We start from the raw sequence: 121,195 nt of genomic DNA on the forward strand, positions 1-121,195 counted from the left end.
AATTATTGTGCTCAGGTAAGGAGCAGGAGGTAGAGGATGCCTCTGAAGTAGATGGGTTGGATTTTGTCTCTCTGCTCCTAGGGTGGCATTGAGCTGGGGTTTGGAAGTAGATGGGTTGGATGTTGTCTCTCTGCTCCTAGGGTGGCACTGAGCTGGAGTTTGGGGGGGAAATTGGAGGCAGTTTTCTTCTCCAAGTGACTGGGGGGGAATTGGAGGCAGTTCTCTTCTCCAAGTGACAGGGACCTGAAGAGGAAGGTTCACTTGGCGGGACAAGGCCGGAACGCTCCCCTCCCTCCCAGGGCCTTGGTGTTTGAAGGGTGATTGGGGTAGGCCGGAGGCAAAGTTTTGGGGGTGCTCTCCTCTCTCTCTTGCTCTACAGGTGGTCCCACCCCCCCTCCCCCTCCACTCTGGGATGAACCGAGTCCAGAGCCTGCCCTCGGCCTCGGCCCCTGTGGTCACCGCCTGGGTGAAGCCAGGAGGCTGGGCAGGGCGGGGAGGGGGGAACGGGCACGGCCCTGCCCAGCTGCCCCTGCAGTGCCACGAACTCAGTGCCTTCTTCAGCCTTCTAGGTAAGAATATAATAATAATGTTGGTATTTGTTAAGCGCTTACTATGTGCCAAGCACTGCTGTAAGCGCTGGGGAAGTTACAAGGTGATCAGATTGTCCCAGTAAGAATCACAGGGGGGTGGGAGTGTCAGGGGTTGGGTGTGTGTATGTGTGCAATAATAATCATTTATAATGGCATTTATTAAGCGCTTACTATGTGCTAAGCACTGGGGAGGTTACAAGGTGAGCAGGTTGTCCCACTTGGGACTCGCAGTCTTGGTCCCCATTTTACAGATGGGGTAACTGAGGCCCACTGAAGTGACTTGCCCAAAGTCACACAGCTGACAATTGACGGAGCCGGGATTTGAACCCATGACCTCTGACTCCAAAGCCCGGGCTCTTTCCACTGAGCCACGCTGCTTCTCTAGCTTAAGCGCTTAGTACAGTGCAAGCGCTCAGGTTGTCCCACGTGGGGCTCACAGTCTTCATCCCTTAGTTGTTAAGCGCTTACTGTGTGAGCAGCATGGCTCAGTGGAAAGAGCCCGGGCTTTGGAGTCAGAGGTCATGGGTTCAAATCCCAGCTCCGCCAACTGTCAGCTGTGTGACTTTGGGCAAGTCACTTCACTTCTCTGGGCCTCAGTTCCCTCATCTGGAAAATGGGGATTAAGACTGTGAGCCCCCCGTGGGACAACCTGATCACCTTGTAATCTCCCCAGCGCTTAGAACAGTGCTTTGCACATAGTAAGCACTTAACAAATAGTATCATTATTATTACTATGTGAGCAGCGTGGCTCAGTGGAAAGAGCCCGGGCTTTGGAGTCAGAGGTCATGGGTTCAAATCCCGGCTCCCCCACTTGTCATCTGTGTGACTTTGGGCAAGTCACTTCATTTCTCTGGGCCCCAGTGACCTTATCTGTAAAATGGGGATGAAGACTGGGAGCCCCATGTGGGACAACCTGATCACCTTGTAACCTCCCCCAGTGCTTAGAACAGTGCTTTGCACATAGCACTTAAATGCCATTATTGTTATTATTATTATTATTATTATGTGCCAAGCCCTGTTCTAAGCACTGGGGGAGACACAAGGTGATCAGGTTGTCCCACATGGGGCTCACGGTCTTCATCCCCATTTTACAGATGAGGGAACTGAGGCACAGAGAAGTTAAATGACTTTCCCAAAGTCACACAACTGATAAGTGGCAGAGCTGGGATTAGAACCCATGACCCCTGACTCCCGAGCCCACGCTTTATTTGAGTGTTGGGTTGTGTGTGTGTGTGTGTGGGGGGGGGGGGTGTTTAGACTGTAAGCTCTTTGTGGGTAGGGAATGTGTCTATTGTGCTTGGTACAGTGCTCTGCACACACTAAAAATCAATCATATTTATTGAGTGCTTACTGTGTGCAGAGCACTGTACTAAGCGCTTGGGAAGTCCAAGTTGGCAACATCTAGAGACAGTCCCTACCCAACAGTGGGCTCACAGTCTAAAAGGGGGAGACAGAGAACAAAACCAAACATGCTAACAAAATAAAATAAATAGAATAGATATGTACAGGTTAAATAAATAAATAAATAAAATGCTCAAATACACACCATAGTGGAGAGAGCATTAGCCTGGAAGGCCGAAGGTCAAGGGTTCTAATCCCAGCTTCCCCACTGGTCTGCTGTGTGACCTTGGTCAAGTTTCTTTGCTTCTCTGAGGCTTTGTGGCACTTTGAGGCTTTTTTTCCTCTGAGGTGAGGCTTTGTTGGGCAGGGACCGTCTCTATATGTTGCCGATTTGTACTTCCTAAGTGCTTAGTACAGTGCTCTGCACACAGTAAGTGCTCAATAAATACAACTGACCGACTGAATTAATCTGTAAAATGGGGATTAAGGCAATGAGTCCCATGAAGGACAGGGACTGCATCCAATGCGATTGGCTTGTATTCACCCCAGCGCTTAGAACAGTGCCTGGCACAAAGTAAGCACTTAACAAATGCCATCATCATTGAGAAGCAGCGTGGCTCAGTGGAAAGAGCCCGGGCTTTAGAGTCAGAGGTCATGGGTTCAAATCCCGGCTCCAGTAGCTGTCAGCTGTGTGACTTTGGGCACTTCACTTCTCTGTGCCTCAGTTCCCTCATCTGTAAAATGGGGATTAAAACTGTGAGCCCCCCGTGGGACAACCCGATCACCTTGTAACCTCCCCAGCGCTTAGAACAGTGCTTTGTACATAGTAAGCGCTTAACAAATACCATTATTATTAGTAGTAGTAAACGCTTAACAAATGTCATCGTCATTACTGAGAAGCAGCATGGCTCAGTGGAAAGAGCCCGGGCTTTGGAGTCAGAGATCATGGGTTCAAATCCCGACTCTGCTGACTGTCAGCTGTGTGATTTTGGGCACTCAACTTCTCTGGGCCTCAGTTTCCTCATCTGTAGAATGGGGATTAAAACTGTGAGCCCCCCCCCCCGTGGGACAACCTGATCACCTCCCCAGCGCTTAGAACAGTGCTTTGTACATAGTAAGCGCTTAACAAATGCCATCATTATTATTATCGTTAGTAGTATTAAATGGGATGCAATGAATGCCTTGCAAGACCAGAGAATTGTACTTGTACATATTTATTACTCTATTTATCTTGTACATATCTATTCTATTTATTTTATTTTGTTAGTATGTTTGGTTTTGTTCTCTGTCTCCCCCTTTTAGACTGTGAGTCCACTGTTGGGTAGGGACTGTCTCTTTATGTTGCCGACTTTTACTTCCCAGGCGCTTAGTACAGTGCTCTGCACACAGTAAGCGCTCAATAAATACAATTGATTGACACCAGTCCACAATCCCTGCCGAGTGGGCTGAGGGTCTGGGGGCTCTTCCCCCTCCCTGAGGCTCGCTGGGGAGAGTGAAGCAAGAAAAGTCCAGTGCTCTGCACACAGTAAGCGCTCAATAAATATGATTGAATGAAGAAAAGGTCCAGGAAAACCAGGGGTGGGGGTGGTCCCAGGGGTCTGCCTGGGCCTGGCTGTTCTACTTGGAGGGACGGAAGGGCTGGGGAGGGGGTACTCATTCAATTGTATTTATTGAGCGCTTACTGTGTGCAGAGCACTGTACTAAGTGCTTGATATCTCCGGGACGTAGACAGTAGCAGTGTCCACATGGGTGAACCCCCATCCTCCTTCAGTAATAATAATGGCGTTTGTTAAGCGCTTACTATGTCCAAAGCGCTGTTCTATGCACCGAGGAGGTTACAGAGTGATCAGGTTGTCCCATGGGGGGCTCACAATCTTAATCCCCATTTGACAGTTGCCCACTGTTGGGTAGGGACCGTCTCTATATGTTACCAACTTGTACTTCCCAAGCGCTTAGTACAGTGCTTTGCACACAGTAAGCGCTCAATAAATACGATTGACAGTTGAGGTCACTGAGGCACAGAAGTTGGGTAGGGACTGTCTCTAGATGTTGCCAACTTGTACTTCCCAAGCACTTAGTACAATGTTCTGCACACAGTAAGCGCTCAATTCATTCAATCGTATTTATTGAGTGCTTCCTGTGTGCAGAGCACTGCACAGTACTAAGCGCTTGGGAAGTACAAGCTGGCAACATGTTGGCTTAATAAATACGATTGAATGAATGAATGACTCCACCACTTGTCAGCTGGGTGACCTTGGACAAGTCACTTCACTTCTCTGGGCCTCAGTTCCCTCATCTGTCAAATGGGGGTGAAGACTGAGCGCCCCACCTGGGACAACCTGATCTCCTTGTAATAATAATGATGGTATTTGTTGAGCGCTTAACTATGCGCCAGGAACTGTACTAAGCGCTGGGGTGGATACAAGCAAATAATAATAATAATGTTGGTATTTGTTAAGCGCTTACCGTTCTAAGCACTAGGGTAGATACAAGGTGATCAGGTTGTCCCACATGGGGCTCATAGTCTTCATCCCCATTTTCCAGATGAGGGAACTGAGGCCCAGAGAAGTGAAGCGACTTGCCCAAGGTCACACAACTGACGGTTGGCCGAGCCGTGATTCGACAGACAACAAAACAAAACATATTAACAAACTAAATAGAATAAATATGTACAAATAAAATAGAGTAATAAATACATACAAACATATATACAGGTGCTGTTGGGAGGGGAAGGAGGTAAGGCGGGGGGTGATGGAGGGGGGAGAGGAAGGAGGGGGCTCAGTCACAAACAAACATAGACCCACACAATAATAATGATAATAATGGTATTTGTTAAGCTCTTACTATGTGCCATGCACTGTTCTAAGCACTGGGGTGGATACAAGGAAAGCAGGGGGGAGAGGGAGAAGGGGGCTCAGTCTGGGAGCCCCCAGATAAATATGATGGAATGAACGAAAGTGCTCAAGGAATATAATTGAGTGAATGACTGGGCAGGGGGGTCTGGGTTGAGATGAAAGAATGCATATTTATTACTCCTGCATATTATTACAGTAAGTGCTCAATAAATACAATTGAATGAATGAAAGTGGCGGAGCTGGGATTTGAACCCATGACCTCTGACTCCTAAGCCCGGGCTCTTTTATTAATGGTGTTTATATAGCTTAGGGACTGTATATGTTGCCAGCTTGTACTTCCCAAGCGCTTAGTACAGTGCTCTGCACACGGTAAGCGCTCAATAAATACGATTGATTGATAATTCTATTTATTCTGATGCCACTGACACCTGTCTACTTGTCTGTCTCTCCCTTCTGGACTGTGAGCTTGTAGTTGGGTAGGGACCATCTCTACCTGTTGCCGAACTGTACTTTCCAAGCGCTTAGTCCAGTGCTCTGCACACAGTAAGCGCTCAATAAATACGACTGAATGAATGAATGGGGGTGAGGGTCGCTCAGGGGGGAGGGTGGGCCCAGCTGCTTAGTCTTTGTCGTTTCCTCTCCCCCTGACCCTTCAACCCCACTGTTGGGTAGGGACTGTCTCTATATGTTGCCAACTTGTACTTCCCAAGCGCTTAGTACAGTGCTCTGCACACTGTAAGCGCTCAATAAATATGATTGACTGATTGATTTAACCCTTCAGAGGACAGCCTCCTCCAGGAGTTTCTTGCCACAGACCTGTGCTACCGCATCTCCGATAAGGTGAGTCTCCACGGTTGGGGACCCCGGAGTCCTGGGCCGGACTCTACTTCCAGACCCTTCCCTCATCCCTTTTGTTGCGTAGGGACCGTCTCTATATGTTGCCAACTTGTACTTCCCAAGCGCTTAGTCCAGTGCTCTGCACACAGTAAGCGCTCAATCAATCGTATTTATTGAGCCCTTACTGTGTGCAGAGCACTGGACTAATAAATATGATTGACCTTCCCCCAGAAGCCTGCCTGCCTGCCCGGGGGTCTCTATGTCTTGGGTGTGGGTGGAGGTGGCGAATAGTAATAATTATAAATAATAATGGCACTTATTAAGCACTTACTATGTGCAAAGCACTGTTCTAAGTGCTGGGGAGGTTACGAGGTGATCAGGTTGTCCCACGGGGGGCTCCCAGTCTTCATCCCTGTTTTCCAGATGAGGTCACTGAGGCCCAGAGAAGTGAAGTGACTTGCCCAAAGTCACACAGCTGACAAGTTGTACAGATTTATTACTCTATTTTACTTGTACATATTTACTATTCTACTTTTGTTAATGATGTGCATTTAGCTTTCATTCTATTTATTCTGACGACTTGACACCTGTCCACGTGTTTTGTTTTGTTCTCTGTCTCCCCCTTCTAGACTGTGAGCCCGCTGTTGGGTAGGGACCGTCTCTAGATGCTGCCGACTTGTACTTCCCAAGCGCTTAGTACAGTGCTGTGCACACAGTAAGCGCTCAATAAGTGCGATTGAATGAATGAAAGTGGCGGAACTGGGATTTGAGCCCGTGACCTCTGACTCCAAAGCCCGGGCTCTTTTCCTCTGAGCCGTGCTGCTTCTCTGTACAGCGCTAAGCGCTTAGTACAGTGCTCTGCACACAGTAAGTGCTCAATAAATAAGATTGAATGGATGAATACAAAGTTCCTGAGGCCGCGGTGACCAACTGCCCCAGGATCCTGTCCGCCAACCTGGGTGGGGTGGAGCAGGTGTGTCTGTGTATTTGAGGGTTCAGGGGTGGATTCAAGGCTGTCTCGGGGGGTCCAAGGCTGTAGAGAAGCAGCGTGGCTCAGCGGAAAGAGCCCGGGCTTTGGAGTCAGAGGTCATGGGTTCAAATCCCGGCTCCGCCACTTGTCAGCTGTGTGACTTTGGGCAAGTCACTTCACTTCTCTGGGCCTCAGTGACCTCATCTGGAAAATGGGGATGAAGACTGTGAGCCCCCCGTAGGACAACCTGATCACCTTGTAACCTCGCCAGTGCTTAGAACAGTGCTTGGCACATAGTAAGTGCTTAATAAATGCCATTATTATTATTATTCTCTGGGTCTCAATTACCTCATCTGGAAAATGGGGATGAAGACTGAGCCCCACGTGGGACAACCTGGTCACCTTGTAACCTCCCCAGCGCTTAGAACAGTGCTTTGCACATAGTAAGCGCTTAATAATTGCTGTCGTTATTATTATTATTATTATTCTCTGGGCCTCAGTGACCTCATCTGGAAAATGGGGATTCATTCATTCAATCGTATTGAGCACTTACTGTGTGCAGAGCACTGTATTAAGCGCTTGGGAAGTACAAGTTGGCAACATATAGAGACGGTCCCTACCCAACAGTGGGCTCACAGTGTAGAAGGGAGAGACAGAGAACAAAACAAAACATATTAACGAAATAAAATAAATAGAATAAATATGTACAAATAAAACAGAGTAATAAATTCGTACAAACATATATATAGGTGCTGTGGGGAGGGGAAGGAGGTAAGGCGGAGGGGATGGGAGGAGGAGGAGGAGGAGGGCGAGAGGAAGGGATGAAGACTGAGCCCCACAGGGGAGAACCCGATCACCTTGTAATCTCCCCAGTGCTTAGAACAGCGCTGTGCACGTAGTAAGCGCTTAATAAATGCCATTCTTATTATTATTATTATTCTCTGGGCCTCAGTGACCTCATCTGGAAAATGGGGATTAAGACTGTGAGCCCCACAGCGGACAACCTGATCGCCTTGTAACCTCCCCAGCGCTTAGAACGGTGCTTTGCACATAGTAAGCGCTTAATAAATGCCATTATTATTATTATTCTCTGGGCCTCAGTGACCTCATCTGGAAAATGGGGGTGAAGACTGTGAGCCCCACGGGGGACAACCCGATCACCTTGTAACCTCCCCAGCGCTTAGAACGGTGCTTTGCACATAGTAAGCGCTTAATAAATGCCATTATTATTATTATTCTCTGGGCCTCAGTGACCTCATCTGGAAAACGGGGATTAAGACTGTGAGCCCCACGGGGGACAACCCGATCGCCTTGTAACCTCCCCAGCGCTTAGAACAGTGCTTCGCACATATTAAGCGCTTAATAAATGCCATTATTATTATTATTATTATTATTATTATTGTTATTATTATTATTATTGGTATTATTCTCTGGGCTTCATTGACCTCATCTGGACAATGGGGATGAAGACTGTGAGCCCCACGGGGGGCAACCCGATCGCCTTGTAACCTCCCCAGCCCTTAGAACAGTGCTGTGCACATAGTAAGCGCTTAATAAATGCCATTATTATTATTTTTATTATTCTTACTGAATGCCCGCCGTTTGACCCGCAGTATCTTCTGGCAATGACCCTGGTGTACTTCCAGCGGGCCGGCCTGCAGCTCTCCGAATACACCCAAGGCAACTTCTTCCTGGCCCTGTAAGTGCCATCGGGGCGTGGGGATTTGGGGGTGGCGGGCGGTTTCTAGACCGTAAGCCCACTGTTGGGTAGGGACCGTCTCTATATGTTGGCAACTTGGACTTCCCAAGCGCTTAGTCCAGTGCTCTGCACACGGTAAGCGCTCAGTAAATACGATTGATTGATTTGGGCCTCCGCCCTCAACCCAGCATCCCACCCTCTAGGTACCTCGCCAACGACATGGAGGAGGACGGCGAAGACCCCAAGTACGAGATCTTCCCTTGGGCCTTGGGCGAGAGCTGGCGGCAGCTGGTGCCCAGCTTCCTGCGCCAGAGAGACGGGCTGTGGGCCCGCATGGGGTACCGGGCCGCCGTGAGCCAGCGTTGCTGTGAGGAGGTGGGAGCCCTGGCCTTGGGCCCGTGCCAGGCCGTCAATGGACTCTATTGAGCGTTTAGTATGTGTGGAGCACTGTAATAATAATAATAATGGCATTTATTAAGCGCTTACTATGTGCACTTACCAGTAAGTACACTATGTGCACTTACTATGTGCACTTACTGAGCCCCTTCCTTCCTCTCCCCCTCGTCCCCCTCTCCACCCCCCCATCTTACCTCCTTCCCTTCCCCACAGCACCTGTATATATGTTTGTACATATTTTTTACTCCATTTATTTATTTTATTTGTACATATCTATTCTATTTATTTTATTTTGTTAGTATGTTTGGTTTTGTTCTCTGTCTCCCCCTTTTAGACTGTGAGCCCACTGTTGGGTAGGGACTGTCTCTATATGTTGCCAATTTGTACTTCCCAAGCGCTTAGTACAGTGCTCTGCACATAGTAAGCGCTCAGTAAATACGATTGATGATGATGATGTGTACTATGACCATTGGGGAGGTTACCATGGTGATCAGGTTGTCCCGGGGGGGCTCACAGTCCTCATCTCCATTTTACAGACGAGGTAATAATAATGATAGCATTTATTAAGCGCTTACTATGTGTACTATGTGTTCAGTCTGGGAAGGCCTCCTACAGTGGTACAGTGCTCTGCACACAGTAAGCGCTCAATAAATACGATTGACTGACTGTCTCTGTGTTGCCGACTTGTGCTTCCCAAGCGCTTAGTACAGTAAGTGCTCAATAAATACGATTGATTGATTGACTGTCTCTATGTGTTGCCGACTTGTACTTCCCAAGCACTTAGTATGGTGCTCTGCACACAGTAAGCGCTCAATAAATACGATTGATTGATTGACTGTCTCTGTGTTGCCGACTTACACTTCCCAAGCGCTTAGTACAGTAAGCGCTCAATAAATACGATTGATTGACTGTCTCTATATGTTGCCGACTTGTACTTCCCAAGCACTTAGTACGGTGCTCTGCACACAGTAAGTGCTCAATAAATACGATTGTACCAAGCGCTTGGGAAGTCCAAGTGGGCAACACATAGAGATGGTCCCTACCCAACTCTCTGGGCCTCGTCTGTAAAATGGGGCTGAAGACTGGGAGCCCCACATGGGCCAACCTGATGATCATCATCATCATCAATTGTATTTATTGAGCGCTTACTATGTGCAGAGCACTGTACGAAGCGCTTGGGAAGTACAAATTGGCAACATCTAGAGACAGTCCCTACCCAACAGTGGGCTCCCAGTCTAAAAGGGGGCAGACAGAGAACAAAACCAAACATACTAACAAAATCAAATGAATAGAATAGATCATCATCATCAATCGTATTTATTGAGCGCTTACTATGTGCAGAGCACTGTACGAAGCGCTTGGGAAGTACAAATTGGCAACATCTAGAGACAGCCCCTACCCAACAGTGGGCTCACAGTCTAAAAGGGGGAGACAGAGAACAAAACCAAACATACTAACAAAATAAATAGAATAGATATGTACAAATAAAATAAATAAATAGAGTAATAAATACGTACAAACATATATACGTATATACAGGTGCTGTGGGGAAGGGAAGGAGGTAAGATGTGGGGGATGGAGAGGAAGGAAGGGGCTAAGTCTGGGAAGGCCTCCTAGATCATCATCATCATCAATCGTATTTATTGAGCACTTACTATGTGCAGAGCACTGCACTAAGCGCTTGGGAAGTACAAATTGGCAATATATAGAGACAGTCCCTACCCAACAGTGGGCTCCCAGTCTAAAAGGGGGAGACAGAGAACAAAACCAAACATACTAACAAAATAAAATAAATAGAATAGATATGTACAAACAAAATAAATAAATAGAGTAATAAGTATGTACAAACATATACACATATATACAGGTGCTGTGGGGAAGGGAAGGAGGTAAGATGGGGGGGATGGAGAGGAAGGGGCTAAGTCTGGGAAGGCCTCCTAGATCATCATCATCATCATCATCATCAATCGTATTTATTGAGCGCTTACTATGTGCAGAGCACTGTACTAAGTGCTTGGGAAGTACAAATTGGCAACATATTTGACTTTGTATCCTCCCCAGGGCTTAGCACGGTGCTTCGCACGTAGTAAGAGCTTAAGAGACGCCATCGCCGCCGTCGTTATCGTTATTGCGGATACCGTGACGGTAATTGAATCTGCCTCGCGGCCCTCTGACTGCGTCCTTCTTCCTCCAGGTCATGGTGAAGGAGCCCAACCATTGGGCCTGGACGCGGGAGCGGCCTCCTCACCACGGCGGGGCCCAACGGGGGGCACCTTGGGGGGAGTTGCCCCCCGTTGGGAGGTTGCCCCGTGGCCCCGGCCTGTCGCCACCGGGCTGCTGTCTGTGTGGCAGTGGTCCCCAGGCGGGGAAGGGGGGCTCCCCCAAGCCCCCCGAGTCCAGCCCTCCTCTCCTCCCTGCCGCGGCCCCCTGGCCCTCCAACCTCTTCTTCGTGCTTCCCCCAACGTTGCAGCTGGAGCCGGGGGTCTACTACACCTTTCAGAGTGAGTGGGGACGCGGGTGGGAGGGCGGCTGGGCCCCGGGGCTGCAGAGGCATCCATTCATTCGTCGTGAACCCACTGTTGGGTAGGGACCGTCTCTAGATGTTGCCAACTTGGACTTCCCAAGCGCTTAGCGCTTTGCACACAGGAAGCGCTCAATAAATACAATTGAATGAATGGAATCAATCGTATTGAGCGCTTACTGTGTGCAGAGCACTGGACTAAGCGCTTGGGAAGTCCATGTTGGCAACATATAGAGACGGTCCCTACCCAACAGTGGGCTCACAGTCTAGAAATAGAAGGGGGAGACAGATCATCATCATCAATCGTATTTATTGCGCACTTACTATGTGCAGAGCACTGTACTAAGCGCTTGGGAAGTACAAATTGGCAACATATAGAGACGGTCCCTACCCAACAGTGGGCTCACAGTCTACAAAAGAAAACTGGCACAGAGCGGAAGGGATGGGCCCATCTTGGCAAGGATCAGGCCCAGCTGCTTTGGTGGGGGGCGGGCCACGGGGCCTCCCTCCCTTCCCCAGCTCTCAGGGGTCCAGCCTGGCTCATCAATCAATCAATCAATCGTATTTATTGAGCACTTACTGTGTGCAGAGCACTGTACTAAGCGCTTGGGAAGTACAAGTTGGCAACACAGACAGTCCCTACCCAACAGTGGGCTCACAGTCTTGTGAGTGGCCTTACTATAGTCCCACTCTCCCAGGACAGCTTGCCCGGCCCTTTTCCTACCTTTTCACTTGTCCTCGGAGGCCCCAAAACTCTGCCCATTTTCCCCCATCCCCTCCCTATCCGTGCCAGAGGGCACAGTATGTTCCCACGGGCCCCTAATCCCAAGCGGCTGCTGAAGGTGGGCAAGGAAGCAATCAATCGTATTTATTGAGTGCTTACTGTGTGCGGAGCACTGGACTAAGCGCTTGGGAAGTACAAGTTGGCAACACATAGCGTGGCTCAGTGGAAAGAGCCCGGGCTTTGGAGTCAGAGGTCAATCAATCAATCGCATTTATTGAGTGCTTACTGTGTGCAGAGCACTGTACTAAGCACTTGGGAAGTACAAGTTAGCAACATATAGAGACAGTCCCTACCCAACAGTGGGCTCACAGTCTAAAAGGGGGAGACAGAGAACAAAACCAAACATACTAATAAAATAAATAGAATAGATATGTACAAGTAAAATAAATAAGAGTAATAAATATGTACAAACATATATACAGGTGCTGTACATATTCTATTTTATTTTCTTAATATGTTTTGTTTTGTTCTCTGTCTCCCCCCTTCTAGACTGTGAGCCCACTGTTGGGTAGGGACTGTCTCTATGTGTTGCCAATTTGTACTTCCCAAACGCTTAGTACAGTGCTCTGCACATAGTAAGCACTCAATAAATATGATTGATTGATCTCTAGATGTTGCCAACTTGGACTTCCCAAGCGCTTAGTCCAGTGCTCTGCACACAGTAAACGCTCAATAAATACGACTGAGTGAGTGGGGAAGGGAAGGAGCTAAGATAAATCCCGGCCCCGCCAGTTGTCAGCTGTGTGACTCTGGGCAAGTCACTTAACTTTTAGACTGTGAGCCCACTGTTGGGTAGGGACCGTCTCTATATGTTGCCAACTTGTACTTCCCAAGCGCTTAGTCCAGTGCTCTGCACACAGTAAGCGCTCAATAAATACGATTGATTGATTAACTTCTCTGTGCCTCAGTTACCTCATATGTAAAATGGGGATGAAGACTGTGAGCCCCCCGTGGGACAACCCGATCACCTTGTAACCTCCCCAGCGCTTAGAACAGTGCTTTGCACATAGTAAGTGCTTAATAAATGCCATTGTTATTATTATTAGTACATAGAGACGGTCCCTGCCCAACAGTGGGCTCACAGTGGAGAAGCAGGCCCCGTGTGCTCCCGCCAGCCTGGACCAGGGCCAGAATCCTGCAGGGTTTGGGTTTCCGGGGGCGGAATCTGGGTCCTGAAGGGGGAAGGAGCCTAAGGGGCCTGGACTCGAACTGCTGCTTAGTTCACTGTGACATTTATTAAATGCTTTCTGGAGTCCAGCCCTAAGCGCCGGGTAGATTATCTCCTATGTCACCCTCCCTCACTTCCTTCTTTTAGGCTGTTTTTTTAGCTTTAAGACTGTTGGGTAGGGACCGTCTCTCTATGTTGCCAACTTGGACTTCCCAAGCGCTCAGTCCAGTGCTCTGCACACGGTAAGCGCTCAATAAATACGATTGATATTGATTTTACTTGTACATATCTATTTTATTTTGTTAGCATGTTTGGTTTTGTTCACCGTCTCCCCCTTTTAGACTGTGAGCCCACTGTTGGGTAGGGACTGTCTCTAGATGTTGCCAACTTGGACTTCCCAAGTGCTTAGTCCAGTGCTCTGCACACAGTAAGCACTCAATAAATACGATTGATTGATATTGATTTTACTTGTACATATCTATTCTATTTTATTTTGTTAGTATGTTTGGTTTTGTTCACTGTCTCCCCCTTTTAGACTGTGAGCCCACTGTTTGGCAGGGACTGTCTCTAGATGTTGCCAACTTGGACTTCCCAAGCGCTCAGTCCAGTGCTCTGCACACAGTAAGCGCTCAATAAATACAATTGATATTGATTTTACTTGTACATATCTATTCTATTTTGTTAGTATGTTTGGTTTTGTTCACCGTCTCCCCCTTTTAGACTGTGAGCCCACTGTTGGGTAGGGACTGTCTCTAGATGTTGCCAACTTGGACTTCCCAAGTGCTTAGTCCAGTGCTCAGCACACAGTAAGTGCTCAATAAATATGATGATTGATATTGATTTTACTTGTACATATCTATTCTATTTATTTTGTTAGTATGTTTGGTTTTGTTCACCGTCTCCCCCTTTTAGACTGTGAGCCCACTGTTGGGTAGGGACCGTCTCTATATGTTGCCAACTTGGACTTCCCAAGCGCTTAGTCCAGTGCTCTGTACACAGTAAGCGCTCAATAAATACGATTGATTGATATTGATTTTACTTGTACATATCTATTCTATTTTATTTTGATAGTATGTTTGGTTTTGTTCACTGTCTCCCCCTTTTAGACTGTGAGCCCACTGTTGGGTAGGGACTGTCTCTCTATGTTGCCAACTTGGACTTCCCAAGCGCTTAGTCCAGTGCTCTGCAAACAGTAAACGCTCAATAAATACGATTGATTGATATTGATTTTACTTGTACATATCTATTCTATTTTGTTAGTATGTTTGGTTTTGTTCACTGTCTCCCCCTTTTAGACTGTGAGCCCACTGTTGGGTAGGGACTGTCTCTATATGTTGCCAACTTGGACTTCCCAAGCGCTTAGTCCAGTGCCCTGCACACAGTAAGCGCTCAATAAATACAATTGATTGATATTGATTTTACTTGTACATATCTATTCTATTTATTTTATTTTGTTAGTATGTTTGGTTTTGTTCACTGTCTCCCCCTTTTAGACTGTGAGCCCACTGTTGGTTAGGGACTCTCTTTAGATGTTGCCATCTTGTACTTCCCAAGCGGTCTGCACACAGTAAGCGCTCAATAAATACGATTGATTGATTGATTCCTTCTCCGTCTCTCTTTCTCTAGTCTCGCTGGAACCCTCCGCCTCTCCCGGACATTGGCAGTCGGCAGGGTGAGGAGCGGCAGCCTCCTGTCCCAGATGCCCGTTGTGACGCTGGACCCCTTCCCATCCTTCCTCCTGGGCCTCAGAGCGGCACTGGTGCCCTCCTAGCCCCCCGTTTCTCCGCAGATTGGCATCACCCTGCATGTGGGGCCCAGCCTCTGCGGTGCCCTGGCTAATTCTTATTAAACAGATGCCCAGTGCACATGGTCTTGGCTTGTTTGATTGGGACTGGGCTGGGGGGCTGGGGACCGGCTTCTGTGGCCAGCGTGTTTGCATTCATTCATTCAATCGTATTTATCAAGCACTTACTATGTGCAGAGCACTGGACTGAGTGCTTGGGAAGTACAGATTTATTACTCTATTTTACTTGGACATCTTTATTATTCTATTTATTTTGTTAATATGTTTTTGTTGTCTGTCTCCCCCTTCTAGACTGTGAGCCCACTGTTGGGTTGGGACCGTCTCTCTATGTTGCCAACTTAGACTTCCCAAGCTCTTAGTCCAGTGCTCTGCACACAGTGGGCGCTCGATAAATGCGATTGAATGAATGTATATATATTTGGACATATTTACTATTCTATTTATTTTAATATGTTCTGTTGTCCGTCTCCCCCTTCTAGACTGTGAGCCCGCTGTCGGGTAGGGACTGTCTCTCTATGTTGCCAACTTGGACTTCCCAAGCTCTTAGTCCAGTGCTCTGCACACAGTGGGCGCTCGATAAATACGACTGAATGAATGTATATATATTTGGACATATTTACTATTCTATTTATTTTATTAATATGTTCCGTTGTCCGTCTCCCCCTTCTAGACTGTGACCCCGCTGGTGGGTAGGGACCGTCTCTGTGTGTTGCCAGCTTGGACTCCCCAAGCGCTTAGTCCAGTGCTCTGCACACAGTGGGTGCTCGATAAATACGATTGAATGAATGTATATGTTTGTACAGATTTATTACTCTATTTTACTTGGCATATTTACTATTCTATTTATTTTATTTTGTTAATATGTTTTGTCCGTCTCCCCCCGCTAGACTGTGAGCCCACTGGTGGGTAGGGACTGTCTCTAGATGTTGCCAACTTGGACTTCCCAAGTCCAGTGCTCTGCACACAGTGGGCGTTCAATAAATACGACTGAATGAGTGAATGAATAGCCCTGGGAGCTTGGCCCTACCCAGGCCTGACTCAGCTCAGGCCTGAGTGCCACCCGCCTTCTCCCCTGTACTGGAAAGGGAGGAAACAGGGGCGGGCAAAGGCCTCATCTTGCCTCATCTGGGATCCCTTCTCTTCCGGGCAGGCTGGCTATTACTCCCTGGCCAGAGATGAGAGCAGCGTGGCTCAGTGGAAAGAGCCCGGGCTTTGGAGTCAGAGGTCATGGGTTCAAATCCTGGCTCCGCCACTTGTCAGCTGTGTGACTTTGGGCGAGTCACTTCACTTCTCTGGGCCTGTTACCTCATCTGGAAAATGGGGATTAAGACTGTGAGCCCCCCGTGGGACAACCTGATCACCTTGTAACTTCCCCAGGGCTTAGAACGGTGCTTTGCACATAGTAAGCGCTTAATAAATGCCATTATTATTATTATTGTGAGGAGTTGGCAAGGGCCCCTGCTGCAGGGGAAGAGAGAGCAAACACGTGCTCTCCCGCTGGCCAGACCCAACCTGCCTCCTGCACTCTGTGGGGGGGTGTACACATAAGTCCACATACTGGCCGCCCCCTCCCCACCCTTTATTTTGAGGCAGTTGGCCTGCCCTGGGGGGGGGGGGGGGGGGGGGGGGGGTGTGTGTGTGTGTGTGTGTGTGTGTGTGTGTGTGTGTGTGTGTGTGTGTGTGTGTGTGTGTGTGTGTGTGTGTGTGTGTGTGTGTGTGTGTAGACAGGATCAGCAAAAAAAGGAGGCTGGGACTTGGTTCATTCATTCATTCAATCGTATTTATTGAGCGCTTACTGTGTGCAGAGCACTGGACTAAGCGCTTGGGAAGTACAAGTTGGCAGCATCTAGAGACGGTCCCTACCCAACAGTGGGCTCACACTCTGCCAGCTGACCAGACTAGTTTTCTGGCCCAACTTGCCCCCCGAGTTGCCCCGTCTGCTCATGGACCAACGGGCTCCCTGGGCTTAGAGAATGCTCAATAAATACTTAGAGAAGCAGCATGGCTCAGTGGAAAGAACCCGGGCTTTGGAGTCAGAGGTCATAGATTCAAATTCCGACTCCGCCAAAGGTCATTCATTCATTCATTTAATCGTATTTATTGAGCGTTTACTGTGTGCAAAGCACTGGACTAAGCGCTTGGGAATTCCAAGTTGGCAGCATACAGAGTCGGTCCCTGCCCAACAGTGGGCTTATAGTCTAGAAGGGGGAAACAGACAACCAAACATATTAATACAATAAAATAAATAGAATAAATATGTACAAGTAAAATAGAGTAATAAATACATGTGTTGTCCCACGTGTGTGGGGGGGGGGCTCACAGTCTTCATCCCCATTTTCCAGAGGAGGTCACTGAGGCCCAGAGAAGTGAAGTGACTTGCCCAGGGTCACCCAGCAGAGAGGTTTGTCTGGGGTGGCAAGTTCCCCAGACAAGTTCCCTCAGTGCTCAATAAATACGATTGAATGAATGAATGAGGCCCCTCCCGCCCGATCCGTCCACCGGCTATTTACTGAGCGCCTGGTGTAGGACAGACCGGTCGGGGGAGGGGGAGGAGGACAGGCAGGGGGCTGCATTGCGGAACTAAAGCCGGTTTAAAAATACCCTGGGCCTGTTCATTCATTCATTCAATCGTATTTACTGGGTGCTCACTGTGCGCAGAGCACTGTACTAAGCGCTTGGGAAGTCCAAGTTGGCAACATCTAGAGATGGCCCCTACCCAACAATGGGCTCACAGTCTTCATCCCCATTTTCCAGAGGAGGTCACTGAGGCCCAGAGAAGTGAAGTGACTTGCCCAGGGTCACCCAGCAGAGAGGTTTGTCTGGGGTGGCAAGTTCCCCAGACAAGTTCCCTAAGCGCTCAATCAATCAATCGTATTTATTGAGCGCTTACTGTGTGCAGAGCACTGTACTAAGCGCTTGGGAAGGACAAGTTGGCAACATATAGAGACAGTCCCTACCCAAGTCAATAAATATGATTGAAGGAATGAATGAGGCCCCTCCCACCCGATCCGTCCACCGGCTATTTACTGAGCGCCTGGTGTAGGACGGACCGGTCGGGGGAGGGGGAGGAGGACAGGAAGGGGGCTGCATTGCGGACCTAAAGCCGGTTTAAAAATACCCTGGGCCTGTTCATTCATTCATTCAATCGTATTTACTGGGCGCTCACTGTGTGCAGGGCACTGTACTAAGCGCTTGGGAAGTCCAAGTTGGCAACATCTAGAGATGGCCCCTACCCAACAGTGGGCTCACAGTCTTCATCCCCATTTTCCAGAGGAGGTCACTGAGGCCCAGAGAAGTGAAGTGACTTGCCCAGGGTCACCCAGCACAGAGATTTGTCTGGGGTGGCAAGTTCCCCAGACAAGTTCCCTAAGCGCTCAATCAATCAATCGGATTTATTGAGCGCTTACTGTGTGCAGAGCACTGTACTAAGCGCTTGGGAAGGACAAGTTTGCAACATATGGAGACAGTCCCTACCCAAATCAAAAAATACGATTTAATGAATGAATAAATAAGGCCCCTCCCGCCCGATCCGTCCACCGGCTATTTACTGAGCGCCTGGTGTAGGACGGACCGGTCGTTGGGTGGGGGGGGGGGGGGAGGAGGACAGGCAGGGGGCTGCATTGCGGACCTAAAGCCGGTTTAAAAATACCCTGGGCCTGTTCATTCATTCATTCAATCGTATTTATTGGGCGCTCACTGTGTGCAGGGCACTGTACTAAGCGCTTGGGAAGTCCAAGTTGGCAACATCTAGAGACGGTCCCTACCCTAAGTGGGCCCAACGGGCGGGGGGCGGGCCCTGGGCAGGAGGGAGGAGGAGGAGGAGGAGGAGGAAGAGAAGGGCTGTGCCCTGCAGCTGGTGACACTTCCTGATTGGGGCCCAGCTGTCCGGACCCTCGGGGGACTGTGCTAGACGACCACCCTCACCCCACTCAGGTAGGTGGCGGGGGCCCAGGCTGGTTGGCACAGACCCCCCCCCCCCCCAGCCTGGCCTTGCCCCCCTCTTGTCCCCTTTTAGTCTTGTCCCCTTTTAGTCTTGTCCCCTTTTAGTCCCCTTTTAGACTGTGAGCCCACTGTTGGGTAGGGACTGTCTCTATGTGATGCCAATTTGTACTTCCCAAGCGCTTAGTACAGTGCTCTGCACATAGTAAGCGCTCAATAAATACGACTGATTGATTGATTGATTGATTGTCCCCTTACTGCCCTTTGGAGCCGGGAGGGAGGTGGGGACCCCTGGCTCCCACCCCAGAGGGGCTCCCAGGCTGCTGGGGGGGACTGGATAATAAGAATGATGGGATTTGTTAAGCGCTTACTATGTGCCATGCACTGTTCTAATCAATCAATCAATCAATCGTATTTATTGAGCGCCTACTGTGTGTAGAGCACTGGACTAAGCGCTTGGGAAGTCCAAGTTGGCAACATTAGAGACAGTCCCTACCCAACAGTGGGCTCACAGTTTGTGCCACGCACTGTTCCAATCAATCAATCAATCGTATTTATTGAGCGCTTACTATGTGCAGAGCACTGGACTAAGCGCTTGGGCAGTCCAAGTTGGCAACATCTAGAGACAGTCCCTACCCAACAGTGGGCTCACAGTTTGTGCCACGCACTGTTCCAATCAATCAATTAATCAAGCAATCAATCGTATTTATTGAGCACTTACTGTGTGCAGAGCACTGGACTACGCGCTTGGGCAGTCCAAGTCGGCAACATCTAGAGACAGTCCCTACCCAACAGTGGGCTCACAGGCTGTGCCATGCACTGTTCTAATCAATCAATCAATCAATCGTATTTATTGAGCGCTTACTGTGTGCAGAGCACTGGACTAAGCGCTTGCGACAAGTTGGCAACATCTAGAGACGGTCCCTACCCAACAGTGGGCTCACAGTCTAAAAGGGAGAGACAGAGAACAAAACCAAACCTACGAACAAAATAAAATAAATAGAATAGATATGTACAAGTAAAATAAATAAATAGAGTAATAAATATGTACAAACGTATATACATAAATACATATGTATATAGTTCTAAGTTCTATAGTTCTAAGCGCTGGGGAGGTTACAAGGTGATCAGGTTGTCCCAAGGGGCGCTCACAGGCTTCATAATAATAATAATAATAATAATAATAATAATGGTATTTGTTAAGCGCTTACCATGTGCCATGCACTGTTCTAAGCGCTGGGGAAGTTACAAGGTGATCAGCTTGTCCCACGGGGGGCTCACAGCCTTCATCATCATCATCATCATCATAATAATAATAATAATAATAGTATTTGTTAAGCGCTTACCATGTGCCACGCACTGTTCTAAGCACTGGGGAGGTTAGAAGGTGATCAGCTTGTCCCACGGGGGGCTCACAGCCTTCATAATAATAATAATAATAATAATGATGGTATTTGTTAAGCGCTTACCATGTGCCACGCACTGTTCTAAGCTCTGGGGAGTTTACAAGGTGATCAGCTTGTCCCACGGGGGGCTCACAGGCTTCATAATAATAATAATAATAATAATAATAATAATGGTATTTGTTAAGCGCTTACCATGTGCCACGCACTGTTCTAAGTGCTGGGGAGGTTACAAGGTGCTCAGCTTGTCCCACTGGGGACTCACAGGCTTCATAATAATAATAATGATGGTATTTGTTAAGCACTTACTATGTGCCACGCACTGTTCTAAGTGCTGGGGAGACTACAAGGTGATCAGGTTGTCCCACGGGGGGCTCACAGCCTTAATAATAATAATAATAATAATAATAATAATAATAGTATTTGTTAAGCGCTTACTATGTGCCACGCACTGTTCTAAGCGCTGGGGAGGTTAGAAGGTGATTAGCTTGTCCCACGGGGGGCTCACAGGCTTCATAATAATAATAGTAATAATGATGGTACTTGTTAAGCGCTTACTATGTGCCACGCACCCACTTCTAGACTGTGAGCCCACTTTCTAGACTGAGAGCCGACTGTTGGGTAGGGACTGTCTCTATATATTGCCAACTTGTACTTCCCAAGCGCTTAGTACAGTGCTCTGCTCACAGTAAGCGCTCAATAAATACGATTGATTGATTGTTCTAAGTGCTGGGGAGGTTACAAGGTGATCAGCTTGTCCCACGAGGGGCTCACAGGCTTCATAACAATAATAATAATACTCATAATAATAATGGTATTTGTTAGTGCTTAATATGTGCCACGCACTGTTCTAAGCGCTGGGGAGGTTACAAGGTGATCAGCTTGTCCCACGGCGGGCTCACAGGCTTCATAATAATAATAATAATAATAATGATGGTATTTGTTAAGCGCTTACTATGTGCCATGCACTGTTCTAAGAGCTGGGGAGGTTCCAAGGTGATCAGCTTGTCCCACGGGGGGTCACAGCCGTCATAATAATAATGATAATAATAATAATAATAATAATAATAGTAATAATAATAATAATAATGATCATATTTGTTAAGCGCTTACTATGTGCCACGCACCCACTTGTAGACTGTGAGCCCACTTTCTAGACTGTGAGCCCACTTCCTAGACTGAGACTGTGAGCCCACTGTTGGGTAGGCACTGTCTCTATATATTGCCAACTTGTACTTCCCAAGTGCTTAGTACAGTGCTCTGCTCACAGTAAGCTCTCAATAAATATGATTGATTGATTGATTGATTGTTCTAAGCACTGGGGAGGTTACAAGGTGATCAGCTTGTCCCACGAGGGGCTCACAGGCTTCATAATAATAATAATAGTAATAATGATGGTATTTGTTAAGCGCTTACTATGTGCCACGCACTGTTCTAAGTGCTGGGGAGGTTACAAGGTGATCAGCTTGTCCCACGGGGGGCTCACAGCCTTCATAATAATAATAATAATAACAATAATAGTATTTGTTATGCGCTTACTATGTGCCACGCACTGTTCTAAGCGCTGGGGAGGTTAGAAGGTGATCAGCTTGTCCCACGGGGGGCTCACAGGCTTCATAATAATAATAATAATAATAATAATAATAATAATAATAATAGTATTTGTTAAGCGCTTACTATGTGCCACGCACTGTTCTAAGCGCTGGGGAGGTTCCAAGGTGATCAGCTTGTCCCACGGGGGGCTCACAGGCTTCATAATAATAATAATAATAATGGTATTTGTTAAGCGCTTATTATGTGCCACACACTGTTCTAAGAGCTGGGGAGGTTACAAGGTGATCGGGTTGTCTCACGGGGGGCTCACAGGCTTCATAACAATAATAATAATAATAATGGTGGTATTTGTTAAGCGCTTACCATGTGCCACGCACTGTTCTAAGCGCTGGGGAGGTTCCAAGGTGATCAGCTTGTCCCACGGGGGGCTCACAGCCTTAATAATAATAATAATAATGATGGTATTTGTTAAGCACTTACCATGTGCCACTCACTGTTCTAAGCACTGGGGAGGTTACAAGGTGATCAGGTTGTCCCACGGGGGGCTCACAGGCTTCATAATAATAATAATAATAATAATAATAATGGTATTTGTTAAGCGCTTATCATGTGCCACACTATGTTCTAAGTGCTGGGGAGGTTACAAGGTCATCGGGTTGTCTCACGGGGGGCTCACAGGCTTCATAATAATAATAATAATAATAATAATAATGATGGTATTTGTTAAGCGCTTACCATGTGCCACGCACTGTTCTAAGCACTGGGGAGGTTCCAAGGTGATCAGCTTCTCCCACGGGGGGCTCACAGGCTTCATAATAATAATAATAATAGTAATGGCATTTATTAAGCACTTACTATGTGCAAAGCACTGTTCTAAGCGCTGGGGTGAGCAGGTTGTCCCATGGGGATCTCACAGTCAATCCCCATTTTCCAGATGAGGTAACTGAGGCACAGAGAAGTGAAGTGACTTGCCCAAGGTCACACAGCTGACAGCTGGCGGAGTTGGGATTTGAACCCATGACCACCGACTCCAAAGCCCGGGCTCTTTCCACTGAGCCACGCTTCGTATATATTATAGCTACAATACTATTTATTCTGAGGCTTTTGACCCCTGTCTACATGTTTTGTTTTGTGTGAGCCTACTGTTGGGTAGGGACCGTCTCTATATGTTGCCAACTTTTACTTCCCAAGCGCTTAATACAGTGCTCTGCACACAGTAAGCGCTCAATAAATACGATTGAATGAATGAATGAATGGTCTGTCTCCCCCTGTCTAGACTGTGAGCCCGTTGTTGGGTAGGGACCGTCTCTAGATGTTGCCAAATTGTACTCTCCCAAGCGCTTAGTACAGTCCTCTGCACACAGTAAGCGCTCAGTAAATACGACTGACTGAATGAATGAATCCCCGTTTTTACAGACGAGGGAACTGAGGCCCAGAGAAGTGAAGTGCCCAAAGTCACCCAGCTGCCAATTGGTGGAGCCGGGATTATTCGTTCATTCAATCGTATTTATTGAGCGCTTACAGTGTGCAGAGCACTGTACTAAGCGCTTGGGAAGTCCAAGTTGGCAACATCTAGAGACGGTCCCTGCCCAACAGTGGGCTCACAGTCTAGAAGGGGGAGACAGACAACAAAACAAAACATATTAACAAAATAAAATAAATAGAATAAATATGTTCAAGTAAAATAAGTAAATAAATAGAGTAATAAGTACATACAAACATATATACAGGTGCTGTGGGGAAGGGAAGGAGGTAAGGCAGGGGGGATGGAGAGGGGATTAGAACCCATGACCTCTGACTCCCAAGCCCGAGTTCTTTCCACTGAGCCATGCTGCTCCTCTATGAAGGAGGAGGGCGTTGGGGGGGTGTTCTTCATTTCATTCATTCAATTGTATTTATTGAGCGCTTACTGTGTGCAGAGCACTGTACTAAGCGCTTGGGAAGTCCAAGTTGGCAACATCTAGAGACGGTCCCTGCCCAACAGCGGGCTCACAGTCTAGAAGGGGGAGACAGACAACAAAACAAAACATATTAACAAAATAAATAGAATAAATATGTACAAATAAAATAAATAAATAGAGTAATAAAGCTGTACAAACATATATACAGGTGTTGTGGGGAAGGGAAGGAGGTAAGGCAGGGGGGATGAAGAGGGGATTAGAACCCATGACCTCTGACTCCCAAGCCCGAGTTCTTTCCACTGAGCCACGCTGCTCCTCTATAAAGGAGGAGGGGTTTGGGTGGGGTGGTCTTCATTCACTCATTCAGTCGTATTTATTGAGCGCTTACTGTGTGCAGAGCACTGGACTAAGCGCTTGGGAAGGACAAGTTGGTGACACATAGAGACGGTCCCTACCCAATAGCGGGCTCACAGTCTAGAAGGGGGAGACAGACAACAAAACAAAACATGTAGACAGGGGTCAAAACCCTCAGAATAAATAGTATTGTAGCTATAATATATATGAAGCGTGGCTCAGTGGAAAGAGCCTAGAAGGGGGAGAAGGGGGAGACAGAGAACCAAACATATTAATAAAATAAAGAGAATAAATAGGTACAAATAAAATAGAGTAATAAATACATACAAGCATATGTATATCAATCAATAAATCGTATTTATTGAGCTCTTACTGTGTGCAGAGCACTGGACTAAGCGCTTGGGGAGTACAAGTTGGCAACATGGAGAGACGGTCCCTACCCAACAGTGGGCTCACAGTCTAGATGTATGTATATATGTATGCATATACATGTACATATATACATATACATATATATATATATATGTACATACATGTAAGGGGGAGAAGGGGGAGACAGAGAACCAAACGTATTAATAAAATAAATAGAATAAATAGGTGCAAATAAAATAGAGTAATAAATACATAGAAGCATGTGTGCATCAATCAATCAATGGTATTTATTGAGCGCTTACCGTGTGCAGAGCACTGGATTAAGCGCTTGGGGAGTACAAGTTCGCAACATAGAGAGACGGTTCCTACCCAACAGTGGGCTCACAGTCTAGACGTATGTATATATGTATGCACATACATGTACACACATACACACATATGTACATACATGTACACACATATGTATATACATGTACACACACATGTACATGTACATATATACAGGTGCTGTGCAGCGGGACCCAGGAGCCCTGGGCAGCTCAAGTGCCAGGGCTCAGGGGACCCCCTCCTCTGGGTCCTGCGGCCGGGCCTTATATGTACACACACACACACACACACACAGACACACACACACATACACACACACATATATACACACATATATACATACACATATATACATACATATATATGTACATATATACAGGTGCTGTGCAGTGGGACCCAGGAGCCCTGGGCAGCTCAAGTGCCAGGGCTCAGGGGACCCCCTCCTCTGGGTCCTGCGGCCGGGCCTTATATGTGCATATATATGTGTACGCACACACACACACACACACACACACACACGTGTGTGCATGTATATACATATATGTACACACATATGTATGTACATATATATATATATATATGCACAAATACACACACACATATACATATATATGTTACAGGTGCTGTGCAGCGGGACCCAGGAGCCCTGGGCAGCTCAAGTGCCAGGGCTCAGGGGACCCCCTCCTCCTCTGGGTCCTGCGGCCGGGCCTTATATGTACATATATATACACATATATGTACATATATACAGGTGCTGTGCAGCGGGACCCAGGAGCCCTGGGCAGCTCAGGTGCCAGGGCTCAGGGGACCCCCTCCTCTGGGTCCCGCGGCCGGGCCTTGGCAAGGCAGCGGGCACGGTGGCCCCGCGGCCTCAGCCTTTGGGGTCCAGGGCCCTGGAAGGGCACAGGGCAGGTGTGGGTCGAGGAAGGAGTCCTGGATTTCGGCCCCGTCCTCTCTCCCCAGTTATCACCCGGCCTCGCCCTGCCCAACCCCAGATGGGCGATAAACCCAGGGCCGGGTCGGTTGGCATCTGGGATGGGCCGGGAACGGGACTAGGAGGGATCTGACGGTGGGAAAGGTGGCAGGATGCCCGGCTTATAGGAAGGAAACAGGGCTGGGGGCCTGGGTTCCTCTTGGGGTCGCGGTTCTGGGTCAAAGAATAATAATAATAATAATAATAATAATGGCATTTATTAAGCGCTTACTATGTGCAAAGAAGCCGGGTTTTGGGGGCGAGGGGTTCTGGAGGAGTGTGGATTTAGGACACCGAGATCAGAAAGGGAGTGGGCCGGAGGGGTAAGGGCTTAGTAATAATAATAATGGCATTTATTATGCGCTTTCTATGTGCAAAGCACTGTTCTAAGCGCTGGGGAGGTTACAAGGTGATCAGGTTGTCCCACAGGGGGCTCACAGTCAATCCCCATTCTACAGATGAGGGAACTGAGGCGCAGAGAAGTGAAGTGACTTGCCCAAAGTCACTCAGCTGACGATTGGCGGAGCTGGGATTTGAACCCGTGACCACCGACTCCAAAGCCCGGGCTTTGGTACAGTGCAAGCGCTTAGTCCAGTGCTCTGCACACAGTAAGCGCTCGATAAATACGATTGAATGAATCGAGGCCGGGGACCTCTGGGTTCGCGGGCGAAGGCCGTGGAGGATTGAGAAGCAGCGTGGCTCAGTGGAAAGAGCCCGGGCTTTGGGGTCAGAGGTCACGGGTTCAAACCCCGGCTCTGCCAACAGTCAGCTGGGTGACTTTGGACAAGTCACTAAAGAGCCCGGGCTTTGGAGTCAGAGGTCACGGGTTCAAATTCCGGCTCTGTCAGTTACCTGCTGTGTGACCTTGGGCAAGTCACTTAACTTCTCTGTGCCTCAGTTCCTTCATCTGTAAAATGGGAGTTATCATCAGTCATCATCATCATCATCAATCGAATTTATTGAGCACTTACTGTGTGCAGAGCATTGTACTAAGCGCTTGGGAAGTCCAAGTTGGCAACATATACAGACGGTCCCTACCCACCAGTGGGCTCACAGTCTAAAAGGGGGAGACAGAGAACAAAACCAAACATACTAACAAAATAAAATAAATAGAATAGATATGTACAAGTAAAATAAATAAATAGAGTAATAAATGTGTATAGAAGTGAAGTATAAATATGGCAAGTCACTTAACTTCTCTGAGCCTCTGTTAACTCATCTGTAAAATGGGGATGAAAACAGTGAGCCCCTGTGGGACAACCTGGTCACCTTGTAACTTCCCCAGCGCTTAGAACAGTGCTTTGCACATAGTAAGTGCTTAATAAATGCCATTATTATTATTCTTATTCTTATTATTATTATTAACAGAGAAGCAGCGTGGCTCAGTGGAAAGAGCCCGGCCTTTGGAGTCAGAGCTTATGGGTTTGAATCCCAACTCCACCACTTGTCAGCTGTGTGACTTTGAGCAAGTCACTTGACTTCTCTTGGCCTCAGTTACCTCATCTGTAAAATGGGGATTAAGTCTGTGAGCCCCATGTGGGACAACTAAATTACCTTGTATCTACCCCAGCGCTTAGAACGGTGCTTTGTACATAGTAAGCGCTTAATAAATGCCATTATAAATAACTCATCTTAAAATGGGGATAAAAGCTGTGAGCCCCTCCACGTGGGACAACCCGATCACCTTGTAACCTCCCCAGCGCTTAGAACGGTGCTTTGCACATAGTAAGCGCTTAATAAATGCCATCATTATTATTATTATTACTAACTCATCTTAAAATGGGGATAAAAGCTGTCCACGTGGGACAACCCGATCACCTTGTAACCTCCCCAGCGCTTAGAACAGTGCTTTGCACATAGTAAGCGCTTAATAAATGCCATCATTATTATTATCATTACTAACTCATCTTAAAATGGGGATAAAAGCTGTCCACGTGCGACAACCCGATCACCTTGTATCCTCCCCAGTGCTTAGAACGGTGCTTGGCACATGGTAAGCGCTTAATAAATGCCATCATTATTATTACTATTTCTAACTCATCTTAAAATGGGGATAAAAGCTGTCCACGTGGGACAACCCGATCACCTTCTAACCTCCCCAGTGCTTAGAACGGTGCTTTGCACATAGTAAGCTTAAAATGGGGATAAAAGCTGTCCACGTGGGACAACCCGATCACCTTGTAACCTCCCCAGTGCTTAGAACGGTGTTTTGCACATAGTAAGCACTTAATAAATGCCGTCATTAATTATTATTATTGTTACTAACATCTTAAAATGGGGATAAAAGCTGTCCACGTGGGACAACCCGATCACCTTGTAACCTCCCCAGCGCTTAGAATGGTGCTTTGCACATAGTAAGCGCTTAATAAATGCCGTCATTATTATTATTGTTACTAACATCTTAAAATGGGGATAAAAGCTGTCCACGTGGGACAACCCGCTCACCTTGTAACCTCCCCAGCGCTTAGAACAGTGCTTTGCACATAGTGTTTAATAAATACTGTCATTATTATTATTATTATGGGTGGCAGGGTTGCGTTCCGGGAGAGGCCCGGCCTGACCCGTGGCCTGGTGGGCTCCCTGTGGGGTCCATCATCATCATCAGTTGTATTTATTGAGCGCTTACTATGTGCAGAGCACTGTACTAAGCACTTGGGAAGTACAAATTGGCAACATAATTGGGGTCCCGCCACATCCCCCGTCCGTCTCCCCCCAGGATGGCAGAGGAGGTCATCATCCCCGTGTACTGCACGGGGGTCTCGGCGCAGGTACAGAAGCAGCGGGCTAAGGAGCTGGGCCTGGGGCGGCACGAGAACGCCATCAAGTACCTGGGCCAGGACTTCGAGCATCTGCGGGCGCAGTGCCTGCAGGCCGGAGCCCTCTTCCGCGACGAGGCCTTCCCTCCGGCCGCCACCTCCCTGGGCTTCAAGGATCTGGGGCCCAACTCCTCCAAGACCTACGGCGTCAAGTGGAAACGGCCCACGGTCAGTGGGCGCCATCGGCGGGCCGGGCGGGACACCGGGCGTCCGGGTCTGGGGTCTCCCAGGAGGCGTCGGGCTTCTGGAGGGAATCAATCAATCGTATTTATTGAGCGCTTACTGTGTGCAGAGCACTGGACTATGCGCTTGGGAAGTCCAAGTCGGCAACATCTAGAGACGGTCCCTACCCAACAGTGGGCTCACAGTCTAAAAGGGGGAGACAGAGAACGAAATCAATCAATCAATCAATCAATCAATCATATTTACTGAGCAATTACTGTGTGCAGAGCACTGGACTAAGCGCTTGGGAAGTCCAAGTTGGCAACATCTAGAGACAGTCCCTACCCAACAGCGGGCTCACAGTCTGAAAGGGGGAGACAGAGAACGAAACCAAACGTACTAACAAAATAAAATAAATGGAATAGATATGTACAAGTAAAATAAATAAATAAATGGAGTAATAAATATCAATCACTCAATCAATCGTATTTATTGAGCGCTTACTGTGTGCAGAGCACTGGACTAAGTGCTTGGGAAGTACAAGTTGGCAACATCTAGAGACGGTCCCTACCCAACAGCGGGCTCACAGTCTGAAAGGGGGAGACAGAGAACAAAACCAAACATACTAACAAAATAAAATAAATAGAATAGATATGTACAAGTAAAATAAATAAATAAATAAATAAATAAATAAATAGAGTAATAAATATCAATCAATCAATCGTATTTATTGAGCGCTTACTGTGTGCAGAGCACTGGACTAAGCACTTGGGAAGTACAAGTTGGCAACATCTAGAGACAGTCCCTACCCAACAGTGGCTCACAGTCTAAAAGGGGGAGACAGAGAACAAAACCAAACATACTAACAAAATATAATAAATAGAATAGATATGTACAAGTAAAATAAATAAATAAATAAATAGAGTAATAAATATCAATCAGTCAATCAATTGCATTTATTGAGCGCTTACTCTGTGCAGAGCACTGGACTAAGCGCTTGGGAAGTCCAAGTTGGCAACATCGAGAGACGGTCCCTACCCAACAGCGGGCTCACAGTCTAGAAGGGGGAGACAGACAACAAAACAAAGCATACTAACAAAATAAAATAAATAGATATGTACAAGTAAAATAAATAAATAAATAGAGTAATAAATATGTACAAACATATATACATATATACAGGTGCTGTGGGGAAGGGAAGGAGGTAAGGTGGGGGGAGGAGGGGGAGAGGAAGGAGGGGGCTGAGTGTGGGAAGGCCTCCTGGAGGAGGTGAGCTCTCAGTAGGGCCTTGAAGGGAGGAAGAGAGCGAGCTTGGCGGATGGGCAGAGGGAGGCCATTCCGGGCCTGGGGACACCGGGGTTCTGGATCTGGAGGCTGAGGTTTCCCAGGAGGAGTCGGGCTTCTCGTGGGAAGGGGGTGGGACATTGGGGAAAGGGGGGACAGGACACCTCTTGGAGTCGGGGTTCAGGGGAGAGGCAGGCAGGACACCTGGGTTCCGTATGGAGGCCGGGGTCTTGTGGGAGGAGTCGGGGGTCCGGGGAGGGGGGATTCAGGACACCTGGGTTCTCAGGCTGGCCTGGGCCCGGGGACCAGGGACCCATCGAAGAGTCAGGTTTTGGGGGAGATTGAAGAGGGGGGACAGGACACCTCTTAGAGTTGGGGTTCAGGGGAGAGGCAGACAGGACACCTGGGTTCTGTATGGAGGCTGGGGTCTTGTGGGAGGAGTTGGGGGTCCAGGGAGGGGGGATTCAGGACACCTGGGTTCTCGGGCTCACCTGGGCCCGGGGACCAGGGACCCATCGAAGAGTCAGGGTTTGGGGGAGATTGAAGAGGGGGGGACAGGACACCTCTTAGAGTTGGGGTTCAGGGGAGAGGCAGGCAGGACACCTGGGTTCTGTATGGAGGCCGGGGTCTTGTGGGAGGAGTTGGGGGTCTGGGGAGGGGGGATTCAGGACACCTGGGTTCTCAGGCTGACCGGGGACCAGGGACCCACCGAAGAGTCAGGGTTTGGGGGAGATTGAAGAGGGGGGACAGGACACCTCTTAAAGTTGGGGTTCAGGGGAGAGACAGGCAGGACACTTGAGTTTTGTATGGAGGCCGGGGTCTTGTGGGAGGAGTTGGGGGTCCGGGGAGGGGGGATTCAGGACACCTGGGTTCTCATGCTGACCGGGGACCAGGGACCCACCGAAGAGTCAGGGTTTGGGGGAGATTGAAGAGGGGGGACAGGACACCTCTTAGAGTCGGGGTTCAGGGGAGAGGCAGGCAGGACACCTGAATTCTGTATGGAGGCCGGGGTCTTGCGGGAGGAGTCGGGGGTCTGGGGAGGGGGAATTCAGGACACCTGGGTTCTCAGGCTGACCGGGGACCAGGGACCCACCGAAGAGTCAGGGTTTGGGGGAGATTGAAGAGGGGGGACAGGACACCTGGGAAGGCAGAGGGCTGGGGTCCCTCCCCCTGCTCTACCCCCTTCCCTGCCCCACAGCGCTTATGTATATTTGTATGTATTTATTACTCTATTAATTTTATGACTGAATTTGTACGTATTTATTACTCTATTAATTTTATGACTGAATTTGTACATATTTCTTACTCTATTAATTTCATTAATGATGAGTGTATAGCTGTAATTCTATTTACTCTGATGGTATTGACCCCTGTCTACTCGTTACTTTTGGGTGTCCGTCTCCCCCTTCTAGACCGTGAGCCCGTCATTGGGTAGGGACCGTCTCTAGATGTTGCCAACTTGGACTTCCCAAGCGCTTAGTCCAGTGCTCTGCACACAGTACGCACTCAAGTCATTCAATCGTATTTATGGAGCGCTTACTGTGTGCAGAGCGCTGGACTAAGCGCTTGGGAAGTACAAGTTGGTACAAGTTGGCTCAATAAATACGACTGCATGAATGAATGAGGAAGTTAGGGTCTGGGTTCTGGACGGCGGGGGGGGGGCCCCCACCCCGTAGGACCTCGTCCATTCATTCATTCATTCATTCATTCATTCATTCATATTTATTGAGCGCTTACTGTGTGCAGAGCACTGGACTAAGCGCTGGGGAACTATGAGAAGCAGCATGGCTCAGTGGAAAGAGGCCGGGTTTTGGAGTCAGAGGTCATGGGTTCAAATTCCGGCTCCACCACTTGTCTGCTGTGTGACCTTGGGCAAGTCACTTAACTTCTCCATGCCTCAGTTCCCTCACCCGTAAAATGGGGATTAAGACTGTGAGCCCCATGTGGGACAACCTGAGTACCTTGCATCTACCCCCGCGCTTAGAGCAGTGCTTGACACATAGTAAGCCCTTAACAAATACCACCATTATTATTAGTCATTCATTCAATCGTATTTATTGAGCGCTTACTGCGTGCAGAGCACTGTACTAAGCGCTTGGGAAGTATGAGAAGCAGTGTGGCTCAGTGGAAAGAGCCTGGGTTTTGATGTCAGAGGTCATGGGTTCAAATTCCGGCTCCACCAACTGTCAGCTGTGTGACTTCGGGCAAGTCACTTCACTTCTTTGGGCAAGTCACAACTTCTTTGGGCAAGTCACTTCTAGACTGTGAGCCCACTGTTGGGTAGGGACCGTCTCTATTTGTTGCCAACTTGTACTTCACAAGCGCTTAGTCCAGTGCTCTGCACACAGTAAGCGCTCAATAAATACGATTGAATGAATGAATGAATGACACTTCGCAGAGCCGGGATTTGAACCCATGAACTCTGACTCCAAAGCACGGGCTCTTTCCACTGAGAGGAATTTCCATGGATTTATTACTCTATTTGTTTTATTTGTACATATTTATCATATTCATTTTATTAATATGTTTTGTTGTCCGACTCCCCCTTCTAGACTGTGAGCCCACTGTTGGGTAGGGACCGTCTCTAGATGTTGCCAACTTGGACTTCCCAAGCACTTAGTCCAGTGCTCTGCACACAGTAAACGCTCAATAAATACGATTGATTGATCCCCTTCAAGGCCCTACTGAGAGCTCACCTCCTCCAGGAGGCCTTCCCAGACTGAGCCCCCTCCTTCCTCTCCCCCTTATCCCCGCCGTCTTACCTCCTTCCCTTCCTCACAGCACCTGTATATATGTATATATGTTTGTACATATTTATTACTCTATTTATTTTTTTATTCATTTTACTTGTACATATCTATTCTATTTATTTTATTTTGTTAATATGTTTGGTTTTGTTCTCTGTCTCATTCATTCATTCATTCAATCGTATTTATTGAGCGCTTACTGTGTGCAGAGCACTGGACTAAGCGCTTGGGAAGTGCAGGTTGGCAACATATAGAGATGGTCCCCCCCCCTTCTAGACTGTGAGCCCGCTGTTGGGTAGGGACCGTCTCTAGATGTTGCCAACTTGGACTTCCCAAGCGCTTAGTACAGTGCTCTGCACACAGTAAGCGCTCAATAAATACGATTGATGATGATTTTGCCAACTTGGACTTCCCAAGCGCTTAGTCCAGTGCTCTGCACACAGTAAGCGCTCAATAAATACAATTGATTGATTGATTGGTAGGGACTGTCTCCCATATGTTGCCAACTTGGACTTCCCAAGCGCTTATTACAGTGCTCTGCACACAGTAAGCGCTCAATAAATGCGATTGATTGATTGATTGATTCACGTTGCAGGAAATGCTGTCAAACCCTCAGTTCATCGTGGATGGGGCCACCCGCACGGACATCTGCCAGGGAGCCCTGGGTAGGTTTTGGGCCCGCTGCTGCTTCTGCCCGGTCCCTCTCTCCCTCCCTACGCCTCTGCCCGGCCTTTCCTTCCCTCCGTTCCTCGGGACAAGCCGGGACAGGCCGTGTCCCGGTGCCGGGACCGGTTCTCCCGGATTCTCGGGCCCATTCCCGTAAGCTACAGAGCAGCCGGGGAGCCGCCCATGTGCGGCCCCTGTGCAGGCGAGGGGAGTTTCCTGGGCCTCGGGGCCACGATCCCTACTTATATATGTTTGTACATATTTATGATCACCTTGTAACCCTCCCAGTGCTTAGAACAGTGCTTTGCATGTAGTAAGCACTTAATAAATGCCATAATAATAATAATTATTATTACTCCATTTATTTATTTATTTTACCTGTACATATCTATTCTATTCTATCCCTATTCTATTCTATCTACTCCCCCTTTTAGACTGTGAGCCCACTGTTGGGTAGGGACTGTCTCTGTATTTTGCCAACCTGTACTTCCCAAGCGCTTAGTTCAGTGTTCTGCACACAGTAAGCGCTCAATAAATACGATTGATGATGATGATTCCCGTAAGCTACAGAGGAGCCGGGGAGCCGCCCACGTGCGGCCCCTGTGCGGGCGAGGGGAGTTTCCTGGGCCTCGGGGCCGCGATCCCTACGTATATATGTTTGTACATATTTATGATCACCTTGTAACCCTCCCAGCGCTTAGAACAGTGCTTTGCACATAGTAAGCGCTTAATAAATGCCATTATTATTATTATTATTACTCCATTTATTTATTTATTTTACTTGTACATATCTATTCTATTCTATCCCTATTCTATTCTATCTACTCCCCCTTTTAGACTGTGAGCCCACTGTTGGGTAGGGACCGTCTCTATATGTTGCCAACTTGTACTTCCCAAGGGCTTAGTCCAGTGCTCTGCACACAGTAAGCGCTCAGTAAATATGATTGATTGATTGATTCTGTTTTATTTTGTTAACATGTTCGGTTTGGTTCTCCGTCCCCCCCTTCTAGACTGTGAGCCCGCTGTTGGGTAGGGACCGTCTCCAGATGTTGCCAACTTGGACTTCCCAAGCGCTTAGTACAGTGCTCTGCACACAGTAAGCGCTCAATAAATACGATTGATGATGATGATGATTCCCGTAAGCTACAGAGGAGCCGGGGAGCCGCCCACGTGCGGCCCCTTTGCGGGCGAGGGGAGTTTCCTGGGCCTCGGGGCCGCGATCCCTACGTATATATGTTTGTACATATTTATGATCACCTTGTAACCCTCCCAGCACTTAGAACAGTGCTTTGCACATAGTAAGCGCTTAATAAATGCCATTATTATTATTATTATTATTATTACTCCATTTATTTATTTATTTTACTTGTACATATCTATTCTATTCTATCCCTATTCTATTCTATCTACTCCCCCTTTTAGACTGTGAGCCCACTGTTGGGTAGGGACCGTCTCTGTATTTTGCCAACTTGTACTTCCCAAGCGCTTAGTCCAGTGCTCTGCACACAGTAAGCGCTCAATAAATACGATTGATGATGATGATGATTCCCGTAAGCTCCAGAGGAGCTGGGGAGCCACCCATGTGCAGCCCCTGTGCGGGCGAGGGGAGTTTCCTGGGCCTCGGGGCCACGATCCCTACTTATATATGTTTGTACATATTTATGATCACCTTGTAACCCTCCCAGCGCTTAGAACAGTGCTTTGCACGTAGTAAGCGCTTAATAAATGCCATAATTATTATTATTATTATTACTCCATTTATTTATTTATTTTACCTGTACATATCTATTCTATTCTATCCCTATTCTATTCTATCTACTCCCCCTTTTAGACTGTGAGCCCACTGTTGGGTAGGGACCGTCTCTGTATTTTGCCAACTTGTACTTCCCAAGCGCTTAGTCCAGTGCTCTGCACACAGTAAGCGCTCAATAAATACGATCGATTGAAGCAGCGTGGCTCAGTGGAAAAGAGCACAGGCTTTGGAGTCAGAGGTCATGGGTTCAAATCCCGGCTCCACCAATTGTCAGTTGGGTGACTTTGGGCAAGTCACTTCACTTCTCTGGGCCTCAGTAACCTCATCTGTAAAATGGGGATTAAGACTGTGAGCGCCCCGTGGGACAACCTGATCACCTTGTAACCTCCCCAGCGCTTAGAACAGTGCTTGGCACATAGTAAGCGCTTAATAAATGCCATTATTATTATTATTTTGTTAACATGCTCGGTTCGGTTCTCCGTCCCCCCCTTCTAGACTGTGAGCCCGCTGTTGCGTAGGGACCGTCTCCATATGTTGCCAACTTGGACTTCCCAAGCTCTTAGTCCAGTGCTCTGCACACCGTAATAAATACGATTAATTGATTGATTGATTCTATTTTCTTTTGTTAACATGTTCGGTTCGGTTCTCCGTCCCCCCCTTCTAGACTGTGAGCCCGCTGTTGGGTAGGGACCGTCTCCGGATGTTGCCAACTTGGACTTCCCAAGTGCTTAGTCCGCACACAGTAAGCGCTCAGTAAATACGATTGATTGATTGATTGATTGATTGATTGGGGCTCAGAGGGTGGGGGGCGGACTGGGCCGACGACGGGGGTGTGACTGGTGACTGGTCCTGCCGCAGGTGACTGCTGGCTGCTGGCTGCCATCGCTTCCCTCACTCTGAACGATGCCATCCTGCACCGAGTTGTGCCCCACGGACAGAGCTTTCAGAACGGCTACGCGGGCATCTTCCACTTTCAGGTGGGCGCAGGGCCTGGAATTGCCAGGCCGGGAATCTGGGAGCCGGGGGGGAGTCGAGTTGGCCGAGCGCTTTGAAGGAGCTAGCTCTCTTCCTCCCTTCAAGGCCCTACGGAGAGCTCACCTCCTCCAGGAGGCCTTCCCACACTGAGCCCCTTCCTTCCTCTCCCCCTCGTCCCCCTCTCCATCCCCCTCATCTTACCTCCTTCCCTTCCCCACAGCACCTGTATATATGTTTGTACATATTTATTACTCTATTTATCTTGTACATATCTATTCTATTTATTTTGTTTTGTTAGTATGTTTGGTTTTGTTCTCTGTCTCCCCCTTTTAGACTGTGAGCCCACTGTTGGGTAGGGACTGTCTCTATATGTTGCCAATTTGTACTTACCAAGCGCTTAGTACAGTGCTGTGCACACAGTAAGCGCTCAATAAATACGATTGGTGGTGATTGGTGGTGAGCCGGGGAAGGGCGGCCCAGCCGAGAAGCAGCGTGGCTCAGCGGAAAGAGCCCCGGCTTTGGAGTCACGGGCCACGGGTTCAAATCTCGGCTCCGCTGCTTGTCAGCTGGGTGACTTTGGGCAAGTCACTTCTCCGGGCCTCAGTTCCCTCGTCTGGAAAATGGGGATGACGATTGCGAGCCCCACGTGGGACAACCTGATCACCTTGTATCCTCCCCCAGCGCTTAGAACAGCACATAGGAAGCGCTTAATAAATGTCATTTAAAAAAAAAAAAGCAGTGTGGCTCAGTGGAAAGAGCCCGGGCTTTGGAGTCAGAGGTCATGGGTTCGAATCCCGGCTCCGCCACATGCCTGCTGTGTGATCTTGGGCAAGTCACTTAACTTCTCTGAGCCTCAGTGACCTCATCTGTAAAATGGGGATTAAGACTGTGAGCCCCACGTGGGACAACTTGATCATCTTGTAACCTCCCCAGCGCTTAGAACAGTGCTTTGCACATAGTAAGAGCTTAATAATAATAATAATAATAATGGCATTTATGAAGCGCTTACTATGTGCAAAGCGCTGTTCTAAGCGCTTGGGAGGTTACAAGGTGATCAGGTTGTCCCACAGGGGGCTCACAGTCAATCCCCATTTTACAGATGAGGGAACTGAGGCCCAGAGAAGTGAAGTGACTTGCCCACAGTCACCCAGCTGACAAGTGGCGGAGCCGGGATTTGAACCCATGACCTCTGACTCCCGAGCCCGGGCTCTTTCCATTGAGCCACGCTGCTTCTCCTAATAAATGTCATCATTATTATTATAGTCAGTGCTTAACAAATGCCATTATTATTATTATTAGTTCACTTTTCTGGGCCTCAGTTCCCACATCTGTAAAATGCCCATTGTTGGATAGGGACCATCTTAACAAATACCATTCTTATTATAGTATAATAGGTGTATAGTTACTATATTACTATAGTAAGCGCTTAACAAATACCATCATTCTTATTATTAACAAATTCCATCTGCCCTATCCCCTTTCCCTCCCCACAGCACTTATGTATATTTGTCCATATTTATTACTCAGTTGTATTAATGATGTGTATATAACTATAATTCTACTTATCTATTCTGTTGGTATTGACACCTGTCTACATGTTTTGCCTTGTCGTCCGTCTCCCGCTTCTAGACTGTGAGCCCGTTGTTGGGTAGGGGCCGTCTCTGTATCAATCAATCAATCAATTGTATTTATTGAGCACTTACTGTGTGCAGAGCACTGTACTAAGCGCTTGGGAAGTCCAAGTTGGCAACATATAGAGACAGTTCCTACCCAACAGCGGGCTCACAGTCTAGAAGGGGGAGACAGAGAACAAAACCAAACATATTAACAAAAGAAAATAAATAGAATAGATATGTACAAGTAAAATAAATAAATAAATAGAGTAATAAATATGTACAAACATATATACATATATACAGGTGTTGTGGGGAAGGGAAGGAGGTAAGATGGGGGGGGATGGAGAGGGGGACGGGGGAGAGAGGAAGGAAGGGGCTCAGTCTGGGAAGGCCTCCTGGAGGCCTATATGTTGCCGACTTGTACTTCCCAAGCGCTTAGTCCAGTGCTCTGCACACAGTAAGCGCTCAATAAATATGATTGAATAAATGAATGCTTAGAGAAACAGCGTGGCTCAGTGGAAAGAGCCCGGGCTTTGGAGTCAGAGGTCATGGGTTCGAATTCCGCTCCACCGCATGTCTGCTGTGTGACCTTGGGCAAGTCACTTCACTTCTCTGAGCCTCAGTGAACTCATCTGTAAAATGGGGATTAAGACCGTGAGCCCCATGTGGGACAACTTGATCACTTTGTATTCCCCCCCAGCGCTTAGAACAGTGCTCTGCACATAGTGGGCGCTTAACAAATGCCATCATTGTTATTAGAACAGTTGTCAGTATGTTTGGTTTTGTTCTCTGTCTCCCCCTTTTAGACTGTGAGCCCACTGTTGGGTAGGGACTGTCTCTAGATGTTGCCAACTTGGACTTCCCAAGCGCTTAGTACAGTGCTCTGCCCACAGCAAGCGCTAAATAAATACGATTGATTGACTGATTAACAAATATCATCATTATGGTTAAATTTCTACTGGTTGTCAGCGCCCGATCTGGATCCAGATCTAATTCTCTATTTATTTATTTATTTTACTTGTCCATATCTATTCTATTTATTTTATTTTGTTAGCACGTTTGGTTTTGTTCTCTGTCTCCCCCTTTTAGACTGTGAGCCCACTGTTGGGTAGGGACCGTCTCTCTATGTCGCCAACTTGTACTTCCCAAGCGCTTAGTCCAGTGCTCTGCACACAGCAAGCGCTCAATAAATACGATCGATTGACTGATTAACAAATATCATCATCATGATTAAATTTCTACTGGTTGTCAGCGCACGATCTGGATCCAGATCTAATTCTCTATTTATTTATTTATTTTATTTGTCCATATCTATTCTATGTATTTTATTTTGTTAGCATGTTTGGTTTTGTTCTCTGTCTCCCCCTTTTAGACTGTGAGCCCACTGTTGGGTAGGGACCGTCCCTCTATGTCGCCAACTTGTACTTCCCAAGCGCTTAGCCCAGTGCTTTGCACACAGCAAGCGCTCAATAAATACGATTGATTGATTGATTAACAAATATCATTATGATTAAATTTCTACTGGTTGTCAGCGCACGATCTGGATCCAGATCTAATTCTCTATTTATTTATTTATTTTACTTGTCCATATCTATTCTATTTATTTTATTTTGTTAGTATGTTTGGTTTTGTTCTCTGTCTCCCCCTTTTAGACTGTGAGCCCGCTGTTGGGTAGGGACCGTCTCCCTATGTCGCCAACTTGTACTTCCCAAGCGCTTACCCTAGTGCTCTGCACACAGTAAGCGCTCAATAAATACGATTGATTGATTGATTGATTAACAAATATCATCATCATGATTAAATTTCTACTGGTTGTCAGCGCACGATCTGGATCCAGATCTAATTCTCTATTTATTTATTTATTTTACTTGTCCGTATCTATTCTATTTTATTTTGTTAGTATGTTTGGTTTTGTTCTCTGTCTCCCCTTTTTAGACTGTGAGCCCACTGTTGGGTAGGGACCGTCTCTAGATGTTGCCAACTTGTACTTCCCAAGCGCTTACTTACTACAGTGCTCTGCACACAGTAAGCGCTCAATAAATACCGATTGATGATGATCCAGATCCCTGTGGGGGACTTGGAGGTCCCGAGTCGGTGCAGGGCCGTACCCCATCCCTCTCCTTGTCCTCTTCACTGGGGTGGCAACTTCTGGGCTGGGTGTTGGAGGGGTGCGGGTGGGTGGGGGGCCGGGGATCGGTGTCGTGGGGGCTCTGGCCGGGGTGGTGAGTCGGCCAGACCTCGGTGCCCACAGATCTGGCAGTTTGGCGAGTGGGTGGACGTGGTGGTGGATGACCTGCTGCCCACCAAGGACGGGAAGCTGGTGTTCGTGCACTCCGCCCAGGGCAACGAGTTTTGGAGCGCTCTGTTGGAGAAGGCCTATGCCAAGTGAGTGCCCTCGGCCGCCCCTTCCTGCTTGGACCCCCCACCCTGCCTCCTCCTCCACCCGACCCCCCTCAGGACTCAGTATGTTTGGTTTTGTTCTCTGTCTCCCCCTTTTAGACTGTGAGCCCACTGTTGGGTAGGGACTGTACCAATTTGTCCTTCCCAAGCGCTTAGTCCGGTGCCCTGCACACAGTAAGCGCTCAATAAATACGATTGATGATGATGATGATGACTGGGACCACCTCCCCCTCCAGCCCGAGCCCCTCACCACCGGGATACATATTTATTCTATTTATTTGATTTTGTTAATATGTTTCGTCGTCTGTCTCCCCCTTCTTGAGTGTGAGCCCGCTGTTGGGTAGGGACCGTCTCTAGATGTTGCCAACTTGGACTTCCCAAGCGCTTAGTCCAGTGCTCTGCACACAGTGAGCGCTCAATAAATACGATTGAATGAATGAATGAATGAATTCCCTCCATCTGCTCCAGCCCACCTCCTCACCACTGGGCCCACCCCACCCTTCCTCCTGCCCCCTGTGCCCCCCAATTCTGGGACCCACTTCTGCGCACCTCCTCATCCATCCCCCCAAGGGCCCTCACCCTCCGCTCCTCTGCCGCTTCTCACCTCCTCACCGGGCCTCGTTCTCACTTGTCCCGCCATCGACCCCTGGCCCGCGTCCTCCCCCGGGCCTGGAATGCCCCCAATCCCTCTGCCCATCCGCCAAGCTAGCTCTCTTCCTCCCTTCAAAGCCCTACTGAGAGCTCACCTCCTCCCGGAGGCCTTCCCAGATTGAGCCCCCTCCTCCCTCTCCCCCTCCCCATCCCCCTTTATTTTACTTGTACACATTTATTCTATTTATTTTATTAATATGTTTTGTTTATGTTGTCTGTCTCCCCCTTTTAGACTGTGAGCCCGCTGTTGGGTAGGGACCGTCTCTAGATGTTGCCGACTTGTACCTCCCAAGCGCTTAGTCCAGTGCTGTGCACACAGTAAGCACTCAATAAATACAATGGAATGAATGAATGAATGAATGAATGAAAAGTCACTTCACTTCTCTGTGCCCCAGTTCCCTCATCTGTAAAATGGGGGTTAAGACGGTGAGCCCCCCGTGGGACAACCTGATCACCTTGTAACCTCCCTAGTGCTTAGAATGGTGCTTTGCACGAAGTAAGCGCTCAATAAATACAACAGAATGAATGAATGAATGAATGAATGAAAAGTCACTTCACTTCTCTGTGCCCCAGTTCCCTCATCTGTAAAATGGGGGTTAAGACGGCGAGCCCCCCGTGGGACAACCTGATCACCTTGTAACCTCCCCAGCGCTTAGAATGGTGCTTTGCACGTAGTAAGCGCTCAATAAATACAATGGAATGAATGAATGAATGAAAAGCTACTTCACTTCTCTGTGCCCCAGTTCCCTCATCTGTAAAATGGGGGTTAAGACGGCGAGCCCCCCGTGGGACAACCTGATCACCTTGTAACCTCCCCAGCTCTTAGAATGGTGCTTTGCATGTAGTAAGCGCTCAATAAATACAATAGAATGAATGAATGAATGAATGAAAAGTCACTTCACTTCTCTGTGACCCAGTTCCTTCCTTCCTCTCCCCCTCGTCCCCCTCTCCATCCCCCCATCTTACCTCCTTCCCTTCCCCACAGCACCTGTATATATGTATATATGTTTGTACATATCTATTACTCCATTTATTCATTTTACTTCTACATATCTATTCTATTTATTTTATTTTGTTAGTATGTTTGGTTTAGTTCTCTGTCTCCCCCTTTTAGACTGTGAGCCCACTGTTGGGTCGGGACTGTCTCTAGATGTTGCCAACTTGTACTTCCCAAGCGCTTAGTACAGTGCTCTGCACATAGTAAGCGCTCAATAAATACGACTGATGCTGATGATCATGATCTGGAAAATGGTGGGTTAAGACTGTGAGCCCCCCGTGGGCCAACCTGATCACCTTGTAACCCCCCCAGCGCTTAGACTGGTGCTTTGCACGTAGGAAGCGCTTAATAAATGCCATTACTGTTATTATTAGATATGATTAAGTGAATGAATGAGGGGGATTCTCCCCCTTCCCCGCCCTTCTTCCTGCAGGGTGAACGGCAGCTACGAGGCCCTCTCGGGGGGCAGTACGTCCGAGGGCTTCGAGGACTTCACGGGCGGAGTGACCGAGTGGTTTGAGCTGCGCAGGCCGCCCGGCGACCTGTACCAAATCATCCTCAAGGCCTTGGAGCGTGGCTCCCTTCTGGGCTGCTCTATCGACGTACGGCCGGGCCGGGGCTGGGCGGCCGGTACCCCGACCCCTGACCCCCGGCCTACACCCCAAAGCCTCACCCATGTCCCCCATCCCGACCCCTGACCCCCGGCCTACACCCACGTCCCCCATCCCACTCATCCTGCTGACCCTATTCCCCCCTTGACACCCATCAGGGCCACCCCTAGCCAGGATGCCACCATCCCCATCTCCCTGTATCCGGGAGGGAACCGGGTGCCGTGTTGGCGCTTAGGCCAGTGCTGTGTGCGCAGAAAGTGCTCAGTAAGTACCACCGATTGGTTTACCGCAGATCACCAGTGCTTTCGACATGGAGGCCGTCACCTTTAAGAAGCTGGTGAAGGGGCACGCCTATTCGGTCACGGGAGCCAAGCAGGTAAACTCGCTTCCTTTTGGCCCTCGGTGGTCTCCCCCCAACTCCTTCCCTCTCCTCCCTGCTTGCGCCCCGGGGGTCGACCTGGAGGACACGGTGGGCTGAGGTGGGCCTCTATTTATCATCATCATCAATCGTATTTATTGAGCGCTTACTGTGTGCAGAGCGCTGGACTGAGCGCTTGGGGAGTCCAAGTTGGCAACATCTAGAGACAGTCCCTACCCAACAGTGGGCTCACAGTCTAAAAGGGGGAGACAGAGAACAAAACCAAACATACTAACAAAATAGGATAAATAGAATAGATATGTACAAGTAAAATAAAATAAATAAATAGCGTAATAAATATGTACAAGCATATATACATATATACTCTATTTATGTTACTTGTACGTATTTACTATTCTATTTATTTGTTAACGATCATCATCATCATCGTCATCAATCATATTTATTGAGCGCTTACTATGTGCAGAGCACTGTACTAAGCGCTTGGGAAGTACAAATTGGCAACATATAGAGACAGTCCCTACCCAACAGTGGGCTCACAGTCTAAAAACGATGTGCATTTCGCTTTAATTCTATTTGTTCTGACGACTCGACGCCCAGTCCACTTGTTTTGTTCTGTTGTCCGTCTCCCCCTTCTAGACTGTGAGCCCGTTGTTGGGTAGGGACCGTCTCTAGATGTTGCCGACTTGGACGTCCCAAGCGCTCAGTACAGTGCTCTGCACACAGTAAGCGCTCAGTAAATATGATTGAGTGAATGGATGAATGAGGTGGGATGGGGTGCGGGGAGAGCGGAAGCACCCGGGGCCCTTCCGTGGGGTTGAGGGGAATGGCAGGCCGTCAGGGCCTAGGCACGCTTTCTACTACTTTGTTGGGCCCCCCAAGGACCCGATACAGTGTTCGGCACATGATAGACGTCCGCTACAGAGCCCTGAGCGTGGCAGGGGCCCGGGCAGAGTCGGGAGACCCTACTGAGAGCTCACCTCCTCCAGGAGGCCTTCCCAGACTGAGCCCCTTCCTTCCTCTCCCCCTCGTCCCCCTCTCCATCCCCCACATCCTACCTCCTTCCCTTCCCCACAGCACCTGTATATATGTATATATGTTTGTACATATTTATTACTCTATTTATTTTACTTGTACATATCTATTCTATTTATTTTATTTTGTTAGTATGTTTGGTTTTGTTCTCCGTCTCCCCCTTTTAGACTGTGATCCCACTGTTGGGTAGGGACTGTCTCTAGGTGTTGCCAACTTGTACTTCCCAAGTGCTTAGTACAGTGCTCTGCACATAGTAAGCGCTCAATAAATACGATTGATGATGATGGGAGGACTAACACGGGCCACGCGGTCCCTCTGGGGCGGGCGCTGACCCTGGGCTGTGGGCACAGGTGACCTGTCGGGGCCAGAGGGTGAACCTGATTCGCATGAGGAACCCGTGGGGTGAGGTGGAGTGGACGGGGGCCTGGAGCGACAGGTATGGGGGCGGCCGGGCCGGGCCCGTGGCCGAGGAGGGGGCTGCCTCACGGGATCGGAAGGGGAGGCCGAGGGGGGAAAGGGGACAACACGGGGTCCCGTCCGGGCCCTCGGGGCAGCGGTTCTGTCCCGCAGCTCCCAGGAATGGAACATGGTGGACCCTTCTCAGCGAGAGGCGCTCCGGATCAAGATGGAAGACGGGGAGTTCTGGTGAGGAAGGGGTGGACGAAGGTCCCAACTCTTCCCGAGCGGGACACCGAGTCAGACTGGCCCCATCCCAGAGCCTGGCTCTTAAGGCTTGAGCCGACCGGGCCTGTTGGCCCTTCCCCGCAGGATGTCATTCCAGGACTTTCTGCGGGAGTTCACGCGCCTGGAAATCTGCAACCTGACGCCCGACGCCCTCCAAGCCCGCAAGTTCCGCAAGTGGAACACCACTCTGTACGATGGCACCTGGAGGCGGGGAAGCACCGCGGGAGGCTGCAGGAATTACCCGGGTACCTGGGGACCCCCGAGGAGGGAGGACCAGGGACCCCCCCAGGCCCCACTAGGGTGGGAGGCCCGGGGAGAGGCACCCAGGATGCCAGGGGCCGGAGTGGGAGTCTGCTAATCAATATTTTCAAATCCTGGCTCCGCCAATTGTCAGCTGTGTGACTTTGGGCAAGTCACTTCACCCTGCTCGTTCAAGCTCTCATCCTGTCCCGTCTGGACTACTGCATCAGCCTTCTCTCTGATCTCCCATCCTCGTGTCTCTCCCCACTTCAATCCATACTTCATGCGGCTGCCCGGATTGTCTTTGTCCAGAAACGCTCTGGGCATGTTACTCCCCTCCTCAAAAATATCCAGCGGCTACCAATCAATCTGCGCATCAGGCAGAAACTCCTCACCCTGAGCTTCAAGGCTGTCCATCCATCCCCTCGCCTCCTCCTACCTCCCCTCCCTTCTCTCCTTCTCCAGCCCAGCCCACACCCTCTGCTTCTCTGCCGCTAATCTCCTCACTGGGCCTCGTTTTCTCCCATCCCGCCGTCGACCCCCGGCCCACGTCCTCCCCCTGGCCCGGAATGCCTTCCCTCCGCGCATCCGCCCAGCTAGCTCTCTTCCTCCCTTCAAAGCCCTACTGAGAGCTCACCTCCTCCAGGAGGCCTTCCCACACTGAGCCCCCTTTTTCCTCTCCTCCTCCCCATCTCCCCCGCCCTACCTCCTTCCCCTCCCCACAGCCCCTGTATATATGTTTGTGCAGATTTATTACTCTATTTTACTTGTACATATTTACTATTCTATTTATTTTGTTAATGATGTGCGTTTAGCTTTAATTCTATTTGTTCTGACGACTTGACACCAGTCCACCTGTTTTGTTTCGTTGTCTGTCTCCCCTTTCTAGACTGGGAGCCCGCTGTTGGGTAGGGACCGTCTCTAGATGTTGCCAACTTGGACTTCCCAAGTGCTTAGTCCAGTGCTCTGCACACAGTAAGCGCTCAATAAATACGATTGAATGAATGAATGAAGTGGCGGAGCCGGGATTAGAACCTGACCATCTCGTATTTACCCCGGCACTCAGAACAGTGCGGGATTCATTCATTCAATCAAATATTACATATTTACTATTGTATTTATTTTATTTTGTTAATATGTTTTGTTGTCTGCCCTCCCCTTCTAGACTGTGAGCCCGCTGTTGGGTAGGGACCGTCTCTAGATGTTGCCAACTTGGACTTCCCAAGCGCTTAGTCCAGTGCTCTGCACACAGTAAGCGCTCAATAAATACGATTGAATGAATGAATGAACAGTGTGGGATTCATTCATTCATTCAATCGTATAGTACATATTTACTATTCTATTTATTTTATTTTGTTAATATGTTTTGTTTTCCTGTCTGTCCTCCCCTTCTAGACTGTGAGCCCGCTGTTGGGTAGGGACCGTCTCTAGATGTTGCCAACTTGTACTTCCCAAGCGCTTAGTCCAGTGCTCTGCACACAGTAAGCGCTCAATAAATACGATTGAATGAATGAATGAACAGTGTAGGATTCATTCATTCAGTCAATCGTATAGTACATATTTACTATTCTATTTATTTTATTTTGTTAATATGTTTTGTTTTCCTGTCTGTCCTCCCCTTCTAAACTGTGAGCCCGCTCTTGGGTAGGGACCGTCTCTAGATGTTGCCAACTTGTACTTCCCAAGCGCTTAGTACAGTGCTCTGCACACAGTAAGCGCTCAATAAATACGATTGAATGAATGAACCCGTGACCTTCTGACTCCCGGGCTCAGGCCGTAGCCACTATGGCATGCTGAGGAACTGGATATGTGAATGAACAAGTGCTTAAATAATCCAGTGGGCAAAGTGATCCGTGTGAAACTGATTCAGGTGTGACAGGGATTGAGTCTGACTTGATTATCTTTGATTTATCGCTCCGCTTAGTCTGTGAGCCCGTTGTTGGGTAGGGACCGTCTCTATATGTTGCCGATTTGTACTTCCCAAGCGCTTAATACAGTGCTCTGCACACAGTAAGCGCTCCATAAATACGATTGATGATGATGATGATGCTCTGCACACAGTAAGCGCTCAATAAATACGATTGAATGAATATAGGGGTTGGCACAGAGGAAGTGCTTAACAGATAATAATAATGATGGCATTTATTAAGCACTTACTATGTGCAAAGCACTGTTCTAAGCGCTGGGGAGGTTACAAGGTGATCGGGTTGGCCCACGGGGGGCTCACAGTCTTAATCCCCATTTTCCAGATGAGGGAACTGAGGCCCAGAGGAGTGAAGCGACTTGCCCAAAGTCACACAGCTGACAGTTGGCGGAGCCGGGATTTGAACCCACGACCTCTGACTCCAAAGCCCGGGCTCTTCCCGCTGAGCCACGCTGCTTCTCTTACTATTACTGTTAGGTGGCCGTGAGGGCCTATGTGTGGATGTGGTTGTATGGAGGATACGATGTAGAGAAAAGAGAAATCAATCAATCAATCAATCGTATTTATTGAGCGCTTACGGTGTGCAGAGCACTGTACTGAGCGCTTGGGAAGTACAAGTTGGCAACATCTAGAGACGGTCCCTACCCAACAGTGGGCTCACAGTCTAGAAGAAATGATTTGGGGAGAGACTTCTGGAGGAAGAGGAGAATGTTTGGCAGATTTCGGAGGGGGACAGGGTTTCAGGCGAGAGGAACAATCGGAGCCAGGGGTTGAGCAAGAGGACAGAGTCCAGTGAGAAGCGATCCCCCCATCCCATCAATCAATCAATCAATCGTATTTATTGAGCGCTTACTGTGTGCAGAGCACTGTACTAAGCGCTTAAAGCACTGTACGAAGCACTGTACATCCCTTCGTCCATCTCGTACCACCCAGCCCCAGATCAATCAATCAATCAATCAATCGCATTTATTGAGCGCTTACTGTGTGCAGAGCACTGTACTAAGCGCTTGGGAAGTACAAATTGGCAACATATAGAGACAGTCCCTATCCACCAGTGGGCTCACAGTCTAAAAGGGGGAGACAGAGAACAAAACCAAACATACTAACAAAATAAAATAAATCATCATCATCATCAATCGTATTTATTGAGCACTTACTGTGTGCAGAGCACTGGACTAAGCGCTTTGGAAGTACAAATTGGCAACATATAGAGACAGTCCCTACCCAACAGTGGGCTCACAGTCTAAAAGGGGGAGACGGACAACAAAACCAAACATACTAACAAAATAAAATTAATAGAATAGATATGTACAAGTAAAATAAATAGAGTAATAAATCTGTACAAACATCTATACATATATACAGGTGCTGTGGGGAAGGGAAGGAGGTAAGACGGGGGGATGGAGAGGGGTACGAGGGGGAGAGGAAGGAAGGGGCTCAGTCTGGGAAGGCCTCCTGGAGGAGGTGAGCTCTCAGATGGCCTCCGCAGGCCGCCTCCTTTGCTCTCGTGCAGAAGCCGCGGAGCGCTGCTCGCGGAAATTTAGATATCAGGCTGACTTTGTCCGTTTCGAGTTTATCCTGGTGTGCTATAGCTGTGCCCCCTCCTCTGCCGGGCAAGATGATTTCCCCATCCTTAGGCCCATCGCCCTCGCCAGTTGTTCCAGACGTTTAACTCCCTCCTCAAATCCTCCGTCCCCGCCATCCCTTGCCCCTAATAATAATAATAATGGCATTTATTAAGCGCTTACTATGTGCAAAGCACTGTTCTAAGTGCTGGGGAGGTTACAAGGTGATGAGGTTGTCCCACGTGGGGCTCACAGTCTTAACCTTGGCACCTGTATATATGTATATATGTTTGAACATATTTATTACTCTATTTATTTATTTATTTTCCTTGTACCTATCTATTTATTTTATTTTGTTAGCATGTTTGGTTTTGTTCTCTGTCTCCCCCTTCTAGACTGTGAGCCCACTGTTGGGTAGGGACCGTCTCTATATGTTGCCAACTTGGACTTCCCAAGCGCTTAGTCCAGTGCTCTGCACACAGTAAGCGCTCAATAAATACGATTGATTGATTGACTGATTAACCTCCATTTGACAGATGAGGTAACTGAGGCCCAGTGAAGTGACTTGCCCAAAGTCACACAGCTGACAATTGGCAGAGCCGGGATTTGAACCCATGACCTCTGACTCCAAAGCCCGGGCTCTTTCCACTGAGCCACGCTGCTTCTCTAATGCCCTGATGACCCGGCCACCTACTTTATTGAGAAAATTGACACTATCAGACTTGATCTCCCTTAAAATCTCCCCTGCCCTTCCCCATCCTTCCCCAGAGAAGCAGCTTGGCTCAGTGGAAATAATAATAATAATAATGATGGCATTTATTAAGCGCTTACTACGTGCAAACCACTGTTCTAAGCTCTGGAAGAGCCCGGGCTTTGGAGTCAGAGGTCATGGGTTCAAATCCCGGCTCCGCCAATTGTCAGCTGTGTGACTTTGGGCAAGTCACTTCACTTCTCTGGGCCTCAGTTACCTCGTCTGTAAAACGGGGATGAAGACCGTGAGCCCACCGTGGGACAACCTGATCACCTTGTAACCTCCCCAGCGCTTAGAACAGTGCTTTGCACATAGTAAGCTATTAATAAATGCCATTATTATTATTATACTCCGGGCCTCAGTTACCTCATCTGTAAAATGGGGATGAAGACCGTGAGCCCCCCGTGGGACAACCTGATCACCTTGTAACCTCCCCAGTGCTTAGAACAGTGCTTTGCACAGAGTAAGCTATTAATAAATGCCATAATTATTATTATATTCCGGGCCTCAGTTACCTCATCTGTAAAATGGGGATGAAGACCGTGAGCCCCCCGTGGGCCAACCTGATCACCTTGTAACCTCCCCAGCACTTAGAACAGTGCTTTGCACATAGTAAGTGCTTAATAAATGCCATTATTATTATTATTATTATTATTCAACACTGTCGACCATCCCCTTCACCTGGAAATATTATCCAACCTCATCTTCAATCAATCAATCAATCAATCGTATTTATTGAGCGCTTACTGTGTGCAGAGCACTGGACTAAGCGCTTGGGAAGTCCAAGTTGGCAACATCTAGAGACAGTCCCTATCATCATCATCAATCGTATTTATTGAGCGCTTACTGTGTGCAGAGCACTGGACTAAGCGTTTGGGAAGTACAAGTTGGTACAGTCCCTACCCAACAGTGGGCTCACAGTCTAAAAGGGGGAGACAGAGAACAAAACCAAACATAGTAACCAAATAAAATAAATGGAATAGATAGGTACAAGTAAAATAAATAAATAGAGTAATAAATATGTACAGACATAAATACATATATCCAGGTGCTGTGGGGAAGGGAAGGAGGTAAGATGAGGGGATGGAGAGGGGGACGAGGGGGAGAGGAAGGAAGGTGCTGAGTGTGGGAAGGCCTCCTGGAGGAGGTGAGCTCTCGGTAGGGCCTTGAAGGGAGGAAGAGAGCGAGCTTGGCGGCGGGGCAGAGGGAGGGCATCCTCCCTTCACTGACACTGTCTTCTCCTGATTCTCTTCCTATCTCTCTGGGTGCTCCTTCTTATTTGCGGGCTCCTCCTCTGCCCCCCACCCCCTAACTGTGAATCAGTCAATCAATCAATCACATTTACTGAGCGCTTACTGTGTGCAGAGCACTGTACTAAGCGCTTGGGAAGTACCAGTTGGCAACATCTAGAGACAGTCCCTACCCACCAGTGGGCTCACAGTCTGAAAGGGGGAGACAGAGAACAAAACAAAACATACTAACAAAATAAATAGAATAGATATGTACGGGTAGTCAATCAATCACATTTACTGAGCGCTTACTGTGTGCAGAGCACTGTACTAAGCGCTTGGGAAGTACCAGTTGGCAACATCTAGAGACAGTCCCTACCCACCAGTGGGCTCACAGTCTGAAAGGGGGAGACAGAGAACAAAACAAAACATACTAACAAAATAAATAGAATAGATATGTACGGGTAAAATAAATAAATAGAGTAATAAGTCTGTACAAACATATGTACATATATACAGGTGCTGTGGGGAAGGGAAGGAGGTAAGATGGGGGGATGGAGAGGGGGACGAGGGGGAGAGGAAGGAAGGGGCTGAGTGTGGGAAGGCCTCCTGGAGGAGTGAGCTCTCAGTAGGGCCTTGAAGGGAGGAAGAGAGCGAGCTGGGCGGATGGGCAGAGGGAGGGCATCCTCCCTTCACTGACTGTCTTCTCCTGATTCTCTTTCTATCTCTGTGGGTTCTCCTTCTTATTTGCGGGCTCCTCCTCTGCCCCCCACCCCCTAACTGTGAATGTCTGTCAAGGCTCAGCTCTAGATCCCCTCCTATTCTCCATCTACGCCCACTCTTTTGGAGAACTCACCCTCGCTCACGGCTTCGACTCCCACCTCCATGCGGACCCTCAACTTCAAGGCTGTCCATCACCTCACCCCCTCCTACCTCCCCTCCCTTCTGTCCTTCTCCAGCCCAGCCCGCACCCTCTGCTTCTCCGCCGCCAATCTCCTCACTGTCCCTCGTTCTCACCTGTCAATCAATCAATCAATCAATCGTATTTATTGAGCGCTTACTATGTGCAGAGCACTGTACTAAGCGCTTGGGAAGTACAAATTGGCATCACATAGAGACAGTCCCTACCCAACAGTGGGCTCACAGTCTAAAAGGGGGAGACAGAGAACAGAACCAAACATACCAACAAAATAAAATAAGTAGGATAGAAATGTACAAGTAAAATAAATAAATAAATAAATAAATAGAGTAATAAATATGTACAACCATATATACATATATACAGGTGCTGTGGGGAAGGGAAGGAGGTAAGACGGGGGGATGGAGAGGGGGATGAGGGGGAGAGGAAAGAAGGGGCTCAGTCTGGGAAGGCCTCCTGGAGGAGGTGAGCTCTCAGCAGGGCCTTGAAGGGAGGAAGAGAGCTAGCTTGGCGGATGGGCAGAGGGAGGGCATTCCGGGCCCGGGGGATGATGTCCCGCCATCGACCCCCGGCCCACGTCCTCCCCCGGGCCCAGAATGGCCTCCCTCTGCCCCTCCGCCCAGCTAGCTCTCTTCCTCCCTTCAAGGCCCTATTGAGAACTCACCTCCTCCAGGAGGCCTTCCCAGACTGAGCCCCTTCCTTCCTTTCCCCCTCCTCCCCCTCCCCATCCCCCCCGCCTTACCTCCTTCCCCTCCCCACAGCAACTGTATATAAGTTTGTACGTATTACTCCATTTTATTTGTACAGATTTATTCTATTTATTTTATTTTGTTAGTATGTTTTGTTTTGTTCTCTGTCTCCCCCTTCTAGACTGTGAGCCCACTGTTGGGTAGGGACCGTCTCTATATGTTGCCAACTTGGACTTCCCAAGCGCTTAGTACAGTGCTCTGTACACAGTAAGTGCTCAATAAATACAATTGAATGAATGAATGAATGAATGCGGACGATCCCCAAATCTCCATCTCCGGCCCCGGTCTCTCTCCCTCTCTGCAGTCTCGCATTTCCTCCTGCCTTCGAGACCTCTCCACTTGGCCGTCCCCCCGCCACCTCCAACCCAACGTGCCCCGAACAGAACTTCTTCTCTTAGGAGACAGCGTGGCTCAGTGGAAAGAGCCCGGGCTTTGGAGTCAGAGGTCATGGGTTCGAATCCCAGCTCTGCCAATTGTCAGCTGTGTGACTTTGGGCCAGTCACTTCACTTCCCTGGGCCTCAGTTACCTCATCTGTAAAATGGGGATTAAGACTGTGCACCCCACATGGGACAACCTTTTGGTTTTGTTCTCTGTCTCCCCCTTTTAGACTGTGAGCCCACTGTTGGGTAGGGACCGTCTCTATATGTTGCCAACTTATACTTCCCAAGCGCTTAGTACAGTGCTCTGCACACAGTAAGCGCTCAATAAATACGATAGATGATGATGACAACCTGATCACCCTGTATCCTCCCCAGTTCTTAGAACAGTGCTTTGCACATAGTAAGCGCTTAACAAATGCCAATTATTATTATTATTATTATTATTACTATTATTATTATTCCCACCCAAATTCTGCCATCCCCCGACTTTCTCATCTCTGTAGATGGCCTCACCCTCCTTCCCGCCTCACAAGCCCGTAACCTCGGTGTTATCCTCAACGATCCTTTTGAGGAGGGGGTGAGGAAGGAGGGGGCTCAGTCTGGGAAGGCCTCCTGGGGGAGGTGAACAGGACCAAGCACTGTTCGAAGCACTGGGTTCGAACTCAGTAAGCGTTCAATAAGTACGATTGAATGAATGAATCCCAGTGCTTGGCACATAGTAAACACTTAACAAATACCATCATCATTATCATCATCATCATCATTATTATCATCATTATTATATCATCATCATTATCATTATCATTATTATCATCATCATCACAGTCTTTTAGACTGTGAGCCCACTGTTGGGTAGGGACTGTCTCTATATGTTGCCAACTTGTACTTCCCAAGCGCTTAGTCCAGTGCTCTGCACATAGTAAGCGCTCAATAAATACGATTGATGATGATGATGATTATTATTATTAATAAGCGACAGCGGTTGAAGACGGAAGTCAGGGCAGGGAGAAGCGTGGGAGCCGGGGGCTTGGGAAGGGATGGGATGGAGCTCTCTTCCTCCCTTCAAGGCCCTACTGAGAGCTCACCTCCTCCAGGAGGCCTTCCCAGACTGAGCCCCTTCCTTCCTCTCCCCCTCGTCCCCCTCTCCATCCCCCCGTCTTACCTCCTTCCCTTCCCCGCAGCACCTGTATATATGTATATATGTTTGTACAGATTTATTACTCTATTTATTTTACTTGTACATATCTATTCTATTAATTTTATTTTGTTAGTACGTTTGGTTTCGTTCTCCGTCTCCCCCTTTTAGACTGTGAGCCCACTGTTGGGTAGGGACTGTCTCTATATGTTGCCAATTTGTACTTCCCAAGCGCTTAGTACAGTGCTCTGCACACAGTAAGCGCTCAATAAATATGATTGATGATGATGATGATGATTATTATTAATAAGAGACAGCGGTTGAAGACGGAAGTCAGGGCAGGGAGAAGCGTGGGAGCCGGGGGCTTGGGAAGGGATGGGATGGAGCTCTCTTCCTCCCTTCAAGGCCCTACTGAGAGCTCACCTCCTCCAGGAGGCCTTCCCAGACTGAGCCCCTTCCTTCCTCTCCCCCTCATCCCCCTCTCCATCCCCCCATCTTACCTCCTTCCCTTCCCCACAGCACCTGTATATATGTATATATGTTTGTACAGATTTATTACTCTATTTATTTTACTTGTACATATCTATTCTATTAATTTTATTTTGTTAGTATGTTTGGTTTCGTTCTCCGTCTCCCCCTTTTAGACTGTGAGCCCACTGTTGGGTAGGGACTGTCTCTATATGTTGCCAATTTGTACTTCCCAAGCGCTTAGTACAGTGCTCTGCACATAGTAAGCGCTCAATAAATATGATTGATGATGATGATGATGATTATTATTAATAAGAGACAGCGGTTGAAGACGGAAGTCAGGGCAGGGAGAAGCGTGGGAGCCGGGGGCTTGGGAAGGGATGGGATGGAGCTCTCTTCCTCCCTTCAAGGCCCTACTGAGAGCTCACCTCCTCCAGGAGGCCTTCCCAGACTGAGCCCCTTCCTTCCTCTCCCCCTCATCCCCCTCTCCATCCCCCCATCTTACCTCCTTCCCTTCCCCACAGCACCTGTATATATGTATATATGTTTGTACAGATTTATTACTCTATTTATTTTACTTGTACCTATCTATTCTATTAATTTTATTTTGTTAGTATGTTTGGTTCTGTTCTCCGTCTCCCCCTTTTAGACTGTGAGCCCACTGTTGGGTAGGGACCGTCTCTATATGTTGCCAACTTGGACTTCCCAAGCGCTTAGTCCAGTGCTCTGCACACAGCAAGTGCTCAACAAATACGATTGATTCATTAACAAATGTCATCATTATGATTAAATTTCTACTGGTTGTCAGCGCACTATCTGGATCCAGATCTAATTCTCTATTTATTTATTTGTTTTACTTGTCCATATCTATTTTATTTTATTTTGTTAGTATGTTTGGTTTTGTTCTCCGTCTCCCCCTTTTAGACTGTGAGCCCACTGTTGGGTAGGGACCGTCTCTATATGTTGCCAACTTGGACTTCCCAAGCGCTTAGTCCAGTGCTCTGCACACAGCAAGTGCTCAACAAATACGATTGATTCATTAACAAATGTCATCATTATGATTAAATTTCTACTGGTTGTCAGCGCACTATCTGGATCCAGATCTAATTCTCTATTTATTTATTTGTTTTACTTGTCCATATCTATTCTATTTTATTTTGTTAGTATGTTTGGTTTTGTTCTCCGTCTCCCCCTTTTAGACTGTGAGCCCACTGTTGGGTAGGGACCGTCTCTAGATGTTGCCAACTTGGACTTCCCAAGCGCTCAGTCCAGTGCTCTGCACACAGTAAGCGCTCAATAAATACGATTGATGATGATGATGATTATTATTATTAATAAGAGACAGCGGTTGAAGACGGAAGTCAGGGCAGGGAGAAGCGTGGGAGCCGGGGGCTTGGGAAGGGATGGGACGGGGGCGCGGGGAGACTCCGGGCTGACTCTTCCTGACCATCCCCTCTGTGCCCAGCCACGTTCTGGGTGAACCCACAGTTCAAAATCCGCCTGGATGAAGTGGACGACGAGGACAACGGCGGGCGGGAAGCGGGCTGCAGCTTCCTGCTGGCGCTCATGCAGAAGCACAGGCGCAAGGAACGCCGCTTTGGCCGCGACATGGAGACCATCGGCTTCGCCGTCTACGAGGTGACTCGCCCCGCCCGGGCCCCGCTGCTCAATCAATCAATCAATCAATCAATCGTATTTATTGAGCGCTTACTGTGTGCAGAGCACTGGACTAAGCGCTTGGGAAGTACAAGCTGGCAACATATAGAGACAGTCCCTACCCAACAGTGGGCTCACAGTCTAGAAGGGGGAGACAGAGAACAAAACCAAACATACTAACAAAATAAATAGAATAGATAGGTACAAGTTAAATAAATAGAGTAATAAATATGTACAAACATTTATACATATATCCAGGTGCTGTGGGGAAGGGAAGGAGGTAAGATGCGGGGGATGGAGAGGGGGACGAAGGGGAGAGGAAGGAAGGGGCTCAGTGTGGGAAGGCCTCCTGGAGGAGGTGAGATCTCAGTAGGGCCTTGAAGGGAGGAAGAGAGCGAGCTTGGCGGATGGGCAGAGGGATTGGGGGCAATCAATCAATCAATCAATCGTATTTATTGAGCGCTTACTATGTGCAGAGCACTGTACTAAGCGCTTGGGAAGTACAAATTGGCATCACATAGAGACAGTCCCTACCCAACAGTGGGCTCACAGTCTAAAAGGGGGAGACAGAGAACAGAACCAAACATACCAACAAAATAAAATAAGTAGGATAGAAATGTATAAGTAAAATAAATAAATAAATAAATAAATAGAGTAATAAATATGTACAACCATATATACATATATACAGGTGCTGTGGGGAAGGGAAGGAGGTAAGACGGGGGGATGGAAAGGGGGACGAGGGGGACGAGGGGGAGAGGAAAGAAGGGGCTCAGTCTGGGAAGGCCTCCTGGAGGAGGTGAGCTCTCAGCAGGGCCTTGAAGGGAGGAAGAGAGCTAGCTTGGCGGATGGGCAGAGGGAGGGCATTCCAGGCCCGGGGGATGACGTGGGCCGGGGGTCGATGGTGGGACAGGCGAGAGCGAGGTACGGGGAGGAGATTAGTGGTGGAGGAGCGGAGGGTGCGGGCTGGGCTGGAGAAGGACAGAAGGGAGGTGAGGTAGGAGGGGGTGAGGTGATGGACAGCCTTGAAGCCCAGGGTGAGGAGTTTGTGCCTGATGCGCAGATTGATCGGTAGCCATTGGAGGTTTTTGAGGAGGGGAGTAATATGTCCAGAGCGTTTCTGGACAAAGATAATCCGGGCAGCAGCATGAAGTATGGATTGAAGTGGAGAGAGACACGAGGATGGGAGATCAGAGAGAAGGCTAGTGCAGTAGTCCAGACGGGATAGGACGGGCATTCCAGACGGGCATTCCAGGCCCGGGGGAGGACGTGGGCCAGGGGGTTGATGGCGGGACAGGAAGGCTGAGTAGGTGCGAATGAGGTTGTCGTTAATGTAACTTGGTGATAACAAGGGCCTTTTTCCCGGGGTGGTGGTGGGGAGTCAGTCAGGACCGGACCGGGAAGGGGGGATGGGGGGAACTATAAGGAAGGTCGCTTAAGTGGGTGGGGGTGGAAGCAGGGATTGTCTATGGCGGCGCTCTGAGGAGAGGAGCCTTCCGGGAGCTGCGGGGCCCACATGGTGTGATGGCGGGCGGGCGGGCCTCTCGGGAACGGAGGCCCGGGTATCTATGGTGGGCCTCTCTGGCGCTCTGAGGAGAGGATCCTTCCGGGAGCAGCGGGGTCCATGCTGCTGACCTCTGACCTCTGCGGGCCGCTTCGCTCCCAGGTCATCAGCATCATCATCATCATCATCAATCGCATTTATTGAGCACTTACTGTGTGCAGAGCACTGTACTATGCGCTTGGGAAGGACAAGTTCGGGATCCGGTTGGTTCTGGGGCCTTTAGTGGGGAGGCAGCCCTGATCCCCCTTGGGGAACCATAGAGAAGCAGCCTGGCTTAGCGGAAATCAATCAATCAATCAATCGTATTTACTGAGCGCTTACTGTGTGCGGAGCCCTGGACTAAGCGCTTGGGAAGTCCAAGTTGGCAACATATAGAGACAGTCCCTACCCAACAGCGGAAAGAGCCTGGGCTTAGGAGTCAGTGGACGTGGGTTCTAATCCCGGCTCCGCCACTTCAATCAATCAATCGATCGTATTTATTGAGCGCTCACTGGGTGCGGAGCACTGGGCTAAGCGCTTGGGAAGTCCAAGTTGGCAACATATAGAGACAGTCCCTACCCAACAGTGGGCTCACTTGTCTGCTGTGTGACCTTGGGGAAGTCGCTTCACTTCTCTGGACCTCAGTGACCTCATCTGGAAAATGGGGATTCAGACTGTGGGACAACCTGATCGCCTTGTATCCCCCCAGCGCTTAGAACAGTGCTTTGCACATAGTAAGCGCTTAACAAATACCAACATTATTATTATTGTCTGCTGTGTGACCCTAGGCAGGCCACTTAACTTCTCTGTGCCTCAGTAACCTCATCTGTAAAATGGGGATTGATTGTGAACACCACGTTGGACAACCTGATGACCTTGTATCTAACCCAGCGCTTCGAACAGTGCTTGGCACATAGTGCTTAACAAATACCATTATTATTATTACTGTTAATAAGACTGTGAGCCCCAAGTGGGGCAGGGACTGTGTCCAACCCAACTTGCTTGTATCTACCCTAGCGCTTAGTACAGTGCCTGGCACATGGTAAGCGCTTAATAGATATCACAGTTATTATTATTATCATCCTGAGCCCCAAACCCAGCGCTGACTGCCGGTCCCGTTTTAGAAGCCGGCCCTCGGCTGGGACTGTCCTCCTTCTGAGAGCTTCCATTCGTTCATTCGTACTGATTGAGCGCTTCCTGTACTGTACTAAGCGCTTGGGAAGCCCAAGTGGGCAACAGATAGAGACGGTCCCTACCCAACGACGGGTTCACAGTCTAGAAGGGGGAGAATTCATTTGCCCTAGAATGCCCTTTCCTTCCCATCCCCATGTTGGGTAGGGACTGTCTCTATATGTTGCCAATTTGTACTTCCCAAGCGCTTAGTACAGTGCTCTGCACATAGTAAGCGCTCAATAAATACGATTGATGATGATGATGATCCGACCCGTCTCTCCCCTCCGTAGTCCCGCTGTTGGGTAGGGACCGTCTCTAGATGTTGCCAACTTGGACTTCCCAAGCGCTTAGTCCAGTGCTCTGCACACAGTAAATACGATTGATTGATTGATTGATTGATTGATTGACGCCCCCCCTCCCTGCTCTCTTCCAGGTTCCTCGAGAGGTAGGTTCCGGCCTGGTCTCCGTCGCAGCCGCGTGTAGCCCGGGGTCTCCTGCGGCAGGGCCCGGACCCCCAGAGACACGCTCTGCTCCGGGCCATCCCTGAGGTGGCGGAGGCCTGGATGAGAGGGAGGGTCCGGGCCGCCGCTCCTTCCCCCCGACCCCCTTTTCCCCCGCCTCGCCCCCCTCAGCTGGTGGGCCAGCCCAGCGTGCACCTGAAGAGGGACTTCTTCCTGGCCAACGCCTCGCGAGCCCGCTCCGAGCAGTTCATCAACCTGAGGGAGGTGAGCACGCGCTTCCGCCTGCCGCCCGGAGAGTACGTCGTCGTCCCCTCCACCTTCGAGCCCAACAAGGAGGGCGACTTCGTGCTGCGCTTCTTCTCCGAGAAGGCGGCGGGCACCGAGTAAGTGGGCGACGGGCCCCTTCCCCGACCTCCGGCAGCCAGGACCCCCCTCTCCAACCCTGACAGTCAGGGACACCCCCCTATCCTTTCCCCACCGTCCTTCCTCTCTGCTTTCCCTTCTTGCCCCCCATCCAAACTCAGGGCGATCCTCCTCCATCTTCCCACTCTGCTTGCTCAATCAATCAGGCGTTTATTGACTGCTTATTGTGTGCAGAGCACTGTACTAAGCGCTTGGGAGAGAACAATATGCCGGACACACTTTCTGCCCAAAACAAGCTTACAGTCTAGACGTAACTTGTACTTCCCAAGTACAAGTAAGGACCTGCTGAGAGCTCACCTCCTCCAGGAGGCCTTCCCAGACTGAGCCCCTTCTTTCCTCTCCCCCTCGTCCCCCTCTCCATCCCCCCGTCTTACCTCCTTCCCTTCCCCACAGCACCTGTATATATGTATATATGGTTGTACATATTTATTACTCTATTTATTTATTTATTTATTTATTTTACTTGTACATTTCTATCCTACTTATTTTATTTTGTTGGTATGTTTGGTTCTGTTCTCTGTCTCCCCCTTTTAGACTGTGAGCCCACTGTTGGGTAGGGACTGTCTCTATGTGATGCCAATTTGTACTTCCCAAGCGCTTAGTACAGTGCTCTGCACATAGTAAGCGCTCAATAAATACGATTGATTGATTGATTGATTTTCAAGCGCTTAGTACAGTGCTGTGCACACAGTAAGCGCTCAATAAATGCGATTGATGATGATGATGATGAGGATGATGAGGGGGAGACAGGCATTAATAAGAATAAATAAATTGCAGCTGTGGACGTAAGCGTTGTGGGGCTGGGAGGGGGATGAATAAAGGGAGCAAGTCAGGGTGATAAAGAAGGGAGTGGAGGACAAAAGGGCTTAGGGAAGGCCTCTCGGGGGAGATGGGCCATCAGTAAGGCTTTGCAGGGGGGGAGAGTCATCGCCCGATATGAGGACAATTAACCCTAACCCTGTCTGACTTTTAGACTGTGAGCCCACTGTTGGGTAGGGACTGTCTCTATATGTTGCCAATTTGATCAATCAATCAATCAATCGTATTTATTGAGCGCTTACTATGTGCAGAGCACTGTACTAAGCACTTGGGAAGTACAAATTGGCAACACATAGAGACAGTCCCTACCCAACAGTGGGCTCACAGTCTAAAAGGGGGAGACAGAGAACAGAACCAAACATACCAACAAAAGAAAATAAATAGGATAGAAATGTACAAGTAAAATAAATAAATAAATAAATAAATAAATAGAGTAATAAATATGTACAACCATGATGATATGATGATGATATGAGGAGGGAAGATGAGGCCAGAGGCAGGAAATGGGCGAGAAGTCGAGGTATTGCGAGAAGGTAGGCATTAGACGAGCAAAGCGTGCGGGCTGGGTTGTAGGAGGAGAGTAGCGAGGTGAGGTCGGAGGGGGCGAGGGGACTGAGTGTTGGGAAGCCAACGGCGAGGAGCTTCTGTTTGATGCGGAGGTGCATGGATAACCGCTGGAGTTTCTTGAGGCGTGGGGAAACGTTGGCCGAACGTTTATGTAGAAAGACGATCCGGACAGCAGAGTGAAGTAGGGACTGGAGTGGGGAGAGACAGGTGGCTGGGAAGTCAGCAAGGAGGCCGCTGCAGTAATCCAGGTGGGATAGTGTAAGTGGATTAACATAGTTTGCAGGTGGATTGTAGTGATGAGGTGAAGGTCGGACCGACGGGATTTAGTGGTGGGTTGAATGAGGGAGAGGAGTCGAGGACTATGGGCTCGTGAGACGGGAAGGATGGTCTACGGCGATGGGAAGGTCAGGGAGACGACAGGGTTTGGGTGGGAAGTTAAGGAGTTCTGGTTTATCATCATCAATCGTGTTTATTGAGCGCTTACTGTGTGCAGAGCACTGGACTAAGCGCTTGGGAAGTCCAAGTTGGCAACATCTAGAGACAGTCCCTACCCAACAGTGGGCTCACAGTCTAAAAGGGGGAGACAGAGAACAAAGCCAAACATACTAACAAAATAAATAGAATAGATATGTACAAGTAAAATAAATAAATAAATAAATAGAGTAACACATATGTACAAACATATATAGAGAAGCAGCGTGGCTCAGTGGAAAGAGCACGGGCTTTGGAGTCAGAGGTCATGGGTCCGAATCCCAACTCCGCCACATGTCTGCTGTGTGATCTTGGGCAAGTCAGTTCACTTCTCTGGGCCTCAGTTACCTCATCTGTAAAATGGGGATTAAGACTGTGAGCCCCACGTGGGACAACCTGATCACCCTGTATCCTCCCCAGTGCTTAGAACAGTACTTTGCACATAGTAAGCGCTTAACAAACACCAATTATTATTATTATTATTATTATATATACATATATACAGGTGCAGTGGAGAAGGGAAGGAGGTAAGATGGGGGGGATGGAGAGGGGGACGAGGGGGAGAAGAAGGAAGGGGCTCAGTCTGGGAAGGCCTCCTGGAGGAGGTGAGCTCTCAGTATGTTAAGATTGAGGAGACGGGAGGACATCCAAATAGAGATGTCTTGAGGGCAGGAGGAAATGCGAGACTGCAGAGAGGGAGAGAGGTCGGGGCCGGAGATGGAGATTTGGGGATCATCTGCATAGAGGTGGGAGTTGAAGCCAGGGGAGCAAATAAGTTCTCCAAGGAAGTGGGGGTAGATGGAGAATAGAGGGGGAACCAGAAATGAGGGGACCCCCACTATTAGGAGGTGGGGGGCAGAGGAGGAGCCCACAAATAAGACTGAGAATGGACACCCAACCAGGAGGAGAGAATGTCGGGGAAGGCGAGGTTGGATAATGTTTCCAGGTGAAGGGGATGGTCAGCAGTGTCGAAGGCTGTTGAGAGGTCGAGGAGGATCAGGAGGGAGTAGAGGCCGTTGGATTTGGCAAGAGGGAGATCATCGGTGACCTTTTAGAGGGTGGTTTTTGTGAAGGGGATTCACTCATTCATTCAATCGTATTTATTGAGCGCTTACTGTGTGCACTGGACTGAGCGCTTGGGAAGTACAAATCGGCAACATAGAGAGACGGTCCCTACCCAACAACGGGCTCACAGTCTAGATGGGAGGAGACAGACAACGTGGACGGAAGCCTGATTGGAGGGGGTCAAGGAGAGAATTGGAGGAGAGGAACTTGAAACCGTGGGGATATTCAAGGAGTTTGGAGAGGAATGGTGGGAGGATTGAGGGATAATCGAAGAGAGCTGTGGGGTCAAGGGAGGGTTTGTTTTTTTTTAAGATAGGGGAGACACGGGCTTGTTTGATAGCAGGGAAGGTGCCACTGGAGAGCCGACAGTTGAAAAAGGCAGTCAGGGAAGGAAGGAGGGAGGGGACAAAATGTTTTGAAATGGTGCGAGGAGATGGAGTCGGATTTGCAGGTGGAGGGGGTGGATTTTGAGAGAAGGCAGGAGATCTTTGGAGATACTGCTGGGAAAGATGGGAGTGTTGCGGGAGGGACCGGGGAGAGGCAGGGGAGATTTTAGGGAGATCATCATCATCATCAATCGTATTTATTGAGCACTTACTGTGTGCAGAGCACTGTACTAAGCGCTTGGGAAGTACAAATTGGCAACATATAGAGACAGTCCCTACCCAACAGTGGGCTCACAGTCTAAAAGGGGGAGACAAAACCAAACATACTAACAAAATAAAATATATAGAATAGATCACACCTGATAGTTTTGATTTTCTCAATAAAGCTGGTGGCCGGGTCCCTGGGGGCAAGAGATGGGGATAAAGGGAGGACATAAGTTTTGAGAAGGGAGTCAAATGTCTGGAATAGTTGGTGAGGGAGACAGACAAAGGTATCAATAAGGATGGAGGACTAATTTTGCCGGGCAGAGTTAAAGCACGCCAGAATAAACGTGAAGTGGATGAGGTCGGCCTGATATTCATTCAGTTGTATTTACTGAAGCGCTTACTGTGTGCAGAGCACTGTACTAAGCGCTTGGAAACTACAATTCAGCAACTAAGAAGGACAATCCCTGCCCAAATGGAGCTTACAGGCTTCTAGACTGTGAGCCCACTGTTGGGTAGGGACCGTCTCTATATATTGCCAGCTTGTACTTCCCAAGCGCTTAGTCCAGTGCTCTGCACACAGTAAGCGCTCAATAAATTCGATTGATTGATTACAGTCCAGAAGGGGGAAGACAGACATTAAACAAGTAAACAGGCATCAATATAAATAAATAAAATTATAGATACATACAGATATCTTCTAGACTGTGAGCCCTTCTAGACTGTGAGCCCACTGTTGGGTAGGGACCATCTTTATATGTTGCCAACTTGGACTTCCCAAGCGCTTAGTCCAGTGCTCTGCCCACAGTAAGCGCTCAATAAATACGATTGATTGATTACAGTCCAGAAGGGGGAAGACAGACATAAAACAGGTAAACAGGCATCAATATCAATAAAATTATAGATACATACAGATATCTTCTAGACTGTGAGCCCTTCTAGACTGTGAGCCCACTGTTGGGTAGGGACCGTCTCTATATGTTGCCAACTTGGACTTCCCAAGTGCTTAGTCCGGTGCTCTGCCCACAGTAAGCGCTCAATAAATACGATTGATTGATTACAGTCCAGAAGGGGGAAGACAGACATAAAACAAGTAAACAGGCATCAATATCAATAAAATTATAGATACATACAGATATCTTCTGGACTGTGAGCCCTTCTAGACTGTGAGCCCACTGTTGGGTAGGGACCGTCTCTATATGTTGCCAACTTGGACTTCCCAAGTGCTTAGTCCGGTGCTCTGCACACAGTAAGCGCTCAATAAATACGATTGATTGATTACAGTCCAGAAGGGGGAAGACAGACATAAAACAAGCAAACAGGCATCAATATCAATAAAATAATAGATACATACAGATATCTTCTGGACTGTGAGCCCTTCTAGACTGTGAGCCCACTGTTGGGTAGGGACCGTCTCTATATGTTGCCAACTTGGACTTCCCAAGCGCTTAGTCCAGTGCTCTGCACACAGTAAGTGCTCAATAAATACGATTGATTGATTACGGTCCAGAAGGGTGAAGACAGACATAAAGCAAGTAAACAGGCATCAATATCAATAAAATTATAGATACATACACATATCTTCTAGACTGTGAGCCCTTCTAGACTGTGAGCCCACTGTTGGGTAGGGACTGTCTCTATATGTTGCCAACTTGGACTTCCCAAGCGCTTAGTCCAGTGTTCTGCACACAGTAAGCGCTCAATAAATACGATTGATTGATTACGGTCCAGAAGGGGGAAGACAGACATAAAACAAGTAAACAGGCATCAATATCAATAAAATTATACATACAGATATTTTCCAGACTGTGAGCCTTCTAGACTGTGAGCCCACTGTTGGGTAGGGACCGTCTTTATATGTTGCCAACTTGGACTTCCCAAGCGCTTAGTCCAGTGCTCTGCCCACAGTAAGCGCTCAATAAATACGATTGATTGATTACGGTCCAGAAGGGGGAAGACAGACATAAAACAAGTAAACAGGCATCAATATCAATAAAATTATAGATACATACAGATATCTTCTAGACTGTGAGCCCTTCTAGACTGTGAGCCCACTGTTGGGTAGGGACCGTCTCTATATGTTGCCAACTTGGACTTCCCAAGTGCTTAGTCCAGTGCTCTGCACACAGTAAGTGCTCAATAAATACGATTGATTGATTACGGTCCAGAAGGGGGAAGACAGACATAAAGCAAGTAAACAGGCATCAATATCAATAAAATTATAGATACATACACATATCTTCTAGACTGTGAGCCCTTCTAGACTGTGAGCCCACTGTTGGGTAGGGACCGTCTCTATATGTTGCCAACTTGGACTTCCCAAGCGCTTAGTCCAGTGCTCTGCACACAGTAAGCGCTCAATAAATACGATTGATTGATTACGGTCCAGAAGGGGGAAGACAGACATAAAACACGTAAACAGGCATCAATATCAATAAAATTATACATACAGATATTTTCCAGACTGTGAGCCTTCTAGTTCTCTACTCCTCCTCGCCCTAACTGAAACATGGCTGTCGCCGGACGACACGGTCTCTTCTGCTGCTCTCTGCAGTGCAGGCCTCTTCTTCTCCCACTCCCCCAGACTCACCGGAAAAGGAGGAGGTGTCGGTTTCCTTCTCGCCCCCCAGTGTCGCTTTCGCACTATCCCTCCTCCCCCTTCCCTTTCCTTCCCTTCCTTTGAAGCCCACATTATTCGCCTCTACCACCCCCTCCAGATTCTTGTAGCCGTCATCTACCGCCCTCCAGGCCCCACTTCCAACTTCTTTAACGACTTTGACCCCTTCCTCACATTCCTTCTCTCCTTCTCCATGCCCACTCTGATCCTCGGAGACTTCAATATCCACATGGATATCCCTAACGACTCCTCTGCCGCCCGCCTTCTATCTCTCCTTGACGCTGCCAACCTCTTCCTCCACCCCACCTCACCCACTCACCAACTTGGTCATACCCTCGACCTCATCATCTCCTACCGCTGCACTGTGTCCACCCTCACCAACTCTGTGATCCCTCTCTCTGATCATAATCTTCTCACCTGCCTCCTCACTCACACTCCTTTCCCCTGTAAATCCGTATTACTCCCTCACAGAGATCTCCGCTCTCTGGACCCCACCCATCTTTCGGAGCGCCTCACACCCCACCTCGCCGCCCTCTCCTCTCTACCCAGTCTTGATGATCAGATTACTGCTCTCAACTCTACCCTTTCTACTCAGCTAGACTCGCTCGCTCCCCTTTCCCTTCGCCGCTCTCGCACCACTAACCCACAGCCCTGGATCACTGCCACTGTCCGCCTCCTTCGCTCTTATGCTCGAGCTGCTGAACGCTGCTGGCGAAAGTCTAAACACCATGCCAACCTCGTTCACTTCAAGTTTATCCTTTCCTGCCTTAACTCAGCCCCCTCTTCTGCCAGACAAAACTATTTCTCCTCCCTTATTGACAGCCATGCCCATCACCCCCGCCAGCTCTTCCGTACATTCAACTCCCTTCTCAGGCCCCCGGTTCCTCCCCCTCCTCCTTCCCTCACCCCCAACGATCTGGCCTCCTACTTCATTAACAAAATTAAATCCATCAGGTCCGACCTCCCCAAAGTCTCTTCCCCCCTTTCTCCAACCCCCCGGCTCTCAACACTCTCTGCTACTCTCCCATCCTTCCCAGCGGTATCCTCAGAGGAACTCTCCTCCCTCCTCTCAAGTGCTACTCCGGCCACCTGTGCCTCTGACCCCATTCCCTCTCATCTTATGAAATCTCTCGCTCCATCCCTTCTCCCCTCCTTAACTTCCATCTTCAACCGCTCACTCTCCACTGGTTCCTTCCCCTCTGCCTTCAAACATGCCCATGTCTCTCCCATCCTAAAAAAACCCTCTCTTGACCCCACCTCACCTTCTAGTTATCGTCCCATATCCCTCCTACCATTCCTTTCCAAACTCCTTGAACGAGTTGTCTACACGCGCTGCCTAGAATTCCTCAACAACAACTCTCTCCTCGACCCCCTCCAGTCTGGCTTCCGTCCCCTTCATTCCACGGAAACTGCGCTCTCAAAGGTCACCAATGACCTCCTGCTTGCCAAATCCAACGGCTCATACTCTGTCCTAATCCTCCTCGACCTCTCAGCTGCCTTTGACACTGTGGACCACCCCCTTCTCCTCAACACGTTATCTGACCTTGGCTTCACAGACTCCGTCCTCTCCTGGTTCTCCTCTTATCTCTCCGGTCGTTCTTTCTCAGTCTCTTTTGCAGGCTCCTCCTCCCCCTCCCATCCTCTTACTGTGGGGGTTCCCCAAGGTTCAGTGCTTGGTCCCCTTCTGTTCTCCATCTACACTCACTCCCTTGGTGACCTCATTCGCTCCAACGGCTTCAACTCTCATCTCTACGCTGATGACACCCAGATCTCCATCTCTGCCCCTGCTCTCTCTCCCTCCCTCCAGGCTCGCATCTCCAGGCTCGCAGGTTTTGGTGACGGCTTGGATGTGAGGGGTGAATGAGAGAGCGGAGTCGAGGATGACATCGAGGTTGCGGGCCTGTGAGACGGGAAGGATGGTAGTGCCGTCAACAGAGATGGGAAAGTCAGGGAGAGGGCAGGGTTTGGGAGGGACCGTAACAATGAGAACGGAAGAACCGTTAGATTATAGCAGAGGACAGGACGTTCTGGAGAAAGTCTATTTATGGAGTTGCTATGAATCAGAAACAACCTGTGCAGAGCACTGTACTAAGCGCTTGGGAAAGCACAGTACAACAGGAAACAGTAACATTCCCTGCCCACAACAAGCTCACAGTCCAGAGGGAAAATATCCGTAATTTTATTTATGATGATATTATATTATCATCATAATTATTCATATAATATTATAATATGTTATATATTATAATAATATTATGATATATTCATAAATATATGAATTATATTTATTTATTGATGTCTATCTCCACCTCAAGCTCCTTGTGGGCAGGGAACGTGTCTCCCAACTCTGTTCTATTGTACTCTCCTATTCTAATCCCGGCTCCACCGCTTGTCAGCTGGGTGACTTTGGGCAAGTCGCTTAACGTCTCTGAGCCTCAGTTACCTCATCTGTAAAATGGGGATGAAGATTGTGAGCCCCACGTGGGACAACCCGATCACCTTGTTTCCTCCCCAGCGCTTAGAACAGTGCTTGACACATAGTAAGCGCTTAGCAAATGCCATTATTATTATTATTATGCGCTAAGTACAGTGCTCTGCACACAGTAAGTGCTCAATAAATACTACTGATCGATTGAAGCAAGAAAGGCAGGCAGAGCTTCCTGTCTTCTCCCCTGCCCACGGTTGCTTGTACTCTCCCAGCCATTTAGTACAGTGCTCTGCACATAGTAAGTGCTCAATAAATACAATCGACTGTGAGCTCTTTGTGGACAGGAATGTGTCTGTCATAATGTACTCCCAAACGCTTAGTACAGTGCTCTGCACACCGTAAGCGCTTAATAAATATTGATTGATTGCAACAGAGAAGCAGCGGGGCTTAGAGAAGCCCCTTCATTCCACAGAAACTGCCCTCTCAAAGGTCACCAATGACCTCCTGCTTGCCAAATCCAACGGCTCATACTCTGTCCTAATCCTCCTCGACCTCTCAGCTGCCTTTGACACTGTGGACCACCCCCTTCTCCTCCACACGTTATCTGACCTTGGCTTCACAGACTCCGTCCTCTCCTGGTTCTCCTCTTATCTCTCCGGTCGTTCTTTCTCAGTCTCTTTTGCAGGCTCCTCCTCCCCCTCCCATCCCCTTACTGTGGGGGTTCCCCAAGGTTCAGTGCTTGGTCCCCTTCTGTTCTCCATCTACACTCACTCCCTTGGTGACCTCATTCGCTCCAACGGCTTCAACTCTCATCTCTACGCTGATGACACCCAGATCTCCATCTCTGCCCCTGCTCTCTCTCCCTCCCTCCAGGCTCGCATCTCCTCCTGTCTTCAGGACATCTCCATCTGGATGTCCGCCCGCCACCTAAAGCTCAACATGTCGAAGACTGAGCTCCTTGTCTTCCCTCCCAAACCTTGTCCTCTCCCTGACTTTCCCATCTCTGTTGACGGCACTACCATCCTTCCCGTCTCACAAGCCCGCAACCTTGGTGTCGTCCTCGACTCCGCTCTCTCGTTCGCCCCTCACATCCAAGCCGTCACCAAAACCTGCCGGTCTCAGCTCCGCAACATTGCCAAGATCCGCCCTTTCCTCTCCATCCAAACCGCTACCCTGCTAATTCAAGCTCTCATCCTATCCCGTCTGGACTACTGCACTAGCCTTCTCTCTGATCTCCCATCCTCGTGTCTCTCTCCACTTCAATCCATACTTCATGCTGCTGCCCGGATTATCTTTGTCCAGAAACGCTCTGGACATATTACTCCCCTCCTCAAAAACCTCCAATGGCTACCGATCAATCTGCGCATCAAGCAGAAACTCCTCACCCTGGGCTTCAAGGCTGTCCATCACCTCGCCCCCTCCTACCTCACCTCCCTTCTCTCCTTCTCCAGCCCAGCCCGCACCCTCCGCTCCTCCACCACTAATCTCCTCACTGTACCTCGCTCTCGCCTGTCCCGCCATCGACCCCCGGCCCACGTCATCCCCCGGGCCTGGAATGCTCTCCCTCTGCCCATCTGCCAAGCTAGCTCTCTTCCTTCCTTCAAGGCCCTGCTGAGAGCTCACCTCCTCCAGGAGGCCTTCCCAGACTGAGCCCCTTCTTTCCTCTCCCCCTCGTCCCCCTCTCCATCCTCCCGTCTTACCTCCTTCCCTTCCCCACAGCACCTGTATATATGTATATATGGTTGTACATATTTATTACTCTATCTATTTATTTATTTATTTTACTTGTACATTTCTATCCTACTTATTTTATTTTGTTGGTATGTTTGGTTCTGTTCTCTGTCTCCCCCTTTTAGACTGTGAGCCCACTGTTGGGTAGGGACTGTCTCTATGTGATGCCAATTTGTACTTCCCAAGCGCTTAGTACAGTGCTCTGCACATAGTAAGCGCTCAATAAATACGATTGATTGATTGATTGATTGATTCTAGACTGTGAGCCCACTGTTGGGTAGGGACCGTCTCTATATGTTGCCAACTTGGACTTCCCAAGCGCTTAGTCCAGTGCTGTGCACACAGTAAGCGCTCAATAAATACGATTGATTGATTACGGTCCAGAAGGGGGAAGACAGACATAAAACAAGCAAACAGGCATCAATATCAATAAGATTATAGATACATACAGATATCTTCTAGACTGCGAGCCCACTGTTGGGTAGGGACCGTCTCTATATGTTGCCAACTTGTACTTCCCAAGCACTTGGTACGGTGCTCTGCACACAGTAAGTGCTCAATAAATACGATTGAATGAATGAATGAATATCTCGGTTTCCGCCAGCAGCGCTCTGCGGCTCGTGCGCACGAGCGAAGGAGGTGGATTTTGGAGGGGATCCAAGGTTGTGGGTTAGTGGTGTGAGATGGACGAAGGGAAAGGGAAGCAAGCGAGTTGTTGCCTGACCACTGACCGCTGGTCTGACCGTCTTGTCTGTCCACAGGGAGCTGGATGATCAGATCCAGGCCAATCTCCCAGATGAGGTAAGGTTCTCAGAACCCCTGAGTTCTATTTTCTCAATGTTATAACATGGAAATCAGCTGAGAAAAGGAATTTTTTTCCCACGATATGGCGCCGGCGTGTCCCAATGCAAAACTCCAGCTGGTTTGCGTTGACCGACTGGTGCCCACTGTGAGCCTGTGTTTAGACTGTGAGCCCACTGTTGGGTAGGGACTGTCTCTATATGTTGCCAACTTGGACTTCCCAAGCGCTTAGTACAGTGCTCTGCGCACAGTAAGCGCTCAATAAATATGATTGATTGATTGATTGATTGATTGGTGTGGTCTTATGCCTTTCCTCCCCAACGGTTTCGACAAAATAGACGTAGGATAGTCGAGCACATGGGGCTCCCTGGCGGGATCTGGCATTCAGAAGGTCATGGGTTCCCCTCCTTCCTCTCCCCCTCTCCATCCCCCCTGCCTTACCTCCTTCCCTTCCCCACAGCACCTGTATATATATATGTATGTTTGTACGTATTTATTACTCTATTTTACTTGTACATATTCTATTTATTTTGTTAATATGTTTTGTTTTGCTCTCTGTTACCCCCTTATAGACTGTGAGCCCACCTTCCCCACAGCACCTGTATATATATATATATATATATATATATATATATATGTATGTTTGTACGTATTTATTACTCTATTTTACTTGTACATACTCTATTTATTTTGTTAATATGTTTTGTTTTGTTCTGTATTACCCCCTTATAGACTGTGAGCCCACCTTCCCCACAGCACCTGTAAAGATATATATATATATATATGTATATATATATATGTATGTTTGTACGTATTTATTACTCTATTTTACTTGTACATATTCTATTTATTTTTTAATACGTTTTGTTTTGTTCTCTGTCACCCCCTTATAGACTGTGAGCCCACCTTCCCCACAGCACCTATATATATATATATATATATATATATATATATATATATATATGTTTGTACGTATTTATTACTCTATTTTACTTGTACATATTCTATTTATTTTGTTAATACGTTTTGTTTTGTTCTCTGTCACCCCCTTATAGACTGTGAGCCCACAGCACCTGTAAAGATATATATATATATATATATATATATGTATATATATATATATGTTTGTACATATTTATCACTCTATTTTACTGGTACATATTCTATTTATTTTGTTAATACGTTTTGTTTTGTTCTCTGTCACCCCCTTATAGACTGTGAGCCCACCTTCCCCACAGCACCTGTATATATGTATATATATGTATGTTTGTACGTATTTATTACTCTATTTTACTTGTACATATTCTATTTATTTTGTTAATATGTTTTGTTCTCTGTCACCCCCTTATAGGCTGTGAGCCCACTGTTGGGTAGGGACCGTCTCTATATGTTGCCAACTTGTACTTCCCAAGTGCTTAGTACAGTGCTCTGCACACAGGAAGCGCTCAATAAATACGACTGAATGAATGGGAGCCCCTCCCTGATCCGCCTCGCCCTCTCGGCCTTCCCTGCCTCTTGGTCTCTACAGTGTGTGGCCCCTGGCCTGACTTAGATAATAATAATAATAATAATAATAATAATAATAATAATAATAATGGCATTTGTTAAGCGCTTAGTATGTGCAAAGCACTGTTCTAAGCACTGGGGGGATACAGGGTGATAGGGTTGTCCCACGTGGGGCTCACAGTCTGAATCCCCATTTGACAGATGAGGTAACTGAAGCTCAGAGAAGTGAAGTGACTTGCCCAGTGTCACACAGCAGACATGTGGCAGGGCTGGGATTCGAACCCACAACCTCTGACTCCAAAACAGGCACAGTCTCTGAGCTGCCCTGCGAGGGGTCCCCCATGGGCAGACTCCAGCTACCATGCCCTAATTCTGCTCAGGATCCGGGCGTCCTGCCCTGGGGGAGGGTTCCTTGACAGGAGGGGTTTCTCCCGCAACAATCAATCAATCAATCAATCAATCAATCGTATTTATTGAGCGCTTACTGTGTGCAGAGCACTGTACTAAGCGCTTGGGAAGTCCAAGTTGGCAACATATAGAGACAGTCCCTACCCAACAGTGGGCTCACAGTCTAGAAGGGCAACACTCCCAGGGCCTGGGAATCAGAAGGACCTGGGTTCTAATCCCGGCTCCACCGCTTGTCTGTTGTGCGACCTTGGGCAGATCACTTCATTCGCTGGGCCTCAGTGACCTCATCTGTAAAATGGGGATCGAGACTGTGAGCCCCACGTGGGAACGGGGACTGTGTCCAGCCCGATTTGCTCGTATCCACCCCGGCGCTTAGTACAGTACAGGCGAAGCAGCGTGGCTCAGCGGAAAGAGCCCGGGCATTGGAGTCAGAGGTCATGGGTTCAAATCCCGGCTCCGCCACTTGTCAGCTGGGTGACTTTGGGCAAGTCGCTTCACTTCTCTGGGCCTCAGTTCCCTCATCTGTCAAATGGGGATGAAGACTGTGAGCCCCCTGTGGGACAAACTTGTTCAACGTGTAACTGCCCCAGCGCTTAGAACAGTGCTTTGTACATAGTAAGCGCTTAATAAATGCCCTTATTATTTATTATTATTACAGTGCCTGGCACATAGTAAGTACTTAACAAACACCATTATTATTAGTGCTCTGCACACAGTAAGTGCTCAGTAAATACGATTGAATGAATGAATAATCCTGGCTCTGTCACTTGTGTGTAGTGTGACCTTGGGCAAGTCACTTTACTTCATTCAATCGTATTTATTGAGCGCTTACTATCAATCAATCTTATTTATTGAGCGCTTCCTGTGTGCAGAGCACTGTAGTAAGCGCTTGGGAAGTACAAGTTGGCAACATATAGAGACAGTCCCTACCCAACAGCGGGCTCACAGTCTAGAAGGGGGAGACAGAGAACAAAACCAAACACATTAACAAATATTAACAGATTAACAAATAAACATATTAATAAAACAAAATAAAAAGTTGGCAACATATAGAGACGGTCCCTACCCAACAGTGGGCTCACAGTCTAGAAGGGGGGAGACAGAGAACAAAACCAAACATATTAACAAATATTAACAGATTAACAAATAAACATATTAATAAAACAAAATAAAAAGTTGGCAACATATAGAGACGGTCCCTACCCAACAGTGGGCTCACAGTCTAGAAGGGGGAGACAGACAACAAAACCAAACATATGAACAAATATTAACAGATTAACAAATAAACATATTAATAAAACAAAATAAAAAGCTGGCAACATAGAGAGACGGTCCCTACCCAACAGTGGGCTCACAGTCTACTTCTCTGTGTCTCAGTTCCCTCATCTGTCAAATGGGGATTAGGAGTTTGGGCCCATGCCCTGTGACTGTGAGCCCACTTTTAGACTGTGAGCCCACTGTTGGGTAGGGACTGTCTCTATATGTTGCCAACTTGTATTTCCCAAGCGCTTAGTACAGTGCTCTGCACCCAGTAAGTGCTCAATAAATACAATTGATTGATTGATTGATTGACTGACAGGGATTGTGTCCAACCCGATTACCTTGTGTCTCCCCCAGCGCCTAGGACATGCTGCCAACTTGTACCCCCCTCGTCCCCCTCTCCATCCCCCCCATCTTACCTCCTTCCCTTCCCCACAGCACCTGTATATATGGATATATGTTTGTACGTATTTATTACTCTATTTATTTATTTATTTTACTTGTACCTATCTATTCTATTTATTTTATTTTGTTAGTATGTTTGGTTTTGTTCCCTGTCTCCCCCTTATAGACTGTGAGTCCACTGTTGGGTAGGGACTGTCTCTAGATGTTGCCAACTGGTACTTCCCAAGCGCTTAGTCCAGTGCTCTGCACATAGTAAGCGCTCAATAAATACGATTGATGATGAAGATGATGATATACGTTTGTACATATTTATTACTCTATTTATTTTACTTGTACATATCTATTCTATTTATTTTATTTTGTTAGTATGTTTGGTTTTGTTCCCTGTCTCCCCCTTCTAGACTGTGAGCCCACTGTTTGGTAGGGACTGTCTCTAGATGTTGCCAACTTGGACTACCCAAGCGCTTAGTACAGTGCTCTGCCCACAGTAAGCGCTCAATAAATACGATTGATTGATTGTACTTCCCAAGCGCTTAGTACAGTACTCTGCACACAGTAAGCGCTCAATAAATACGATTGATTGCACTTCCCAAGCGCTTAGTACAGTGCTCTGCACACAGTAAGCGCTCAATAAATACGATTGATTGATTGATTGATTGTACTTCCCAAGCACTTAGTACAGTGCTCTGCACACAGTAAGCGCTCAATAAATACGATTGATTGCACTTCCCAAGCGCTTAGTACAGTGCTCTGCCCACCGTAAGCGCTCAATAAACACGATTGATTGATTGATTGATTGTACTTCCCAAGCACTAAGTACAGTGCTCTGCACACAGTAAGCGCTCAATAAATACGATTGATTGCACTTCCCAAGCGCTTAGTACAGTGCTCTGCCCACCGTAAGCGCTCAATAAACACGATTGATTGATTGATTGATTGTACTTCCCAAGCGCTTAGTACAGTGCTCTGCACACCGTAAGCGGTCAATAAACACGATTGATTGACAATGCTTGACACACAGTAAGCGCCTGATTGACAGTGCTTGACACATAGTAAGTGCTTAAATGCCGTCATCATCATCATTATTATTATTATTATTATTTTATTTGCCGTCTCTCCACAGAAAGTGCTGTCAGAGGGCGAGATTGACGAGAACTTCAAGACCCTCTTCCGGCAGCTGGCGGGGGGCGGTAGGTGGGGGTCTTTGGGGGGGGGTCGGGGGGCTTCAGGGCAGGTGTCATTTGTTCTTCTGCCCCCCTTCCTTTCCCCCAGGACATGGAGATCAGCGTCAAGGAGCTCCAGACCATCCTCAACAAGATCATCAGCAAACGTGAGGGGCTCCTCGAACTCAGGCCAACCCAAGAATCCTCCTCCTTATCCCCCCCACCAGACCCGGGGTGCGGGTTTCTCCGGGACCCCCTCAATCAATCAATCAATCAATCAATCGTATTTATTGAGCGCCTACTGTGTGCCCAGCACCGCACTAAGCGCTTGGAAAGTGCAATACGGAGCCACAATCCCCTGCCCACAGCGGGGTTACAGGATGGAGTGCTCTGAACACAGTAAGCGCTCAATAAATACGATTGATTGATGGTCCAAGGCTGGATTAGGAGCACGGGTCCCATGCCCTGGGACTGTGAGCCCACTGTTGGGTAGGGACTGTCTCTATTTGTTGCCAACCTGGACTTCCCGAGCGCTTAGTACAGTGCTCTGCACACAGTAAGCGCTCAATAAATACGATTGATTGATGGTCCAAGGCTGGATTAGGAGCACGGGTCCCATGCCCTGTGACTGTGAGCCCACTGTTGGGTAGGGACCGTCTCTATTTGTTGCCAACTTGGACTTCCCGAGCGCTTAGTACAGTGCTCTGCACACAGTAAGCGCTCAATAAATACGATTGATTGATGGTCCAAGGCTGGATTAGGAGCACAGGTCCCATGCCCTGTGACTGTGAGCCCACTGTTGGGTAGGGACCGTCTCTATTTGTTGCCAACTTGGACTTCCCGAGCGCTTAGTACAGTGCTCTGCACACAGTAAGCGCTCAATAAATACGATTGATTGATGGTCCAAGGCTGGATTAGGAGCACGGGTCCCATGCCCTGTGACTGTGAGCCCACTGTTGGGTAGGGACCGTCTCTATTTGTTGCCAACTTGGACTTCCCGAGCGCTTAGTACAGTGCTCTGCACACAGTAAGCGCTCAATAAATACGATTGATTGATGGTCCAAGACTGGATTAGGAGCATGGGTCCCATGCCCTGTGACTGTGAGCCCACTGTTGGGTAGGGACCGTCTCTATTTGTTGCCAACTTGGACTTCCCGAGTGCTTAGTACAGTGCTCTGCACACAGTAAGCGCTCAATAAATACGATTGATTGATGGTCCAAGGCTGGATTAGGAGCACGGGTCCCATGCCCTGGGACTGTGATCCCACTGTTGGGTAGGGACTGTCTCTATTTGTTGCCAACTTGGACTTCCCGAGCGCTTAGTACAGTGCTCTGCACACAGTAAGCGCTCAATAAATACGATTGATTGATGGTCCAAGACTGGATTAGGAGCATGGGTCCCATGCCCTGTGACTGTGAGCCCACTGTTGGGTAGGGACCGTCTCTATTTGTTGCCAACTTGGACTTCCCGAGTGCTTAGTACAGTGCTCTGCACACAGTAAGCGCTCAATAAATACGATTGATTGATGGTCCAAGGCTGGATTAGGAGCACGGGTCCCATGCCCTGGGACTGTGAGCCCACTGTTGGGTAGGGACTGTCTCTATTTGTTGCCAACTTGGACTTCCCGAGCGCTTAGTACAGTGCTCTGCACACAGTAAGCGCTCAATAAATACGATTGATTGATGGTCCAAGACTGGATTAGGAGCATGGGTCCCATGCCCTGTGACTGTGAGCCCACTGTTGGGTAGGGACTGTCTCTATTTGTTGCCAACTTGGACTTCCCGAGCGCTTAGTACAGTGCTCTGCACACAGTAAGCGCTCAATAAATACGATTGATTGATGGTCCAAGACTGGATTAGGAGCACGGGTCCCATGCCCTGTGACTGTGAGCCCACTGTTGGGTAGGGACCGTCTCTGTTTGTTGCCAACTTGGACTTCCCGAGCGCTTAGTACAGTGCTCTGCACAAAGTAAGCGCTCAATAAATACGATTGATTGATGGTCCAAGGCTGGATTAGGAGCATGGGTCCCATGCCCTGTGACTGTGAGCCCACTGTTGGGTAGGGACCGTCTCTATTTCTTGCCAACTTGGACTTCCTGAGCGCTTAGTACAGTGCTCTGCACAAAGTAAGCGTTCAATAAATACGATTGATTGATTGATTGATTGATGGGAGGCCAGTCTCCAGCCCCTGCTCGTCTCCCCCTCCTCAGATAAGGACCTGCGGACCAAGGGATTCAGTACAGAGTCGTGCCGCAGCATGGTGAACCTCATGGACGTATCCTTTGGGACGGTGGGGCTCCTGAGGCCGGCTCGGGGGGCTGGGATATCCATTCATTCGTTCAGTATTGAGTGCTTACTGCGTGCAGAGCACTGTACTGAGCGCTTGGAAAGTAGAGAAGCAGCGTGGTTTAATGGGAAGAGCACGGGTTTGGAAGCCAAAGGTCGTGGGTTCTAATCCCGGCTCCACCACTTCATTCGTTCATTCAGTTGTATTTATTGAGCGCTTTCTGTGTGCAGAGCACTGTACTAAGCACTTGGGAAGTACAAGTTCATTCATTCATTCATTCAATCGTATTTATTGAGCGCTTTCTGTGTGCAGAACACCTGACTAAGCACTTGGGAAGTATAAGTTGGCAACATAGAGAGACGGTCCCTACCGGACAGCTCCGCCACTTGTCAGCTGGGTGACTTTGGGCAAGTCGCTTCACTTCTCTGGGCCTCAGTTCCCTCATCTGTCAAATGGGGATGAAGACTGAGCCCCCACCATGGGACAACCTGATCACCTTGGAACCTCCCCAGCGCTTAGAACAGTGCTTTGCACACAGTAAGCGCTATCATTATTATTATTAGAACAGGGCTTGGCACATAGTAAGTGCTTAATAAATGCCACTATTATTCTCTGGGCCTCAGTTCCCTCATCTGTAAAATGGGGGCGAAGACTGTGAGCCCCAAGTGGGACAAACTGATCCCCTTGTAGTCCCCCCCAGCGCTTAGAACAGTGCTTTGCACACAGTAAGTGCTATCATTATTATTATTATTAGAACAGTGCTTGGCACAAGTAAGTGCTTAATAAATGCCATTATTATTCTCTGGGCCTCAGTTCCCTCATCCGCAAAATGGGGGTGAAGACTGTGAGCCCCAAGTGGGACAACCAGATCCCCTTGTAGCTCCCCAGTGCTTAGAACAGTGCTTTGCACACAGTAGGCGCTATCATTATTATTATTAGAACAGTCCTTGGCACGTAGTAAGTGCTTAATAAATGCCACTATTATTCTTTGGGCCTCAGTTCCCTCATCTGTAAAATGGGGGTGAAGACTGGGATGATCCCCTTGTAGCTCCCCCTAGCGTTCAGAATGGTGCTTTGCACGCAGTAAGCGCTATCATTATTATTATCAGAACAGTTTTTGGCACGTAGTAAGTGCTTAATAATTGCCATTATTATTCTCTGGGCCTCAGTTCCCTCATCCGTAAAATGGGGGTGAAGACTGGGAGCCCCAAGTGGGACAACCGGATCCCCTTGTAGCTCCTCCTAGCGTTTAGAACGGTGCTTTGCACGCAGTAAGCGCTATCATTATTATTATCAGAACAGTTTTTGGCACGTAGTAAGTGCTTAATAAATGCCACAATTATTCCCTGGGCCTCAGTTCCCTCATCCGTAAAATGGGGGTGAAGACTGTGAGCCCCAAGTGGGACAACCGGATCCCCTTGTAGCTCCCCAGCGCTTAGAACAGTGCTTTGCACACAGTAAGTGCTATCATTATTATTATTATTAGAACAGTGCTTGGCACAAGTAAGTGCTTAATAAATGCCACTATTATTCTCTGGGCCTCAGTTCCCTCATCCGTAAAATGGGGGTGAAGACTGGGATGATCCCCTTGTAGCTCCCCCTAGCGTTCAGAACGGTGCTTTGCACGCAGTACTTGCTATCATTATTATTATCAGAACAGTTTTTGGCACAGAGTAAGTGCTTAATAAATGCCACTATTCTTCTCTGGGCCTCAGTTCCCTCATCCGTAAAATGGGGGTGAAGACTGGGAGCCCCAAGTGGGACAACCGGATCCCCTTGTAGCTCCCCCTAGCGTTTAGAACGGTGCTTTGCACGCAGTAAGCGCTATCATTATTATTATCAGAACAGTTTTTGGCACGTAGTAAGTGCTTAATAAATGCCACAATTATTCCCTGGGCCTCAGTTCCCTCATCCGTAAAATGGGGGTGAAGACTGGGAGCCCCAAGTGGGACAACCGGATCCCCTTGTAGCTCCCCAGCGCTTAGAACAGTGCTTTGCACACAGTAAGTGCTATCATTATTATTATTATTAGAACAGTGCTTGGCACAAGTAAGTGCTTAATAAATGCCATTATTATTCTCTGGGCCTCAGTTCCCTCATCTGTAAAATGGGGGTGAAGACTGGGATGATCCCCTTGTAGCTCCCCCTAGCGTTCAGAACGGTGCTTTGCACGCAGTACGCTCTATCATTATTATTATCAGAACAGTTTTTGGCACGTAGTAAGTGCTTAATAATTGCCATTATTACTCTCTGGGCCTCAGTTCCCTCATCCGTAAAATGGGGGTGAAGACTGGGAGCCCCAAGTGGGACAACCGGATCCCCTTGTAGCTCCCCCTAGCGTTCAGAACGGTGCTTTGCACGCAGTACTTGCTATCATTATTATTATCAGAACAGTTTTTGGCACAGAGTAAGTGCTTAATAATTGCCATTATTACTCTCTGGGCCTCAGTTCCCTCATCCGTAAAATGGGGGTGAAGACTGGGAGCCCCAAGTGGGACAACCGGATCCCCTTGTAGCGCCCCCTGGCGTTTAGAACGGTGCTTGGCACACAGTCAGGGGTTCAGCAATGCCATGATGATGACGACTTATTACAAGGTGATGAGGTCATCCCCGGTGGGGCTCAGAGGAGAGATGGGGGACCTGAGGGGGTGGGGATCCCGGCCCCCTCCTCCCCATTTCTTTCTCAGCGCGGGTGTCGTCTCCCTTAACGCGGCGCAGCGGGACGGGAACGGGAAGCTGGGCCTCGTCGAGTTCAACGTCCTCTGGAACCGCATCAGGAACTACTTGGTGAGAACACAAACCGCGCATGCACGCGCTGACCACGCCCCCTCCGCGCCGGGCCCCGCCCGACACTGCGCCCGCGCGCGCTGACCACGCCCCTCCGCACCGGGCCCCGCCCGACGCCGCGCCTGCGCGCGATGGCCCCGCCCACCGCGCGCTGACCACGCCCCTCGGCGCAGCGCCCCGCCCGACACTGCGCCTGCGCGCGATGGCCACGCCCGCCCGCCCGGCCCCGCGGTCACACGCAAGCCCCGCCCATCACGCTCTACCCCCCACCCACCCTCCCCTGCCAGTCACACACAAGCCCCGCCCTCCCCACGCTGACCCCGCCCACCCGTCCGCCCCCGCCAATCACACTCAAGCCCCTCCCACCTCTCTCTGACCACGCCCACCCGCCCGGCCCCGCCAATCACGCGAGCCCCGGCCACTCGCTCTGGCCACGCCCACCCGCCCGGCCCCGCCAATCACACACGAGCCCCGCCCAGCTCCCCTCTAACCACGCCCGCCTCTCCAGCGCCCGCCAATCACACGCAAGCCCCGCCCACCTCACTAACCACGCCCACCAGCCCCGGCTAATCCCTCGAAAGCCCCGCCCACCTCGCTCCGGCCCCGCTAATCACACTCAAGCCCCGCCCACCTCGTTCCGGCTCCACCAAACACAAGCCCCGCCCGCCTCGCTCTGACCACGCCCACCCGGCCCCGCCAATCACACACAAGCCCCGCCCACGTCACTAACCACGTCCACCGGCCCGGCCAATCACACGCAAGCCCCGCCCATCTCGCTCTGACCACGCCCACCCGACCGCCGCCAATCACACACAAGCCCCGCCCACCTCCCCTGTAACCACGCCTGCCCCTCCGGGCCGGTCAATCACACGCAAGCCCCGCCCACCTCGCTCTGGCTCCACCAATCACAGAAAAGCCCCGCCCGCTTCGCGGTGACCACGCCCACTTCGCGCGGACCACGCCCACCGGCCCCGCCAATCACACTCAAGCCCCGCCCACCTCGCTCCGGCTCCACCAGTCACACACAAGCCCCAATCGCTTCGCTCTGACCACGCCCACCCAGGCCCCCAACCGCACGAAAGCCACGCCCACCTCACTAACCACGCCCACCGCACGGGCCCGGTCAATCACACACAAGCCCCACCCCCCTCTCGCCGGCTCCGCCAATCACACACAAGCCCCGCCCTCCTCGCTCTGACCACGCCCACCCCGGCCCCCGCCAATCACACGCGAGCCCCCGCCCACCTCGCTCCGGCTCCACCAATCACGCAAGCACCGCCCACCTCCCTTCTATCCACGCCCGCCCCTCCGGCCAATCACATGCAAGCTCCGCCCACCTCGCTCCGGCTCCACCAATCACACACAAGCCCCGCCCTCCCCGCTATGACCACGCCCACCCCAGCCCTCCGCAAATCACACGAACGCCCCGCCCACCTCACTAACCCCCGCCCACCCCGGCCCGGCCAATCACAGGCAAGCCCCCCGCCCACCTCGCTCTGGCTCCACCAATCACACACAAGCCCCGCCCACCACGCTGTGACCACGCCCACTCCCGCGGTCTGACCACGCCCCCTCCCGCCCCCAGTCGGTCTTCCGCCAGTTTGACCTGGACAAGTCGGGCAGCATGAGCGCCTACGAGATGCGGATGGCTCTGGAGTCTGCAGGTGAGGGCCTGCTTTAATAATGATGCCATTTATTAAGCGCTTACTATGTGCAAAGCACCGTTCTAAGCGCTGGGGAGTTTACAAGGTGATCAGGTTGTCCCACGGGGGGCTCACGGTCTTCATCCCCATTTTCCAGATGAGGGCACTGAGGCCCAGAGAATAATAATAATAATGATGGCATTTATTAAGCGCTTACTATGTGCAAAGCACTGTTCTAAGCGCTGGGGGGCGTTACAAGGTGATCAGGTTGTCCCACGTGGGGCCCACAGTCGTCACCCCCATTTTCCAGATGAGGTGACTGAGGCCCAGAGAAGTGAAGTGACTTGCCCAAAGTCACACAGCTGACAATTGGCGGAGCCGGGATTTGAACCCATGACTTCTGACTCCCAAGCCCGGGCTCTTTCCATTGAGGCACGCTGCTTCTCGCAATCACACTGAATGCATTCAGTCCTATTTACTGAGCGCTTCCTGGGTGCAGAGCGCTGGGCTAAGCGCTTGGAAAGTGCAATCCGGCAACAAATAATGATGATAATAATAATAATGACATTTATTCAGCGCTTACTATGTGCAAAGCTCTGTTCTAAGCGCTGGGGAGTTTACAAGGTGATCAGGTTGTCCCACAGGGGGCTCACAGTCTTAATCCTCATTTGACAGATGAGGTAACTGAGGCTCAGAGAATAATAATAATAATAATAATAATGGCATTTGTTAAGTGCTTACTATGTGCAAAGCTCTGTTCTAAGCGCTGGGGGGATACAAGGTGATCAAGTTGTCCCATGTGGGGCTCACAGTCTTAATCTTCATTTGACAGATGAGGTCACTGAGGCTCAGAGAATAATAATAATAATAATAATTAATAATGGCATTTGTTAAGCGCTTATTATGTGCAAAGCTCTGTTCTAAGCACTGGGGAGTTTACAAGGTGATCAGGTTGTCCCACGGGGGGCTCCTAGTCTTAATCCCCATTTGACAGGTGTGGGAACTGAGGCCCAGAGAAGTGAAGTGACTTGTCCAAAGTCACACAGCTGACAAGCGGTGGAGCTGGGATTTGAACCCATGACCTCTGACTCCAAAGCCCGGGCTCTTTCCACTGAGCCACGCCAGAGACAATCCCTCCCCAGCAACGGGCTTACAGGCTAGAAGGGGGGGAGACAGACAACAAAACAGGGCCCGTCTCTATCTGTGGCCGGCTTGCACTCTCACCTCCTCCAGGAGGCCTTCCCAGACTGAGCCCCCTCCTTCCTCTCCCCCTCCCCATTCCCCCCGCCTTACCTCCTTCCCTTCCCCACAGCACCTGTATATACGTACATATGTTTGTACCTATTTATTACTCTATTTATTGATTGATTTTACTTGTACATATCTATTTATTTTATTTTGTTAATATGTTCGGTTTTGTTCTCTGTCTCCCCCTTCTAGACTGTGAGCCTGCTGTTGGGTAGGGACTGTCTCTAGATGTTGCCAACTTGGACTTCCCAAGCGCTTAGTCCAGTGCTCTGCACACAGTAAGCGCTCAATAAATACGATTGATTGATTGATTGATTAGTCCAGTGCTCTGCACACAGTAGGCGCTCAGTAAATACGATTGAATGAATGAATGAATGAAGGACCGGACCCCCGACCTGTTGCTGCCGCCGCCGTTTAGGCGTGCGACACGGGCGCCCCCTGGTGGCCACCGACAGCTCTGCACTGCCCCCCCGCCCCGCGCCATGAATAATAACAATTATTCATTCATTCATTCATTCATTCAATCAATCAATCAATCAATCATATTTATTGAGCGCTTACTATGTGCAGAGCACTGTACTAAGCGCTTGGGAAGTACAAATTGGCAACATATAGAGACAGTCCCTACCCAACATTGGGCTCACAGTCTAAAAGGGGGAGACAGAGAAAAAAAAAAACCAAACATACTAACAAAATACAATAAATAGAATAGATATGTACAAGTAAAATAAGTAAATAAATAGAGTAATAAATATGTACAAACATACATGTATACAGGTGCTGTGGGGTAGGGAAGGAGGTAAGATGGGGGGACGGAGAGGGGGACATTCCATCGTATTTATGGAGCGCTTACTGTGTGCAGAGCACTGGACTAAATCATTCATTCATTCAGTCGTATTTATGGAGCGTTTACCGTGTGCAGAGCGTTGGACTAATCATCATTCACTCATTCATGGAGTAATGGTCTAATAATCATTCATTTATTCATTCAGTTGTATTTATGGAGTGCTTATTGTGTGCAGAGCACTGGACGAATCATTATTCATTCAATCGTATTAATGGAGCACTTACTGTGTGCAGAGCACTGGACTAATAATCATTCATTCAATCGTTTTTATGGAGCACTTACTGTGTGGAGAGCACTGGACTAAATCATTCATTCACTCAATCGTATTTATGGAGCGCTTACTGTGTGCAGAGCACTGGGCTAAATCATGCATTCAGTCAATCGTATTTATGGAGCACTTACTGTGTGCAGAGCACTGGACTAATAATCATTCATTCAATTGTATTTATGGAGTGCTTACTGTGTGCGGAGCACTGGGCTAAATCATGCATTCAGTCAGTCGTATTTATGGAGCACTTACTGTGTGCAGAGCACTGGACTAATAATCATTCATTCAATTATATTTATGGAGCGCTTACTGTGCGCAGAGCACTGGGCAAATGATCATTCATCATTCAATTGTGATCATTCGTCATTCATTCATTCAGTTGTGTTTGTGGAGCGCTTACTGTGCAGAGCACTGGACTAATAATCTTTCTTTCAGTCATATTTGTGGAGTGCTTATTGTGTGCAGAACACTGGACTAAATCATTCATTCAGTCGTATTTATGGAGCGCTTACTGTGCAAAGCACTGGACTAATAATCATTCATTCAGTCATATTTATGGAGTGCTTATTGTGTGCAGAGCACTGGACTAAATCATTCATTCGATTGTATTTATGGAGCGCTTACTGTGTGTAGAGCACTGGACTAATATTCATTCATTCAGTCGTATTTATGGAGCCCTTATTGTGTGCAGAGCACTGGACTAAATCATTCATTCATTCAATCGTATTTATGGAGCGCTTACTGTGTGCAGAGCACTGGACTAAATCATTCATTCATTCAATGGTATTTATGGAGCACTTACTGTATGCAGAGCACTGGACTAAATCATTCATTCATTCAATTGTATTTATGGAGTGCTTACTGTGTGCAGAGCACTGGACTAATAATCATTCATTCAGTTGTACTTATGGAGTGCTTATTGTGTGGAGAGCACTGGACTAAATCATTCATTCATTCAATGGTATTTATGGAGCACTTACTGTGTGCAGAGCACTGTACTAGTATTCATTCAGTCATTCGTATTTATGGAGCGCTTATTGTGTGCAGAGCACTGGACTAAATCATTCATTCAATCGTATTTATGGAGCGCTTACTGTGTGCAGAGCACTGGACTAATAATCATTAATTCAGTCGTATTTATGGAGCACTTATTGTATTCAGAGCACTGGACTAAATCATTCATTCATTCAATCGTATTTATGGAGCGCTTACTGTGTGCAGAGCACTGGACTAAATCATTCATTCGATTGTATTTATGGAGCGCTTACTGTGTGCAGAGCAGTGGACTAATAATCATTCATTCATTTAGTCGTATTTATGGAGCGCTTATTGTGTGCAGAGCACTGGACTAAATCATTCATTCATTCAATCGTATTTATGGAGCGCTTACTGTGTGCAGAGCACTGGACTAAATCATTCATTCAATCGTTTTTATGGAGCACTTACTGTGTGCAGAGCACTGGACTAATAATCATTCAGTCAGTCAGTCATTTATGGAGCGCTTATTGTGTGCAGAGCACTGGAGTAATTCATTCAGTCATATTTATGGAGCGCTTACTGTGTGAGGAGCACTGGACTAATAATCATTCATTCATTCAGTTGTATTTATGGAGCGCTTACTGTGTGCAGAGCACTGGACTAATAATCATTCATTCAGTTATATTTTTGGAGCGCTTATTGTGTGCAGAGCCCTGGACTAATAATCATTCATTCATTCAATCGTATTTATTCATTCATTCAATGAATTCATTCAATCGTATTTATCGAGCGCTTATTGTGTGCAGAGCCCTGGACTAGTAATCATTCATTCATTCAATCGTATTTATTCATTCATTCAATGAATTCATTCAATCGTATTTATTGAGCGCTTACTGTGTGCAGAGCACTGGACTAAGCGCTTGGGAAGGACAAGTTGGCATCATCTAGAGACGGTCCCTACCCAACAGCGGGCGCGCGGTCTAGAAGGGGGAGACAGACCACAAACCAAAACATGTGGACGGGTGTCAAGTCGTCAGAATAAATCGAATGAAAGCTAAATGCAGGTCGTTCACAAAATCAATAGATCCATAAACCAGACCCATTTTTCTCGCCGCCCCCGCCCTGGGCCCAGGGTTCAAGCTGAATAAGAAGCTGTATGAGCTCCTCATCACGCGCTACTCCGAGCCCGACCTGGCCGTCGACTTCGACAACTTCGTCTGCTGCCTCGTGCGCTTGGAGACCATGTTCCGTGAGTTGCTCCCTTTCCACCCCGATCAGTCAGTCAATCAGTCGTATTTATTGAGCGCTTACTGTGTGCAGAGCGCTGGACTAAGCGCTTGGGAAGCACAAGTTGGCAACGTATAGAGACGGTCCCTACCCGACAGTGGGCTCACAGTCTAAAAGGGGAACACCCCAGCTGTCCCTCCCGTTCTCCCCTTCTTCCCATCCAGCCATCCCACCTTTTCCCTAAATCTAAAGGGAGGGACCCCAGCCGAGAGTCTGGGCTTTGCTTAAAAGCAGCAGGAAACCCATCTTCTCTTCTGACATAATAATAATAATGGCATTTATTAAGCGCTTACTATGTGCAAAGCACTGTTCTAAGCGCTGGGGAGGATACAAGGTGATGAGGTTGTCCCACAGGGGGCTCACAGCCTTCACCTCCATTTTACAGATGAGGTCACTGAGGCCCAGAGAAGTGAAGTGCCTTGCCCAAAGTCACACAGCTGACAAGTGGCGGAGCCGGGATTTGAACCCATTTGAAGCCCGGGCTCTTTTCCACTGAGCCACGGTGACATCTGCCCTGCCCCTCTGTGCCTCGGTTTCCCCTGGCTTAGCCAACGATCCAGCGATGGAGGGGCGGCCACGTCTCCGGTCCCCGGAGGAGGGGGCGGGTCGCGGCCCCACTGCCATCGTTCACTCATTCATTCAGTCGTATTTATTGAGCGCTTACTGTGTGCAGAGCACTGGACTAAGCGCTTGGAAAGTACAATTCGGCAACGGATAGAGACAATCCGTGCCCAACAATGGGCTCACAGTCTAGAAGGGGGAGACAGACAGGAAAACAAAACAAGTAGACAGGTGTCAATAGCATCATCATCATCATCATCAATCATATTTATTGAGCGCTTACTGTGTGCAGAGCACTGTACTAAGCGCTTGGGAAGTACAAATTAGCAACATATAGATCCCGACCTCACGGCCGCTCTCCCCTCTCTCCCAGGGTTTTTCCAGACTCTGGACACGGATAAAGATGGAGTCGTGACTTTTGATCTGTTTAAGGTAAAATGTTCCTTCTTCCTGCCTCTTCTGGCCTGGGAGCAGGGGCAGGGAAGACAGACTGAGTGGTGGGAGTGCAGGACAGCCCCTCGGGACTCCTGGAGTTTGGAGGATTCATTCATTCATTCATTCAATCGTATTTATTGAGCGCTTACTGTGTGCAGAGCACTGTACTAAGCACTTGGGAAGTACAAGTTGGCAACATATAGAGACGGTCCCTACCCAACAGTGGGCTCACAGTCTAGAAGGGGGAGACAGAGAACAAAACATATTAACAAAATAAAATAAATAGAATAAATATGTACAAGTAAAATAAATAAATAAATAGAGCAATAACTACGTACAAACATATACACAGGTGCTGTGGGGAAGGAAAGGAGGTAAGGCGGGAGGAATGGAGAGGGGAAGGAGGGGGAGAGGAAGGAGGGGGCTCAGTTTGGGAAGGCCTCCTGGAGGAGGTGAGCTCTCAGTAGGGCCTTGAAGGGAGGAAGAGAGCTAGTGCGGCGGATGGGCAGAGGGAGGCCATTCTGGGCCAGGGGGAGAATGTGGGCCAGGGGTCGATGGCGGGACAGGCGAGAACGAGGTACGGTGAGGAGATTAGCTCCAGGGTGCGGGGTGGGCTGGAGAAGGAGAGAAGGGAGGTGAGGGAGGAGGGGGTGAGGGGATGGACAGCCTTGAAGCCCAGGGTGAGGAGTTTCTGCCTGATGCTTAGGTTGACTGGTAGCCACTGGTGATTTTTGAGGAGGGGAGTAACATGCCCAGAGCGTTTCTGGACAAAGACAATCCGGGCAGTGGTGTGAAGGATGGATTGAAGAGGGGAGAGACAAGAGGATGGGAGATGGGAGAGGATGCTGGTACAGTAGTCCAGATGGGGTAGGATGAGAGCTTGAATGAGCAGGGTAGCGGTTTGGATGGAGAGGAAAGGGCGGATCTTGGCAATGTTGCGGAGCTGAGACCGGCAGGTTTTGGTGACGGCTTGATTGTGAGGGGTGAACGAGAGAGCGGAGTCGAGGATGACACCAAGGTTGCGGGCTCGTGAGACGGGAAGGATGGTAGTGCCGTCAATAGTGATGGGAAAGTCAAGGAGAGGGCAGGGTTTGGGAGGGAAGACAAGGAGTTCAGTCTTGGACATGTTGAGTTTTAGGTGGCGGGCAGACATCCAGATGGAGATGTCCTGAAGGCAGGAGGAGATGCGAGCCTGGAGGGAGGGGGAGAGAGCAGGGGCGGAGATGGAGATCTGGGTGTCATCAGCGTAGAGATGATAGTTGAAGCCGTGGGAGCGAATGAGGTCACCAAGGGAGTGAGTGTAGATCGAGAACAGAAGGGGACCCAGAACTGAACCTTGAGGAACCCCCACAGTAAGGGGATGGGAGGGGGAGGAGGAGCCCGCAAAAGAGACTGAGAAAGAACGGCCGGAGAGGTAAGAGGAGAACCAGGAGAGGACGGAGTCTGTGAAGCCAAGGTCGGATAGCGTGTTGAGGAGAAGGGGGTGGGCCACAGTGTCAAAGGCAGCTGAGAGGTTGAGGAGGATTAGGATAGAGGATGCCAAGGGGGGTACCCTGGGCTGAAAACTGGGGGCTGTTGCCTGGCCCCTGGGGGTTCTGATACAGCGTGGGCTTAATAATAATAATAATAGTAGTGATTAATAATGATGGCATTTGTAAAGCACTTAGTACGTGCGAAGCAGTGTTCTAAGCACTGGGGGGAAGGGATACAAGGTGATCAGGTTGTCCCACGGGGGGCTCACAGTCTTCATCCCCATTTGACAGATGAGGTCACTGAGGCTCAGAGAAGTGAAGTGACTTGCCCAAGGTCACACAGCAGACATGTGGCGGAGTCAGGATTAGAACCCACGACCTCTGACTCCCAAGCCCGGGCTCTTGCAGCTGAGCCACGCTGCTTCTGGCGCCTTGTGGATAGAGCCCAGCCTTGGAGTCAGAAGGACTTGGGTTCATTCATTGAGTCGTATTTATTGAGCGCTTACTGTGTGCAGAGCACTGTACTAAGCGCTTGGGAAGTACAAGTCGGCAACATATAGAGACGGTCCCTGGCTCCGCCACCTGTCTGGTGTGTGACCTTGAGCAAGTCACTTCACTTCTCTGGGCCTCAGTGACCTCATCTGTAAAACGGGGATAATAATGATGATGATGATGGCATTTATTAAGCACTTACTGTGTGCGAAGCACTGTTCTAAGCGCTGGGGGGGATACAAGGTGATCGGGTTGTCCCACGGGGGGCTCCCAGTCTTCATCCCCATTTTCCAGATGAGGTAACTGAGGCCCAGAGAAGTGAAGTGACTCGCCCAAAGTCACACAGCTGACAAGTGGCGGAGCCGGGATTTGAAGGAGATTTGGATAAGAGCGTGAGCCCCATGGGGGACACGAGCTGTGCCTGACCTGAATAACTTGTAATAATAATAATAGTAATGATGGCATTTATTAAGCGCTTACAATGTGCCAAGCACTGTTCTAAGCGCACTTAGACTTGTAAACTTGCATTTACCCCAGCCCTAAGAACAGTGCTTGGCACATAGTAAGCGCTTAATAAGTGCCGTAATTATTATAACTTGTAATAATAATAATATTAATGATGGCATTTATTAAGCGCTTACATTGTGCCAAGTACTGTTCTAAGCGCACTTAGACTTGTAAACTCGTATTTACGCCAGCCCTAAGAACAGTGCTTGGCACATAGTAAGCGCTTAATAAGTGCCGTAATTATTATAACTTGTAATAATAATAATAGTAATGATGGCATTTCTTAAGTGCTTACAATGTGCCAAGCACTGTTCTAAGCACACTTAGACTTGTAAACTCGCATTTACACCAGCCCTAAGAACAGTGCTTGGCACATAGTAAGCGCTTAATTAGTGCCGTAATGATTATAACTTGTAATAATAATAATAGTAATGATGGCATTTCTTAAGCGCTTACAATGTGCCCAGCACTGTTCTAAGCGCACTTAGACTTGTAAACTCGCATTTACCCCAGCCCTAAGAACAGTGCTTGGCACATAGTAAGCATTTAATAAGTGCCGTAATTATTATAACTTGTAATAATAATGATAATAGTAATGATGGCATTTCTTAAGCACTTACAATGTGCCCAGCACTGTTCTAAGCGCACTTAGACTTGTAAACTCTCATTTACCCCAGCCCTAAGAACAGTGCTTGGCACATAGTAAGCGCTTAATAAGTGCCGTAATTAGTATAACTTGTAATAATAATAATAGTAATGATGGCATTTCTTAAGCGCTTACAATGTGCCCAGCACTGTTCTAAGCGCACTTAGACTTGTAAACTCGTATTTACGCCAGCCCTAAGAACAGTGCTTGGCAAATAGTAAGCGCTTAATAAGTGCCGTAATTATTATAACTTGTAATAATAATAATAATAGTAATGATGGCATTTCTTAAGCACTTACAATGTGCCCAGCACTGTTCTAAGCGCACTTAGACTTGTAAACTCGCATTTACGCCAGCCCTAAGAACAGTGCTTGGCACATAGTAAGCGCTTAATAAGTGCCGTAATTAGTATAACTTGTAATAATAATAATAGTAATGATGGCATTTATTGAGCGCTTACAATGTGCCAAGCACTGTTCTAAGCGCACTTAGACATGTAAACTCACATTTACCCCAGCCCTAAGAACAGTGCATGGCACATAGTAAGCGCTTAATAAGTGCCGTAATTATTATAACTTGTTGTAATAATAATAGTAATGATGGCATTTCTTAAGCGCTTACAATGTGCCCAGCACTGTTCTAAGCTCACTTAGGCTTGTAAACTCTCATTTACCCCAGCCCTAAGAACAGTGCTTGGCACATAGTAAGCGCTTAATAAGTGCCGTAATTATTATAACTTGTAATAATAATAATAGTAATGATGGCATTTATTGAGCGCTTACAATGTGCCAAGCACTGTTCTAAGCGCACTTAGACTCGTAAACTTGCATTTACCCCAGCCCTAAGAACAGTGCTTAGCACATAGTAAGCGCTTAATAAGTGCCGTAATTATTATAACTTGCAATAATAATAATAGTAATGATGGCATTTCTTAAGCACTTACAATGTGCCCAGCACTGTTCTAAGCGCACTTAGGCTTGTAAACTTGCATTTACCCCAACCCTAAGAACAGTGCTTGGCACATAGTAAGCGCTTAATAAGTGCCGTAATTATTATAACTTGTAATAATAATAATAGTAATGATGGCATTTCTTAAGGGCTTACAATGTGCCCAGCACTGTTCTAAGCGCACTTAGGCTTGTGAACTTGCATTTACCCCAGCCCTAAGAACAGCGCTTGGCACATAGTAAGCGCTTAATAAGTGCTGTAATTAGTATAACTTGTAATAATAATAATAGTAATGATGGCATTTCTTAAGCGCTTACAATGTGCCCAGCACTGTTCTAAGCGCACTTAGACTTGTAAACTCTCATTTACCCCAGTGCTAAGAACAGTGCTTGGCACATAGTAAGCGCTTAATAAGTGCCCTAATGATTATAACTTGTAATAATAATAATAGTAATGATGACATTTCTTAAGCGCTTACAATGTGCCAAGCACTGTTCTAAGCGCACTTAGACTTGTAAACTCGCATTTACCCCAGCCCTAAGAACAGTGCTTGGCACATAGTAAGCGCTTAATAAGTGCCGTGATTATTATAACTTGCAATAATAATAATAGTAATGATGGCATTTCTTAAGCGCTTACAATGTGCCCAGCACTGTTCTAAGCGCACTTAGACTTGTAAACTCTCATTTACCCCAGCCCTAAGAACAGTGCTTGGCACATAGTAAGCGCTTAATAAGTGCCGTAATTAGTATAACTTGTAATAATAATTATAGTAATGATGGCATTTCTTAAGCGCTTACAATGTGCCCAGCACTGTTCTAAGCGCACTTAGACTTGTAAACTCGTATTTACGCCAGCCCTAAGAACAGTGCTTGGCACATAGTAAGCGCTTAATAAGTGCCATAATTATTATAACTTGCAATAATAATAATAGTAATGATGGCATTTCTTAAGCGCTTACAATGTGCCCAGCACTGTTCTAAGCGCACTTAGACTTGTAAACTTGTATTTACCCCAGCCTTAAGAACAGTGCTTGGCACATAGTAAGCGCTTAATAAGTGCCGTAATTATTATAACTTGCAATAATAATAATAGTAATGATGGCATTTATTGAGCACTTACAATGTGCCAAGCACTGTTCTAAGCGCACTTAGACTTGTAAACTTGCATTTATGCCAGCCCTAAGAACAGTGCTTGGCACAGAGTAAGCGCTTAATAAGTGCCGTAATTATTATAACTTATAATAATAATAGTAATGATGGGATTTCTTAAGCGCTTACAATGTGCCCAGCACTGTTCTAAGCGCACTTAGACTTGTAAACTCGCATTTACGCCAGCCCTAAGAACAGTGCTTGGCACATAGTAAGCGCTTAATAAGTGCTGTAATTATTATAACTTATAATAATAATAATAGTAATGATGGCATTTCTTAAGCGCTTACAATGTGCCCAGCACTGTTCTAAGCGCACTTAGACTTGTAAACTTGCATTTACCCCAGTCCTAAGAACAGTGCTGGGCACATAGTAAGCGCTTAATAAGTGCCGTAATTAGTATAACTTGTAATAATAATAATAGTAATGATGGCATTTCTTAAGCGCTTACAATGTGCCCAGCACTGCTCTAAGCGCACTTAGACTTGTAAACTTGCATTTACCCCAGCCCTAAGAACAGTGCTTAGCACACAGTAAGCGCTTAATAAGTGCCCTAATGATTATTAATTATCCACCCTCTCCCTGCAGTGGTTACAGCTGACCATGTTCGCGTGAGGATCCAGGCTTGGGCCTCCTCTCCGCTGTGCCTCCTCCTCCTCCTCTTCCTCCTCCTGTCGCCTGCGGAGCCCCCAGCTGCAAGTGCCTTGGCGAAAAGGGGAATGTTTGTCGTCCTGCCTCCGCCGGCCCGGGAATCCCTCGGACCTTGGAGCCTGGGGTGGACGCCGACTCCCTCCACCTCGGGGCCGAGAGCGGCATCCGATTAGAGTGCGAGGGGCCCCGGTGCCTTGAATCTGGTTGGGGGTCCGCGGCGGGCCCAGTGTGGACTCCAAGGGCCTCCGGGGTCCCGGCCCCCGCTCAGGGACCCCTCTCGTCCCCCTTCCCCTCCGCATTCAACCACTAGCTTGCCTCTGGAGGCCCCGGGTCCTGAAGAGCTTGGGATCCTCCTTGCCTTCACACTTCAAAAGCCAAACACAGTCGCCACCACCCTGCTCAACCCGCCCCCGGACCCCTCTCCATCAGGCCAACCTCTTCCTTCCTCCTCCTCCGCCAAGCAGGGTGACCCACTTCGGCTCCCTTTTTATGTTATATTTTTTTATACTCGGTGATTGGCCAGGGGACGCTGCCGTGGGGAGGGGGGTGCTTGTCTGGATGAAGCCCACCCTCCCCGCCCCCCAATAAAAGGAGTGAAAACGTGCCCCGTGCTGCGGTCGTCTGGGGTCCGATCGTCATCATCATCAATCGTATTTATTGAGCGCTTACTATGTGCAGAGCATCATCATCAATCGTATTTATTGAGCGCTTACGGTGTGCAGAGCACTGTACTAAGCGCTTGGGAAGTATAAATTGGCAACATCTAGAGACGGTCCCTACCCAACAGTGGGCTCACAGTCTAGAAGGGGGAGGCGGAGAACAAAACCAAACATACTAACAAAAGAAAATAGAATAGAATAGAGATGGACAAGTAAAATAAGTAAAAAGATTAATAAATCTGTACAAATATATATACACATATATACAGGTATATAAACATATATATAAGGTATATACAGGTACATAAACATATATACAGGTATATAAGGTATACAGGTATATAACATATATATCATCATCATCAATCGTATTTATTGAGCACTTACTGTGTGCAGAGCACTGGACTAAGCGCTTGGAAAGTCCAAGTTGGCAATGTATAGAGACGGTCCCTACCCAACAGTGGGCTCACAGTCTAAAAGGTATATATATATGTATATATATATATATATATATACCAAACATACCAACAAAATAAAATCCGTCCAGTCCCCTGTCTTCGTGACTTCTCGGGGAGGGGGCACAGACCTACTGCCCGTCAGCCCAGGGAGGGACTCAGGCTGCCAGGCCAACATGGCACTGGGGCCCTCCCCGGCCCTGAGGAGCCGTGGATTAGACTTGGGGGCGTCCGGGACCGGGCCAGGAGTCTGGGGGTCCCAGGCTCGGCTCCTCGGGACCCCCAGGATCTCCCCGGCAGCTGCCTCTGCTCCTTCGCCAGGTGCGGAGGGGCCTGGATCTGGGGAGACATTCCTTCTTCCCAGTTCTGGAGATCTCCGAGCCCTTCAAACCACAGGCAGCCTCCCCTCCCTATTCATTCATTCGTATTCATTCATTCAATCGCATTTATTGAGCGCTTACTGTGCGTGCAGCACTGTACTAAGCGCTTGGGAAGTACAAGTCGGCAACATATAGAGACGGTCCCCAACAACGGGCTCATCATCATCATCATCAATCGTATTTATTGAGCGCTTACTATGTGCAGAGCACTGTACTAAGCGCTTGAAGTACAAATTGGCAACATATAGAGACAGTCCCTACCCAACAGTGGGCTCACAGTCTAGACGGGGGAGACAGACAACAAAACTTATAGAAAGGTGTCAAAATCGTCAGAACAAATAGAATTAAGTGATCTGTGTCCAACCTGATGAGCTTGTATCCATCCCGGTACTTAGTACAGTGCCCGGCACATAGTAAGTGCTTAACGAAAGCCATTTAAAAAAAAAAAAAAGAAGGGTAGGGGTGGATGGGATTCAGAAAGGACACCCTGGGTGAAAGTGTGCAGAGCACTGGACTAAGCGCTCGGGAAGTACAAGTTGGCAACATCTAGAGATGGTCCCTACCCAACAGCGGGCTCACGGTCTGGAAGGAGGAGATAGACAACAAAACAAAATATATTAACAAAATAAAATAAATAGAATAAATATGTACAAGTAAAATAGAGTAATAAATATTCATTCATTCAATCGTATTTATTGAGCACTTACTGTGTGCAGAGCACTGTACTAAGTGCTTGGGAAGTACAAAGTGGCAACATCTAGAGACGGTCCTTACCCAACAGTGGGCTCACAGTCTAGAAGGGGGAGACAGACAACAAAATAAAATATATTAACAAAATAAAATAAATAGAATGAATGTGTGCAAGTAAAATAAATAGAGTAATAAATATGTACAAACATATATACAGGTCCTGTGGGGAGGGAAAGGAGGGGGCTCAGTCTGGGAAGGCCTTCTGGAGGAGGTGAGCTCTCAGTAGGGTTTTGAAGGGAGGAAGGGAGCTAGCTGTTTCTGCTCCTTTGCCAGGTGTGGAGGGGCTTGGATCTGGGAAGACAATCCTTCTTCCCAGTTCTGCCCCTTGAAGATCTCCAAGCCCATCAAACCACAGGCAGCCTCCCCTCCCTAGTAAGAATAATCATAATGATGGCATTTATTAAGTGCTTACTATGTGCAAAGCACTGTTCTAAGCGCTGGGGGGGATACAAGGTGATCAGGTTGTCCCACGGGGGGCTCACAGTCTTAATCCCTATTTTACAGATGAGGGAACTGAGGCTCAGAGAAGTTAAGTGACTTGCCCAAGGTCGCACAGCAGACATGTGGCAGAGCTGGGATTCGAACCCACGACCTCTGACTCCAAAGGCCGTGCTCTTTCCACTGAGCCACGCTGCTTCTCATAATAATAATAATGATGGTATTTGTTGTGTGCTTACTGGGTGCCACGTGCTTTTCTGAGCCCTGGGATAGAGCCAAGGCAATCAGGTTGGACCCAAACCCACATGGGGCTCACAGTCTTAATCAATCAATCAATCAATCATATTTATTGAGCGCTTACTGTGTGTAGAACACTGTACTGAGTGCTTGGGAAGTACAAGTTGGCAACATACAGAGACGGTCCCTACCCAACAGTGGGCTCACAGTCTAGAAAGGGGAGACAGAGAACAAAACAAAACATATTAACAAAATAAAATAAGTAGAATAGATATGTACAAGTAAAATAAATAGAGTAATAAATCCGTACAAACATATATACATGCTGTGGGGAATGGAAGGAGGTAAGGGGGGGGGAGAGGAAGGAGGGGGCTCAGTTTGGGGAGGCCTCCTGGAGGAGGTGAGCTCTCAGTAGGGCCTTGAAGGGAGGAAGAGAGCGAGATGAGGTCACTGAGGCCCAGAGAAGTGAAGTGAGTTGCCCAAGGTCACACAGCAGACAAGCGGGATTAGGGTACATATCTGTTCTATTTATTTTATTTTGTTAATCTGTTTGGTTTTGTTCTCTGTCTCCCCCTTCCAGACCGTGAGCCCACTGTTGGGTAGGGACCGTCTCTCGATGTTGCCAACTTGGACTTCCCAAGCGCTTAGTCCAGTGCTCTGCACACAGTAAGCGCTCAATCAATACGATTGATTGATTGATTGACCCACGTCCTCTGATTCCCAAGTCCGGGCTCTTGCCACTAGGCCATCCCTCCCCTCCCTGCCTCGCTCCCTCCTCTCTCTGGAACGTCACCCTGACGGAACAGAGGGAGGAAGTGGTTTGGCTGGGCCTCTGAAGCCTTCTCTTTCTGGGAAGAGCCCAGAATTTGCTTATTCTGGCCGCAGGACCCTCCCTCTGCCCATCCGCCAAGCTCGCTCTCTTCCTCCCTTCAAGGCCCTACTGAGAGCTCACCTCCTCCAGGAGGCCTTCCCACCCTGAGCCCCTTCCTTCCTCTCCCCCTCGTCCCCCTCTCCATCCCCGCCATCCTACCTCCTTCCCTTCCCCACAGCACCTGTCTATATGTATAGATGTTTGTACATATTTATTACTCTATTTTACTTGTACATATCCTATTTATTTTATTTTGGTAGTACGTTTGGTTTTGTTCTCTGTCTCCCCCTTTTAGACTGTGAGCCCACTGCTGGGTAGGGACTGTCTCTATATGTTACCAACTTGGACTTCCCAAGCGCTTCGTACAGTGCTCTGCACACAGTAAGCGCTCAATAAATACGATTGATGATGAATACTGGGCCCCAGCTCCCCCTCGTCCCCCTCAGGCTCTGGGGTCCCACTGGAGCCCAAATCGGTTGGTAGCCCAACTACAACACTCTGCCCAGGTGTTCTTTGGGGTGCGTGTGGATCAGGGTTGAACTGAGACTCACAAAACACGCCGCTTCTCCAAGGGGATGGAACTGCCCGTCTCCTTCTTCCAACCGCCCCTGCAGAGATTCCCGGCCTCAGTTTCCCGATGCCCCCTCCTCACCTACTCGCCGGTGACGGGCGACTCACTGGTTGGCATGGCTACCTCCCCCCGCCTGGGCTGGAGCCCAGGGCCCCCGATCCGGTCAATCGATCAATCAATCGTATTTATTGAGCGCTTACTGTGTGCAGGGCACTGTACTAAGCGCTTGGGAAGTCCAAGTTGGCAACACGTAGAGACGGTCCCTACCCAACAGTGGGCTCACAGTCTAGAAAAGGTCATGTCCACGGTGGGTAGCGACCAGCGTGGCTTAGTGGAAAGAGCCCGGGCTTTGGAGTCAGAGGTCATGGGTTCGAATCCCCGCTCCTCCACGTGTCTGCTGTGTGAACTTGGGCAAGTCACTTAACTTCTCTGCGCCTCAGTTACCTCACCTGTAAAATGGGTAGTAAGACTGTGAGCCCCACGTGGGACAACCTGATCACCTTGTATCCCCCCAGCGCTTAGAACAGTGCTTTGCACATAGTAAGCGCTTAACAAATGCCATCATTATTATTATTATTTGGAGTCAGAGGTCGTGGGTTCAAATTCCGGCTCCGCCACTTGTCAGCTGGGTGACTTTGGGCAAGTCGCTTCACTTCTCCGGGCCTCAGTTCCCTCATCTGTCAAATGGGGATTAAGACGGTGAGCCCCACGTGGGACAACCTGATCACCTTGTATCTCCCCCAGCGCTTAGAACAGTGCTCGGAGCCCATTGCTGGGTAGGGACCGTCTCTATATGTTGCCGACTTGTACTTCCCAAGCGCTTAGTACAGTGCTCTTCACACAGTAAGTGCTCAATATGACGGAATGAATGAATGGAACAAATACTATTATTATTATTCAGGGCCTACTGCTTCGGAGATGCAGCATGGTACAATGATTAGACCTCAGACTCGGGATTCAGAAGGTCACGGGTTCTAATTCCAGCTCCGCCACTTGTCTGCTGTGTGACCTTGAATGAGTCGCTTCACTTCTCTGTGCCTCAGTTCCCTCATCTGTAAAATGGGGGTTGAAGCGAGGGACAGGGACTGTGTCCAACTTGATTTGCCTGTATCCACCCCAGTACTGCTTTGTGCAGTACTTAATAATAAATAATAATAATAATGGCAGTTTTTAAGACTGTGAGCCCACTGTTGGGTAGGGACTGTCTCTATATGTTGCCAACTTGGACTTCCCAAGCACTTAGTACAGTGCTCTGCACACAGTAAGCGCTCAATAAATACAATTGAATGAATGAATTAAGTGCTTACTATGTGCAAAGCACTGTTCTAAGCACTGGGGAGATTACAAGGAGATCGGGTTGTCCCACGGGGGGCTCCCAGTCTTCATCCCCATTTTCCAGATGAGGGAACTGAGGCCCAGAGAAGTGAAGTGACTTGCCCAAAGTCACACAGCCGACAATTGGCAGAGCCGGGATTCGAACCCATGACCCCTGACTCCAAAGCCCGGGCTCTTTCCACTGAGCCACGCTGCTTCTTACTTGACACATAGTAAGCGCTTAACAAATACCACAATTAATACTAATACTAATCGCAGTATTTGTTAAGCACTTACTATGTGCCAGGCACTGTACTAAGCGCTGGGGTGGAAACAAGCAAATCGGGTTGGACACAGTCCCTGTCCCGCATGGGGATCACAGTCTTAACCCCCATTTTACAGATGAGGATAGCCCGGATAGCTCAGTCGGTAGAGCATCAGACTTTGAATCTGAGGGTCCAGGGTTCATGTCAATCAATCAATCAATCAGTCAATCAATCGTATTTATTGAGCGCATACTATGTGCAGAGCACTGTACTAAGCGCTTGGGAAGTACAAATTGGCAACACAATTTGCCAATGTGCCAATTTGCCAACACATCATGTCCCCGTTTGGGCGTGATGTGTTTTAAGAGAAGCAGCGTGGCTCAGTGGAAAGAGCCCGGGCTTTGGAGTCAGAGGTCACGGGTTCGAATCCCGCTCCACCACATGTCTGCTGTGTGATCTTGGGCAAGTCACTTCACTTCTCTGGGCCTCAGTTCCCTCATCCGTAAAATGACGATTAAGACTGTGAGCCCCACGTGGGACAACCTGATCACCCTGTATCCTCCCCAGCGCTTCGAACAGTGCTTTGCACATAGTAAGCGCTTAACAAATGCCAATTATTATTATTATGAGGAAACGGAGGCCCAGAGAAGTGAAGTGACTTGTCCAAGGTCACGCAGCAGACCAGTGGCAGAGCCGGGATTAGACCCCAGGTCCTTCTGACACTTAACAGAACGTACGCTTTATTCAAGACTGTGAGCCCGCTGTTGGGTAGGGACCGTCTCCAGATGTTGCCAACTTGGACTTCCCAAGCGCTTAGTACAGTGCTCCGCACACAGTAAGCGCTCAATAAATAAATACAATTATTACTACTATTTCTATTGCGCTCCTGGATGGCTGTGACTTTCTCCGGGGTCATCCTCTGTATGGGCACAGGGCAGGATGAACAGCTTGGCGTCCGCAAGGGTTGGCAGTGAAATCAGGACCGGTGGTGGGGCAGGCCCCGGCCCAAAGCCCGTCACTTTGGGTCACGTTACGGATTAGCAACCTCAGTTCGGGTGGCACGGTGCCTGCTCGACTGAATACAGGTCACCGGGGGTGGGGAAGAGGGATGGTGATGCCAACAGGTCATTGGATGCGCTTAGTACAGTGCTCTGCACACAGTAAGCGCTCAATAAATACGATTGAATGAATGAATGAATGGATGGCAAGGGAGCGGGGCTTTAGAGAAGCAGCGTGGCTCAATCAATCAATCAATCAATCAATCAATCGTATTTATTGAGCACTTACTGTGTGCAGAGCATCTGACTAAGCGCTTGGGAAGTCCAAGTTGGCAACATCTAGAGACGGTCCCTACCCAACAGTGGGCTCACAGTCTAGAAGGGGGAGACGGATAACAAAACAAAACATATTAACAAAATAAAATAGATAGAATAGATATGTACATGTAAAATAAATAGAGTAATAAATATGAACAAACATATATACATATATCCAGGTGCTGTGGGGAAGGGAAGGAGGTAAGGCGGGGGGATGGAGAGGGTGAGGAGGGGGAGAGGAAGGAGGGGGCTCAGTCTGGGAAGGCCTCCTGGAGGAGGTGAGCTTTGGAGTCAGAGGTCATGGGTTCAAATGCCAGCTCCACCAATCAATCAATCAATCGTATTTATTGAGAGCTTACTGTGTGCAGAGCACTGTACTAAGCGCTTGGGAAGTATAAGTAGGCAACATATAGAGACGGTCCCCACCCAACAGTGGGCTCACAGTCTAGAAGGGGGACTTGTTGGGTAGGGACCGTCTCTATAGGTCGCTGACATGTACTTCCCAATCAATCAATCAATCAATCAATCAATCCTATTTATTGAGTGCTTACTGTGTGCAGAGCACTGTACTAAGCACTTGGGAAGTCCAAGTTGGCAACCTATAGAGACGGTCCCTACCCAACAGTGGCCTCACAGTCTAGAAGGGGGACTTGTTGGGTAGGGACCGTCTCTATAGGTTGCCGACATGTACTTCCCAAGCGCTTAGTCCAGTGCTCTGCACACAGTAAGCGCCCAATAAATACGATTGAATGAATGAAAAGTAGAATGAAAAGCCGACTGCGGCCCGAGGAGACAAGGCTCTGGCGTCCCCGCCCCGAGGCTCTGCCACTCTCCCTGCCATCCGTGGGCAGGAACATGGCCACCATTCATTCATTCATTCAATCGTATTTATTGAGTGCTTACTGTGTGCAGAACACTGTGTGCACCCCACAGCACCTGTATATCCCCACAGCACCTGTATATATGTATATATGTTTGTACATATTTATTACTCTATTTATTTATTTATTTTACTTGTACCTATCTATTCTATTTATTTTATTTTGTTAGTATGTTTGGTTTTGTTCTCTGTCTCCCCCTTCTAGACTGTGAGCCCACTGTTGGGTAGGGACCGTCTCTATATGTTGCCAGCTTGTACTTCCCAAGCGCTTAGTACAGTGCTCTGCACACAGTAAGCGCTAAATAAATATGATTGATTAATTGATTGATTGTACTAAGCACTTGGGAAGTACAAGTCGGCAACATATAGAGACGGTCCCTACCCAGCAGTGGGCTCACGGGCTAGAAGGGGGACTTGTTGGGTAGGGACCATCTCTATAGGTTGCCGACGCGTACTTCCCAAGCGCTTAGTCCAGTGATCTGCACACAGTAAGCGCTCAATAAATACGATTGAATGAATGAAAAGTAGAATGAAAAGTTGACTGCGGCCTGGGGAGACAAGGGTCACAGGCTCTGGCATCCCCGCCCCGAGGCTCTGCCACTCTCCCTGCCAGCAGCGGGCGGGATAATGGGCACCAGAGAAGGAGCGGGCTGGGAGCCAGGGCCTGGCTCTCCTTTCATCATCATCATCAATCGTATTTATTGAGCGCTTACTATGTGCAGAGCACTGTACTAAGCGCTTGGGAAGTACAAATTGGCAACATATAGAGACGGTCCCTACCCAACAGTGGGCTCACAGTCTAGAAGTCACAGTCTGACTGGGCCCCGAGAGCGATCGGTCGCGACCGATCAGTCAGACTGTGACTTCTAGACTGTGAGCCCACTGTTGGGTAGGGACCGTCTCTAGATGTTGCCAACTTGGACTTCCCAAGCGCTTAGTCCAATGCTCTGCACACAGTAAGCGCTCAATAAATACGATTGAATCAATGAACGGGCCTGGGTTCGGGGGGACCATACCCTCTCTGTCCCAAGACTTAGGATGGCAGGGTGGGAAGGGTTGAACCAGCAGGGACCAGAGACGGGCTTCTCAGGTGGCTTCTCAGTTTTCCCCGAAGCATATTGCCGACTCGTACTTCCCAAGCGCTTAGCACAGTGCTCTGCACACAGTAAGCGCCCAATAAATACGATCGAATGAAGGAATGAATTCATTCGATCGTATTTTTTGAGCGCTTCCTGTGTGCAAAGTGCCTGGGAGAGGACAAGAGAACAACAGACACATTCCTGCTCACAGGGAGCTCACGGTCTAGAAGGGGAGACAGGCGTTAATATAAATAAATGAATGGATAAATAAATATATTACAGATAATAATAATAATTTTGGTATTTGTTAAGCGCTTACTATGTGCAAAGCACTGTTCTAAGCCCTGGGGAGGATACAAGGTGATCAGGTTGTCCCATGTGGGGCTTACAATCTTAATCCCCATTTTCCAGATGAGATAACTGAGGCCCAGAGAAGTGAATGGACTTGCCCAAAGTCACACAGCTGACGAGCGGCGGAGCCGGGATTTGAACCCATGATCTCTGACTCCCAATAATAATAATAATAATAATAATGGCATTTGTTAAGCGTTCACTAAGTGCAAAGCACTGTTCTAAGTGCTGGGGGGATACAAGGTGATCAGGTTGTCCCACGTGGGGCTCACAGTCTTAATCCTCATTTGACAGATGAGGTCACTGAGGCTCAGAGAATAATAATAATAATAATAATAATAATAATAATAATAATAATAACATTTGTTAAGTGCTTACTATGTGCAAAGCACTGTTCTAAGTGCTGGGGGGGGATACAAGGTGATCAAGTTGCCCCACGTGGGGCTCACAGTCTTAATCCTCATTTGACAGATGAGGTCACTGAGGCTCAGAGAATAATAATAATAATGGCATTTGTTAAGCGCTTACTATGTGGAAAGCACTGTTCTAAGCGCTGGGGGGATACAAGGTGATCAAGTTGTCCTATGTGGGGCTCACAGTCTTAATCCTCATTTGACAGATGAGGTCACCGAGGCTCAGAGAAGTGAAGTGACTTGCCCAAGGTCACACAGCAGACATGTGGTGGAGTCGGAATTTGAACCCATGACCCCTGACTCCCAAGCCCGGGCTCTTTCCACTGAGCCACGCTGCTTCTCTAATTTTTAAATATGTACATATTTTTAAATACAGATACACAGATATATCCCTAGGTGCTACGGGGATGGGAGGGAGGATGAATGAAGGAGCAAGTCAGAGCGGCGCAGAAGGGAATGGAGAAGAGGAGAAGAGTGAGTGGCCCCACCCCAGCCCGGGCCTAGGGGTCTGGGTGCTAATCCTGCCACAGCATGGGCTCACCCCAGCCCCACAGGCAGTGGGAGACTAGTTCATGCCCCTCCTGGGGGAGGGGGAGTCTTCTAGACTGTGAGCCCATTGTTGGGTAGGGACCGTCTCTATATGTTGCCAACTTGTACTTCCCAAGCGCTTAGTACAGTGCTCTGCACACAGTAAGCGCTCAATAAATACGATTGAATGAATGAATCTCCTCCAGGAGGCCTTGCCCCCTCCTTCCTCTCCCCCTCCTCCCCGTCTCCATCCCCCCCGGCCTTACCTCCTTCCCCTCCCCACAGCACCTGTATATATGTATATATGTTTGTACGGATTTATTACTCTATTTATTTCTTTATTTTATTTGTACATATTTATTCTATTTATTCTATTCTGTTAATATGTTTTGTTTTGTTCTCTGTCTCCCCCTTCTAGACTGTGAGCCCACTGCTGGGTAGGGACCATCTCTAGATGTTGCCAACTTGGACTTCCCATGCGCTTAGTACAGTGCTCTGCACACACTAAGCACTCAATAAATGCGATTGAGTGAATGAATGAATGAAAGAGGGTTTGGTCAGGGAAGGCTTCTTGGAGGAGATGTGCTTTCAATAAGGTTTTGAAGTAGGGGAGAGCAATTGTCTGGAATGAGGAGGGAGGGCATTCCAGGCCAGAGGTAGGATGTGGGCGAAAGGTCTTCCCCTCCCCACAGCACCTGTATATATGTTTGTCCAGATTTATTACTCTATTTATTTTCCTTGTACATATTTACTATTCTATTTATTGTGTTAATGACGTGCATCTAGCTTTATTTCTGTCCATTCTGATGACCTGACACCTATCCACATGCTTTGTCTTGTTGTCCGTCTCCCCCTTCTAGACTGTGAACCCGTTGTTGGGAAGGGACCGTCTCTATAAGTTGCCAACTAGTACTTCCCAAGCGCTTAGTCCAGTGCTCTGCACACGGTAAGTGCTCAATAAATTCATTCATTCATTCAATCGTATTTATTGAGTGCTTACTGTGTGCAGAGCACTGGACTGAGCGCTTGGGAAGTACAAGTCGGCAACATATAGAGACGGTCCCTACCCAACAGCGGGCTCACAGTCTAGAAGAATAGGGGCAGAAAAGGGGGAAGGGATGGGTGAGGGCAGAGGGGAAGTTGGGGGCAGAGAAATAGGGGCAGAAAAGGGGAAGGGATGGGTGAGGGAAGAGAAATAGGGGCAGAAAAGGGGTAAGGGATGGGTGAGGGCGGAGAGGAAGTTGGGGGCAGAGAAATAGGGGCAGAAAAGGGGAAGGGATGGGTGAGGGCGGAGGGGAAGTTGGGGGCAGAGAAATAGGGGCAGAAAAGGGGAAGGGATGGGTGAGGGCAGAGGGGAAAGTTGGGGGGCAGAGAAATAGGAGCAGAAAAGGGGGAAGGGATGGGCAAGGGCAGAGGGGAAGTTGGGGGCAGAGAAATAGGGGCAGAAAAGGGGGAAGGGATGGGTGAGGGCGGAGGGGAAGTTGGGAGCAGAGAAATAGGGGCAGAAAAGGGGAAGGGATGGGTGAGGGCAGAGAAATAGGGGCAGAAAAGGGGGAAGGGATGGGTGAGGGCAGAGAAATAGGGGCAGAAAAGAGGGAAGGGAAGGGTGAGGACAGAGGGGAAGTTGGGGGCAGAGAAATAGGGGCAGAAAAGGGGAAGGGATGGGTGAGGGCGGAGGGGAAGTTGGGGGCAGAGAAATAGGGGCAGGGAAGGGGAGGGGGAAATTGGAGCAGAGAAATAGAGGCAGAAAAGGGAGGAAGGAGAGGATGAGGGCAGGAAGAGGAGAAGTTGGGGGGCAGAGAAATAGGAGCAGAAAAGGGGGAAGGGATGGGTGAGGGCAGAGGGGAAGTTGGGGGCAGAGAAATAGGAGCAGAAAAGGGGGAAGGGATGGGTGAGGGCAGAGAAATAGGGACAGAGAAGGGGGAAGGGATGGGTGAGGGCAGAGGGGAAGTTGGGGGCAGAGAAATAGGGGCAGAAAAGGTGAAGGGATGGGTGAGGGTGGAGGGGAAGTTGGGGGCAGAGAAATAGGGGCAGAAAAGGGGGAAGGAACGGGTGAGGGCAGAGGGGAAGTTGGGAGCAGAGAAATAGGGGCAGAAAAGGGGAAGGGATGGGTGAGGGCAGAGGGGAAAGTTGGGGGGCAGAGAAATAGGAGCAGAAAAGGGGGAAGGGATGGGTGAGGGCAGAGGGGACGTTGGGGGCAGAGAAATAGGGGCAGAAAAGGGGGAAGGGATGGGTGAGGGCAGAGGGGAAGTTGGGGGCAGAGAAATAGGGGCAGAAAAGGGGAAGGGATGGGTGAGGGCAGAGAAATAGGGGCAGAAAAGGGGGAAGGGATGGGTGAGGGCAGAGAAATAGGGGCAGAAAAGGGGGGAAGGGATGGGTGAGGGCAGAGGGGACGTTGGGGTCAGAGAAATAGGGGCAGAAAAGGGGAAGGGATGGGTGAGGGCAGAGAAATAGGGGCAGAAAAGGGGGGAAGGGATGGGTGAGGGCAGAGGGGAAGTTGGGGGCAGAGAAATAGGGGCAGAAAAGGGGAAGGGATGGGTGAGGGCAGAGGGGAAGTTGGGGGCAGAGAAATGGGGCAGGGAAGGGGAGGGGGGAAATTGGAGCAGAGAAATGGAGGCAGAAAAGGGAGGAAGGAGAGGATGAGGGCAGGAAGAGGAGAAGTTGGGGGGCAGAGAAATAGGAGCAGAAAAGGGGGAAGGGATGGGTGAGGGCAGAGGGGAAGTTGGGGGCAGAGAAATAGGGACGATTGAATGAATGAAAGAATGAGATAGACCAAATGGAGGCACAGTGAGAAGGTTTGCACTAGAGGAGTGGAGTGTGCGGGCTGGGTTATAGGAGCGGAGTAGGGAGTAGCGAGGTGAGGAGGGGGAGAGGGGATTAAGGGCTTTAAGCACAAACTCAAGCAGGAAGTTGGCAAGGGGGACAGACACTTGGCCAATCCAATCGTCATCATCAAAGCTACCAGCGTGGCTCAGTGGAAAGAGCCCGGCTTTGGAGTCAGAGGTCGTGGGTTCAAATCCCGGCTCCGCCACTTGTCAGCTGTGTGACTTTGGGCAAGTCACTTCACTTCTCTGGGCCTCAGTTCCCTCATCTGGAAAATGGGGATTAAGATTGTGAGCCCCACATGGGACCACCTGATCACTTTGTACCCTCCTCAGCGCTTAGAACAGTGCTTGCACATAGTAAGTGCTTAACAAATGCCAATATTGTTATTATTCCCGAAGAAGGATGAAGGCGTCGGGGGGCCAGCGGCTAGCAGAGGGGCCGGGCTGGCCAGGTGGGGGGCAGTCAGGGGCTATATCTGGTGGTATCAGTGACCAGTTGGTTCATCTCGCCCTGTGCTCCGCCAGTGGCTGACATGCGAGGAAAAAGAGCCCCGTCTAAGCACGTAATAAGCGCTTAACAAATACCACAATAATAATAATCAATCAATCAATCATATTTATTGAGCACTTACTGTGTGCAGAGCACTGTACTAAGCGCTTGGGAAGTACAAGAAAATGTAAAAAAAAAGCAGCAGCATTTCCATTCATACTGTGGGCCGGTTCCCCAGTGCTTAGAACAGTGCTTTGCACATAGTAAGCACCTAATAAACGCCATTATTATTATTATTATTATCTGTAAAATGGGGATGAAGACTGGAAGCCCCACATGGGACAACCTGATCACCTTGTATCCGCCCCCCAGCGCTTAGAACAGTGCGTTGCACATAGTAAGCGCTTAACAAATACCATCATCATTATCATTATTTTTACCTCACTTCTCTGGGCCTCAGTTCCCTCATCTGTAAAACGGAGCTTGAGACAGTGAGCCCCACGGGGGACAGGGACTGTGTCCCACTCGACTGAAGCAGCATGGCTCAGTGGAAAAGAGTCCGGGCTTTGGAGTCAGAGACCATGGGTTCGAATCCCAGCTCCCCCACATGTCTGCTGTGTGACCTTGGGCAAGTCACTTAACTTCTCTGCTCCTCGGTTACCTCATCTGTAAAACGGGGATTAAGACTGTGAGCCCTCCGTGGGACAACCTGATCACCTTGCATCCCCCTCAGCGCTTAGAACAGTGCTTTGCACATAGTAAATGCTTATCAAATGCCATTATTATTATTATTATTATCTTTTAGACTGTGAGCCCGCTGTTGGGTAGGGACTGTCTCTCTATGTTGCCAACTTGGACTTCCCAAGCGCTTAGTCCAGTGCTCTGCACACCGTAAGCGCTCAATAAATACGATTGATGATGACTGGCTTGGATCCACCCCAGCGCGGCGTCCGGCACCGTCAGCGCTAAACAAACGCCATCATTATTATTCTCTAGGAAAAGGTAAGAACCCCATTTCTGGGAATCACCCTGGTTCCCACGGGGGCCCGCGGAACAATGCGGTCCTGCCCTGCCAGAGTCCTGCGGTTTCCAGGTTCAGGGGGAAGGGGAAGGAATTTGAGGCCAAGGGAGGCCCTGTGTCGTCCCCCCCTGGGCCCGCATCCCGGACTTTGGGCAGCAGAGCCGAGATGTCCAGAGGCACCAGCCGGGTGGGATGGGGTTTTCGGAGCTCCTGGACTCCGTCGGGGGCCTGGGCATTTTCCAGATGGTGCAGACGGCCCTGCTGCTCCTTCCCTGGGCCCTCTTCTCCAGCCACAACCTCCTGCAGAACTTCACGGCCGCCGAGCCGGACCACCGCTGCCGGCTCCCGCCTCCGGACAACCTGACGGGGCCCTTAATTGCCCGGGACCTGCTGAGGGCATCCGTGCCCCTGGATGTCCAGAACCGGCCAAACAAGTGTCTCCGCTACCCCCGGCCTCAGTGGCATCTCCTGCTCCCCAATGCCAGCGCGGAGGGCCTGGTCACCGAACCCTGCCCTCAGGGCTGGGTCTACGACCGGACCGTCTTCCTCTCCACCGTCGTGACCGAGGTGAGGCTGGTTACCCAGCACACCTTCCACCCCGCCTCCCCATCCATCTAATAATAATAATAATAATGGCATTTATTAAGCACTTACATGTGCAGAGCACTGTTCCAATCAATCAATCAATCAATCGTATTTATTGAGCGCTTACTGTGTGCAGAGCACTGTACTAAGCGCTTGGGAAGTACAAATTGGCAACACATAGAGACAGTCCCTACCCAACAGTGGGCTCACAGTCTAAAAGCGCTGGGGAGGTTACAGGGTGATCAGGTTGTCCCACATGGGGCTCACAGTCTTCACCCCATTTTACAGATGAGGAAACTGAGGCCCAGAGAAGTGAAGTGACTTGCCCAAAGTCACCCAGCTGACCTCTGCCACTTGTCTGATGTGTGACCTTGGGGCAAGTCACTTTAATAATAACGATAATAATAACGGCATTTGCTAAGCGCTTACTATGTGCCAAGATGTGTGACCTTGGGGCAAGTCACTTTAATAATAACGATAATAATAACGGCATTTGTCAAGCGCTTACTATGTGCCAAGATGCGTGACCTTGGGGCAAGTCATTTTAAGCATAACAATAATAATAATGGCATTTGTTAAGCGCTTACTATGTGCCAAGCACCGTTCTAAGCGCTGAGGGGATACAAGGTCAGCAGGTTGCCCCACATGGGGCTCACAATCTTAATCTCCATTTTCCAGATGAGGTAAGTTAGGCACAGAGAAGTGACTTGCCCCAAATCCCCCAGCTGCCAAGTGGCGGAGCCGGGATTCGAACCCACGACCTCTGCCTCCCAAGCCCGGGCTTTTTCCACCAAGCTGTTTCTCCGTTCTCTCCTGTCTCCCCGCAGTGGGATCTGGTGTGCGGAAAGGAGTCGATGAAGTCCATAGCTCAGTCCGTCTACATGGCCGGGCTGCAGGTGGGGGCTGTGGTCTTCGGGACCCTCTCCGACAGGTGAGTCGGTCCGCGGGGCGGGGAGGGGGAGCCGACTCGTTCATTCAATCCTATTTATTGAGCGCTTACTCTGTGCACAGCATTAGACTAAGCGCTTGGGAGAATACAAGAGAACCATAAATTGTACTCCCTGCCCGCAGTGGATTTACGGCCTATTCATCGAATTCAATCTTATTTACTGAACGCTTATTGTACCAAGCGCTTGGGAGAGTCCGATATAGCAATATACGAGACATATTTATTTTATTTTGTTAGTGTGTTTGGTTTTGTTCTCTGTCTCCCCCTTTTAGACTGTGAGCCCACTGCTGGGTAGGGACTGTCTCTATATGTTACCAACTTGTACTTCCCAAGCGCTTAGTCCAGTGCTCTGCACACAGTAAGCGCTCAATAAATACGATTGATGATGATGATGATGATATTCCCCGCCCAAAGGGAGCTTACAGTCTAGAGGGGATGACAGACATTAATATAAATCATTTACGGATATGGCCGTGGGGCTGAGGGTGGGATGAATACCAACTGTCACATATTAGACCGTAGACTGCAAGCTCTTTAATAATGGTGGTGTTCGTTAAGCGCTTACTGTGTACAAAGCACTGTTCTATGCGCTGGGGGGGATACAAGGTGATCAGGTTGTCCCACATTCATTCATTCATTCAATCGTATTTATTGAGCGCTTACTGTGTGCAGAGCACTGGACTAAGCGCTTGGGAAGTACAAGTTGGCAACGTGGGGGGGCTCACAGTCTTAATTCCCATTTTACAGATGAGGGAACTGAGGCACAGAGAAGTTAAGTGACTTGCCCAAAGTCACACAGCCAATAAGTGGCGGAGCTTGGATTAGAACTCACGACCCTCGTCTCCCTCTCCATCCCCCCCATCTTACCTCCTTCCCTTGCCCACAGCACCTGAATATATGTATATATGTCTGTACATATTTATTACTCTATTTATCTTACTTGTACATATCTATTCTATTTATTTTATTTTGTTAGCATGTTTGGTTTTGTTCTCTGTCTCCCCCTTCTAGACTGTGAGCCCGCTGTTGGGTAAGGGCTGTCTCTATGTGTTGCCGACTTGTACTTCCCAAGCACTTAGTACAGTGCTCTGCACACAGTAAGCGCTCAATAAATACGATTGATTGATTGATTGACCTCTGACTCCCAAGCCCGGGCTCTTTCCGCCGAGCCACGCTGCTTTGTGGGCAGAGAAGGTGTCTACCAACTCTGTTTCACTGAACTCGCCCAAGCGCTTAGTACAGCAGTCTGCACATAGTAAGTGCCCACTAAGTACCATCGATCGACTAAATGAGGCTTTGAAGGTGGGGCGAGCGGTGAATTGGCATAGATTGTGGGGACGGAGTTCCTGGCCAGAGCGGGGTTGCGGGAAAGGGGTCGGCGGTGAGATGGACGCCCTGAGCACCGAAGAAGGAGGCCGTGATCTCTTCAGAGATCTCTGTTATCGACAAGTAGGGTGCAAAATAGGTTAATTGGTATTAAACGGTGTAAAACGGCCGCAGGGTTCTTGTACCCAGGGTGGTGACGCAAATAGGAGAAATGACTCGGAGACACGAGTTCAGATAGAGCAGGAAAGAAGGAAAGTGGCTACCTGCCCGTTCACCTCCCGGGGAGAGGCACGAGTGACAAGCAGCCCCGATCCCATTCTCACTGTTTCTTTTATTGAGTTTACAGCAACATGGGGAGCGGAGCATTTGGGAATTCCAGGAATCCGATTAGGACCGACAGGATGTTATAAATTCTCATTATTCTCTGTTCTCACTGCCTTGTGCAAGTTGTTGTTATCTGCCCTATGGCCTTGCGTCGATACCTGTTACTTGTTACTGGCCTTGAAGACATCTGTTGCTGAGCCTTGCATAAGGCACAAAAAGGAGTTGTTCTCTCGGCCTGCCCAAAATGGAGGGTTACTGTCAGCGTACGCAAAATGGGAGTCAGTCACGTCAAGTCCGCTAGTGGACAACGATCTCCAAGCTGAGAAGGGCGCGAGGAAGGCCCGAAGCCAGGGCCCGGTGGGGAATGGGGGAAGGCCGAAGGGGGAGGGAGAGGTTTGGCTCCGATCCTGGACCCTGCTCCGTTTGCCCTCTGCCCAGGTATGGGAGGAAGACGATCATGACGTGGTCATCGCTGCAGATGTCCCTCACTGGGGTCTGTGCCGCCTTTGTGCCCACCTATGCCGGCTACTGCGCCCTCCGCTTCCTGAGTGGCATGGCTCTCAGCGGCGTCTGTCTCTCCGGCCATTGCCTCAGTGAGTAATCCCTCCGTCCGTCCTCCATCCATCGCCTCACCCAGCCGAGCGCCTGGCACAGTGTGACTGGACAGATGCCCGTGGCCTCTGTTCAGTCAGTCAGTCAGTCAACAATCCTTCTGATTCGGCCCTTATTCATTCATTCAATCGTATTTATTGAGCACTTGCTGTGTGCAGAGCACTGGACTAAACACTTGGAAAGGCCAAGTTGGCAACATATAGAGACAGTCCCTACCCAACGATGGGCTCACAGTCGAGAAGCGGGAGACAAACAACAAAACAAAACAGGTAGACAGGTGTCGATACCATCAGAATAAATAGAATTATAGCTATATACACATCATTAATAAAATAAATAGAATAGTAAATCTGTACAAGTAAAATAAATAGAGCAATAAATCTGTACAAACATATATAAAGGGTGCTGTGGGGAGGGGAAGGAGGTAGGGCACGGGGGATGGGGGAGGAGGAGAGGGAAAAGGGGGATTGTGCGCAGAGCACTGTACTAAGTGCTTGGGAGCGGGGACCACACAACAGAGTTGGTTGACATGATCCCTGCCCTCAAGGGGCTGACAGTCTAATGGGGGGACACAGACATGAAGATACATTTCAGGAAGGGGAAACAACCGAGTGTTTGGAGATGGGCACAAGTGCCATGGGGGTGACAGATAAAATCCCCTTCCCTGAAGGAACCTGAAGGCTCGTGTTGTGTCCCCCATCTCTCTCTTCCACCTTCCCTCCTTTCCTTCCTCCTCTCTCTCTCTCTCCTTTTCCCTCTCCCTCCCTCCTTCCTTCCTTCCCTCCTTCCCTCCTTATCTTCTTCCTTCTCTTCTTGCTCTTTTTCTTCTCTCTCCCTCCTTCTCTCCCTCTCTCCATTCCCTTCCTTCTTCCTTCTCTCTCTTCTCTTCCCCCGACTCCCTCCTTTCCTCTCCTCTCTCTCCTTGTCTTCCTCCTTCTCTCTCTCATTCCCTCCCTCCTTCCCTCCCTTCTTCTTTCTCTCCTCCTTCTCTCTCCATCCCTGTCACTCCACTCCGCCCTCCACACCCTCCGTCCCTCTCTATTCCTTCTTTCCCTCCTTCTTTCCCTTCCTTCTTCTCCTTCCCTTCCTCCTTTTCTTTCCCTCCCTCCCTCCCTCCTCTTCTTTCCCTCCTCTCTCTCTCCATCTCTTTCGTCCCTCCCTCCTTCTTTCCCTCCTCTCTCTCTCCTCTCCCTCGTCTCCCTCCTCTCCCTCCTTCTCCCTGTCTCCCTCCCTCCTTCTTTTCCTTCTGGCCTCTCTCCTTCCCTCCCTCCTCTCTCTCTTTCTTTCCCTCCCTTTCCTTCCTCCTCTCTCTCTTCCTCCTTTCCGTCCTCCTTCTCTTCTCTCTTTTCCTTCCTCCTCTCTCTCTCTCTCTCTCTCTCTCTCTCTCTCTCCTTTTCCTCTCCCTCCCTCCCTTCCTTCCTTTCCTCCTTCCCTCCTTATCTCCTTCTTCTCTCCTTGGCTCTTTCTCTTTCTCCCTCCCTCCTCTCCCTCCCTCCCTTCCCTCCTTCTTTCTTTTCTCTTCTCTCTTCCCCCTCCCTCCTTCCCTCTCCTCTCTGTCTTTGTCTTCCTCCTTCTCTCTCATTCCCTCCCTTCTTCTTTCTCTCCCTCCTTCTCTCTTCTCCATCCCTGCCTCCCTCCATTCCCTCCCTCCACACCCTCCCTCCCTATTCCTTCTTTCCCTCCTTTCCTTCCTTCTTCTCCCTCCCTTCCTCCTTTCTTTCCCTCCCTCCTTCTTTCCCCTCCTCTCTCTCTCGTCTCGCTCCTTCTCCCTGTTTCCTTCTCTTCCTCCTTGTCTCTCTCCTTTCAATCAATCAATCAATCATATTGAGCGCTTACTGTGTGCAGAGCATTGTACTAAGCACTTGGGAAGTCCAAGTAGGCAACATATAGAGACGGTCCATACCCAACAGCGGGCTCACAGTCTAGAAGGGGAGACAGACAACAAAACAAAGCATATTAACAAAATAAAATAAAGTAGAATAAATATGTACAAATATAAATAAATGAATTTATTTATTTCCCTCCCTCCTCTCTCTCTTTCTTTCCCTCCCTTTCCTTCCTCCTTCTCTTTTCCCTCCCTCCCTTCCCTCTCTCCTCTTATCTTCTTCTCTCCCTCATCCCCACCTGCCCATCCCCCTGGGGCTCCATCCCAGATATGGAATGGACTCCCACTCAGAGCCAAACTCTGGTGAACACTGTGGCGGCTTATTACTTCACCGTGGGCCAGCTGATCCTGCCGGGAGCGGCCTACCTGATTCGCGACTGGCGTTGGCTGCAGTTTACACCCCTCCGTCCTTTACATCGTAGTCTTCTTCTACTCCAGGTGGGCCGATTCTCCCCTATATCTTGGCTGCTTCCCCTGGGGGAGTCCCAGGGAGAGAAAGAGGTGGAGCTCTAATTGTAAGCTCCATTGTGGGCAGGGAATGGGTCTGTTTCTGTTGTAATTTTGTCCTCTTGCAGACGCTTATGCCATTCATTCATTCATTCAATCGTATTTATTGAGCGCTTACTGTGCGCAGAGCACTTCACTAAGCCTTGGGAAGTACAAGGTTGGCAACATCAGAGACATGTCCCCTACCCAACAGTGGGCTCGCAGTCTAGAGCTTAGTTAATAATATAATAATAATTTTTGGTAATTGTTAAGCACTTACTATGTGCCAAGCACTGTTCTAAGCGCTGGGGAAATGCAAGGTAATCAGGTTGTCCCACATGGGGCTCACAGTCTTAAGTCCCCGTTTTCCAGATGAGGGAACTGAGGGCCCAGAGAAGTTAAGTGACTAGCCCAAAGTCACACAGCTGACAGTGTTCTGCAGACAGTATAGCACTCAGTAAGAATACCTTTGATCGACTGATTTTCCCGAGACAGAGACATAGTCCTTTCCGACCTGACTCTGTCATGCCATTCTAGATCTGTGAGCGCCCTTGTTGGGTAGGGACGGTCTCTATATGTTGCCAACTTGTACTTCCCAAGCGCTTAGTACAGTGCTCTGCACACAGTAAGTGCTCAATAAATACGATTGAAGTGAATGAAAGAATGAATCAGTCAATCTATTAGTGGTATTAATTATAATAATAATGATGATGATGGCATTTGTTAAATGCTTACTATTAAGTGCGTACTAGTTTGTTAAGTGTGTACTAGAGAAGGCAGCATGGCTCAGTGGAAAAGAGCACAGGGCTTTGGAGTCAGAGGTCATGGGTTCAAACCCTGGCTCCTCCAATTGCCAGCTGTGTGACTTGGGCAAGTCACTTCACTTCTCTGTGCCTCAGTACCGTCACCTGTCAAATGGGGATTAAGACTGTGAGCCCCCCCGTGGGACAACCTGATCGCTTTGTAACCTCCCAGCACTTAGACAGTGCTTTGCACATAGTAAGGAGGCTTAACAAATGCCATCATTATTATTATTACTATGTGCAAAGCACTGTTGTAAGCACTGGGGGGGGAACAAGGTAATCAGGTTATCTCACGTGCGGGCTCACAGTCTTCATCCCCATTTTACAGATGAGGTAACCGAGGCACAGGAGAAGTGAAGCGACTTGCCCAAAGTCACACAGCTGACAAGTGGTGGAGTTGGGATTGGAATCCAGTGACCTCTGATTCCCAAGCCCGGGCTCTTTCCACTGGTATTGATTGGACTCTGACTGTGTGCAGAGCACTGTACTAAGCACTTGGGAGAGCCCAGTATAATAGTGGTGGCATACATGATCCCTGCCCACTAGATAGCTTACAGTCAAGATGGGGGAGACGGACAGTTACGGTGAAGTTCAGATTTGGAATAATGGGAGGAGCATAAAGAGCTGGACCCTAGCGCTGGGGGGCTGGGGGTTGAGGTGGGTGGGCAGGGAGCCTCGGATGCCAAGCTGGGGTGCCTCGGCCTTGCCCCCTGCCTGTCTCCCCTCTTGCCTCGCTCCCCCCTCCTCGTCCCTGCAACCAGGTGGCTGCCTGAATCCGCTCGCTGCTCCTCATTCACAACAGAGCCGCAGAGTGCTGTGAAGAACCTCCAGAAAGTGGCGAGGATCAACGGGGAGAGCGGAAGAGGGAGAGAAAATCACCCTCGAGGTCGAGAGGAGAGGGGAGGACGTCCCACCCACCCGCCCAGGCTGCCGGCTCCCAGTTTCCAGCAGTGGCAAACTCCCTCCTTCTCTTTTCTCCCTCCTTTTCTCCATCACCATCATCATCATCATCATCATCAATCGTATTTATTGAGGCACTTACTGTGCTAAGCGTTTGGGAAGTACATGTTTGGCAACATATAGAGACAGTCCCTACCCAACAGTGGGCTTACCTCACCTCACTTCTCTCCTTCTACTCCCAGCCGCCCGGGCACACTTCTCACCGTGCCCCAATCTTGCCGTCTCACCACCGACCGCTGGACCACGTCCTACCTCTGGCCTGGAATGCCCTCCCGTCCTCAAATCCTAGCAGACAATGACTCTCCCCCTCTTCGAGGCCTTACTGAAGGCCCATCTCCTCCAAGAAGCCTTCCCAAACTAAGGCCCCAGTGGCCGACATTGTACTCCAAGTTCCCGGGTGGCCCCGATCGGCAGCCCGGCCTTCCCCATGCGACGCTAATAATAATAATAATAATTTTGGCATTTGTTAAGCGCTTATTATGTGCGAAGCACTGTTCTAAGTGCTGGGGAGGATACAAGGTGATCAGGTTGTCCCCCGTGGGGCTCACAGTCTTCATCCCCATTTTACAGATGAGGTAACCGAGGCCCAGAGAAGGGAAGTGACTTGCCCAAAGTCACACAGCTGGCTATGGGCGGAGCCGGGATTTGAACCCATGACCTCTGACTCCAAAGCCCAGGCTCTTTTCCCACTGAGCTAACGCTGCTTTACCGTTCACTGTCACTTATTCAGTCGGATTTATTGAGGCGTTTACGTGGTGCAGAGCATTGTACTAAGGCGCCCGGGGAGAGTACAGATACAACCACTGAACAGTCACATTCCCTGCCTTACAGTCTAGAGACTGGAAAGCTCACCTCCTCCAGGAGGGCCTTTCCCAGACTTGAGCCCCTTCCTTCCTCTCCCCCGTCGTCCCCCCTCGTCCGGCCCCCCCTGTCCTTACCTCCTTCCCTTCCCCACAGCACCTGTATATATGTATATATTGTTTGGACATATTTATTACTCTATTTGATTTATTTATTTTACTCGTACATATCTATTCTATTATTTTTATTTTGTTAGTATGTTTGGTTTTGTTCTCCGTCTCCCCCTTTTAGACTGTGAGCCCACTGTTGGGTAGGGACTGGTCTCTATATGTTGCCAATTTGTACTTCCCAAGCGCTTAGTCCAGTGCTCTGCACATAGTAAGCGCTCAATAAATACGATTGATGATTATCATTATGTGTCCCGGCCAGGTGGTGAATTCCCACATGAGAAGGAGCTGGACGCCGTGAACTCGTCCCCCGTTATCTCCGACCTTTTCCGCAGCTCCAACCATGCGCACGGTCACCTGCTGCATCATGCTCCTGTGGTAAACCCTTCTCGTCTTGGGGTCCCTGAGGTCTCCCCAACCCTCCCGTCCCCTCAGGCCCCTTCAGAAGGACCCAGTGGGTCCTTGTAGGACTCAACTCAGGGTTTCCGCATTGAGTCCCGATGACTTTAAAACACTCAATCAGTCCGTCCTGCCTCCTACCTCACCTAACCAATCTCCTACTTTTACTCCTCCTAGAGGAAGCAGCGTGCTCGGTGGTAAGAGCCCCCGGCTTGGGAGTTGGAGGCCTTGGGGTTCTAATCCCGGCTCCACCGCTTTGGGCAAATCATTTCACTTCGCTGGCCTCAGTTCCCCTCATCTGGGAAAATGGGGATTAAGACTGTGAGCGCCCACGCGGGACAACCTGATCCCCTGCATCAATCATCATCGTCAGGTCCGTATTTGTTGACGCGCTTACCTATGTGCAGAGCACTGTACTAAGCGCTTGGGAAGTACAAATTGGCAACATATAGAGACAGTCCCTACCCAACAGTGGGCTCTACAGCCTAAAAGGGGGGAGACGGAGGAACAAGAACCAAACATACTAACAGAAATAAAAATAAATAGAATAGATGTGGACAAGCAAAATAAATAAATAAATAGGGGTAATAAATATGTACAAACATCACATCATCATCATCAACAATCGTATTTATTGAGCGCGTACTATGTGCAGAGCACTGTACTAAGCGCTTGGGGAAGTACAAATTGGGCAACATGCAGAGGACAGTCCCCGTACCCAACAGTGGGCTCACAGTCTAAAAGGGGGAGACGGAGGAACAAACCAAACATACTAACAAAATAAAATAAATAGAATAGTATATGGACAAGCAAGATAAATAAATAAATAAATTAATAGGGTAATAAATATGTACAAACATATATACAGATATACAGGTGCTGTGGGGAAGGGAAGGAGGTATAGATGGGGGGATGGAGAGGGGTGACGAGGGGGGAGAGGAAGAAGGGGGCTCAGTGTGGGAAGGCCTCCTGGAGGAGGTGAGCTCTCCCCCAGCGCTTAGAATGGTGCTTGGCGCATAGTAAGCGCTTAACAAATACCATCATCGCATTACTTCCACCCAGTCAATCAATCCAATCAATCAATCGTATTTATTGAGGCGCTTGCTGTGTGGCAGAGCACTGACTAAGGCGCTTGGGAAGTACAAGTTGGCAACATATAGAGACAGTCCCTACCCAACAGTGGGGCTCACAGTCCACACACTCCACTCATCTACAGACCAGCTCCCTCACTGTGCCTCATCCATCTCGCCGCCGACCCCTTTCCCACGTCCTCCCCCTTTAGCTTTGACCTTCCTCCCCCTCCATATATGGCCAGACCACAGCTCTCTCCTCCTTCAAAGCATTCCTAAGGTCACATCTCCTCTTTTCACCCCCCTCCCTCTCCTTCATTCTTTCGTCCAGTCGTGTTTCTTGAGCGCTTACTGTTGCAGGAGCGCTGTACTAAGCGTCTTGGAAAGTACAATCTCCCTTCTGTATCGTCTCTGCCTCTGGATCTGTGATGTTAGAACAGTGCTTAGGAACAGGTGCTTAGCTGTTAGTGCTTTGTTATTTCGCCCAACCCCGCACACTTGTGAACAGATCTTTAAATTTTATAGTTATTTTATAATTATTATATCATATCATAACATAATATAAAATTATATAGATATAATACAATATAACATAATATAATATAACATAATGCAATATAACATTATAATATAATATAATAATATATAATATAATATAATATAATATAATATAAGTATAAATACAATGTAATATAAGTATAAATCATACAGGAATATAATATAATTTAATGTAATATTAATAATATATATAACATAATAACATAAAATAACATAATATAATATAACCTAATAATATAATATATAATATAATATAATATAATCTATAAATTATTTTATATCATATTCATTACATTATATTAACATATCATATCACATCATATTATATTATGTTATATTATATTATATTACATTATAGTCATATTACATTATATATTATGTTATATTATATCTATTATATTATATTAGGGTAGTATCATATCATTATGTTATTATATCATATTATATCAATTATTATATTATATTATATTATTATGTTACTATATTAGTATTATTATTATATTACATTACATTACATTATATTATATTATACTATAGTTATATTATTTATATATGATTATATTATATTATATTATTACATTATATTATTATATTATATTATATTATATTATATTATTAATTATACTATGTTATGTTATATTATATTATATTATATTATATTATATTATATTATATTATATTATATTATATTATATTTATTATATTATATTATATTATATTATATATATATTATAGAGGAAGCAGCGTGGCTCAGTGGGAAAGAGCCTGGGCTTTGGGAGTCAGGAGGTCATGGGTTCGAATCCCAGCTCCGCCAATTGTCAGCTGTGTGACTTTGGGGCAAGTTACTTAACTTTTTCTAGGCCTCAGTTTCCCTCAGTCTGTAAAAATGGGGGATGAAGACTGTGAGGCTCCACGTGGGACAACTGATCTCCAAGTATCCCCCCCCAGCTCTTAGAACAGTGCTTTGCACATAGTAGTGCTTAATAAATGCCATTATTATTATTATATAATTTTATATTATAAATTACTCATTTATTTCTATTAATGGCTGTCTCCCCTTCTAGGACTGTAAGCTCATTATAGGCAGGGGACTGTGTTCTGCTAATGATTAGTATTGTACGCTCCTAAGTGCTTAGTAACATCATGATGGCATTTATTAGAGCGCTTACTGTGTGCAGAGCACTGTACTAAGCGCTTGGAAAGTACAAGTCTCCCTTCTGCATTGTCTCTGCCTCTGGATCTGTGACGTTAGAGACAGGCTTAGAACAGTGCTTAGCTGTTAGTGCTTTGTTATTCGCCCCAACCCCACACCGCTTGTGGAACAGGATCTTTAAATTTTATATTATTTTATATTTAGTTATTATATTATTATTACCTTATATAAATTTTATATTATAAATTACTCATTTATTTCTATTAATGGCTGGTCGCCCCCTCTAGACTGTAAACTCATTATAGGCAGGGGACTGTGTCTTGCTAATGATTCATTCAATCATATTTATTGAGCGCTTACTGTGTGCAGAGCACTGTACTAAGGCGCTTGGGAAGGTACATCATCATTCATCATCATCAATTGTATTTATTGAGCACTTACTGTGTGCAGAGCACTGTACTAAGCGCGATTGGGAAGTACAGATTTGGCAACATATAGAGACAGTCCCTACCCAGATAGTGGGCTCACAGTCTAAAAGGGGCTCACAGTCTAAAGAGATGACTAATGATGTAGTATGGTAATCTCCCAAGTGCTTATTATAATAATGATGGCATTTATTAAGCGCTTACTATGGTGGCAGAAGCACTGTTCTAGAGCGCTGGGGAGGTTACAAGGTGATCAGGTTGTCCCACTGGGGGGCTCACAAGTCTTAATCCCCATTTTCCAGGATGAGGGTGAGGCACAGAGAAGTTAAGTGACTTGCCCAAAGTCACACAGCTGACAATTCTAGACTGTGAGCCCGCTGTTGGGTAGGGACCGTCTCTATAGTGTTGCCAACCTGTACTTCCCAAGCGCTTAGTACAAGTGCTCTGCACACAGTAAGCGCATCAATAAATAGTGATTGAATGAATGAATGAATGACAGTTAGAAGAGCCGTGGGATTTGAGACCCATGAACTCTGACTCCAAAGCACGGGCTCTTTCCACTGAGCCATGCTGGCTTTCTCATAATGATAGGCAGTTATTAAGCGCTTACTATGTGCAAAACACTGTG

At 48.5% G+C, this 121,195-nt stretch overlaps 2 protein-coding genes across 3 annotated transcripts; both read left to right on the top strand.

Moving 5' to 3' along the window:
• The first annotated feature begins 412 nt into the window (after window positions 1-412).
• On the top strand, window positions 413-15,026 carry SPDYC (speedy/RINGO cell cycle regulator family member C). Its single transcript, XM_038765130.1, has 6 exons — window positions 413-569; window positions 5,568-5,626; window positions 8,207-8,292; window positions 8,496-8,667; window positions 10,883-11,189; window positions 14,788-15,026. Exons 1-6 carry the CDS (start codon window positions 413-415, stop codon window positions 14,835-14,837), a joined length of 831 nt encoding a protein of 276 aa, XP_038621058.1. The 3' UTR covers window positions 14,838-15,026.
• A 3,833-nt stretch (window positions 15,027-18,859) lies between these two features.
• CAPN1 (calpain 1) lies at window positions 18,860-93,823 on the top strand. 2 transcript variants are annotated; one of them, XM_038764139.1, is made up of 22 exons: window positions 18,860-18,898; window positions 28,505-28,772; window positions 33,393-33,462; window positions 36,075-36,193; window positions 40,059-40,192; window positions 42,289-42,457; window positions 42,759-42,842; window positions 44,231-44,316; window positions 44,451-44,525; window positions 44,649-44,809; window positions 55,391-55,563; window positions 58,731-58,742; window positions 58,930-59,141; window positions 70,231-70,270; window positions 74,973-75,036; window positions 75,120-75,179; window positions 77,223-77,287; window positions 80,018-80,086; window positions 81,672-81,750; window positions 86,203-86,319; window positions 87,292-87,350; window positions 93,158-93,823. In XM_038764139.1, the coding sequence occupies exons 2-22, from the start codon at window positions 28,506-28,508 to the stop codon at window positions 93,182-93,184; spliced, it is 2,142 nt and encodes a 713-aa protein (XP_038620067.1). In that variant the 5' UTR covers window positions 18,860-18,898; window position 28,505; the 3' UTR covers window positions 93,185-93,823. The 2 variants fall into 2 exon arrangements, 1 of the variants encoding a protein (XP_038620067.1); XR_005455659.1 differs by lacking the exons at window positions 81,672-81,750; window positions 86,203-86,319; window positions 87,292-87,350; window positions 93,158-93,823 and having other exon boundaries at window positions 74,973-75,039; window positions 75,122-75,179; window positions 80,018-80,044.
• Window positions 93,824-121,195: the final 27,372 nt, after the last annotated feature.

This window comes from Tachyglossus aculeatus, chromosome 22, assembly GCF_015852505.1.
Source record: "Tachyglossus aculeatus isolate mTacAcu1 chromosome 22, mTacAcu1.pri, whole genome shotgun sequence".
In the NCBI taxonomy this organism is placed as follows: domain Eukaryota; kingdom Metazoa; phylum Chordata; class Mammalia; order Monotremata; family Tachyglossidae; genus Tachyglossus; species Tachyglossus aculeatus.

Bases quoted from the DNA above. Each gene is read 5' to 3' on its own strand.
- SPDYC (XM_038765130.1), top strand. From the start codon at position 413: ATGAACCGAGTCCAGAGCCTGCCCTCGGCCTCGGCCCCTGTGGTCACC. The intron at 5,627-8,206 runs GTGAGTCTCCAC...TTTGACCCGCAG, and splicing joins GCTACCGCATCTCCGATAAG to TATCTTCTGGCAATGACCCT. The intron at 11,190-14,787 runs GTGAGTGGGGAC...CTCTTTCTCTAG, and splicing joins GGTCTACTACACCTTTCAGA to TCTCGCTGGAACCCTCCGCC.
- CAPN1 (XM_038764139.1), top strand. From the start codon at position 28,506: ATGGCAGAGGAGGTCATCATCCCCGTGTACTGCACGGGGGTCTCGGCG. The intron at 44,317-44,450 runs GTATGGGGGCGG...TCTGTCCCGCAG, and splicing joins ACGGGGGCCTGGAGCGACAG to CTCCCAGGAATGGAACATGG. The intron at 77,288-80,017 runs GTATCCTTTGGG...AACGCGGCGCAG, and splicing joins GCATGGTGAACCTCATGGAC to CGGGACGGGAACGGGAAGCT.